This window comes from Cygnus olor, chromosome 2 (assembly GCF_009769625.2).
Source record: "Cygnus olor isolate bCygOlo1 chromosome 2, bCygOlo1.pri.v2, whole genome shotgun sequence".
In the NCBI taxonomy this organism is placed as follows: Eukaryota; Metazoa; Chordata; class Aves; order Anseriformes; family Anatidae; genus Cygnus; species Cygnus olor.
The window spans coordinates 34839591-34974957 of record NC_049170.1 but is presented as its reverse complement, the minus strand read 5'-3'; the positions used below and the strand labels follow the sequence as shown (position 1 = coordinate 34974957).

The following is a 135367-nucleotide window of genomic DNA, read 5'->3' as shown; positions in this document are numbered from 1 at the left end:
TAACACTACTTTTGTTGCACTTCCCAAATTGGATGGGGTGGAAAACTCAAAATAGCATGAAAGCTGTAGGTGTGCTGCAGAATTGATATTTCTGAGTTATGTCAGGTAGAACAGCATGCTTAACGATCAAGTTTTGAAGGGCTGTTAGTCACAGTACACGACAAGAATTAAGATTAACCACTGAGACATTTTGTTAGTATTACTGTATGTTTTGTGACTTTTTAAAACTGAATGCACAAGTAGTGCTTCCTGCAAATAGGAAGGCAGACCTAGTATTAACCAACATCAGTTTCCTCACAAAACCTTGTTCAGAGAGATGCTCAAGCTGTAGTTAATTACTGTCAGATTTTTCAGAAGTAGCGTTTATTGTGGCACCTTTATGGCTACGCAGAACTCAACAGCTTTTACCATGCCAAAATCCTCATGGAGCAGCCCTAGGTGCAGAAGGTAACCTTACCCAGCTCTGCAGCCTTCTGAAATGATTAAGATGCTTTGCATAAAGAGTGTTGTGAAGCTTTCTGTTCCACCAGCACCTTTATGAAATGACAAAAGACTTTTTTTTTTTTCAAGCTGTTCTTCCCTAGTTAGGCTGGAAAAGAAACAAACTAGAGAGGATTTTGCAGTAAGGTGGCATTTAAGTCTGCACAAGCAACAATTTACAAGAATAAAGTTATGTAATTGGAAAAACCAGGAGAAAGCAGTGATCCTTTGATCAAAGGTAATTAATTGTACACAGTTTAACTTGTTTGGTTCTATCTGTCTGCATTTTGGAGGCCTTTCTATAGGAGGCAGTGCAAGCTCATACATACCACTGGAGGGGGAGAAAACAACTTTTTCATTCTAGACGGGTGATGCATCCTTATTTGCATTTTGGAGGAAACCTTCCTCACTTCTAAAATTTCATCTTGCTCTCTATGCATACAGCACTGGTTAGCAAGAGTTCACAAGCTTTGTTGTAGTAAATAGCTAGCATCTGTTCCACCTAATACAGTTGGACAAGCACGCTGCACAGTATTTCTACAAGTGGCTCAGCAAAGTAAAAATATCAAAAGGAAGAATGTTAGATTGTCACTTATTGAGGTTAATATGAATGTAAGTATGATTTTGTTTTTTGGGTGAGAGATCCAAATGGGTTGTGGAATCAAACTTGAGTTCTTTGATTTCAAGTTTTACAGAATGGGAGGAGTGAGGCTTGCCTTTGTTTTATGAAGCAGCAGGTGTAGTGTTTTGCTTTTTGATAATGCTACCAGTCTAAATGTGACATTTCAGTAGTTTCTTAATAGTTCCAAATTAAGGAGTCAAAGCACCATTGCCAAACATTGCTTAACCCCATAAACATCGTTCTTGGCTGCAGGTTACATATTTGATGGGGCATGCCTTTGAAACTGATCTGGCAATGTTTTCACGTGTAGTTATGCAGATGCGTTAAGATTGTCAATAATGGCTAGACTGAAGGTAAAATTTTAAAATACACTTTTTTATAGTGTGTGTTACAATATCAGTGGTCTAAAACAAATACATCGATACGTTGGGCTTCTCTTACAGGGGAGAACAGAAATTGAACTTGTAATAGTAAAGGAACTATTAGATATTCTAGTCTCTCGTATATATCAAAGGCCAATAAAATGCACGCTTCTGGATTACGACTAGCCATTTGCCTTTATCTAAAACACATGTAAAAAACACATCCAAAAATCTTCCAGGACCAAAGCCAACAAAATTCTGTGTTGCTACATGTAGGATGAGTTGAACGGTTTAAAACTGATGTCCTGAAAACCAGGTTATTCTGAGAGGGGAGCAGCCCTGAGCTAGCAAGAAGAAATGCTAACCCTGGGAAAGGGTGTGAAATCCTGTCCCTTTCCAATGCTGTAACGGCTGAGTCAGGACTCCAGATGGTTACATCCATCTGCTCATGATTCAGAGCTTGCATATAAGTACTTGCATGTCTTTTTCCACAATTACTCTTTTAATCTGAAATAGAAAAAGTATGACAGTCACCTTTTGAATAATTAATTTCTGGTTAGAGGTCTCACAGGAGGTGAGAGACTTGGATTACATTTGTTTTGGTGACAGGATGCCAATTTACATCCCTAGATTTCTAGCAGACTGCTTTAACCACCAAGCTGAACATGTGATAGGACAAAGATATTCTCTACTTCTTCTGGAGCTGTCATTATGCAAAAGCAGAGCCAGAAAGAAAATGAGCAAGGAGGAGCTAACTATAGAAGAGCATTCAAAACACATACCTTGGAGCAGGGAAGAAGCGGTGTTCTTTCCGGGTTGTTTATGCATTTAATTTTAAACAGCCTTGTATAAAAATAACCTGGCAGTGGAGATCAGAAGTCAATCAGAAGTCAAACCACTCTAATGGTTTTACATCTCACTAACAGGGTTCACTGGAGCTTTCTGCTGCAGGACAGTGTTTGCTTAGGCAATGTGAACCCCTGCCTTGTTCCCAATCACACATTTTCCAAATGCATCTTCCCTTTCCTTATCATCCAGGTCTCTGAAACACATTTTTGTATGTTAGACTGTGCTGTCCCCGTCTCACCACACTGCCAGTCTGTTGGTCATAAGCATGCAAAAGCTGTTGAAAGGAAGCATCAAAGAGCGTTCTCGTCTTTACGGTACCCTGCAGAAATTTACTGCTCATGCCCCCAGTCAGTCATGATTATCTGATGACAAATTCTTTTAAGATGTCTGATGGTTCTTAATCTGTGGTAATGTCTTTTATTGGCCTTTTTTAATTCTAAGCTAATGCAGCTAACTCAAGCTGGTAGTTTTACATGACTTTTGGCTGCACTTTTTTTTTTCTTACTGTGAGCTGCAGCCTGGGAGCTGAGCAGTGGTTTTGCTCAGCTTTCCCTGATATGTAGTACTTTCAGACAAGTAGGAAAAATGCCCCACATACAATGAATTAAAAAATAAAATATAAAAAAAAAATACCATTGGTGTCACCTATGTGTCACTGGTATCCTTACGAGCCTGGTGCCCTTACTCAGATTCCATTGCAGAAAGGTGCCTACATTGACGGGAACCAGCCTTTCACAGAAACATACACACAAACACAGGATGGTTGAGGTTGGCAGGGACCTCTGAAGATCATCAACTGGAGAACAAGTCTTACGAGGAGCGGCTGAGGGAGCTGGGATTGTTCAGCCTGGAGAAGAGGAGGCTCAGGGGTGACCTTATCGCACTCTACAGGTACCTTAAAGGAGGCTGTAGCGAGGTGGGGGTTGGTCTATTCTCCCATGTGCCTGGTGACAGGACGAGGGGGAACGGGCTAAAGTTGCGCCAGGGGAGGTTTAGGTTGGATATCAGGAAGAACTTCTTTACTGAAAGGGTTGCTAGGCATTGGAAAGGGCTGCCCAGGGAAGTGGTTGAGTCACCATCCCTGGAGGTCTTTAAAAGATGTTTAGATGTAGAGCTTAGTGATATGGTTTAGTGGAGGACTTGTTAGTGTTAGGTCAGAGGTTGGACTCGGTGATCTTGAAAGTCTCTTCCAACCTAGATGATTCTGTGATTCTGTGATCTAGTCCAACCCCCCTGCTGAGCAGGATCACCTAGAGCACATTGTGCAGAATGATATCCAAGCGGGTTTTGAATATCTTCAGAGAAGGAGACTCCACAGCCTCTCTGGGCAACCTGTGCCAGTGCTCTGTCACCCTCACAGTAAGGAAGTGCCCCCTCATACTCAGATGGAACCTCCTGTGCTTCAGTTTGTGCCCGTTGCCTCTTGTCCTGTCGCTGGGCACAACTGAAAAGAGACGGGCTGCATCCTCTTGACACCCTCCCCTCAGACATTTATGTACATTAATGAGCTCTCCCCTCAGTCTTCTCTTTTCCATGCTAAACAGGCCCAGCTCTCTCAGCCTGTCCTGGTAGAATAGAAATCAGGCTTTTCCATATCATACCGTGTTTCTTATGGGACTTTGACATTTTATTTCCAATTATTTTGTCAGCTTACCTACTATTGATATTAAAACTGAAGTTCTTCCCAATTCTATTCTTAAGGGAGGGTACCACATTTTCAACTCTACAGATTTTTGCTGTAGTAACTAATTTTATTTCTGATTCTCATGTACAAATTTTCATTGGTTAGCTTACCCATTCGGTCTTTCTCTTCCTTATTTTACTCACTACTGTTATATTTTATACTCGTATTGGCTGAACTGCAGGTACTTTACTGTTCAAATGGACACTTTCAATTGCACATCTCTTAACTCTGTAGTGGATTGGGTTTTTTTAAGTTTACAGATAATCACTTTACTCAAAAACACTTATTTCATTGCCTTTTTCATTATTTAAAATCTTTTCTGGTGAATGAGGGGAAAAAAAAAGGTTCACTTTTTAACAGTCCTTCACACCATGGTATTTTATCTTATTACTTTGTATACACCTCTCTTTTTGACCCAGCTATTCTTAAGTATTGAACAAGGGTTGTGTCCTTCACAGGAATACCTGGGAAATAATCTTTTCTTGAGAGTCTCAGAAACATGCTTCCAACAGGCAATCACGAAGTGCTGACACTTCTAACTAGATCAGTTTGTTGTTTACACCAAATGAACAGAAGAGGGAGCCAATGTACTAAATAAAAAGCAGAAGAAAATCATAAGTGCACTTGACGGTAATTTTGAACAAACCTTAGACAGCTGGAAAGACAACGCTCATTTATACAAAAGGCAGTTTTACTGGAAGTGCTCAGCAAAAAGAGCTGGAGGTGACTAGTACAGCCGAGTGCATTGGTATGCCTACAATAATTGTAGGGTCTTCTGAATTCTTAAACTGATTCATGTTTCATATTTCATCAGGCAAGCTCAAGTCTGAAGTAGCCTATATTAAATTTCAACTTATTCAAATGGTAAAATATTCAGTTAGAAAGGATAATGTTTCTTTCTGACTATTAAGAAAATCTTAATCTAAAGTGGGGTCTCTAATGGATACTCTGGCTTTGTTCCTATTGTGGAGCTCACATTGATATCATCAGTTGAAGCACTATGTCTGAAATGCATAGACAGGCTGTAATACAGTTCCTCCACTATCAGTTAGGTAGGAACATGTCGACTTTTGTTAGTAAAAATGTTTTTTTTTATTCTGTTTTTCATACTGTTCTACGAATGGTATTTGATGATAGACTCAGATTGCTCAGAAAACCATGATATATTTTATAACACAAGTATAAAAGTAAATACTAGTGTTGTTACAATTTAAGGTCCTAGGAAAACTAACACATGCAACCTTGAGTCAAAATTTTAATTAGCTAGGGTGCTTAGCTTTGTTAAGTAAACTATTGGTATCACTTTTCTAGCACATGCCCAAATATGATGCCTTTGCTACTTCAAGACCATGTTTTTCTTCATATCAAGCTGTATCTGATTGCAACTAAAGATTTTGAATACGAGACGCAATCAGGAATCCCTTCTATTCTTTTGCATAAAAGATGGCATCAGCTTTTGCAATACTCAAAGACTTAAACCTACAAGGCTTTGAGCACCCGTGAGTGCTCAAATCTCAAATTAGCTCTATGTGTATGTTGCAAGTTAAGCTTGTTTTTCAGTGCCTAACTCCATCAGAAGCTGTGCGATCAGACATTACAAATTTAGTTCATACAAGTGTGTGCTGTCATTCTGAGTTCTCAGAAAGATGACATCTCTCTCCACACCAGCATGCCGATGACACATCAGAAACAACTCCCCAAAGAATGAAGCAATCCAAAGGGAGGGCTTTGCAGTCGGAAGATACTTCCACATCAGGAAATCTACCAAAAACATTGAGAAGTCTTCAAGGAATGAACAGGGTCACAGGATAGAAAACAAGATGACACAAGTGAGGCAAAGAAAGGGGAAACAAAGTGAAACTGAAATGAAGTTAGCACAGGCTGAAATGCTACATATTCTCATTACATGCTCAGCAGTTACAAGGATTAGCGCTGTGCCTGTGCTTTAGCCTGCTTAGTAAGGGTATTGCCAGTGTTGCACTCTGAAAGGAGAAGCAGTGGAAACCTAGAAGCAATAAAAAACAGACAACCTTCAACTGAAGGTTTGGCAACTCTGTGTGTGTGTTCAGTGAATATTCCTCTGTTCAGTTGCATTTAATTTTGCTTCAGCTCTGTGAAATCACCCATTTGAGGCTACCTGGCTCAGGCAGTCTGTGTTTTGCTGCCACATATTTTGGTGTTATAAATTCCACATTAGCAAATCAGCCAGCTGAGACATGGTGTGATATTTATTCAGTGCATGTATCAAATGATGTTTTGCAGGGCTGTAAGCTCTGATCTGTCTTCTGCAACACCAGAGCCTAATGTCCCCACTTAGGCAACATGCTTGAGTTACTCTACAGTCGATGGCATAGCTTTAAGCTTTAGATCCTACCTGAAAAGTACAAGGCAGTGATCTACACCAGCTGCTGTGAACATAATATAGACAAAAGAGCAAAAAAGAAGGGCTCAAGCAAAGTAGGGAGTAGTCACACAGTAGACTTAGCATGAAAAACAACCTCTGTTTCGTAGCCAGAAAATATAAAAAGTGTTGATGGGGAGAGGAGCATAGCCTAAATTACATTTACATTGAAGTTTATCTTTTTTTTATTATTGTTTAAGGAAGCTAATTCTCAGAACTGCTCTGTGCCAATACAGAAATCACTTTAAAGTCCTGCCATCAACAAATGAAGATAAAAAGCCACTGAACCCAGTGAATCTGCACTGACTACAGTGCTGTCTGTCTGGCTCTTTTGCTGACTTGAGGCAGTTATTTTTCTGCTTCTAGACAATGCACTCTAATGCTTTGATTGATCATGTTAGACAAATTTTTGTTTTTCTCTCACGGATTCCAACAACTTCTTTATTTCAAGTTTTAGATAAAATTATTCCTTTGGTAAACTGGTTAGTTTTGTTTTTCTCATATAAAAATTCATAGCAACCATAAATATCTCTTTGTTTGTGTCTGTCATTCAGACTTGGAAAATAAAAATGCGGGAAAGATCCATAATTCACAGGTGAATAACTAGGAATGGGTGCATTGTGTGTTCCATCCACTCCAGCTCTCTTGAGACCAAGCAGCAGACGGACATGCATTTGTGAGGTTGCTTGCTTTTCAGAGTCAGATAAAACAAACAAAAACCAGATTTATTCCAAGTTTACATCTGTAGACACAATACCTGTTACACATTGGTTTCTCCCTTGTCCAGTTTCCCTCGGAACAGAGAAGAGAGAGAAGCATTTTGAGTTTCCAAAGCATTTTGATTCTGTCAATTTAGGGAGATAGAAGAGATGAGCTGTGTGATGAACCACTTGCTAGGAGAGAATTAAAATGCTCTTCTTAGAAAATGATTTCTTAGTGTAAATCAGCGCTGATTTTGGTATTTCTTGAAGGGGAAAATGGTCATAGCCACCTTAGCTTCTGCTGGAGGCTCAACATCAGGTTCTGGAAATGTCCAGCCCAAACTGGAAACTCTCCCAGGCATAACCCCCACATCACAGTGCACTAACTGGTAACAACTTCTGTCTCTCTTCCATCCCTTTTTTAAACTTCAGTAGGAGTAGGCATAGATATGATGCGTTTAGATCAGATAAAGGGGACTGAGAAAGGCTTCACAGAGCCCTAGCCTGGTAGAAATGTGTCACAGCCACGGGGAAAACACACCAGCTGCCAGGCACCATGTTGCCGTTGGTGTACAACTCCAGCGGTGCTTTCTCTGGGCTGTGGTGTGAAACCCATGGAGGGGACCATCCCAGCTCACTGCAGCCCTTGGGAGAAGCCTTCTCCGTGACTTGTCCCTCTCCCAGTTTCCAGATCGGCATCACACAACACTGTGCTAGGAAATGCATGTTGTCAGTACTGGTGCAGGGAAGGGGAGGGCAGAGGCCTTCAAGGAAGACCATGGAGAAACCTAATACCTCCATGGGTTCCCTTGTAGGAACAAGATCGGGGATGTGGAGTTATTTATTAGGTCCCCATCTACTGCTACAACATGCATGTCATCAAGCAGCTCACTGTAAGCAGTGGTCTCCAAGCTTTCTGTCTTGTTACAATTTTCAAACGTCCTTTCTTTCTAATCTTAGAGTTACAGATTTTGGTTGTTACTTTAAAGAACAGCACAGGATGCTTTCTGGAACAGTGACTTCTTGCCTAGTCTTTGATTTCTGCAGGTCTCTCTTGGGCAAGGGCTTTGGTTTTGTTTTGTTTTGTTTTGTTTTGTTTTTCATTTCTCTGCTGAAAGGTGACTCTGAAGGACTTTAGCTATTGGGTAATTATTGGGTAAGAAATTCTTACTACTTTATCTATAAATTTTGTTTGTTGGTGCATATCAAATACTCACTTTCTCTTCATTTATGGACCTAAAGTAATTCTAGAGCTTGCAAGTTCACTGAAAATAGTAGTAAGTAGGTTTTATGACAGCATTCAACATCAAAAGATTTCAAAGACAGTTTTCTTAACTTTCAGTAAAACAGATGCATAAGTCTAAATGAAACCTTTATGCTAGCATGATAAGAATCTATAACTTGGTAGTTTCATATTATAAATACAAGTCTCCAGAAAATTAAATATATTGCTGTAGTGACTGCTGGAATATTCAGCTAGCAGATGTTTGTTTTAAGCTACTTTTAAGAGAGTTCTTACACGAATACAACAGCTTGTTCATTTTTCTTTTATTTCTATATAACTGAAGCCCTTCTCTTTCTCTCACAAACATCAAGGAGGGACCAGGAGAGAGGGGTTTGTGAACTCTGACCGCCATGTAGCTCTTTTCCATGGCTGTGCTTGTACTATGTATGGGTGGGACTTGGTCTGTTTCCTGTGACTTGCTCTTCATACAGTTTCTTCACAGCCACAGAGAAGGAAACATTCTTCCCTTTTGTAAAGCCACCTTTTGAAGGAAGACATGATGTTTTGTTGTGTAATGCCATTTTTTCCAGTAAATATGTATTCATTTAGTGGAATGAGTCTGATTACAGTCTTGTGCCAGTCTCTGAAACTTTTCAAGTTGTTTCATTGGACTAATAGAAGATGAGATTTCATTACTCTCAGGATGGTATTCAATTTCAAGGGTAAAATTAAATACTTCTAACTTTCTAACTGGGGGCAAATATTATGCGTTTGTTTAATATTTGCAAGCAGATAGAATTTTTATGTCTTGCCAGGCTTTGTAGCAGTTACATAGTGCTACAAGAAATTTGTAAGTATTGAATATATTTTGGTTAGTTCAAAAATGCTCAATTTTTTCCTTATACTTTAGTGGATATATGAGACCATGAACCTGCCAATATATTTAATCACAGAAGATGCAAATGCCAGTAAGTCTGCACATTGTGTACAAAGTATGTGACCATAACTGTTTCTTGCCAGTCTTAGGAAATCCACAGTCTGAAAAAAATTCAAGTACCAACTAGACATTAGTGTGGCTACACAGCTCAAATATGGCTGCCTAAAGTTATGGTGCTACACCCAAAGTTCATTGACGAGGATTTTCACTCCATTGGCCTTGATCTTAGTTCCCTGTTGCCATAACCAAAATGAGAACTCTCTTCTGGGCATTGTATTGTCTAGGAAACTTGGGCGTAAACTGTTGCATTAGAGCATCTCAATATGGGCTTGCAAAGCTGGTATATGTATGTCAGGCCTGAAGGTTTAGGGCTTAGTTTTCAGCTTTGGTAGTTCCTTGCTGGTATGCCCTTTTCAAGATTATTATAGAATCGTAGAACACCTTGGGTTGGAATGGACCTTAAAGACCATCTATTCAGATCAAAAAAATCATTTGCTTTATTGTTTCAAAGTTTGCCTCAGAAACACTCAGACACCAATATTTGTATTCCTTTTTTGAATTCTATTTTATGGAAGACACAGCAGAAACAGTCCAATACTTACAAAGAAGTGAATGTTTTGCTGCTGTTGTCTTGAGTCTGTGATAGCAAGAAAAGCTAAATTAATAACTGAAGAAACAACTTTGGTTAAAGATGTACTATACCCAGAATCCCAGATTTATGTCCTAGAGGGATCAGCTCTTCATCCTTCATTTATCCAGCATTAAACAGTCTACTCAGAAAGAGCTTGTCTACAGTAAATGTGGAATCCACCAGTCTGATGGACTTCTCCCTCTGACTCCTGAAAAAGCAGTGGGTTCTTTACTGTCACTGGACGAAATCTCATCTTGGTACTGCTCTGCTGTTTGCTCATTGATTGTTTTCTCAAATACAGCTATATTCTATTGCTACTTCACAGTGTATGTACAGATAGCTAGAGATTAAAAGTCTGCACAATGTAAGTTACTACAATAATAATTTCAGACTCAGTGCACTGAATGTTTTGGGGTTTTGGTTTTTGTGTTTTTTGTTTGTTTGTTTGTTTTTCAGGTAATGACCCCTGGTAGTTCAGAACTGATAAATAGGATGCTGGATAAAGATATGTAGCTCTGGACAGTGTTTTCAGCAATCCTGTTTCTGTGGCTCCATTTATACTACTCATATGCGTTTTCTTGATATGTGTATGAAGCTCAAGAGGAAAATAATCAGCTTTTGTGGGATTTAGACCTTGCAGTGCTTCTCTATTTCTAAGCACTCAAGTAATAAAGGCTTTGGTAATCATCTCCAGCATACTGTATTACTATCTTTCCAAAGCCATCATTGCTGTTAAGCTTAATGGCTACTCTACAACTTAGCAGAAGCTATGAAAATCAAAAAGGATGACACAACTATAGACTGAAATCCAGAAAGCTGCGGTTCTTGCTCCAAGAAAATTATTGAACACATTAGCAGAACATGACTTCATTAACAGCATTAAAAGTTAGCATTTACTGGAAGGCAAGCTCTACTTTGGCACATATTTCAATGAATGACAACAATTTTTTGAATATTGCATCATGCATCAACAGCTAGTTTAGGGCAGTGGGTCTAAAAGCATTTGAGATTACATCAGTGTTCTTCAAAACATTATGAAGAATAGTTATTGCGCTCATTATTTTTTTAATTTTAAAAAGGCATTTTCCAGAATGTTTAGTATTTACTAATGTTCATATATAATTAAAACCACAGGCAAGAGCATAAGTCTCTGAGCTAATTATGTTGCCCAGTATCTTTCTGAAGAGATTGCCTTTTATCCTTTTCTCTTTCCCTCATAGTAGAAAAAGAAACAGATACTAAATTTTGGTCTTTTGTGGCTTTTATAGTTTTACTTAGAGTTGACTCAGCCTGAGAACTGCAGGATTGGATTGCTTCCTTCTGGTTCTCCTCCATCCTCACCTCTATAGCACTGGCTGGATTTGGTGAAGATCTCTTATTACCAGCTAGCCAGCCCAGAGTCCTCTCCTAGGTAGTTGTCATTGCTACTGCCATGCTGAGATTTTTGTGACATTATCCTTTCTGGGGACAGCAGGACAGGTCTCATGGATTTCTGCAAGCCACCGGCCTGAATAGGGATATACCACTCTCAAAGTCTGTTACTGTTTCCCGAGCCAGCAAAGCAATAGTGATAATATTTCTTAGCTGTTTTGACTTTTTTCTTTCTCTTCAGTCTCGTGATTGTTACATGAATAGGTGCTAAAATTTTGATTTAAGACAGCATCATTCAGTGTTTCAGAAAATCAGGATCAGTTTCAATTAAGCTTTTCCAATTAACTTTTACTTACAGGGAAAAAATATCTAAATGGATAAGAATGTTATTGGGTCTCTTGGGATTTCTTGTTTACAGTTGTAAGGCTTGATTCTCTTCTCTCTTACAGTGATACAAATCGGACATAAATGTAAGGCACGCAAATGTAAATGTACACTGCAGTAAAAGCAGAGAAGTGAGAGGAAAGTACTTGGGCCTAATATGGGTGAAATAGAGAGTATTTAGATGCATGTAGGGTACATGATCTTTGAAGCAGATGGGGCAAAGACAGGAGGTCCATGAAGGTGAAGTTTCAGGAATCTGAGCTCACATTCTGGAGAAAAGTGTTAGAGGTGTCTGGTTTGGTGTCCCTCGTCTCCCCACAAGTACACATTTGGTCTCCCCACAAGTACACATTTTTGGATGCAGTTTTTCAGACAGAAAGACTGTACAGGTGAGGCTCTTGACAGACAGAAAGGAAAGACAACTACCTAACACAAACCTTCCCTGCACCTCCAGGGACTGGGAAAGGAGAGGAAAGGCAGACTGGCTGCCCCCGTGTCCTGGCTCTTGGTGGCTGCTGAGACCAAGCACGCCTCACCAGAGCACAGAGAAACGGTGGGGTTCTGGAAACCAGGAGAGCCTCTCGGCAGCTGCCATGCCTGAGGCGCTGCAGGTCCACCAGGAGCTGCCTTTGCCATGCCCAGGCCTGGGAGCAGCTGGCATCAAGCAGACTTCTCTCCCAGGTGGTTAGGGAAGTCGTGCAGGCCCCATTTGCTGTCACCACAACCTCACAGAGGCTCTCTGTAATGGAGCTGAGCACCGTCACTGCCCTACTAAAAGGGATGAAAAATGAAGTTTAAAGAAATGTGAGAAGAAAGCAGGAAAATAAATAACATCAAGAGTCAAGCTAAGAGCAAGCCTGCCCTTCAGCTCATTACAGTGAGGAGGAAAGAGTGGGGACAAGAAATCAGCAAGTCCTGGAGGGGAGGAGGAGGGTACTGCATCAGTTAGCAGTGGGAACTGAAATGTACAACATTTGCACCTCAGATATTCACCTTGTTGCTCACATCTAGTTTTCTGCCAACATTTTCAACAATAATGGCCATTAAACACCACCACGTGTATGCACAAAAGCTTGTATTCTGGAAATGGCATTCTATTCTTCAGTAATTACAGACCACTCCATAGCACTAATGAAATACCCAAGCAATGCAAGGAAGTGTTCCCTCTGCTGCCCACCAGCACAGAATAAATATATCATATATACATATACATAGCTACCGAACATGGGTTTTGGCATCTGTAACCAAGCTGCAAGTCACCAAAAAAAAAAAAAAAGAGAGAAAAGAAAAGAAAAATTCCTCAAGCCACTAAAAATTCAACTACATAATTCCCATTTGGCACGCTGTGGGGAGGAAAGTCAGTACAAATTGTGGGGGCACCAGGAATGCTACGGGTGAGCACCCTATCCAGTGCCTTGATGGAGAAGTGCTCAGACACTGGGATAAAAGGGTGACAACTTCAGTGTGGAAAGGGATAAGGGAACTATGGAAAGGTGGAAAGGGTGAGGGGAAGATTAAGTGACTTCTTGTGGAAAGGAGGTCCCTAAGAGTCCCATTTCTCAGGAAGAAGAGGACAAAGGGACTGGAGCTAGTCAGGGGAAAGGAAGACAGTGACATGAACACATGGAAATTGGAGATGCAAACCTGATCACGTTTTTTGGGAGGCAGCACTGAAGGGAGACAAAGCAGAAGGTTTTAGGAAGGAGGGAGCAAAGGGAAATACATTTTAAAAGGACTTTTCCATGAAAAGTGTGAGGAATGAAAAAGACTATAGAAAAATCACCCAGACATAAAAGGATGATGCTGAAGAAACAGAAAGGAAGAATCACAGCAGGACTAGGATGTTATTGGCTCTGCTTTATTGACTGTTTGGCACATCCAGCATGTGGCCCCATGAGTGAATGATTAATGGCTTGCTTCCTTCCCTAGGCCCTGCTCTTCTGGATACAGTCTGTATCAGTCTCATTTTTTTTCATTCTGAAAAGCATACTGATCTTGTACTCATGTACCTGAAAGTCCATAAAAATTCAAACAAGTAACTTTACAGCAATATTACAGTGGCAAAGCACTGTGCCTCCACAGGCAGCAGCTGCAGGAACAGGGTCTCACTTTACTCTGATCAGCATTACCCAAGCATTTTCATATGTCTATAGTCTTATTCTCTGCATTATCAGAGAGGTAACAAATGACAGAAGCTTCATATTATGAATTATGTAGTTACTTCAGCAGTTATTGGAAGATATGTAACAGGAGGACATATACACATAATGCAATGATTTTAAATTATTCATTTGAAACCCCACTTACCAAAATACCCAAGAAAATTACATTTTGTCTGATATGGTTTTGAGCTTTGTGTCTTCTTTGTTCATAAGGAGGTAAATCCCTTAATTTGTTTAATTTGTTCTCATGCAATAGAAAGAGAACACCCAAGATACCTTTTTCCATGGAGGAATTTCAGAGCAAAGAGTTGCTATCTCTGATAGCACCAAATAACTCATTGAGCTAAGCCTATTTGCAGACTCATAAAATAACAGCAATCCTTGGAAACATCTTTCATTGCTGAAATTGGTAGTCTTATTTTGTCTTCTTCTTATTAAAGTTGGTTTGGAAATAAGGAGTGGGGAAAATTACCACCCATGTAACTACCCACCTGTGTTTGTACTCCTTTTAATAATGTTGACCTATAATTCAGAAAGAACCAAAATGCTGTTTTTATGTAAATACATAGAAAGTTACTATTCCCTGATAATAAGCAAATGTCTAGGAGTGTTTGAGACACAGGTTTCATTTCAACTGGAAATGATGTTTTAAAGAAGCTCTCATGCCTCACAGGCAGGCACATAACTGTTTTTTTTGTTTGTTTGTTTGTTTGTTTGTTTGAGGATAGCATTTTCATTTCTGCTCAGCTTTCTCTATTTCTCATACCTGAGCTTAGAAGATGTTTAAAAGAGTTTGGTCTGTCAAGTAAAAATTCCTTTAGGAAGAAATGGGAGCTCCTACTGTTCTCCTCTGCTCAAGGCTTGCCCTGGCTTTTCACTCCGAGGGTCAAGTACATGTGTGCTGCTTGGTGTAAAGATTTCCAAGCCAGTTCTTACCGAGTTAGCATTGCTATCAAAGTGATAACAGCTGCATTAGCAGAATGCTGTGTGACAGCCAAGTTCTGCTGCTGAGAAGCCAGCTTGGATGCCTGCAGTCATTTAGCACTAGGTCAGGCATCACGGCCAGGTACCGGGTTCTGGCATGGAGATGTGAGCAATGTTCCTGAGAGAAAGAGCACTGACCACTTCTCCAGCCTGCCTGTTCCCAGATGATTCATCAGGCCAGTCTGCCTATTAGCAACTCATGCGTGCTGGCTCCAGCAGCTCCAAAGGGCGCGATCATTCATGGGTGACACGGCGAGGTCAAGAGACCTTTGCATCTTTGGCTCCTGACCAAACTCCTCCATGAGAGGCAAGGCAGGCGGGTGGCAGTGGCTGACCTGGAACATCGATCTGGGCATTGATTCATTTCTTCCTCCAGCCTGAGCAGAGCAGGATCCTTTTTCTCCTTTCAAAGGTAACTGGTTGTGCAGGGGCCTGAAGCGGAGCAGCGTGTGTCAAGCAGCCGTGGAAACACCCGGGGAGGCTCTGCAGGCATTGCAGACGATGCTTCATGCAGCACCACGAGCTGTGCTATTGATTTTGCTCCACTCTTGTCACCAAGCTGAGTTGAGGCTCAGTTCTCTTAAAAGCTGCATTAAGGATCCACTGCACCTCCATGTGTTGTTCTGAAAGCTCACAAGATTAGCTAGGCCTAATGCAGTAGGCCGGGGTATGATCTTTCTCTGTGATTGCTGGACATCTATTTTGTTATGCCAGGCTCTGCCTGTCCTGAGAGAGAAAGGGTATTGTGCCAAATCCCATACTAAGTGAGTGCAGTTCTATAAATCAATGTTAATGCTAAGCTTATTAGAACTAGGGGCAAATAAGAGGAGCCTAATAGAGCAATACTGTGTATTTAACTATGTATGAGGAACAATTCAAACAGCACAAGGGCTGTTGGATGTACTGTCCGTAAATTCAGTAATGAAGCTGTTTACTGGGGAACACTCGCTTTTCTCTAGCCAAATGACAAGAAATCATTTTTGGCATTGTATGACTGTGATGCTGCAAGTTTTGAAGAGCAGAAATAAACTTGAAAATCTAATTTAACATTGAACGATAGCTTGCTGATCACAGACTATATAATTTATCTTTAGGTAAATCACTTTCCTCTAGACAACAGCAATTAATGCTTAGGCACAGAGGTATAATGGAGAGTTTGAAAAGATAGTGTCTTCATCCCTGTGTCTCATAAACCCATTGTCCTTAATGTACATAGTTCTCTTTCACCCTCAACAATGTCCTCTGCAGAATGCACTGCAAATGTTCTGGATGTTTGCTTCTTAAAGGGTGATCAAAATATAATGAGATGAAAATGGCTGTGATTTATTCTTGAAGTTGTTTGTTGCAAGATCCTGACCCAGATTCAGCCCTCCTTAGGGCAGTTTTGCACTGCACTCTGGGCAGGATGCCCTTGGAAAGAGCATAGCTGGTGTTGTGTTTGTGGAATGTACTCTGAGGTTTCTTAAGTAACAAAAGTCAAACTCTGTTTTCTCTATAAAATTTTGTATAAAATTCAGAAAAACCTAAGGGTGGGGAAAAAAAAAGTATTTAGCCTGTAAAGAATATGCTGCCTAAAGCCTGTGTTAAGATCATGTATGACAAACAGTGCAAAACAAGAAATCAAATTGACTCCTGCTAATAAATCTCTAATTGGGCCTTATTGTTGAAGAAAATAAATGAGGGAATTAGCCAGTCTAGTTAGAACCCTTTGGGTTTGCTGTTTGGTACTGATGCTGGAAGTGCCAAGTTGGCACTCAGAATCCAACCTTGAAAACATGACCCTACTTTTACCTTTTCCTGAAACGTTCTGTAACAAAACAGGGCTCTCATCTCCTTTTTCCCAAGTGATGGGCTTTTGTCATCCTACATTTTCTAAGAAAAAGAAAGGAAACATCATAATTTCCGCTGGATTTAGCTTATACCTGAAACTTACTGTTTGTTTTCCAGACTGTCCTTTCTGCATTGCCCTTCCTTGCATCCCATTTTCATTTCTCTTACTCATCCTTCCTCTCCCTCTCCTTGAGCAGGTAAGACTGCACACCTCCGTGACACCTGGATTAGAAAGCTGTGCCCTAACAAGGCTGAGTGCTAATGCCAGCTCACCTGATTTTGCAGGCTGTGGATTTAACCTAGCTGCAAGGGTGCAAGGAGTGCTGCAGCAGCACGAGCCTCATCTGTACCTCCTGCACTTTCTCTCTGCTACATGCACTTTGTTTTGTTTTTACAGAAACACAGCTATTTTCTCAAAAATGATGGTGAAAGACCATGTTGTCTGCTCTTCTATTCTGCAGACTCGTCTCTGTTTTAGCCACTGGGATGATCAGATAAGTGCTCCAGTAAGGGTTACTGTCTCACGGCTGCCAGGCCTGACAGATTCATCTTGATTCAGAGAAAATTAGGTTTGTCTCCACTCCCTCTGTGTATCTTACACTCGTGCATGCACTCACACACACACGCAGAAGTTTCCTACCTGTTCTTTCTCATGTCTCTGGGCCTGATTGTCACGTCAGCAGGCCACAGCATGGAGGAATTTCCCTTTCCTGTATGCTTAATTTGTGCACTGACATCCCGCAATGTGAAGGACAGCCAAGATCCAAAGCAGCCCCCACAACCTGCTGTTTGTGGCTGACAAGCTGCCCCGTGTTTTGAGAACGTCATTCTTTTTCACCTGGCCTTTTTCACCTCTGAAATGAGCCCAGCACTAACCACAGGAATATTGCTCACTCAGAGGCCGCTATGCAGGCCTGTAAGAGTACCGTCAGGAATCTTCTGCCTGTGTCTGTTCAAGGAGGCCAGCGCAGCTGATCTGCAAGGCCTGGGGCCTAATTCTTCAACATGAGTGAAGCTAGATGGAAACTTCTTCCAAACACTTCGGGTCACGCAGAAGTCAGAATGGAGAAAACATTTGCTGTAACTGGTAGCAGAAGTAGACAGTAGGCAACCCCAAACTGCAGTTAAATGCATGTTATGAGATTAGCTATGCATATCAAAAGATTCAAAGACTGATGCAACCTGTATGGTTTCTGTCAGAGCCCCAGTTTTGGCTTTCCTCTTTAGAAAATAAATGTTTCTGTATCTTCATCGGTGGAAGATTTTAAAAGAAGAGCGAAGCAGGTGTCAGGAATAATCCCCATACCATCCCTGCTGCCAGTGTCCTTGGAAGCCAAGACGGGATTGACATTTTCCTCTTTTAATTATGTTCGTTTTCATTTTCTGGCTGTTCATAAGGAAGCCATTAGCCTGGAACATACTCTGGGGCCGTGGAAAATTAACCCCAGCCGTGTCCAGGCTCCAGCAGATGGGTGCTGCTCTGCACAAGCTGATGCATTTGTTACTGACATCCCGTCCTGAAGCCGAGGGCAGAAGGCTGAAAGCTGGATGTGCCTTGGAGAACAGTCTGTCCTGCCTTCCTCGGGGTTTATCTTCTTAGGCCTTGCAGAGATGGATTTACGGGGGGAAATCAGGAGGAGTGTAATGCCCCTCATCCGTAAGTACCATAGTGTGTTTTGTATCTTGAGGCAGGGAAGTGACCATAGCATCACTTTCTCTCCCAAAGCACCATCGTAAGTGGTTTATAACTAACCCTGAGCTATGGACAGGTAGATAGGATACCTTTGGAAAATCCTGACTACCTCCTACTCCCTGTCTTCAACCCCAAAGCACGTAACATAGTTTCTTGAACCAAGGTAAATCTGCGCTGGCTGGAAACTTTTACCCCAACTAAAGCACAGGTTGATCCCTATGTTGGCAGCGGTGGTTTGCCCTGAGAACATTAGTTTGTGTGCTGTTGATCTAGGGCGGCTACCTCCAGGCTTTCGCCTTGAAATTTTTATCTCAGGGCATGTTTGGTTAGTGCTTTTGCCCTGGTTTTACCTGTTCTCTGAATTATATTATGCAGTCTCCAGTGCTCCCAGTGCAGCATGTGGCTGTAATTTGCCCAAGACTCCTTCCGTCCTGTCACTCCAAATGCTCTTTATTTAAATTAAGGCTGCATTTCATGGGGAAAATCAGCAGTGTTATGGCGAGTCAAGCAGAAGTATGAGGTCAGTCGGCATATCTTAACAAGAGAGAAACCTGTGTGTTGAAGATTTTATCATGCTAAATGCCTTTGGTTCAATTTAGGGCACTCTTTCACCAAGGACTAAGTCCCTCAGGATTAAGGACCACTTTAGTCACATTAGGACCACTTTAATCCTAAATGAGGACATCCATTTGGGGCTTTAATACACATTGGCTTCCCGTGGTCAGGTGAATTGGCTTAACTTGCTGAGTGTCCCCTTGCAGACAAACCCTAAATCTCCTTTGTTTTGCATTTTTGCAGTGTCCTACAGCAAAGGACTGCTGCGTCACACCTGCTATGCCACGTGTCTAAAATCCTCTTTCCTTCCCTAAGTCACTGACTCATCCCTCTCATCAACTCTTGACTCTCTTTGCAAAGTTTTGTAGGCTGCAAGCTATATAAAGAAACAAATTGTGCTCGACTGTATAAGCAAGCAGCCTGAAGGTTTTTTGTTTTGATTTGTTTTTATTTCTTTTTTTTTCTATGCAATGTCAGAAAACAATTTGCCCCATCTTCAAACTTTCTGAAACACTTGACTCACATTCCTGAGTTATCAAGACTTCTTTATGCCTCGGAATTACTGCATATGCCGATACGTTACTCCTTCATTCACTGCCTTTTTTATTCAGAGTTGATCACTTTTTCAGAAACACTATAGATGATGTTACAATTAGCTTATTTCACACAGAACTAGCACATTCATCTACTCTCTCACTGTAATTAGAGAGAAAAGTAGCACATCTGAAAATAAATAGCCCAAGCATGAGGTGTTTTTGTGGAACAATACAGAGCAAGTGGGTGGACAGGAATGTGGAAATAAAGCCAGGAATCTGAGTGGTAAAAATTGGCTTATCTCCATTAGCTTGCTAGAGCTACAATCGTGTGAACTCTCAGATTTGGTGATAAGCTATGAAATGATTAAAAATGCATAGTATAAGGAGAAATTTATCCTTCTAAGCTGTTCTTTCAGAAGACTTCTGCTGGCAACAGCACAGCTTAGAGACAAATGGTCTAAACTTAGGTTTCTGTAGTTGCCATTCTGGCTGTAACCCACAGGGCCTTACATCAGGGGAACCACACAAAACGGAGGGTCTCTGTGACAGATGGAGCGACTGGAGGTGCACAGGAGGTAAACGAAGAGAATTCTCCCTGTTGGAGTGATCTGAGCGACCTGGAGATATGATGACTCAGACTGACAGCTTATGACTTGTAATTTATGCCATGGAGTAGTGGAGAGAGAACAATATTGAAAAATTCCTTGGATTTTCTTCTCCTCTTGCTAGCACAGCTGGTTCTTTTCCTGACTTAGATTCTGGAGTGCTTTTTTCAAAAATGCCAACACTTCTTTAGAAAATTTGGGATGCAGGTTCCAAATTCAAGGTGCTACTGGAAGTTTTATTCCCATCCTGACAGTCATCACTAACTTGATATCGCAATTCTCCCACGCCACAGCTTCTGTTTATAGTTTCTCACAGGCAGCTTTCTAGTTTGTGTAAATTGGTTGGCCTTCCTTGGCATCTTCCAGATCATGGACAGTACTCAATAAACAACCACGCACCTAAAATCTGTTTTAGCCATCATTATGTTGGCACTAATAGGAGAAAAGCAGATCCTTGTGATCCAGCTTCCTACTGTAGTATCCATGCCTAGAAATGTCTCCTGAAGCGAGAGCTTATCTGCTTGTTTAGTGCTGTTTAAGGGAGTCTGGTCATTAAAATGTATCAATCTTTACTTGAGAATTTTGTTTGTCTTTTCTATTTCCCTGTAAGTCAAAAGATTTCAAGACAGCTACCATATCCTTAGAAAAACCTCGTCACTGCTTTCCTATATTTATTAGTCAGAAGTCTGCTAAGGCCTTTTTTCCTTATGACTCTCCAGACATGCTCTTCCACTCTTGCATTTATTTACTGCTTTTGGCTGACAGCAGCTTTTCAACCTGCTTAATATAGCATGTAAATATCATGAATTTGCAGAATATGGAGAATCAAAGGAGAGAATTACGTCTTACTATGGCCTTCTTCATTTCTCAGGCTAATTAAAATGGTGCATGCTTCCGTTATTGAATTGGAAACAAGATTATTTTTTTTTTTTTAATTTAGGTTAAGTTAAAAGGCTAAGAGTACTCCCACATACTTACATAGGAAATATTATAAGCATGAATCATCTTCATTGCGTTTTCTTCCTTCTTGATGCTAACGGTTAGGCTGGCGATCTCTCCCAGCAAGGATGTTGTTTTGTGTGCTCTTCCATTCCCTGACGCGTCTGATGGCTGGGACTGTGACCAGTACTTGGTTTTCAGAGTTGACAGCTCAGTTTCACACTTATATTGCTCCTGTCCAGCAATCTGGAGGACAAAGAATTCATGCAGAGCACTATTGAACTGTTAGTGTAACGACTATCATTAGGACATTGTTGGGAAGCAAGACATTTCTATCTTTTTCATATTTGATTTATCTAAAACAGCTCATTTTTCATTTATTATTTAATGAAGTACATCAGCAAGATTATTTGGTGTAGCTAGCTCAGGTTCCCTACAATGAGTGATCCAACAGTCAGCAGTATTGTCACTGACCACACAGGAAGACCACAAGAGCACTAGTAAGGACCAGAAGTTGCTCAAAATTGTTAACGGTGATAAAGTTGAGATGCCTGTCACCTTTCAGAGAATATCTGCATCTTGGGGGAGGCTGAGATGGGAAAAGTCAGAATTAAGAGCCTGAGAACTTGCATGGTGCTTCCCCCCTCAGACAGGATGGGCTTTCTGTGCTCATTGCCCAGGGAGAGCCATCAGGGACTGTCATCACCACTTATCTGCAGACAGAAGGACATGAGTAATGCTTTGGATGTCACTCTGCACCCCTCCTGCTGAGGTGCTGCTGCAGCAGAGACACCAACACCCTCTGGAACCCAGGGTGGCAGTGGCAATGCTATCCCACTGCCTCACAGACAGACCCCTGGCCATAAGAGACACTGTGGCCTTGGCTAAAAAGAAATACAGAGCTCAGCCTGAGGACTTTTTATCCTAGATATTCGGTGATTCTTCTGTTATTTGGAGCACCTTCCATCTCCAATCCTTTCACGGGTTCTCCCTTCTATAGGTGCTCACTGTCTAGTGTATAAGGATGCTAAGTCTGCATGCTTCTTAGTGATCTATTCCTCTTAGAGAGAGAAAGAAAATGTAGGGGGTTCCTGTTTTTTTGTTTGTTTGGTTGGTTGGTTTTGTTTTTGTTGGGGTGGATGGTTTACTTTGGCTTGGCTTTTTTTACTTTCATATCTTAAAGGAAAAAAAATATTTGTCCTTTGGCCAATTCCAGACAAAAGGGATGGCTGCCAGAGATATCAGAGTTATGAAGGTCTGACAGGTGACTGAATGGGGGCAGGAAGAGGGGAGTTGCAGGGGAACTCATCTGAGATTTGTCTCTCTTATCCATAACTGGATAATCACTGGCTATGCCTGCAGCTCTCCATACCCTGTGCTTGCTCTTGCTCAGCAGGAAGCCTGAAGGCTGTACGCAGGGAACATAAGGAGCGCTTTGGGTGTTGGATGAACAGGTCAAGGGACTGTAAGAGGAGCCTGAGGGGGAGGAGGATTTAGGGCAGGCTGGGGGCAGTGTTACAAGAAACGCAGCTGAGAGTTGGATTACATGTACAGATTAGTGCTCAGGACAATGAAAACACATTTGTGAGGCATCAGGCTTAATTTGCTTTACTGCTAATGGAATAAGTTGTTTCTCCCGTTAGCCCCAATTGTTGTTGCTTTGTTTTTGTAGTGGCTCCCTCATCAGCAGTGACATGAGAGGCAGACACAAACTTCCAGGGCCACTTGAAATTCTCCCATGGCAAAAAATGCCGTTTCCTAGCAGGGGAACAGCTCCCTGACAACTGCAGGAAGCAAATGGAAGAGTCAAAGCGTGTGTGTGTGAGTGTGCATGTGTGTGTACATGTGTGCATGCCAGCAGCAGACCTCTCAGGGCAGTGATCTGTGCAAATTAGAAGCAGAGGTCCCTAACGAGCCAGCCCAATTTAGCAGAAAATTTATCAGAAGTGTGGTGTTTAGCACCTTCTCTTACTCTTGGCTTTTGATGTGTTTAGTGTGGGTGTTCTGCAAACGTGAATAGGCTTTATCAAGCTGTGACCTTGAAAGAGCTGCTTTTATGCAAGAAACCAGGCTATGCTTGTGTAAAAGTCACTAGCAGTCCACCACGAAGTTATTTGCCATTTGCTTAGTGAATGGAGTGGTGTTTTTTTTTTGTTTGTTTGTTTGTTTTTTCACTTGGCAGAGTGCCTAGTTCAGTTAGTACCAACCAGAGACTAAGTCTAGATCTGTTACCTACTTCCAGGAATAGCGTTTGCAATGCTGTTCCCTTTGTCAAGGTAACTGTGTCACCCTTTGGCAGTTCAGCTTTATGTGCTTATAAGACTTGAGCTTTACTGAAGTTGTAAAGTAAATGGCAACAGCAACAACATTTCTGTGAGCCTCGAGGAAAGTGGTGGGCTGCTACAAAGTGAGAAGACTTGGGATAATAAACCCCAGGCTTCCAGAATCCATGTTACTCATCAGGTATGTGATCTGATGTATAGTACAATGGAACTCTGCAAGGACCTGAATAAGGGATTACTGTGCTTTGTCACGGAACAGATGGCAGCTGGAAACCCTGGTTTCAGAGAACAAACCCGATGCTTTGCACACTAGTCATTTCACCAAGCTGAAAGATGCTGCAACAATATTCTTTGCAGACAGGCAGTGGACAGTCTGCAGACAACGATCCAAAGCCAAAAAGGAGCACAAGTTTACTCTGCAGAAATAGGAAGACCATACTTTATTGTTATCCTAATCTAGGACTGTAAAGAACTAGCTGTAAAAAGTGAAATAGAAATTACCTATCTAACCAGTAACACTCTCCTTTCCTTCTAAGAATTACACTAGGGCCAGAGTCCTTGCTGCTTTGTCTTGTTCCACTCGCCAGGAAGTTTTAGGAACTCTCTGAGAAGATAATTGGTTGCAGCTTTTATGATTTTACCACTGGAATGTTGTCAGGAGAAAATGTATGCCTGGAGATGCTGCAAGGTACTGTGCTGCCAAAGAAAGTGGCTCTTTGTAAGTGAGGAATTAGAGATCTGTCTCATCTCAGCTTTGTTTGCAGGACTTTGTTGAAAATGCTGACAAAAGGATACATCTACACAGACAGCTTAACATGCTCATGAACTACACATTTGATTATCAGAAAGAGTTGTCAGGTATTTATTGTGGAGACGGAGGAGAAAGGAGAAGCAGATTGCTAATACAAGACTAGTGCTTATTACCCAGCTAAGCTTAATGATGTAAGATGTAAGCTATGATTGCAAATCTCCAGTGCTTGATTTACACCATGAAAGAACTTGGGCTCAGTCATTCAAAAGTATGTCACTGTTAGAAGTGGGCAATTTGTTTGAGAAAGACGTATTGCTAAAACTCAGCAGCATGCTAATCAATTTTATTGCATTGTAAATCGATTGTATTCCTGATGAATTGTTTCTGATCGCACACATTTTAACAGGTTGCAGATAGCTTAGTATTGATGAGTTTCCATATTAATTTTTTTTACTAGGTCTGGAAAACATCTTTCAGGGGCCCAAATATTTAGAATACCAGCAGTTTTGGGAAACTGACCAGAGTTTACATTTTATATTGCATTACTGTGCTTCATGTGCCCACTTTCAAGGTTAAAACTGTCGAAGTTCCTCTCCAAGAAAAAGCTGTGATGCATGGCATGTCGGACTCATGCATTGGAGTGCTTTGTGTCAGCTGAGAAATCTTTGGGGAAAACATTACTTCTGACAATATCCTTTTTAATCTTTTGTATCACAACAGCAAAGACACATAAAATGTCACAAAAACAGACACCGTCTCTAGTCTAGGAAATATCAGGCTACTATCTAGCTGGTAGGTAACCAGCTGGTGGATAACCAGACACTGTGGCCACAGGTAACTGCGAGCAGCAGCACAATAACAACGTTAGTACAAAGCATGGGTAGAACTTGGCATCAGCTCATACAAACAGATTTAATAGCAGGCGACTCTGCAGTACAAGGCTCTGCAAACTAGCGTGACCTTAACCCAGTAAGACCTAGAATTCATCCCCGTGAGATCACAGATAGATTGCTTCCAGATTCAGGCTGGATCACATGGAGGCCATGTAGCTGTCTCTGCACAGAGAGCATGGCTACCGTGTCCCACATTTAATTCTGCCCCAGATAACCAGGAGGATATTGCCATTGCTTTGGTTTTATAAGGGTTAACAGCTTGCCTGTGTTTCATGCAAGCTAAAAAAGACAAGAATGTCTTGATCCGATGGCTAGGATGGCAGCATTTTGCCAGAAGTCTGCTCTGTAGTTGTAATGCTTCATCCCAGTTTTTATTAGAGACTCTTTCGCCTTTTTCTTCTTTTGTATATCTAGGAGCTAATTTCCATTTGCAAAGTTATTTCAGCTGGATCAGATAGCTAGGCTTTACTTCTTTTAAAATGGCTGAAAATTATTTACATCTATTCATTGTGAAAAGAGCCCCCAGAGTGCTGGGCATTCACAGCAGAAAACTATTTTTAGTCCATTTTCTTAAGGAAACAATGCCGACTCAGCCAAGTTGTTTGTTCCCCCATCTATCAATTTAGTCCTAATAACTATGAACCTGCAGACCGATTTCAGCCAGATTTGGCAAATTTGCTCTGTTCCTGCGAATCATGTAAAAATGTGTGGTTAGATAGAAAGAACCTATTATTTCCTTCATGATGCAGGGAAAGCAGGAAGAATTCAGCCATTGTTTGCTCTTTTGGGCAAGAGCAGGCTGGCCCGTTAGGCTGTGCTACTAATTGACCAGGTGCAGAGCTCAAATACAGCTACAGCACATCTGGCCCCTGCCTGGCCTGGCAATTAGTGCACCAGAGTGAGGTGAGACTACTGTAGGAGAGCCGAGGGATGTGTGGATTGATGAGGGGGAAGCTAGGGTTATTGAGCGAGGCTTTGTAGGAAATATGTAGAGAAACAAATCTGCAGGAGATCTGGCTTCATTAGTTCTGCTGCCCACAAAATACCGTCTTCTCTTTCCCTCTGGAGCATCTTACTCTGAACTTTTTTGCCATTTATATTCAGAAATCTCACCTGAATGACTCAGATCTTTTCAGCTGGCAGTTTGAAGATGTCATTGCCATTCAGCCTACATTTGCTGGATAAAAATGACAGCCACCTTTCTGGGCACCTCCTCCCTCAGCTACTTTGGGAGCTCAGAATCCCAAGCAGCACGCTCCATCCTCCCCACACACACATTGTCTGTGTCACTTTTTGTCCTTTTTTTCTTTGGGGTAATAAATACTGAATATACATCTCACGCTGGAACTGGGGAACTTTTATGATGACAGTCATGATTTGTGAAAGTGCCAGCTGGCTATGTCTGGATCATTTCTCTTGTAAGATATAAAGAATTGAAAGCATGCATTAGCATGTACCTGCTAAACAATCTGCTTTTCAAATTAAAGTTCTTCTAATCTCAAATACACACAGAAGTGACAGGATGGCCACCTGAGGAGAGGAGAGGGGAAGAAAGGGAAAATTAGAAGAAAACTAGTAAAAGGAATGTTTGGGACTGCACTTATGGTACGTATGAGTCAGGTGAAGGACCAAAAAAGAAAAGGGGCAGATGAAATAAGGGACTGGAGATGCAAAAAACTGCACAGGAAAGCAATGTGGGTTGTCTTTCCAAAACACCTTAAAGTTTCACACCTTCTCTGTAGCATCCTTTTGTTACCAGACAAAGGAAAGCCGAGAGGAATGCTGCATGGTATCAAATCGTTTTGTTTAGTACCTTTCATTCCCTTGTTACAAATCTTACCATCTTACTCACTTTTTGACATCTGCTGAGCACCTGGCAGATGTCTTGGATGAGCTGTCAGCAAATGCGCTTGCATGTTGGGTGCCACAAATTGATTTGACAGCTAAACCAGACAACTTAAACAAAAATTGGTTACAATCAAGACTGAAGTCTATCTTCTGCTTGCCAAATTAAAACCCTGAAAAGCGTAGGTTCATTTGACACAAATATTCCCTTCAGCCTCAGTGGAAGATTTTGCTTAGGAGAAAGGTAGAGGAAAATGTAATCTAACCCTCCAACATTACTGTTCCTGCTTCCGCAGTGAGAAAACACCAAGGAGGCGGGCGCCCCAGCGACCTGTCTAAAACGTTTTCTGGGACAGCTGAATCAAACTTTCCTTGGCATACGACTAATTAAACACAAAGATCAGGTAGCGGCATCTTCTTGGGAATATTTTAATCATTGCCAGAATCAGGGATTCATTCTCATTCTTTTTGCTCTAAGTAAACGGAACTCCTTACCCCACCCCCTTGGGCACAGCTTGTGCAGGAGAAGCCCTGACATCGCCCCATGAGATATGCAGCGAGGAGGAAGGTGAGCCGGTTCCCTGCACCTTTCCCAAGTGTTCCAGTTACAGCTTCACTTTTCTGAATCTGGCCTTGTACTGGGTCTGGCTGGGATGTTAATTTTCCCTGCAGCAGCCCATACAGTGCTGTCCTCTGCACTTGTAGCTAGAACAGCCGTGGTATCACACCAGTGTTGTGTCTGCTGCTGAGCAGTGCTGGCACAGCATCAGGACTCTCTCTAACCCTCCTAGGGGTGGGCAAAAAAGTGAGAAAGAAACATCACCAGGGCAGCTGACCTAAACCAACCAAAGGGATATTCCATACCATATGATGTCACACAGCAATAAAAGGTGGAAAAAGGAAGAAGAGGGGAGGGGTGGGCTCTCGTTGCGAAGACGTCTGTCCTCCCAAACACCAGCTACGTGTGTTGAGGCCCTGCTTCAAGGATGTGGTCAAGCATCGCTCATTTGTGGGAAGTAGAGAGTAATTTCTTTCCTCTGCACTTCCACATAGCCTTTACTTGTTTTGTTTTGTTTTGTTTTGTTTTGTTTTCCCTTTCCCCCTCCCTTTTCCCCTTTCCCTTTTTTCCCTTTAGTTTAATTGTTTAATTAATATTAATCTTTCCTTAATAATTATTTTTTCCCTTTAATTAAATTATCCTTATCTCAGCCCGTGAGTTGCTCTTTCCTTTACTTCTTCCCCTCCTCTTCTAAGGAGGGGGAGTGAGAGAGAGGTTGTGGTGTTCAGCTGCCTAGCACGGTAAAACCACCACAGGCCTTCAAATATATATATATATATATTTTTTTTTTTTTCCAGATGAAATCGTTTGGCACAGTCAGTTTGTATTTGCAAACAGTCTTGAGACGACAGCAGTCACACTGGCAGTTCTACAGGTGGTTTTTGGATAGCCTTTTTACCTGTTCTTCTTAGGGCTTTCCCTGGAGGTTACCGTTCATTCAGAGCTCGCTGCATACATGTGCCACAGCCAACGTTCCTTCTATCAAGCCATATCTTCATCTTTCTCTGTCGGTATTTCCTTTACAACTATATTGCTTCCAAACATTTACAGTAACGTTATTAGATCCATCTGGTATTCATCATATTCCTCCCAAACTGTTCCAAACCCAAATAATGTGTATCACAAGCAAATTTTACTACCAGACCATTCATCCTCCCAGACTCTGAATAATACACTGAACACTGGCTCCAGCTCGGGTCCTTGGGGCATCTTGCTATTAACCTTTTTCCATTTTAAGAGGTAGTAATTTATGCTAGCTCTTTGTAGTCTCTCCCTCAGCTAGTTTTTAATTCATGACAGAACTTTACCTTTCACCTCTGATTCTCAGGTTCCTTTGCAGCCTCTTTGAAAAAGACTTTTTTGACAGTGTTTTTAGGCTCTAAATTAATCGCGTCCCCTCACTCTTCCTCAGCCATTATTATAATACTTCTATAATGTTTGTCTTAGAAAACGAATGCTTTTCCCACCTCTAGCAAGTGACTTTATTTTGGCTTACCAAAGCCAGTGCACAGGGGGCCTGTGTGCTTGCTTTCCTCCCCCTATCATTGTGAATGTTTGCTTCCAGCCTATAATAGTCCCCCAACTGCCTAAGAAATGCACCTTTAATTCTTTACTTCAACGATGAACTCCATAACCTGTACGATTCCTAAAATCAACATGAGATCCCCTTTAAAGAGTGAATACGTTTTCCATTTTCTCCTTGCAAAGCAAATGTTTACCGTAACACATTACCTTGGCTCTTTGAGGCCAGATAAACAGCCCGTTTAATTCACTGTGCACTTTTCATTTTTAGGATGGGTTTTCCTGAATTCAGCTACTTCTTATTTTAGTTCTCACTAGATGTTCTTGTGTCACCTGCTCCCAGTTATGCAACGTGATTTAATTTCATCTTTTCAAGCACATCTCCGGGAGGCTTTTGCCTGCATAACTTCTAAAAAACCAAGATAAAACCCCGAGTTCCCATTCCGTTACACTAACCAGTGTGATAATGGATGTACATAAACCATTCCATATCTCTGCAAAATATTTTTCTTCTTTGGTTATGAATGGGGAAGTTTCCAGTTTTCAAGATTTTAAAATACACTTGGTCACTCTTTGTTCCTGCAAACATCTACAGAACAATGGCCTCATTTTTTTGCTATAGGATTTGCTTAACTTTTCAATATTTTTTAATTCCGTGGGAAAATACCTGCTTATTAAAATAAAAATCTTAGCTGGTAAATCCATGCCTATTTGTATACAAAAGGCAGATTTTAAAAGTGGATGGTTTTCAAACCTTGCAGAAATATTCCTTTTCCAGATCTCTTCTGGAGGCAGGAGGGTGGAAAGATGGCTGCATATCTCCTTTAGAGCTGAGGGCATTGTTAATTGAATTTGTGCAAAGTGGCCTCTTGTGTGATCAGCAGCGGACTGAGGTGACAGTGATGAACTGGCTATACCTGGGCAGCTGGTGAGTAAGCTTCCTTTCATGCCTTTTCCTAGTGACCTCTGTATTTGTGTTTGCCCACGACAGACTGTGTGGGAGGTTTGTTTTTCCTCTATTTTACTTTGTCAGTCAGTCGTGTCAGACTGTGTCAGTAACACCATAAATACTTTTGTTCTCCTTTGCAGCAATTGCCTCTGAGATCAATTGAAGGCTTTCATTGCTTTATTGTTTTCAAAACTTTCTTAACCACAGAAACCCATTCCTCAGCAGCAAATGCTTAGAAAAAACAGCGCACATGAAAGGATGCATTGAGCAATGTAGCCTGTGTAGCCTGTCTTGCCTCAATTATCAACGCGGCATTAATGGGAGCAGGTTGTTGTCCTCCCAGCAGCTTCCTGGATTCTCACCAATGTCTTGAGATTCAAGGGAAAATTCCAGCCACTTAACATTTTGATCCATTAGGCGAAGCATTTGACTCTGTTGAACTTGAAGAATGATTTTTCCATTGACTTCAACAAGTCTAGATCTGGTCTGGTGCAGCTGCCTGGATCTGTAAAGCTCAAATAAAGGTGAAGACTTTGTTTCCTGGACATCCCTTCTGCCTGGAACTGTTGCTATGCTCTGGCACAAAACAAAAGAAAGCAAAATAAAACCAAAACCAACAAACAAAAAACAACAAACCACCTGTGTGGACTTACAGACTTGTTTCCTGTTGAGTCTGGCTTACAACGTCCTCGAAGATGTATTTTCTGCCAAACAAGGCCAGCTGCCAGTGAGGAAAATGGGAAATTAGTCATACTAGAAGACTTCTGAATTGTTTTAAAATTCAGACCCTGACACTAATGGCTGTAGTACAGAAAAAGGAGATGCTACTGCTGTGTACATTAGCAGATCCGAACCCACCCAGCTTAGCGTTTCCCCACCTAGACCTCACAACCTGTCAGAACAGCAGTTTGGAAATCTCCTGATACAAAACGTACAGTCAATTCACACCAGCAAACAGGCACCCTTCCTACTCTCCTCTAGTGAAATTCTTACCTATGTTTGTATATCTGAGAGATATCACCTTGGATTGGCACATTAACCATTTACTGAGGCGCAGGTCAGGGCACGCAAAGTATCGATAGGCACGAACTGGCTGTGTCCATGCCTACGCTGAGAACTGGGGGACTGATCACTGGAGCAGGAAGGCTCTGGAACAGCTCTGTGGCTGGAGGCCAGGAGTCTGACTTTCAAAAGTCTGTGAGGAGAGTTGCTCCTCTGCTGTTTCATTCTGACATCAGTCAGGAATAACTGTTTGCTAACAAGCTTAATGTCTGTAGCTGGACTTGCACACAGTTTTCAGGATTGCTCTTGTTACTGCCACAATCGAACCTTGCCAAATATCACATGCACTCAAATGAAGCATTTGCAACTTCAAGGAGTTTACACAATGGAAAACTTCACCCATGCTGGCAGGAAATGTACCCGGTGGGTACAACTTACAACATTCGAACAATATTATTTATTTTCCCTTCCAAGTGAAATGCAAAGGCTTCTGTCCCATAGCCTTTCAGAAAATGCCTTCCAAATATAAATTCAGTGCCTTATCTTACCTTTTGCTTTCATGGTCCTGAAAGAATGAAAGTATTTGATGTCAACAATTTTTGTGTCTTAATGTTTAGACATTTTTTTCCTGTTACTTGTATTCAAAGGAAAAGAATAACAAACCTAACCCTAGCAAGAGAAACATGGATCCTATTCCCACTCTGGGAAAGGAGAACAGGTTCCATGCAGGGACCTAGCATCTGGATCTGAAGTGCTCTACGCTGTATGCAATAGTTATGGAGAAAGAGCTACACAAGAGGTGTGCCAGGGCCTCACCCAGAGCCGAGTGAAGTAAGTAGAAACTGGCTGCAATGGACAATGTATTACATCTTCCATCTGCAATAACGTAAGACTTTAAAAAGGGAAATGGCCCATGGGTGTGGAATATTTCTGATAATCCCTTGTGCCCCACAGGTTTCTTTCTCTCCAATTCCAGAGAGAACCCCTCGCTAGCAACCTAAATAAATAAGCTTGCATTGGTAGGGAAGGATAATGTAGCCCACAGTGCACTGAATTACACTTTCTTAATAGCTGTATTATCCTCTTTGCCAACTGAACTGCATCTGGATGCCAAATTCTGCGGAGACCTGTATCATGTCTCTGTAAATATACTTACTGAATACGGTAAACTTTAATATACTCTGGTATTTTCTGTCTTAAATAATGTGGAAAAAAATATGACTACTTTTTTCCATCTGACTGCATTTTAGATAAATACTAAAATCCAAGAATACTTGGAAGAATGAGTAATAGTCACCAATGAGGGGGAGGAGGGTAAATGTTATAAAACAGCGTCTGGTGTGTATGAAACCAGTACAAGACTGACAAATCCAGAATTTTAAATTGCAAGTTTGTTTAGCTTTTATTCTTAAAGGAAAATGCTCCTGTTTTAAAACTGCAGAATCATTTTGGCTTGAAAACCTTGGAGTTCCTCTCATTTCCAAGTCAGTATTAAAGTTCCTGCTTGAAGCATGTTCTCGTGTGTAAAGTAGAAGCTTTGAAGATATCTTAACTTGCTGTTTCTCCAGTGGTTTGGATGTTAGACTTGCTTATTCACCACATCGTAACCAGTTGACATTCACAAGCTGGTCTTCAACTGCAGTAAGCCTGGGAGCTAGTCCCAATACAGTTGGGTCCTCCCATTTTCCCTGAAGCTAAATAGAACAGACAAATACAAGTCAAATCAACAACAAGAAAATTATTTTTAGTATTAGTGATGAATGTTACTATTTGGAATTCAGCTATTTCCAAATTCATGGGTCCTATTGTGGCAGCTTCTGCATAACCTCTCCAACCCCTCCCACACATACGCACAAAGACAGGGTTGTCCAGAGCCTGCATTCTACTTTCTTCACTATGGTACAGCCCACAGGGATAATTCCTTGCTGAGTGTCAGGCTGGTGGACATTCATTCCTTTTCAGTTTTTCTCCTTTCTATTTTGAGTAACTTCTGGCCACACATCTGCTTTGCCAACATAGAAAGACTGTAATCTTCCTGCTCTCTCTGCCCTTATCTGAATAAATTAACATGAGCCAGTTAAGCCCCTTGTAAGGAGAAGAGTTAGTGCAACAGCAGGTCTGCTTTCCCCCACTGCTGTAGAACTCTGACCACCAGAAAAATGAAAGTCAGAATCAAGACTCCAAAAAGTATTTGCAACAACTCATGAATTTTGCAACACAGGTGATATGCTTGCACAAAGGCATTGCAGCGTCAGGCACTTGAGAGGTAAACTTTGCCCCTCAGAGGTATTTGAAAGGGCCCCAAAGGGAGTTTAACGAGACTGAGTCTAGCTGGGAAGCAAGAAGAGCCAGGAAAGAAGGCCCAGACACTACAGTCATGAGAAAAGAGGGCTGGGCAGATTAGGGAGATGATAGGTAAGTGTTTAGAAATGCCAGCAAGACACACAAAACCTAATGCCAGTAGCTTGCATAATACTAGCCTGTATATGCAACAGGATGCTGGTGGTATTTGCCAAAGAATTGTCAGTGGGCTAGAAGGCTCCTGAGTGGTCACTGAGAAGAAAATAAAAGGTACTGGCACAAGGACAGAAATGACATGATGGGGAGGGCTGGTATTAAAAAAAGCTACCAAGGATAGATTTCTTTTGGTGGACAAGGAATGACGTTGCTGAATTTCAAGACAGGTAACTCCTGCCCAGGACTGAAGATGTATGTGCTAAGTCATGAGAAGAGAAAGATGAGTTAACCCAATAACTATGCACACAATACTACTGCTGCTCACACCACCTCAGCCACAAGGACTCTGATAAACCTATTCTTCTGCTGAAAATGGAGAAGCTCTTCAAAAGATTTGTCTTAGTTATTTATCTCAAAGCACAGGACATAACTTGTATCTCACAACAAGCCTTTCTCTGTCTGCTCCATATCCGTGCTATAGGAGCTCGTTCACCAGCATGAGACTAAGATTACTTGAACATGAAAAATCATTGCATGGTATTGAATTCAACAGAATCCTTTTCATTGCGCTCACTGGAAATATTATTGTGTACTGTCTTTACAAAACCACAGGAAAGAACAAGCTAAAAGGATGCACCTAATGGTGGAGTTTTAATTCAGACCATGCAATTTAATTATGCATTATATTAGATCAAAGGGAAACTGAATTAAAAAGAAAATACCTGTTGGATCATGGAGAATGGAGTTCCTCTTCTTAATAGCTCTGGAAAGATTACAGTGTCATGAGGCTCCATCAGGCAGAACTGAAAAACCAAAGAGCAAGGATAAATCGAAGGTTAAGTGCACAGGGCTGGGGAACACCCTAACCACCTTCTTTTTACTAATACAAACCGTATGGCTTTGTGTTGATGGATCTATTAAGAAAAGAAAAACACCAATCTATATTCAGACAGAGGCTTTCTGCCTATACATTTCCCCTGATGTATGCAACCACCTTTTATTTTGCCATCTCAGTTAAGGCTGACACTATTTCTCTGTGCTTTAATTTTCTAATAGGAAGAATGGTCTTATTCCCAAAAGGCTTCCTATTAATTCATTTTTAAACTTATTTTTAGCCCAGGAAAAACACCACTCCAATACTGTTTCATTTTTTTTTTTTTTTCTGTTCAACAGGAGGGCAGAACAAAAGGAAAGGAAAGAAATCCACAGAAAGATCAAACTCCTTCCTGATGTAGCTGCAGTTAATATATCCCAAACATATGTTTGGTCCATGTTTTTTGCTGTGATGAACATAGGAACAGTGAATGTCCTTAATGTCTCAGGAACCCCAAGTATCTCACTGTCTATATGGCAGGAGTCAAGATGGAGATTTTAAACTGGAAGAGGATTTGAATTTTGCTTTTTTCATTTCCTTCTCTTTGCAAGGTCTGGAGGCTATTCATCATCAAAGAGCCACCCAGTTCCTTTCTAAATCAAGAAGTGGTCTGAGTTTGGTTTCAGTGGGAGCTCGAACAGACCACACATGCATAGTGCTACCTAACAGTACGTTAGTACATCATGTGATTGCCGGAAAGGTGCCTCATCAACATATTCCAGCTGCCTACATTTTCTTAAAAGATTTGCTGCAGGCTACTTAGTGCCATTAGTTCAATAATCATGTTCTTTAAAAGTACAGTGCTAGTTTTTTTTTTTTCCTAAAACTTGTATTTATAAAAGCAATTTTTATAAAACTTGAAATGTAACAAAATGGTATATGCTATTTTTAGATTCTAGTTGTTTGCAAACTGATAAGCACCCTCCAGCAAAACCTGAATTCCCACACTGCAGAAACTCAAAGCTACATTAAACAACATAACCAAAAGTAAAACTGCTTTTGTTGCCTTTCATTGACTTTGCTCATTGACACTCACTAAAAATTGCTCCTCATATAAAAATGGGCATAAGTAATGCTGAAAAAGCAGTATTCCAAAGGTCCCGTCAATATTATTTTCAAGTACATTTTATGATCTATAATGAACTAAGGCAAAAATAGGATCATTATGTATAAAAGCAGCATTTAAAGGTATTAAATGGTATGGGATGCTTTAGTGCCTATGGCTTGGGAATCTTCTGCCACACCCTGTTCTTATAAATGTGGTACTCGGTGGCATCTCATAGCCTTTTAGCAAACACGGTTTCATTCACAGTGCAAGGTACCACCCTGAAGATGGGCTATGCTACTGCAAGCTCCCATCCATGAACGCTCTCCCTGCCTTTTGGGATGTCACTTGGAATGGCTTTCCCAAGCACTCCTGGCCTGTTCTGAGGCAGTGTAAACGAAGAGAAGGTTTTCCAGAAGGTTGCCCATGGCAGTGGTGGCATCACTGTCCCTGGGGGTGTTCAAGGAAATTTTGGACGTGACGCTTAGGGATATGGTTTAGTGGGTGACGTTGGTAGTAGGGTGATCATTGGACCAGATGATCTTTAAAGGTCTTTTCCAACCTTAATGGTTCTATGATCTATGTTTCTCTTTCCTGTGACCACTGAAGTAATGAGAAGCACCGAGTGCAGGCTGGGATTGAGAAGCGTTTGGTCAGTTTGGGGCCCGTGATGCTGAGCTGGGAAAGCAGGGGGTCCTTCCGTCCCCTTCCTCTCCTGATCAAGGATTAAACCACACTTCGCACACAAAAACCACACAAGTTCTGTGCCAGGCCACATCCTCCCTACATCCTCACAAGCAGCAATCATTTCGGAAAGACTTCGCGCACGCACCACGGGGATCATGGAAACAGCCCAGAGCGCTTCTAACGGCTCGGATCTCATTAGTCACTCAGGCTGTTTCTTTTTAAACAAAACTCTGAGGAACAGGCGAATTTTAGGTTGTGGGGTTTTAGGACGTGAGGTTTTGGGACGTGAGATTTTAGGACGTGAGATTTTGGGATGTGAGATTTGGGGATGTGGGATTTGGGGATGTGGGATTTGGGGATCTGAGATTTTAGGATGTGATTTTGGGATTTGATTTCGGGATGTCACATTTTGGGATGTCACATTTTGGGATACCAGCGAGGACTGTACGCGCCTGAGGGACGAAGCCCTCCCGAGCCTCCCGTCACGGCCGGCCCCCGCCTCCCGCCCCACCTGCCGGCGAGGCCCCGCCCGTGACGTCACGGAAACACCCCCCCTTCCCCCGCGATCGGCGGGGAAGCGAACGCGAGCTTCCCTTTGGCCAGCGCGGCTGCCAATCGAGCCCGGTGGTCCCGCCCCCCTCTCCCCCACTCCCTCCCCCCCCGCGGTGCCGGTCGTGTCCGGTCGGCCGGAGCCGAGCGGAGGCGAAGGTAGCCGAGCGGCCGCCCCGCGCTCCTGCCCTCCCCGGTTCAGGTATTGTCGCTGTGCTACATTAAAATAAAACTGAATAAATCCCGCACCGCGCCGGGGGGTTGCTTCCAGGCGTTTTTAGCTCTGGGACGGGGCTCGTACTGGCGGGTATGGGGGATGCCCCCGTTGTTCTGGTGGCTTCTCCCTGCCCGCGGCGCAGGGCAATGGGTTAAGTCCCTCCAGTATGGCTTCCGATGGGGTGCGACTAATTACGAGCAATCTGGGGACAAATTACAAGCAATTTGAACACTGAGCTGCTCCATTGCTCCCAGCCGCTCGGTACTGCTCGCTGAGGCTTGGTTCTACCAGGGGGATGTGCGGGGTGGCCGGAGAAAAGGGCATTTGGTAAATTTACTTCTTCCTTGTAGCGTAATTTGCCTGCTTTGCACTTTTTTCTAGGCCTCCAATGACTGTCACGGCGCTTTTTTCCTTCTCTGCTCTCCGGAGAAGGGACGCGGGCTGTTGCTCCATCCCTTGACTTTAACCGCCGAGTTGGGAACGCTTCGCTCCGCTTCATTTTGTCAGCCCGTAAGTCCTGTTTGGGTATACACAGTGTCATTTATCTTAATTTCCAGCCTTTTCATTGAAAATACGTCTGTTTTTAAATCTTAAGTAAAGCTCTCTAGTCTGCGCTCCGATGGATTAGGCTGAATGTTATCGCCGCGCTTCCACTGCGTTGGCTTCGCAGTTCCTCATCTTGGTGCCGTTCCCCGCCACGCACACGGCGCTAGGCCCGCTCCCGTCCCCTTCTATCGTTCTGTACGGCGTCTGGGTTTGAATGCAGGAAGGGTGGGAGGGGAACTTTAGGGATTGGAGATGCTATCTGTGTACGAGCGTGCATGTGTGTGTTCTGGGGGTGGTGCTGAGCAGTTGTGGTTGGGCTGAAATTACCAGCACGTTCACTAAGGACAGGAAATGATGCTGAGGCTCTGATAGAGTGTGCTTATTGCAACGCTGCATGTGTGGCTAGCTCATTTACTTTTGCAAATGTAAGTATGCTGTATTATATACAAAACCTTTTTCTGGATGCTGTGTGTATGTCATCTTACAGAATTGGGTCTAGTTAAAATAGCTTGTATTATAAACAGATGCACGTATGTCTAATAGGCATGTTATCTAGTATTTCTTTCATTAGTCACATTCTGTAGGTTTTATTTCATGCTGTGTAGAAATTAGAGTGAATTGTGACATTGTGGCAGTCTTGGATCATATGGTTTCTAATTGTAAGAATGAGTTTTCAGTTGCTACAAACAGTGCTCTAAGCAATTCACATATGAACTACATTTTCAACAGGAAGGCTTTTCTCATTTTGTAGCTGATATACTTCAGGCTTAATTTTGACTTGCTGCTGAGGTCTTTGAGATTCTCAATTTTGGTGTCTGTCTTCTGCCTTTGTGGTTATGCTCAAGCAGTATACTTTGGGGACATGCATAGTTTTTAGTCGCATGCAGCTGTCACTTGTGGTACCGGTATGTAAATCCGTGAAGAATATGCCTGGAAACAAATGTTCTATTGCTTTAGTTTCTCATTTATCTGAAGGATGAGGAGGTTTTGTGTATGTAACATTATGTCCTCTTGTGGGTGCTTGTCTTTATTCTGTTAACTTAGAAATTAACACTGAGGAAATGTATTTTAATTACCTTAGAATAATTTTTGCTGCCTGCCATCAAGGTTAAGAGACGTGGGTGTTGATGATAATACGACAATGTAAGTAAAATAGGAAACATAATAGTTGAGAAACATACTGCTGTGGGTATGCTCTTGGGAAGCAGGATATCCATAACTCATTTCTCCTTTCAGTCTGTTTTAGCTTGCTCCTCCTGCAAAGGTCCTGAGGCTGCTTGTGACTTCCATGCAGCACATATCATATGATCAGAAATACCAGATTCAATTATATATGAAATTATGACATGAATTAACACAGTATTTTATTGTTAGTTTAGGATTCTGTCAACATGAAACTCATGGCATATTGTTTCATGTTGCTTGAAACAAACAAACAAACAGAAAGTTGAGGACAGCCTCAGTGAAGGAAGAGAACTTGCACAAATTCTCTTTCTATTTAAGTGTCCAAACTGAGGTGATTGTTACATGATCCAAGTGCTAGGTTGTTGTTGTTGTTTTGTTCTGTTTTAGCACAAATTTAATGACAGTTCTGGTAAATGCATTGTTAATAAAAGCACTGCGTGCTTTAAGAAAACGCTAGCTGAGATTGAGAAAAGCATTTGATTAGCCCAGCGCAGCTCAGCCTTTACTGTCCTGCCTGTCTGGTGTGCAAGAACACCACTGACTCAATGCAAGCTCCTTAGGGTAGAAGTCACGTGTTAATATATAGCAGTAAGCACAACAGCACTTAATTCTATTTCAGTGCCTGGGCGTTCTATGGCGCTAACCACAAAAGTAGAAAGAACTAAAGTTGAGCCACTTTGGATGTGGAAGGTGCTGAGCAATGTGTGCAGTGCATGTTTGCTAACAATTCTCCATCTTTGGCTGAAGGCTGAACATGTGGTTCTTGAGTCTTTATTCTGAGGAAAATAAATAACTGTTATGCATGACTTGATAGGAATCCTTGTTATGTGTGGTGGAACAGTGAGAGTACAAGATACAATAAGAGTGAGTACTCCATATAGGAGTGGGAACTGACTTTCACTGATCTTTGAGCTCTGAGCTGAAACAGTGCATTCAGAATTGCTAGGAGTTTCTAGCACTTGGAGGGATCTCCAAACTTACAAATTGTACAGCTGGCTGTAAGAAAGCCTGATAACAGTGGCTGCATAATAGCATCGGGTGAGTCACAGAAGGAGGGCAGCATATATGATTCTCCACATGCCTCTGTGCTTTTCTTTTCAGCATTGTAACAGTTTAAACTGATTTTTGAAAAATTCTTCCTTTGTAGTCATTATATGGCAGGTTAGCCAAACTGCATTCCCTGTCTGACCAGGAGGCGTGTCTCTATTTGTGTTTCTAGGTTTCTCGCTTTCAAGTCGTGTTGTTAAGGTACAAGTACCTGGCCTGAAGGTTCCCTCTTTGGTCTTTCAGTAGTGGGGGGTTTATTGGTTGGATCGTATTAGGTTGGCAAATACAGCTGCTGCCATGTCAACAACTATTTTTTTCTGAATGTTTTCTTTGGCACTTATGTTAATATGGGTGTGCAAACAAATCTACCTTTCTTCTGCCTCCTAATGTAAGGCATCAGTTGGGAATTGAATTTTCTTTTTGATTAATCTCCCCATAATGCCAAGTTCTTAGTGATAGCTTCAGATTCTGCCTGTGTGTTGGTTAAACCAAAACATAACATTTTTACTGTTTTTTTTTTTAAGGTATACAGTGCCATAATTGTCATGCAGTATTTGTATTTAACTGCTGCTCTTAGAAAGAAGATGATAACAATCCAAAATATTAAAGTTGAGAAACTAATCCTTGTTTGCACCAGTGTTTATTTTCTCTCTTCTTTTTCTTTTACGTTAATGATATGCACTGTACTTCGATGTTGGGTTTCAGTAATGACTTTTTGTTGTTGTTAGAAAAATTTGAAACGTGGGGCTTTCTGGCTATGTGGTGTATCCACATGTGAATGTTTTTAGACTGGAAGTTTGAAACATTTCCCTGGCTGAAGGTAGTCTTACTCTTCCCTCATCTTAATTTCTGCCATTTCTGTTATTGCTACTTACGGTAATAATGCCATGACTCTACTTTTGCTGTCATCTTATCTGTTGTGGCCATCGCTTAAATCACTTTGAGGTCACCTTTCTCTGATGTTCTCTCTTTTATTCCCCTATTTCCCCATAATTCTGGAGGTTTTTCCTAGTCTCAGTGTGTATGCATTATTGTTCTGTTATTCGTCTGTTCCATTTTCCATATAGTTGCTGGTGAAACCGAATGAAGCTCCAGGTCTTAGCAGTTCTAGTAAAGAACAACTGTGTGGGCATACTCTATTGCCTTAAGCACTTTCTTCCTTCTGCTTGGACAGTAGCTGAAACCACAGAAGAGACAAATTCTGAACGGCCTGTCAGTCACCAACAGGACTGTGTGTGTGGGAGACTTTATCCTTCTCAGTGCACAAGCCCATCTGTGTCATTCTTAATTCTGCTTGTTACTGAAGGTTAAATCCTGCCCTTCAAGTTTTAAAACGAGCAGAGCAGAATCCTGGTCGCTGGCGCTACATTCTTCTATCTCTGCAACCAGTCGCTCATATTAAAAATTTCTGTTGAAATGTCTTCCTCTCCTCTAAGTTAATTTTTTTTGTCGGTCTAGAAAAATAGCCTTGAGAAGGGGCGGAGGGAGTTTCTTCATAGTTTTAACGCCCTAAGTGAAACATACAATTGTTGTCCTTATAGGGGAGCTTTTGCTGTCCTGTCTGTAAAGGCAAGAGATGGCGTTGAAACCAGTTTTGATAAGTTTTGTTGTCAAAAGGTTTTTGCCGCTGCCTCAGGCTGTGAGGCATAATAGCAGTGCCTCCCCTGAACATCATGCAGAGCACGTCGTGCTCGTATTGGCATCTGGAACTGCGCTGGTTGCAGCCACAGTGCTAGCAAAGGAGCTTGTTTAATAGTCTTATAAATTACTGTATTCTGACAGAGCGAACAGCTCCCTCGTTTGTTTCCAGATCCCTTGCTTGTGACAAACCCGAGTGCTGAGATCCCCTAGATGCAACCATGACAGCACAAACTGTGAATTTAAGTGCAACTTGTAGTGGCGGGGCAGGGTGGAAGTTTCATTATGAATGAGAATCAGTCGCTGACCTTTTCATATCTTTAATTTAAAAAATAAAAGTAAGAAAGGAAATGTCTGTTTTCGGTGGTACTGCTTGATCGCTTTAGCTAAGTAAGCGTAAATTATCAGTGTCAATGGGGATCCCCAAAACACTGGTGATTACCATCTGCATACTGAGGAGCTGATGATGTTAACTCCAAAGGATGTGGGCAACGGGGAGTCTTTGCTATTTCGTAGAGATGACTGTGGTAGGAGTGTGGTGCCTTTCTCAGGTTCCCTCCCTGATACTGTGCTGCTTGCCAGACACAGGCAGGCTGATACTTGCTGACAGATACCTTTCAACAGTTTAGTAACTCCTCACATTTTGTTTTTTTCCTTCTCTCTTCCCCTCATGGGATGTATCTGTGTCTACAGCTGAGTAGTACTTGACCCCTCTGATTTTGGGAATCGTGCAGCCATTTGGGTAGCAGATGTTCCAAGAACTTTCCGGTCTTAGCGTGTATCAGGCTATTTGGACCTGGTATTATTGCTAAAAGATTGCAAGTCTTTGCTTTCTATATAAGTGATAATGGAATGAAGAAACAAAAATTAACAACCAGGGGGCATTATTGAGACTATATCTAAAGATAAGATTTCTCCTTAACTTTTTGCTGGTGAGTAAGAGTGATTAATAAGTCTGTGCAGCCTACCCTGGTGCTGTGATGTCCTGGAAGCTTCTCAGAACGGCATCTTACTTGCTGTTACTGTCAAACAGGGTTTGTGGAATCCCTCAGAGCACTTATCTTTAGTTTCCTTAAAAGATAGCATTCTGGTAATGGTTTTGTCCTGTCCTACATCTTAACAAGTGACAAGAGACAATGGGCACAAAGCGAAGGAGCACAGGAGGTTCCATCTGAACATGTGGAAATATTTTTTTATCTTTATTTCCACTGTGTGGGTTACTGAACACAGGTCTCCCAGAGAGATTGCAGACACTTCATTCTTGGACGTATTTAAGAGCTGTCTGGACACGGTCCTGGGTGACCAGCTGTAGGTGGCCCTGCTTGAGCAGGTCAGTTGGACAACCAGAGGCCCCTTCCCACCTCAGCCATTCTGTGGTAACTAGTAGTGTATTTTGCAGTTTAGCTTAGCGCGACTCTGCTCTGCGGACTCTGCTAGATTTAGAATTTTATTTTTTTTTTTTTGAAAAGTCACTTGCAGTCCTAGCATTCTTTTCCAGTCTTGCATGGGTCAAGAGTGGATCGGATCACTGCACATCCTTGTGAGTGGGCTGCAGGTAATCTTTCATACAGCACGGTGCAACCATAGTTGGAATAGGTTATTTCTGGATGATTTCTGGTGTATCTGACAGAAGATGACTTCTAGAAATAGAAGAGAGCTAGAACTAATGGGGTTTGCTGATACAATGGCCAGATAACAAGGAATTTGCAGATGAAGAGGGGAGAATCTAGGTTAAATCTACTTTTGTCACTGAACTCTAGCAACAGCCATGTTGGGGAAAAAGAGTTGATACTTCCTGTGAATTTTTTTGACTATGGCCTAACAGTAGAAGGAAGAGAATTTTGGTATAAGGTCTACAAGACTTTGTCGTGTCCTGGCAAGAAAGTTACTGGCTTTTGGGAAGTGAATTTAGTAGCTGTACCCTTAGTAGCATCAACAAATAGTCTGAGGGCACTCAGCTGGGTTTAGATTCTTGAGCTGCGTGGGGGGGTTGTTTTGCGGTGCTATTCTTAAGCTTCCGGGGGAGGGATCTAAAGGGAAATGAAATGCAAAATTTTCATGTTGAGTGAAAAAGTTGGACAGAGTATTACGATTGCTTCTCATCTTCCTTAACTGAATACTACTGATACTTTATACTGATTGACTGTTGTGAGTTAACCCCTGTAACTCACCGCCAGCTAAGCACTGTCACATACCAGTAAGCCAAAAAGTGAGCTAAGCCAAAACCAGTGAAAAACCTATCTTTCATTTTTTCCTGTGGTGGCCATGATATCTCTGAATTCACTTTCAGATTTCTTAGAGTTCTTCAAATCTATGTACCTTGTCTGCAAGGTGATAAAACCAGAAGCACTTAGTATTACAATAACATAATGAACCTTATAAAACTGAAGCTCACTTACTAAATATCTCCCAGTGCTTAGAGAATTGCAAATTGCTGAGAAAGGGGAACTTAATGAAGTAAGAAACTGTTGTTATAAATAAAGTTCTTGCCTTTTCGCTGATGTCCAGTCTGTATAGTTGAAGCAAGCTTTTAACATCCTATTTCTTAGAATAAGAATAAACATACACTGCTGAAATGATGTGCTTTTTTTTTTCTTCACTTAATTCACTGAATAAATATGGAACTTCGTGTCAGATTCAGAGATATTAGAATTTTCCACAGAATAGCTGAATCACAGGCCTCTTTCCACACACAAACTTCTTATTTTTCCATGTATTATACTACACAATATCATATCCTTTGAAGTTCAGCAGGATCAACATTTCTACTTGCAAATTAACAGCAGAGCCGTCGCCAGGATATCACTCCGGCAGATGAGACTTTAAAAAAATATATATTGCTAGGCTTTCACAAAATGGACTATTTGACAAGAGTGACTAGTAATTTTTCCCCCCCTTTTATTGTAGGGGCACTTAAGTATTCAAGGTCACTTTCTTCTGGCATGTCATATTTGTGAAATTGCTGGTGTACCGAAGATCCCTTACGGGTGATAATCTTACATTTTAAAAGATCAAATTTCAAGTAATGTGACACCACTGAGTATTTTTGAATGCACACAAGGTCATTGTTTTTATCAGGTGAGCTTTAACAATCTGCTTGTAGTCCTAGTTGATGAGTGTGATAAGCTGAACAGGGAAGATACATCTCCCCATTTATTCCTAGCTGTTTCTTCGTCCTTCTTGCTTTAAAGCAAATGGCTTCCTTGATTCCACTGTAATTCAGTGGTGGAAGAGTGGCTGTATCTGGGTGTCGTTAAGTGACTGAATGCCCTCACTTTGGGAAATACTTGCGGAGCTTGTCTGTGGTGGTGGCCCCTTCCTACTAAAGAGGCATGGGGAGAACTTTGATTTCATGGCATGGCTCAGTACCTGGAAACATCCACATCTTCCTAACTGTGGATGCCATTTCAGCCTTGGTAATCCTGACACAATGACAGTTCATATTGAAGTACCAAATGTTCATTGACCAACGAGCTTGCGTTATTTGCTTTAATATGGCTAGAGTGCATGGTTAACATAGAAAAATCCCACGTTCAGTGTAGAATGAGAATTGTGTACTTTTGATGTTCTCAAACAAAACTGTCAAACAGTATTTTAATGTGCAGAGTCCTACTTAAGAATCATCTTTGCTTACGGTTAAGTGGATTTTATGTTCTGAAACTAAAATGTTGTTTCTTGAATAATAGGAAGGTGCAGTGCCTTTTTCAGTGTGTCCTGTCTCCCGGCACTCACATCTTGCAGAACTTGAATTCATAAGGGAATTTTGTTCTGAAGGACTGTTGAGCAATGAAATCAAGTGCATTGTCACTTGTACGATGGGTTACTTCAGGAGAGAGAAGGAGGTGTAGGCTGTGTATCAGTTGTTGCTTGCTGTTGTATCTATCAAATCGATCTTCTGTTTTAGCCTGGCCTAATACGATTACAGCTGAGAGGAAGGGAGGTGTGTGGTAAGAGAAATAGAGATGAAGGATGGGAAAACAGATTTTTATGTATGAATATACGTATCTTTAATTCTCGCTGCTTATTCTGGTTGACCAAACTGCCTTGTTTTTCTTTTTAACTTCCCTATGTTTCTTTCTGGGCCTTCAAAATAATCAGAAGTCATAATCTGGGTAGACGTGATTAATAATAATAAAAACAAAAAAAACAGCTGGTGGAAAAGAAACTCTAGCGTGTCTTATGTCAGTGCTGACTGAGTTAATGGTTTACTCCTTGTTGGATCTGCACAGATAAAGGTGTATATTAAATTTCTGATTATTTTAAAATAGTCTTAGGGGAAATGTGGAAAATGTATTTTAGAGCAGTCTGGGTTTACACGTTGCATTGTTAAGGTTTACAAGCTGAAGCATAGGAGAGACTTCCTTTTTTAAAAAAAAATAATAAAAAAAAAATAATAATTGCCTGCCAGATTTCTCTCTTGTCATAGTTCCGATAGCATGGACTAATTGTAAGGAAATATGATGAAGAATTGTCATGTTTGTATGGTGAGAAGTATGTTGGACTACTTGTTAAGAATGGGATGAAAGAATTTGGGCAGTTTCCCAAAAGTAAAACTTATATGTGCTGTTTTGCCTTGCACTGTTTGTAATGTGAGCCAAGTAGCTTGTACAGTAAGGAAGAAAGAACTATGTATTCATTTAATATAGATAGTGTAAATTTAAAGAATTCAATTAAATGAAAAGGTTTATGTACTACATAATGAAGTTAAAATTTTCATTGTAATAACTCTTATTGCTTTGTTTTGGGGAGTTGAAGAAAGCTGTTCTGATCCCTGCACTGAGATTCCAAAATGCTTGTTTTTGTGTATCAGGGTTCCAGAGCTCTGCAGTACTCATCTTCAGGAAGTCAAGAACATGCAAAATATTTTCATCTTCGAAAATTTCATCAAATTAAGAAGAAAATATCAACAAATCTCATTGTCGAAATTAATATAGTAAAAGCCACATATGCTCAGTAGCCTAAACATAGATTCTAAAAAGTGTTATTTCCTTGATGTGCCACTTTTTGAAATTAATATTCCATAAGAAACAAACAAACAAAAAAAACCACCACACACACCATGATAAAAAATAAAAGAAGATCATACAGAAAAAATACAGGTGATGAGTAAAGCTGAGGTAATTCATTTTTAGTAAGGGAAATTCTAAAAATATTACATCAAGGTCACTTGGCAGACCAGGTTAAATCACCAGTAGATTTTTAAGTAGTATATAATGGTATTCTTACTGAAAGCGGCTGTACTGGCACTTCATATGAGTGGAAGAGAGGCCCTGGATACTCATCTTTGGTATTTCTGTTGCAGTCAATACTTTTGTATAATCCCTTTTGTAATCTGACAAAGCATCCTCTTAAAAATAGTTGGAGCTTTGACCTAGTTGTCCCATTAACAGAGTATTTCAGAACTTCGTTGCTTTGACTAAAATGCTATTCCAGGATTCCGGATAAATGCATTCACACCCAGTCTGTGCATCTAGCTAAAATTAGTGTTTTCTCTCACCATTTATAAGGGCACCTGTATTCCCTCTGCACCTTTGTTTTGCTACGCTAAACTGGTTAACTTCTCTTTCAGCTCTCATAGGAACGCTCTCCATTTCCCCTGTCATCTTTCATTTCTACTTGAAGAGATGCAGAGAATCTAGTGATTGACTACATACGCTCCGATATTCACTTCAGGAGGATATTCTGTTGTCCATCTCCCTTGCAGAAGAGTACATTTATCTCTCATATGTCTTATGTGCTATTTTGGGCTTCCTGAGTGCTAGCACTGCCTTGCACAAAGATTTTTATTTTTTTTAATGCATCTCTGTATTATCTCTGTAGAAAATGCCTTACTTCATGTCAAAGAATAGCTCTTTATTTTCAAGCCTTCATCAAACTGGTGATTTAGTGAATCTGCAATCAGCTCAAACAGGCAGGTACCTTCCCTTCCTTGGTTGCTCCCAGCTGCTCCCAGCAGAATTTGTGCTCATCCTGCTCCTTGGATTGCTGGCCTTGCCTCTGGGACTTGAGAGCTGCGCTTTGTCTCACTGCTTCTGTTCGTGTGGTTCCTTCACCTTGTGTTTTGGTCACTTGGTGCATCAGAGATGCCTCTGTGCTTTTTGTCAGCAGGGAATTTCAGTAGACGCTTCAATTCCTTTGCCACTAGTAGCAGGACTAGTGAATAGAGCCCCAAGATAATTCTTAGTAACCTCTTCTGGTGATCTCTGTCCAGCCTGGTATTTTCTAATTACGTTCTCTGACCAGCTGCTTAGTTACTTTGCAATTCTGCTGTTAAATACAATCATTTCCAGCTTGATTAGTATGTTGTATGCAGTTGTCAGGTCTAGATGATATCTGCATATTTCACTCACTTTTAAATTTTTTAAAAAATTCATCATATACCATTGACTGTGATATTTCTGTATGATTCTTTGACTTGATCTGAAATCTTGCATGTTACTGATTGTAGCTGGCCTGATTTCTTTTCTCTGCTCCCTAACTCTGAAGATAAGTGTCCTGTTTGCTCTCCTATCATAACTTACCTTCTACTGTGTGTGTGTGTGTCGGGGGGGTTGTTGTTGTTTGGGGTTTTTTGTTTGTTTGTTTTTGCTGGTCTGCTTAAAAAGTATAGATTGTTTCTTTTTAAATGTGTAGATAAGGTAGGGGTGAGGTAGACAGGTAACCTGAGGATGCATGAAAGTTTTATTTGCAACTGTGTACAATTTCCTCTGCCTTTTCTTTCAGAGATCTGTAACAGCGTTGCCTGGTTTCCTCAATTCGTGCTCAAGAAAGCTTTTAGTTCTGATTCCATGTCGTAATTTCCAGGCCTGTTTTGTAGTAGGCATCCTGTCTTTGTTTCTCTACTAGGCAATAGTCACCACCAGGTTCCTTCTTTGCTTAGTTTTGATGTGTTGTTGAAGAACTTAATTTTAAATATTTTTTTAAAGTCCATTTTTTGGAATGTTTTAACTTTATTTCTGCACTTTAACATATGAGGTGCAATTTATTTAATCAATTCCTTCCCTGCCTTTTCGGGAGGGTTGGAGAAGCTATTTATCTACTTAGGCCTCTTTCATCTCACGAGTTGTCTTCTGTATGCTATCTTCTGTATGCTACGCCCCACAAGTAACTTCCAGATACATTTCTGCACCTTAAATGAAGCAGCAGCTCAGCATTTCTGATACGGAGAATCTGAATTCCTCAGCCCACCTGACTTCAGCTAAATCCTTTTGCTTATTATTCACTTGTTGGAGAAGTTAATCTCTTGTAATGCACACTTCTCTAATATTTTTTCATTCTAATAAAATCTGTACCGAGGCTGGATTTTGTGAATCTATTGCAGACTCACAGCACTCTGAACAGGGCAGTCCTTCTTTAAGTGCTTTTTTGGACCCAAACAGATTCTGTTCTTACTTTGCAGTGTTTTTTGTATATATATACTCATATATATGCATATATATACACTATATATGTGTATAGTGTGTGTGTGTCTATATATTTTAATCTATCACAGTTTTAATTTGTGTCAATATGCATCACCCCAACATCTACTTCTGACTTCTGAATAGCACGGGCTTTACGAAAAGCACATATGTGCTTTAGCCACCAAGCCTCTGTTGTCCCTGTTATATTTAGCCTTATACTTAATAACTACTTCAAGTTACTCAGTTTTGTAGAACAAGCTTTTTTCTTTTCATTTTTCTCCTTTTGTTTTACTTATTTTGAATGAATGCACTGATACTTCAAAACACTTCATCTGGTCGTGTAAGTTTAACTGGACAGACTAGTTATCTTTCTGACCCCTGCTCACATCCATGTTAGGACTTAGTCTTTTGTGAAACTATCAGAGAGAAGAATCCTTCATGGCCACATCCTCATTTTTCTCTGCTGGTGCAGTGAAGTTAGATGTCAAGACTGGGCACCCACGCAACAACTCTCACTTCTCACTCTCATCTGTAAATCCCTTCTTGGGTACGTCACCTGTCCTAGAGGGTCAGTGTCTTTGTCTCATGAACAGTCCATAAGCAGGAAATTCCTTTTTCCACAAGTAGCTCTGAATACTCTGGTGTTTCACCCAACTTTCTCTCTCTTCGTTATTTATTCTGTCTCTTTATTAAATCCCTTGAGATATAGCTGGATCAATTGTTTGAAGTCTCGCTACATAAATAATCCTCATTTTTCTTTATTTTTCCCTCACTGTTCTGTTCTCTAAGTGTAATTTAAGAAACCTTGAACACCCAGGAAAAATAAGTTTCAAATCAGCAGGGGAACACCTAAAGTGCAGGGAGGAGGGAGAAAGGCTTGCATGTGTGAATTACTTGATCTGGCGGTGGAAGCATTCACTTAAATGGGATAAGATACGTATCCATCTGTCTGTCTAAAATCACATTGAAGTGCATTATCTATCTATAGACAGATTATACATAGATATATCTATGGGAGAAAGCGCATATATATCAGTCACATTTAAGCGAGTGTGTGTATGTGTATTTCTTTCCTCTTAATGTCACATACATAGTAGCAGCTGTTGCCAGTGTTTTTCAGCAGCTATTGTTACAGCTGAATGAGGCAATCTTGCAGGTCACCAAATGCAGAGAAAAGAAAAGAATCTGGTAAATAAGTAAATTTTGGAATGTGTAGAGATGTAGTTGGCCACATGCTTTTCTGGTTGCCTCCTCCCCCAGGAAAAAGTCTTTGAGTAAATGTTCTTTGAGTAGATTACAGCTTCTGGAGGATGGAAGAAATTTATTCTCATGGATCCTGTTGTTTTAACATAATTGGTTTTTAATTAATTACTTTTTTCCATGGAAATTTTGTAAATATTTAGGCTTCAGCTGTCCTGACCTGAGGCTGAAGGTACTTTTTTTGTGCGTGTGTGTGGGGGGGTTTGTGTGCGTGTGAGGCTAAGAGGAAAAGAAGAAGGGGTTATACTTACATAAGTGTTCTAATTTTGGAGAGGAGAGTAAAATCTCTCCAGTATTACCAATAGCAAGAAAACAAATCACCTTTTTCTAGCATCTTTTCTCTCCTGCTAATCTTCAGATCCAGATTTACTGGACAGTCACATCAGGTTATCGCAGTTGCATGTTTCCTTTCCCAGACTAATCCTGCGTTTGCTTTGGCTGATGTCCACCATGCTTCCAATTCTTTCCCTTGTGCATTTTTGCCTCTCGACCTTTTTTAAAGGCAGCGTGCGGTGCATCTCTTCTTGCTGCACCTTATGCAATGGATTTAAATGCAGGGAGAGGGTGGGATACTACGAGGCTGGGGCACCAACTGTGCTGAGGACTTCTGGGTCACACCAGTTAGCACAGAGCATTTAGGGTGTGTTTGTCCACCATAGGTGCATGATGTTTGCTTGGTCTTTTGAAATATTCAGCTGTACTGAATAGGCTGTTGTGATTGGCAAGGTTTTAAAACAAAAATGCCTTCCGTAAGAGTGACAGAAGGTCTGTTACACAAAGCCTCTAGAGCATTTGTTCCTATTTTTGACATCATTTATCCACATTTTAGTCTGTTACTTCGGAAAGAAAAATCTCAGTGGCAACGAGTGGTGACACTGCAATTTAAACTACAATTTAGAGATGGAGAAATGAAGTCTGTCCTTGCCTGCCTTGACAGCAGGGAGTTGTTCTTCCCTTCTCCTGTTCTGTGGCAGCAGAGCATGGATGTTCTGGTGCAGAGCCTCCTCTTCAGGAGGAGGCTTGCTTTAAAACTTCTCTCAGTCAGCACCAAATAGGCATAATTCCTTTAGCCTGTTTTATCCAGCCTGGTCCTCCGCTCAGAAACGGTAGGCAGGAAAACTTGCGGGATGCTAGACTTGGACTTGTTCAGTGTAGTAGGTATTTCCTGGCAGCCCTCCAGCTGGTGCTCCTACAGCATGTGCACAGCTCGGTAACACAGGCAAAGCTGGGGTTTTAGCTAGCCCATCTTTTCAGCTCTAATGCTGCACTCAGTAATTCGTGTGGTCTGATGAATACTTTTTTTTTTCTATAAGTAACAATACTATTTTTGTCCCCACTCACCACAGACAAGGGATGAAGACGACCGGAAATCTTAAAAATATATATTTTCTTTTTTTTGAAGAAGCTGAGTTCAGCTCAGTAAAAAGAGCAGAGGTTGGATAAAACTAGAGAGAAAAGATAAAGAGGAGGGGGTACAAGCAGGTGATGGGAGGGGTGTGCAGTCAGTGGAAAGACTGTCACTGCAGCAGTGGCTCCCCGCTTCTTGAATTTGAAGAATAGCGGGGGAACTGCAATTGCATAATGACCTGTAAAATGGAGGTTAACAAAAATGCAGAATCTGTAGAACATATTTCTAGGTGTCAGCCAAATTTTCAGCCTGTAACCCTTTATCAGCTCAGAGAGGGAAAGTGAAGCCTTGCTATGTAAAACTTTCGCAGTTACGTTTTTCAAAATCCTTCTTCGGTGTAAGAAGGCAGAAGAGAACTTGTTTCACGCCTTTATTGGGGCGGTGCAGTCTCTGCAGCTATAGCAGATTTTGGACTCCCTCGTGTGTCACGCAATACACGGCAGCAATACAGGTAAGGGTCAGGCTGCGTGCGTGTGCAGGAGACTCACCCTCCTCTTCCTCCCCTGGGGTGCTCACGTCGGCGGTACACGAAGAAGCGAGGTGGTGCCAGGGCAGCTTGCTGGTGAAGGCAGTATTTTGGCTGGAAATATTGGGCAAGTGAGACTCAGCACAGTCTGCTAATACAGTGAAGAAATGGCAGAGTCCAAAAAGGAGCAGGTACGGTACCTAAATGGAAGCAGAGCAGTGGAAGAGCAAAGCAAACGGCAGCCTGTTGAAACCAGTCCTTCTCTACGGGTGTTTGAAACTCTTAAAACTTAATCATCGTTAAGGTTTGCTTCCTGTTTCTCAGTTGTGATACGCGACTGTGCGCCTATCTGCTTTTTCGAACTGGAAATTTCTTTTCTCTTGAAAGACAGAAAAGCTGCGGGGAGCTATTAGATTCTGAAAGTTATATTTAGCTCAGAGCAATTAAAGCTAGCACTGCGTGATGACATTTGTAACTAGCTTATCCATCATGCAAACTATAAGATTTTAATGTTTGGTTTCAGTCAGACTTGGCATTACTGACAGCTTTTGCTCACATACATCAAACTGAATTTTAGAAGGCAAGTCTATTGCCGAATAAATCTGGCAAGATGCTTGCTTTCTTACTGGTGCTTTGTTCCTAGCTCCAATTTCAGTGCAAACCAACATAATTCTGCACCGCTCACAAAAAAGGGGTAGTTGTGCTCTATGGGTCCTGTCTGCAGCTGCTTGGTTTGTTCTTTTTATTGCCTAAATTTTGGCACAAGCATTCCTGCAGCGAACTGGTTCAGCTAACAGTGCGGCTAAAAGTCTGGCTTCTTTCCTGCTTGAGTTATGAGCTGGACTAATTTCCCAATCTCATTCCACTCTCTGGTCGTGTTGCTACTGGTTTTACTAGGAGTTGCAGCAGAAACAAATGGCAAACTTGGAGAAGGGAGAGAATTGGCTGGTTACTCCTGAAGGGCCTGGTTCTGCCTGCTGCAGACTTGTACCCAGTCACATCTTGTCGCCAGATCAGCTCTTAGCTTGTTGCAGCTCTTCCAGACATACTTAGAAATATGGCGCTTCTTTAGGAATGGTACAGTGCAAAACAGCTTCGTGAATTGTGGAGTTGTGAAAAGGTCAAGTATTGCATTTTTTTTTTCCTTGGGTACCTGATAATTAATTTCCTCTGTTCTGCTTTAAATGAGCATCCCTCTATGATGCTCACATGAGCCGTAGTCACCCACTGAGAGTTAAGTTTGTTGTTCTATTCCATTGTACCACGCTGTAGTTTTCCTAATGTCTGTGGATGTGACAGCGAGAAGCTCTACATATTGCATCTGCACAAGTGGGGATTATTTTTTTCTTTCAGAAGTACAAAAAAAATTAAGAAAACTGTAGATCAATCAACAGGCTGTCAAGTGTTGCATTTAATCTGGTCTGGATTTCCCAGATGATTTTAGGAAGTGTGCTTACCTGCCTTGCAAAATATTCAGAAACTTTTTTTTTTTTGGTAAAAAATAAATTTCTACCTGTTGCCCATTTTATAGGTAAGTTGTGAAGAGGACTAACGTTCATGAGCTGTGTTGAGCTATACAGATATCCGTATGACCAAAGAGCTACTGTTTTTGTCTTTCAGATTTAGAATCTGATCTGTATTTCCTGAGAGCAGAGATGTTTATTTTGTGGTATACTCCACTTTTTCCCTAAATAAATAAATAAATAAAAGGGGAAAAAAAAGAGTCCAAATTGCTTGCTCTTTTAATTTCTCACGAGGGCTTTGTTCTGTGTTTTTGTTGTTGTTTTGTTGTGTTTTTTTGTTCTTTTAATAAAAGTGAGAGTAGCCCCACCACCAAAACCCTGGAACTGTGCCTATGTTGGTCGTGTCCCAGAGTTTGCCACTGCATCCCTCTGCCTGTTACTGAATTAGATCACTGTATGTAGCACAGTGAGGCTGGGGAGCAGTAGGGAACATGGGTACACGCTCCCTGCAAGCTCCTCTTTTTGGACTAGCGAGTTGCAGGAAAAATTTCATCCTGGGGTAGGAGGACTTATTATATATTCAAAAAATATAGAAAGACTGGAAGAACAAAGGCACCCATTGGCTTTAATGGGGCAACTGAGTGTCACTCTCCTGTAGGGCACTTGCCATTTCAGTGTGATACGTAATATATTCCTGATAAATAATGTAGCTTTCTCAAACAAACCAATATCAGATTACTTTTTTCCCTCTCTCTTTTACTTTCTCCATACAAACAACACAAAGAATTAAAGGCACTATTTTTGAAAGTTAGTTGTTTTTTGTTTTTTTTTTTTTTTTTAGAAGCTTATCATAAAGTTATTCTGTTGCCTTAACCATGAGAAGTTTTTAGTGCGTGATTAGTTGGTAGTTTTAAATGTAGAACAGCTTAATTTTTGAGATACTGGGAAAAGTGCCAGCCATAGATTTGGAAAAGTCTGACTAATAAAATCGTAAAGCTGGTTCATCACTCAAATATGTTATTATTTCAGCTGCCTCTGCCCACTACAGGCTCTTACAGGCTAAAAATGTCAATGGGCTGTTGCATTAGTAGCTATTTTAGGTCTTTAAATTTAAAAGGCAGAACAAATGAAAGAACTTCGATATTTTATATTAATCTAAAGTTAACACATCAAGTTGTTTTTTTTTTAATCTGCCTTTAACAATTTCCAACCTTAACATCTTGATTATTATAAAAATAAACAAGCTCATACGTTAAAAGATCAAATCCTAAAATTAGATCACAGATGTTTAGATCCCAAACCAGCTGGGGGCGGTGGCATTTTCAGGAATGTAACAAATAGAAGAAACAAGGAATTAAGTATAAACATGAAATTAGGAGTTATTAAATATAGACAATTGGTAAGAGAAGGCAAAAGTATTACTCAAAACTCAGCAGGTTGAAAACAGGGAAAAGGATTTTATTTTTTTTTATTCCCTGGAAAACATGCCAATATTTTAAGAATAATACTAAATAAAGGCTGTAATGCCAATAACTAAACAAATGCAAAATAATGTAGTTGCGTTACTGAAAAGAAACTGTATGGTTTATCCACAGCATGTAGAAATAATGACTAAGAAAAAAGTTATAACTGCTAAAGCTATATACATATATATATATATATATATATATATACACACACACATATATGTATATTTATATTTTTTCAAATCTACATAGTAGATAACAGTTTTTAATCAAGGGTACAAATAATTTGAGGAATTCTGTTCTTTCATGTTGATATTGAAGAAAGATCAGGAAGGCCTCAGAGTACTGGGAGAAGCTTAACGATGGGCCAGATTTTATAAACAAAAAATGATATGCGGTACCCAGATACTGGTTTGCCTTGTGGTGATTATAGAGTTCTGGGAAGATTATCATCGATATGGGAACTGGCTTGGTTCAACAGAAATTCAAATTTAATAATCATAGAATCGTACAGTCTACGAATATAGAAATAGGTGAAAATATCAATCCTTTTTAGCACAAATTGGTGGTGTTCAGATTGTCCAGAGATATTGTACAGGCTGCTAAAACTGCAAAGTTGGATTGTCTTTAGAAAAAAAAAGCGTTTGAATAAATGTTAAAACTGCATGTTGGTTGCTACAAAGCAACAGATGAATAATGATAACAGTTTGTCAAAGACAGTAGTACCCCCTGGCAACTCTTCCCATGGAGGACTCTTCCTTCTTTTTTATGCTGACAAGATGTGTGAGAGTGGGTTTCCCTACCCCCTAAGTAGAGTCACATCTGTTGTGCAGAATCCTGGATCCTTTGGGCAAGAAAGTTTTCTGTTACAAAATGTATTAGTCTGTTAGTATGTTAGTAGCCTAAAATTTAGTTGCTTTTTTATATAGGAGAATTTTGCTAACCTGAACTTCTAATATATATATATATATATATATATATATATATATATACACACATATACCCTTCAGGAGAGGAGGATGTAGTCATAGATGCTGTATTTTAGGGAAAGATTTTAGTTAACAACAGCAACAAAAATTTCAAGATATTTGTAGATCATATTTTGTATCTCTCTCATGCTTCCCAGGTACGGACGGGTAAGTTTTATTTTTCACCTGATTTTTTTTGTTTGTTTGTTTTCAGATCCAGCAGCAGACTCATGTGAGCTTGCCAGGTTTTGCCTGATGGAATTGCTCAGACTTCCAGTGCTCTAAAAGGGAGAGGAGATTTGGATTCTTCATGGTCAGCACTGAGAGACTGCCCATTCACTGTAAGTCACTCTTCCTTGTATTATGGATGTGTAGCCCTCTTTGAATAGGAAAGTAGAAGTTAAATTTCAGGGTATAGAGAATAGAGTCTATTTCAGCTTATAGGGGATATGATGAAAGAAGCTTCTTACTATGAAGAATCACCCCGTCCTTATACAAGGGAAGAGGACTGTAGCACTGCTGGTATAGAGGCAGCACTTCCATTTCCTTTTTGGATGATAAATTGTGTTTAACTATGTCTAGAAGAAGAATTGAAGGACGTAGGAAGGAAATGAGAGGTAAACCAGGGGCTGTGATAATGTAACCTTATATTCTGCTGTAATGAGGGCAATTGCTTGAAAATACCTCAAAGCTGCCTCTCTTTTTGAGAGAGGACTGGGGTTGAAAAAAAGGACCGTTTCCAACCTAAACCATTCTGTGATTTTGGGGGTTTTCTTTAATCTTAGGCTTTGAGGTTTCCACTGGAAACTTACCAGGTCAGGAAGAGACTCTCCTACTTGTTGTGCAGTTATTTTCTTTGTGGTTTGTACCTCTTTCTGAAATGCTCTCCATAGAAACGGCCAAAGCTGGGACTTTGGCAAGGGGAGATTATGTTACTAGTGTTACTTAAACAAAACAACAACAAAAAATCGTGTTCTTAGTTGATGTGAGTTTTTTTTTGCCTGTGTGCTCACTAATTGTGAGATTTAGGATTGGGAAAGAAATCTGTTCAAAGTCATATTGCTGGGCATGGCACTTGTGGCATTTCACCTTCTTCTGATAGCATGTAATCAGGAGGCACTGAGTACTTTCGATTAACAACTTGTCTTTTAGGGTAGTGACATTGCTTGGTGAATTCTTCTAGGGTCAATCTCTCCCCATTTCTGTTGTGAGCATGTGCAAGGTATTGTTAACTGTATGTTGCTCAGGAGGACTTGTGTTGCAGTGGAAAGTTGGAGATGAGTCATGGAAACTGAAGTATGTAGCAGGCACAGGGGCTGACTCTTTGCTAGATGTGGCTGCTGCTAATCCCATTAACAGCTGTGTGCATTTCCAGTTTCTACAAGCTAGAAGCCAACAAGGAGTGAGAGGAGTGGAAAATACTCCTACCTGGTTTATTTGTTTTGGTAGGTACTGCTACGTTGCTACTATGTGCTCTTTCTGGGAGGTGCCAGGTTGCTCTAGGATCTTTTTGCCTGTGCATATAGGAGAGTTTATCAAACACTATTATGAAATAGTTAGCTGATGATGTTGGTGTGCTTTTATTTAAGTAGCAAAGTAATGTTTTGTGGTTGTCTAACAACCTGTAAGCTTTGTGTACTTGGCAGAAATGAATATAGCCCTGCTCACAATGTGCAGCATGTGGCTGTTTAATTTTTGGAAGGGGTTCCTGAGGAACAGGTACGTTAATGGCTTTCTGTGGAGTTGTGCAGGAAACCTGTGACAAAGTCAGGGCAGGAAACCTTCATTTTGCTTATCTTAATCTTTAACTTCTAGTGCGAGAATGTTCTCTGAAAGGCAATTTTGATAGTTCCTGAAGGACGGGTGGTAGATTTACAGGGATACAAAACTATCAGAATTTGAAAGATTATAGAAAGGAAATTCTTTGTTGTGTCTGCTGTGGCAGAATGCTGCCATGAGAGCCATCACTTTTCTTAACAATAATATTTTAGTTTTCATATTGACGTAGTACCATCCTGTTTGGGTAGGTTCTTGGAATCCATTAATACTTCATAATCCCCTTTCTTAATATACATTGTCTCATGTTAATACCCAGTGTAATTTCACTGAAAAGCCCCATCTTTCAAAAAAAAAAAAAAAAAGAGTACTTGATGTTCAAAGTGAATTCACCTTAAAGTGAATTAAATTCATTTTACAAAGTTGAAATGAATCTATGGCTGTTACAGAAGCAGTTTCCATAAGTTATTGAGACTTTAGAAGGATTCGTTACTGCTCACTTAAACACACAAAAATATAGTGAAGGAAGCGATCCTCATTTTGCAATCTTTTTAAATTTTATTTGAGAAACTTCATGCAACTCCTGTGTATTCATTGCTATTTTTTTTAGGTTTCCTCGCTTTTGCCAAACTAAAATTCCAAGCTTAGTTCTTTAGTACAAATATCATGTACGTTGATTTTTGTTCTTCTCTCACTTGGAGCACTAACATAGTAAAATTAAATACTTTTCACAATATTTATTTTGTAAGCTCAATATTGACAGAAATGTTATTAACAGTGGCAGTTCAACAGTCTGCTGTTTACTGTCTTATATGAGAAACTCGTACAGGACTATGAATTCTGTGCTAAAATATGTCATTTGCTGCTTACTTTGAAAGAAAATGAGGTCAAATCTTAGCGTGCATGTGCTTCTAAATGCAAAAATAACCAATGTGCACAACCTTAACTCTTCTTTGTGCACAAGCTGGTGCCTGTAAATTCAAGTTATTTGTCTCAGATGAATGCCAAAGTCCTTACTTGTGGATTTAGTTATGAATGCTGTCATTAACTTGTTCAATTGATAGTAGCATAGATAGAAGTTTCTGGACAAAAAGAAAGGAACAAAGAAAAGGTGGAGAAGGGGAGAAAAGATGTATTTGTTACTCTACTGTCTCAGTAGTTGCTACTGAAACACATTAACTTTGTATTGTTTAAGACTAAATTAGACTATATATCTGAGCATCCTGTATGGCATCTATGCAAGGGAGAATGAAGGAGCAAGATGACCTTATTTCATAACAGCATAGCTTGTAGTTTTTGTTTTAATGATAGTCACTTTGATTTTAAACAGAGATAATACCCTATTAGACAGGGGAGCAGTTTGAAACAACTGGACTGCTGATTTAGTATGATTCCAGAATAATGTAAGCTTTAGAATTCGTTCAGTAGAAATTAAATGTTTGAAATTATGAACAGGTGGATCAAATGTACAGTCCAATTTCATTAATACAGCATTGTAAAGTAGTAATAGCTTAAATGCTTCTTTTAGGGCAGGTTGCCGTTTGTAAATGCCAACCGTGTGTCAGACTGATATTGGGCCTGAAGCAGTAGGCAGTTGTGAACTCCATGATCGTGTGGTATCATGGATGCAGCATGTTCCTCTTGCAGTAGGGATGCAGCATGCCTCAGCCATGAAATTCAGATATTTCTAATAGTTCCTACAGCCTATCTTGTGAGAGACTGTGAACAGAAGTGCTTGAAATAGGTGATTAGCATTGCCAAAGGTAACGTATGAGAATTCATGAATCTTGTCTCCTGTTACTCAAAGTAGTGATTCCGTATGTTTTTATGCAGAGAAAAGTAGCAACTGCTGTGTCTTGTCATTCCAAAGGAAATCAGGTTGGTTCCCTTGTGTTTTAAGATCAAGAACAAATTATGTTTTTATTGGCACTTCTGGGACGGTTTCACAAAGTGAGGTTCAACTTTTTTTTTTCCCCCAGGAAGTGATATGGACAGTCCATACTCTCACCAATTTTCTCTGAAAATGTTTTCATCACACCATCACTGAGCAGAGACATTCCGTTTTTATCTGGAGGTCATCAGCAAAGTCAGTCCTTTTGATGTAAATCAGTTCTGTGCTTGCAGAAGCCATGAAAACTTCCCTCTCTGATAGATATCTGTGTCTGCCTCAGAGATATGTTAGAACATATGCTTCCATCAGGATTATATCTTTTTTTTTTTTTAGAGAGACGCTAACTTTTTCCTGTCTTTCTTTTTGTAAACTCGTGACAAGTTGCTTATTCATCTACTGGTTGAAGAATAAAAATAATGCATCAGGAGGCAAAAGATTTGTCACAGTTCAGGAAAGAACTTGAAGAAATTTATTCTTTGACTTACGAAGAGCAATCATTATATATGACCAAGGTCCCTTGCATTTCAGTTGTGCAACAGCAAAGGTTTTGTACACAAACTGATTGCATGGGAGGGAGAGTTGCTGTTCTTGGTGGACTCCTTCAGTAATATTGTAACGGGACATGGGACTGAATCTTTGATCCTGGCATGTGTTGCAGTGGGTGAGGTACAGTTTTGGCTTCTAGTGACTCCCTTGCTCGTTGCCCCACTGCTAGTTTAAATGCTCCCATCTGCTTTTGGGAAAAGGTCATACCCTCACTTTAATTCAGAAGGCATGTTCTTGTAGCAGTAGGTATTTGAGGAAGAAATGAAAATCACATTGTTCCTTTAGGTTTGAAGAAGCTTCCCACACTAAACAGAAAAAATAGGTTATTAAAGTCGGTACTTTTCAAGGACAAATAGATTACTTTAAAGATTCTGTAAAATGTTAACAGTATATATGTATTTATTTATTTAAAGCTCACAGTGAAAAGTTGACAACCAGCATACTTCTGCAGTAATGTGCTTTAATCTTGTTTTGTTTATCACATTGGTCCAAGCATGTAATCTGTTGTAGACTTGTTTTGTCATAGTCTTATGAACGCATATATGAGGGATGAAAAAAGCTGAAACCTCACCAAGAATAATTATTAGCAGTTATTAATACCCAGAAATGTATTTATGGAAATATGTTTGCAATATTTTTTAATGAGTTCATCAAACATATTGACTCAATGTGCCACACACTTATAAAGGAAAGTGTCTGCTATGTCTGCTTGCTTTTTGGTTGTAAAACCGTAGCAAGAACTTTGAGAAGGAAAATATATTCTCCTGTCGGCTGAAGTTATGTTGAAAGAACATTCCAATTCTGGCAGAAAATCAGACAAGATCTTATCTGGTAGGGAGTAAAACATGCTGGCTGGTAACTTTGCAGGCACAATAGAGTGCATCGGAGTAATACCATATAAAATGACTTTGAAAACCTCTTAAAGCTTTTTAGTGTGGCTGCCTGTTTTACTGTAACTTTCACAGGCATTTCTTTTTGTCCAGGTAACTTTTGTGCCTCCTTATTTCCCAGGAGAGACCTGGGTACTTCTGCCTAGAGTGAGCTCCCAACCTGGCTATGCTTGAAGCAGTTCCCAAGCAAACAGCTGCATGGGGTGCACAAGTACAGAGAGGGAGGTGAATTAAAGGAGGGCTAACTTGTTTGGGGGTTAGAGTGGGGAAAATCTCTTTTGGTGGGGAGTGACCTGATGGGAAGGGTCCTCTCTCTGTCTCTCTTGCCTAAGGTAAGGAGACTGGATGGCAAGTGCTTGGTGCTGGCAGAGGTGTATGCACTGACATACACTCTGTGTGTGTGTACACACAGGCATATTATAATACATATAATGATTCTAAGAGATTATTTGCATGTTATTTTTCACTTTCCTTTGAAGTCTGTCTTATGTTTCAGATCCAGGAGAGGATTTAAAGCTGAAAGATTCTCTTTCCATTCCCTGCCCAAGGTCTATTAGTGTCACTTGTAAGAGCTCGCCCACAAGCCTTGTTTTTCCAGTGTACGTAGACCATGAAGTCTGCAACAGCACTGCTGCTGTATTTTCGGAGGGTGGTGAACTCTTGAAGAAAAGTTCTTGATCTAAGTGTAGATTTTGTACGATACCTTACCTTAAAAAAGTACTTTTTTTTCCTAGGTTTCGTTCAAGCATATGTTTATCCCCATGATTTATTTTTTTCTCTCAGTATTAACTAATATCTGAACATTTTGACAACTGTCTACAAGTGTGATTGAGTGTTGTACAAGTAGCGGTTTATTTCAAATAGCAGACTTGTTTCAGAAAAAAAACAAAGAAATTTAAATTATTATTCTACTTTAAAAGCGTAATACTGAACGATTAATGAAAATGTTGATACTAGAAAATTGCCTTTCTGTAGTACAGTAAGTCTAGAAGTGTTTTGAACAGCTAGCAAGCTGTCAAGTGCTACAAAATGAAATAATTTTAGTTCTTGTGGGCTCTTATGTCATGTTTGCTAAAAAGTGGTGCTGTCAACTACAGTAATAGTCAAGAGGCAGCAGTACTTACTCTGTTTACAGTGAAAAAGCTTAGTATGCTTGATTGAGGGACATAAAAGAATTTATCCTCATAAAGATAAGAAGGACTTCAAAAGTGCACTGTCCTCTTGCATGCGGTTTTAACTCCAGGTTTTATCTGGCAGCAACTCTTTGCCTCTAAAGGTTGAAATTGTTTGATAATGCAGTTTTTAACATGTAATGATGTGCCGTTCCCTACCTGCTGATTTTCTTGTTGTTGTGATTGGACAAAATGATCTAAACAACAAACATGTTCAACAAGGTAAAAGGTACCCCAAGGCAAATTAGCTTGTAGCTTTGCCTATAATATATTTTGGTGTCTTGCCATGTTCAGTGGATTTGCTTTGTTACGCGAGTAGTATAAATCTGTACGTTTTCTATGCATGTAATGATTTGCATAGCTAGTAAACTTATGACTAAATTTAGCATGTTCTAACAAAGTGGGGATGTAACAGGGCAGACTGTAACAGTATTGTTGCTCTCTACCCATAAAGAGGGCGTGTGTATGTATGTCTAATTAGAGTTCTTAACTTGTTTCTTACTCTTGGAATGATGACTAAGGTAATATTCTGTGTATGTCCTGTGGTAAGTTGCACTGGTATGGAAATTGGGTGAACACTGAAAAAGTAATTTTAAAAATTAAATTTAAAATGTGCAATATGCCTAGAACTACTTTACTGAACCAGAAATGTACAGTGATATTGTACCATTTTGTTTCCGGTTGTCCTTTGGAAGTATAAAAGTTGTGGATCTGATCCCCTTGCACAGTTTGGTGATATTTCATTAATTTATTACGTGAAGAATTAGCAGTTTCTTCAGTTCCCATTTGCCTTCCCCCCTTTTCAGTGAGCAATATCCAGCACTTAAGGCTAGGCAGCATATGCTACCTGAAGTAGATGCTGTCATATAAAAATTCACGTTAACTTTCCGGAGCACTTTTGATTCCGTGTGGGTTGTTAACAGCTCTTCCTAATCTCATGGTTAGAGTCCCTTTGAAACATTTCTATTAAGCATATGCTGCTTTAATTTGCTTTCTCAACTTAGTATACTGCCACCAGCCAGTGTAATCATAACTTCAGAAATAAAACTTCAAGGTTAAAAAACATTTTGACAAGATTATTTTTGTTAATCTTCCAGGCTGTCTATAGTAACCAGAATTCTGGTATTTCTAATATTTTGTCATCATCTAGGGGTGACAGCATCCACCTGTCTTCTGAGAAACGGAGGATGCACACTCTCCTGCCTCCTTCCGTTCTGCTCTTTTAATGGGAGAGACAACAGGCTGTAAAATAAGCAAAAGCTCTGGCTGCCACAGATTAAATAACAATGAGACAGTAATTTGCTTCAAATAATGCGTTTTCAAAGGAGAAGATTTTTAAAGACTGCCGAAGACTTTTAAATCGACACTGGTTAAACTCAGGATTTATCGTCTGGTAGTGTTGTAGTTTAGAAAAGGTATTAATGAATAGACTGGCTTACTTGTCATTCTGTTTAAGTAAACATAAATAAATGAAAATGTAGATAAAAGTGAGGGATTTTTCTACAGCAGACTGCTATGCCTGAAGAATTTTGTTGTACATATTATATCTTTGCCGTATAGCCATAGAAGTATGCACATCTGTGTCTGAAATAGTCATGAATCTTTGGTTTGGCTTTCTTTTAAATAAGTCCTTGCCAAAATGTGTATTTATTTTTATTTCACCCATTGTGATTGGGAGATATATTGAAGACAAGGCAAGGGAGGCTAGTGGTGGTGCCGGATGGCTGTGGTTGTCTGTCTGTAATAATACCTGGGGATTTTACTGCTGTAGTTGTTTTGTTGTTTTTTTCTTATCTTTCTGCAGCGTGGCCTCAAGTAGGCTGTTGGATAATTTTCCTTATATTTGGATGTATCAAATTTGGAGACGAGTTTTTCTTTTAACTTACAAATTCAAATCCTACTGGGGGAGTGATGAAGAGGGAAATAACTCACTCACCGGTTTTTAAAGTCAGTTACCCCATGACCAGAAATTCCATATGTTTTGCAACTCTCCTAAATGTGAAATTATTCTTCTTAAAGGCCATGAGTCATGCTTCACCATAGGCAAATGCTTTTTCCGCTTGGCCAAACTGCAGTTTGTACTTTATCTTTACAAATTTCATACACTTTTTTTTTTTCCAGTGCCATAGAGCCCTCAATTTAAATCGAAAACACTAATAAAAGCTGGTGATAGCTAAGTAACAGCTGTTGAGGGCATGCTTCAGCATCTCCCCTGCAACCAACACTTGTATTCTTGTGAGATGTCTGTCTACCCGATATTTGCAAAGTCCTCGATGAAAGCAGTGCTGGTGACCAGAGTGCAGGAACTGCTGCACAGGGTGGGCTCTGGGGTTTTCCTATGCTCGTCTCTGGCATTGGCTAGTAGTGGATGCTATAGAAGAAAGTGCATCAGTCCTTATCCTGAAGAGTTATAAAACATCTGCCTTTTGGTCAGACCCTTTCCATAATCTTCATCTGAGAAAGTATGACTTATGATCTGGTGTAAAAAAAACAAAACAAAAAAAATAAAACAAAAAAAGTGTTTTATTTGTTTTTCCAGGTTTATAAAAACTGCACTTACTGGTCTTACAAGTGCATAACTTGGTTGGTGGCACACATGAAGATGAATAAATGTATTCTATAGGGATTTACTTTGCTGCGTACATGTGGCATAAATAAATTGGTTTTCAAGGGTGGTGTTTATCAGTCCTTCTGGCAACAATTCCCATGTACTAATGTAGTAGCTTGAAAAATAATGCTTGCTTATTTTAAATAAAAAAGTGAAAATGCAAAAAAGAAAATCCCCCAACACCAAGAAAAGAAAGCAATTAATGAATGATAATAACTTCAGTAACAAAGCTGGGCATGGAACTGAAAGCGTCCCCCCAAAAAAAAACCAACCCCCAAAAAAAACAACACCCAACACAATGATGTAGCTATATACAGTTATATTACACTTGATAAAGATTAGATGTCTGTTTCGAGGCTTTTGTTATGAGAAACTGAGAAACATCTCTTTTCTTTTTTTTTTTAAACTTTAGGCCATTCTCTTCCTGCCCACAGAAACACCTGCAAACTCTCACTGCTTTTGACTATGTTCTTTTAAGTTTTGATTTCTCTCTGGAGTTGTATTTCAGACAGAAGAATTTTGAACAGTATGACAGAAGCATTTGTCAAAATAAAATCCACATAGCATTCCTAAATCCTGAGTGTCTCTCAAATTGTCAGTGCACCAAAGCAACCTCACTGAAATGAGACTTACTGTAGGAGAAATGGCGGTGCTGGTAGGAAGGCAGCACTACCATCGATGGTAGTCCTCTCTGTGTGGTGGTGAGCAATGTGGAGGGCATCCCAGCTGAAACATGTAGAGGACGGTGGATGGAGGCTTGAGGGAGATACAAGGAAAGAAAGGAAGGAGTGATGAGAATGTCTTACCAATTTGTATTTCTGCACTTAAAATCATATATTGTATTTATATAATATATATTTCAAAGCAGAATTAGAGGTTTTCAAGTTATGAACAGATTTTAGACTTCTGTAAAACATAACCAGGCTAACACCTTGTTTTTAAGTGTATTTCACTTAAAAGTGTCAGTCATGTCCTGCCTTTTTTCTATTTTTTTAAAAAAGCAAACTTAAAGTCAAAATCCCCATTAAGACTGAAAGGCAATTCAATGTAAATGTCTACCAGTTTCTTCTCATAGTCTAGTGGTAGACTATCAGACTTTTCACTGAAGTCCTAATGCAGGAGAATGTAAATATGTAATTTATACATAGTATGACTATGAGCAAAAGTTCCTTAGTGTGCATCTGTTTAGACAGTTTTGATTATTTCAGGCTTTATCTTCCTAGCACCTTTACACTTGGCTAATTCACGATTAGAAGGAAAAAAATGTGAGGAATGCTTGTGGAGATTTTGAAGTGAGATCTCTGTGAGCTGCTGGCCACAAGCCAGAGGCCTGTTTAGCAGTGGGTCCCTGGATAAGGAATGTGAACATTGTCTGTCTTCAGGATACCAGGCTGAGTGGGAGTGAAGCTTCTCTTCCACTTGAGCTGTTTAACTCTTTATTTGTGAGGAGATCTTTTTATTATTATTATCGTTTTACAGTTCCATAACTAGGCATCAATTCTTATTTAACTTACAGCCCAGAAGTGGGCCTCAACAAGCTAGAGATGAGTATGTTTAAAATACAAAGGCGTCATAGAAAAAATAAATCTGCTCCTGAAGAAAACTTAATTAAAAACGTATCAATGGCACTTTAACTAGATGATTGTGTTACTGTACACGTATGTTTAGAAAGCATGTATATAAATACGGATATACTTTGCATAGGTTTTGGTAATAAAGCAGCTTTATGACCAAAAAGAAATGTGGGTTTTGGCATGGAAGATAGTGTTTCTGGAAAAGTCCTTACAAGTAGAATAAAGCTGTGAAAGGTGCACTCAACAGAGAGGAAGGATGTGGCCCACCGACGTCTCTCAGGCACAGGAGCGCAGTGACAGATCTGAGCACCACGGCCAGCTGTGCAAGCATGAGCGATATGCATGTTGAGGGAAATAACCAGCTCTGGTCAGGCTCTGCGGTGACTACAAGTGGCCTGGCTTCAGCCTCAACATCCAGATATGCTCTGTTATGTGGCCAGTGTAATCTAATAGACAGTGACCTTTAATTGTCCTTCAGCCTTGCAGCATCAGGCTGCAACTGTCACAACGTGAGTATTAGCCAGTAACGTTCCTGTCATGAAGCTGGAGTCTGAGAACGGCAGGCCTACGTTCCTCTTTTTAGTTGGAGTAGCTTTAATTGGGATCTGACAGTGTCCATAGCAAGATTTTTGCTAATTTAGCAGGTGCAAAACAGAGCAACATATCATCAAGTGCAGGGTGAGGAAGATTTACCTTCCTTTACAAAGAATATTTTATTGCTGTCACTAAAGAAGTTGTGATGTTTCTGCACTTGCTTGTATTTCAGAGTTCTCTAAATGATTGTAAAAACTATCATTGCTGACTTTTTTTAATTTTTGTTTTTCCCCATTAACAGTGGTGAACACTCTTCCTGTATGCTGAACCTGATCCTGTATGCTACAGGAAGGTCAAATGGAAGGCTGTTTAGTGGTGTTGGATAAACTGGCAACCTAATTTGAGCTGTTCGCTTTCAGGTGGTTTATTTAAATTGCCACCTGCGAACTATCTTGTTTCTGTACATGTGGATGTGAAGACTGAGCGGGTGTTGCTCAAGTAATAGATCTCTGCTTGCTCAGCTGAAGAAAAATCAAGCCTGCAGCATCCCTGGAATTGGTTCTGAATATTTAATTAAAAAAAAAAAGTCAATGGTTGATTACGTACATAATGTTAATTGTCATTTTGCTCTGTTCAGACATAACTGATGCGTGACTTAATTTAGATACATTAGCTGAGAATCATTACATTCACATGGAAAGAAATGCATTTGTCACATGTATTTAGTTTCCCATGCTTAATGCATAACATCCAACTTGACAACTCCTGCACTTGTTGGTGAGTTTAAGCTTCTTAAATGTGCCGTGTAAGGTAGTTAAGCTGCTGTTTTTAACTTTTAACCAACTCACACTTTTCCTGTGTCCTGGCCTAGCTCTAGAAAAGTATTCCATGTGCGGGGAGGGAGTTGGGCAAGGAGGAAGATGGAGAGAGATGGAGCTGTGAATGTATGAGCTAGTAACAGGAGATGTGAACTCTGCTTCAAGCAGTTTGTGGAATCTCCAGGCAAAATTATTTCCAGATCTCTCTGCACAAGGGAGCAAACCCAATTCATTCCAACGTTTACTGGAAGCTCTAATTATTCCAAAGCACTGTATAGGGAAATTGTATGAACAACCTGCAAGAGCAGATGACAGGCTTTTTAAAATGAGTTGCTGGACACCGCAGGCAGGAAAGGCAAATTTACATCCAGTATTTGAGAATGATACTAAATTTTTGTGTAGGCTGGTGATAGTATTCCCAGCCATACAAAGTCCTATCATCTGTGGTGAAAGCAAAAGGCAAAGTGTGAACGTTTAATGTTGATTTGGGTCAGTCTAAATGAACTGTACTTCACAGTGGAGGCTTTGGGAAGCATGAAGATGGAGTCAGCTTTTTCTGGAGGCTGTTCAGAGCCTGGCGTAAGTCTACCATTTGTCCCACTTTCAAAATCTTTCTTCCAGAACCTGATGGTGCTGAACAGACGGAAACATAAGGAAGAGAGATCAGAATCTTTTTCACCTGAGTAATTCAGTAACTTTTTGTGTACTTTATGGAAATGTAAATTATTTGAATTTTGGTCTGTGAGCTTCCTAAGTAAACTGTCATGCTATTCTGACAGTATTTTAATTCAAGTTACCAAAATGAAGAGAGAAATACAACACCAGATGCTCAAGAAATATTGTGTTGTGCTGTACTCTGTGTTGACTTTTTTCACCTTTTGAAAGTATGATATCCATTCAGCTTCACAAGTGATCTATTCTTAAAATCTTCTCTCTAGGGGGTGCAAATGATACTGGAGCATTACAGGAGATCCTGCTTGCTTTGTCACTGTTTTATTTTATAGTTTGGTTACTAACTTGAAGCAGTGATCACCTTCACTGTTCATCTGCCTAATTCCTATTTTAAAATTACAACAGAGAACAGTCTTTGTCATCTCGTTCTGGTAACAAAGAAGGAATAGTTTCAACAACTCTTTTGTGATTCTCCAGATTAGTGCAAGTTTTCTACTCTGAAAGATCATTCCAATGAGGGACATCAGAGGACTGGTCCTTCAGTCAGAGTAGGATATGTCCTTTTGATTCTCTGTCCATATACACGCAGGGTTTCAGAGCTTTGTTAGGCAATCAGATACGTGTGGTGCTCTTCTCAACATCTTTATTTTGCTAACCACAAAATGCTGCTCATAAACTTCAACTGTAAAGAATTTCCAAAAATGCTTCCTTCTTCTACTCCTGGAAAGCCTTCAAGCCTTTCCAAAAGGATGTTTTTGGAGCAGTCTCCGTATTGCACACAAAGTGACAACATGTTTAAAATACCTTGCTCTTTTCTCCAGACACTGATGAGCAGTCAGGCGACTTAGCATGTCTGAGAATGGCAGTCTGGAATAAGAACAGTAGGACTGCTGGCTCCCGCTGCCACCTTGTTTGTTTGTAGCTAGAACAGGTAGTTGACTTATTTCCTTGATTTGCAATACAGAACAGAAGACAGGAAAACTGCAAATGCTGATTGTGTAACTTCTCCAAGAGTAATCCTTTCAACTGTTGTCAGTCATTCCAAGATTCATCTTTATGTTCCATGTAAATTGTTGTCATTTTGAAGTAACAAAAGTAAAGGATTTGAACATTTCTTGACAGTTTCTGATGTAAAAAACAAACAAACAAAAAAACTGTGAGTACAGTTTTGGGGAGCAAATTTATGGTATTCTTCCAAAAATGCACATATGCATTTAATATGGAAGTGTTAAATTCTCTTGACTTTAGGTTACCATTCATGCTATTTTTTTTCACATTCCTCCTCCAGCTCTTCATTTTTGACAAACATTTATTTTTTCACCTTTTCACAATGAAATACATGGAATAAAATAATGAAATTCAATTCTAAGTGTTGACTGTCTTTATGGCACAGATTTTTTTGTTTTTTTGTTTTCTAGAAGAAAGTATGAGTTATGAAGATGCTTTAAGCCCTGCAAAGTCCAAGTATTGTGGTCAAGATTTGATGAAAACTTTGCATATCATTTCAATCACAAGAGCTTTAGAAAATACAACTTTATTTCAGAAGTACAATTTTCTGGCATAGGTTTTGTGAAAGTGTTTTCCTCCTTTATGCATTCTCTATTTTTTCATATAAAGAAGACTTATTTGGATGAGTTGCTTAGGCTTTTTATCCTGAAAGTGTTATTTGCTGACAAAATTGTAGAAAACGTAGTTAATAAAAGATGAGTGTTAAGGATAAAATATGTAGGTCAGCCTGGATGAAGTGGGCATGACTACCATCTGTTAAGAAATCAGCTTTCAATATTATGTTTCCTGATGCTTCATTTTATTTAAAAAAAAATACTTCAAAAATAATTTTATTATTTAAAATAAAAAAAGACTTTTAGCTTCTTCTATTAAGAAGAAATTGCTTCTTTATTCACATTTTCAGAAATTCATTAAGTGCATTATATGAAAAAATGTGGAAAATGTCTTAAGTATGCCAGGATGCACCTTATGCTGCACTACTCATAATTAACCGCAGGTTTAATTTGTTTTTGTGTTGTAAGCAGTGGTGGTTTTAGAAAAACCAGTACCAACTGCCAGCATTTTAGAAACAAACACAAAAAGGATGAGAGGCCGGGAGAAGAGAGCGGAGAGAGAGGAGGTGAAGAACAACAGTGGTGGCACTCTTCCACTACAAGTTTAAGGGGAATCTGCATCAGTTGTAAACACGTCTGTTTATTGCTGCTTTTATAGCCTATAATTAAAACCTAGGCTGTTCAGCTGTAGTTCAAGTACAACCAACCTCAAAAATGCTATGAAGCAACCAAGATGCTAGACTGCACACACATTATGAAACTCTGCACGTTGTCTGCTGTCTCTGTATCCTGTTTAGTGACTGGAACTGAAGTGAAAAATGAGTGTACTCATTAGAAGTAATAAATATGGATTGTTAAGCTGTAGCACCCTTTCACTAAGCTTAAATCAAATTCTTTGTAAGTTATTCATTTCTTTTGTGTTGCGGAGGCATCATAATTAAAAACTCCAATCTTTTAAACCTCTAAAAATGCTTGAGAATAGGATTGAAGCTTTTTTTTTAAATCTTGTGGAATTTCATTCATTTTTTAATTAAATTCAAATAGATAGGCAGTAGGTTGCACTAACTTGAATCTAAATGTAAGATTAGGGACATAGTATCTCTCGCAGCTCTATCTGGACCAGTTGAAAGTAACACTGCTTCCGCTTTTTCATTGCTGACCTTAAGTTGGAGAGTGCCATGCCTGCATTTTGGTGAACAGAGTAAAGTACATGAATTATTCGCTGTGCCAACTGACTCTACAGTGAAGTGGATTAAGGAAGTCTCCTATGATTTTATGTATTTATGAATTTTTCGATGAGGGGGAATACTTATCTCCAGTGAAAGGGCAGTAACAAATTGTTTGGGAGCAAGAGCATCTTAAGCTGCTTTGGCTGTTTTCAAAGTGTGTATGAATTTGATGACTTTGAGCTCCAGCTCCACACTGGAGGCACCAAGCTGCTGCTGAAAGCCACGGAAGTCCTCAGCAGTTTTATATTAACTATTAACATTATTGCCGGAGGGATGCCATATTTTATATTGGGATGCCATACTGCAGTTGAATGGTATAAACAAGCTCAGTACATTAAAACTCTATACATCTTCCTTCTTCTGGGTTGTCTGTAATAACATTAAATTATTCACCAAGTCGTAATTGAAGCTTTCCTTTTTGGCCAATCTCCTAATTTGCTTTTATGTTTTGTTCTGTTGTAGCTCTGCAGTGGTACAACAAGAACTGATGTGAAAGCACTTACTCTGAAATAGGCCTTCTGTTCTTCCCTAGCATGGCTGCTTCATCTGCAGCTTTGGGTTCACCTTTATTATTTTTTTTTTACCCAGGGTCAGAAGTTCTTCTGCCAGCTCTGTCTGAATAGAGCCTTTAAGGTAACCCTAGCTGGATTCCAGTCCTTCAGCAATTGAGAACTTGAGGAGGTAGCGGTGGTTGTGGGAACTTAGATCATTTAAGTTGGGGAGATCCCCTTAAATTATTACTTTCTTGGTGAGGACATACACTGATAACATAGTCTAAGGTTCTTATCTCTAGCCTGAGTCATCTCTTGCTGACCCAGCTATTGCAATTGATTCTTTCCCCAGGTTTTCTTCATTTTGGCAAAACACCACATCTAATCATTCAGATTTATAATCAATGTTCTTACATCTTGTGTCTCTGCTTCTAAGTATCTCTCAGTTCATGTTTATCTTATGCCAGAAGGATAATGTTGCAGAAAACCTGATCTGTGGAGTCTCTTTCCTAGTTCACGTTGTCCAGGTGTTTGTTACAGTCATACATATCAATGGATTTAAGACCAACTGTGATATGTATGTCTTCCAAGAGGATGATCCACTCCATCAGCAGCTGCTTCTCATTGTTCATGTTACCTGTATACAGGTACATGATGTCTTTCCCACCACAAGGACAGTTGCAGGCATTGTTCCATCTGTCCTCGAGGAGCTCCAGCGCAAGCCTTAACATGTTTCTTTTAAATAAGAATTAAACATTTCTATGTACCGTTTTTTATCGTATGTATTTGCATTTTTTTCTTACCTGTTGGTATCAATAACAAAACCACCTAGCACTCATAGCACTAATTATCCTCAGCACACCTTATAAGTGGTGTTTCTTGCAACACTTCTCTAAAGTGTCTAGGTTTGTTTACATATTGCCAGTTCAGAAGCACAATATAGGGAAGTTAGTGGCCCTCAGCCTAAAAAGATGTAAGAGAAAGTTAATGCTGATGCACTTAAAACTACTTGTTCTTTGGTCAAAATACTGCACATCTCTTTTCAAGTTTCAAATTATCTTAATGAAAAAAACAATCTGTGAAGACCTAATCTATACATAAGCTTTAAAGGAAGCTGTGGCTCTGTCTGCATCAATTTGTAAATGCTAGTGTTATAAAGTACACTGAAAGAGGTGTATTGGAATGGATTTAGAGACCAGAAGCCTACAAAGATACAATTGGTCAAGAAATATGATATTTCTATAATCCATGGTCACTGCACTTTGTAAAGCATGTAAACAAATTTCTATGCGTCTGGGGAAAAACTGAATTTTGTTACCATGCTCATTAAAGTTAATGAGATTTAAATTTTGAGCTAATAGTCCTGCTTTATAAAGGATAACACTAAACTTTCTCAAGAGGAAGTGTTGTTTCCCCTGCAGCTTTATTTAGAAATTGCGATATATGCTACACATACATGACAGTTCATCTCTATCGTGGAAAAAAATAGGTATCTGCAAGGGGAAAAAAAAAAAGTTTTTTTTTTAGAAAGTATATGATGAAGTGTGAAAACTAAAACATCACATCAAAGAGAACAGAGCAGGCGTGTTGGATCCTGCCACTCTTTCAGGAACACATCTAACTTTCCGCATAAGATTAAAGGATCTCTGGGTTGTGTTTGCTGTTCATACATACCCCGTGACATTTTTCTTCAGGCTTTGGTAAGAATTGTACCTGGGCTGCAGAAACTCTTTCCTCCAATAGTTCATTTTACTGTTCTGCGTGAAACAGGTGATTGGTTTGGGGTTTGTTTCTCTGTAGTTAAACCAAGTGAGCTGGTCTAATAAAATGTGTTGCTTGACGTCAGCCTTGGTAGATTTATGCATGTCACAACATTATGCAGCTTATCAGGTGACAAAGAGCCAGTCTGGTACAAAGTTATATGGATGCCTTCAGTGATTTTAAAGGAAGGTGATGTCTTTTTCTTGATGTACAGACAGTGCTGTCTTAAGATCTTGAATTGCTACATGCTGGCAGACTGACAGCTATTTCCACCAGAAGGCATTGACTTCCAGAACATTGTGCCTATCAAAACTGAATCTAGGAAAACAAATAGTGTGCATTTCAGTAATGTTTTAGCACTAACGAGTATTAAAAAAAAACGAAAAAGGATTAGGCCTTGGCATATCTTCGTTTCGGTGAACAAAGCAAAGCTTTAAATAGCAATAGATAACAGAAAAATGAAAGGCAACCATGCGTGGGCCAAAGCTCTGATGATGGTGTTTCCACTCATACCAACCCTGGGACATTGTCATTAGCAGATGATTCTCTCAAGGTTTTCAGTACAGACTGTGAAATGATACTGTGTGCCTGTTCTTTTCCTGACTGAAAATGAAAAACTTTCTTCTCTCTTCTATTGCTTGATCATCCTTTGTCTTTTGGCTTGTAAAGTGTTCTCTGGATGAATAGCATGTCCACTGCAAACAGTCCCACTGCTTCTTTATTGCTTGAGTTTGACGGCCCTCACTGCACCCATGAGCACTGCTGTACGCAGTGTTTGTACTCCCAGCATTGGATTTGATCACAGCTCAGTAGCTCCTACTTTCTGGACAGGGAGACTGTGGACCCCCCTGTTCCAGCATCACAAAGCAGGTCCTGTGGTCCCTGGGTTTGGGGCTTCTCCGTCACATGTGTGAGTTGTACTCAGAGATGGCAGGGGGGCATCTGGGACCCTACTCCTTCTGGTAGCTTGTGCTAAGGAGCACGGAGCTGCTAGCCTGTCCCTCGGCAAGGCTCTTTCCAAAAGGGGCTGGGGGAGAAGAGGAATGGATTATTTAGGACCTGACTGTGAGCTAGGTCAGTCCTATTTCGCTGTGTTCTCATTCTCACCCGTGATTAAAAGTTGGATTGAAAAGGTGGTATGACAGCTAAACAATTAACATAACTGCCATTGCTAATGGATTTATTTTTGTATCACTAGTCACAAAGATTATTAACCTATCATCTGTCTATGATATGTATGCAGCAAATTTCATACAAGTGTAATCTATCTCATCTCCTGGGGGAGGGGGGCAACAGTGTCAAGATTATGCATTTAAAATTAATCACGTCACATTAAAGTCAATTTTTACGGTAGATGTGAGGAAAAGGTGGTATTTTTATATATACTTACATTTTAGGATGCATATTGACCTACTTCTAAATTTATATAAGATCTTTCTAGTACAAGGGACTGAATTATTTGTCCCAAGGGTTAGTGAAACAGTAGATACTTGCTTTGCTCCAGGAACATCTGACTTGACAATGAACCGTGTTCTTCTTTTGTGTCTTATTTGGGATGTATTGTAGTGGATTGTCTCTGGGTGGTTAGTTGTGTGGTTTTTGTTGTTTTGTTTTGGTTTTTGTATGCTTACAATATGCAGGATTTTCTTTCATTAAGTGATGAATATTATACATGAAAAGTAATCTGGTGTTAAATGCAGTATGTTTGTGGTTTGCCTAGTTTTTTCCCTTTCCCCCACCCTCTGTCTCTCTTGATTACACAAGTAGGACAGTTTTGTTTGAACTAAATTTTTCTCTCTTGGGTCATTGCAATAGCATGATTTAATTACTACAGCAGCCTCCTTAAGAAAGTGGACTAGATGGAAGTAACTGTTTCTTTGCATCGCAGAGTGCTTCAGAGAGTAAGTAGTACGTGTCCATGGCCAATGGAAGCATCTGCTCAGCAGAGGCTGTGATTTGGATGGTGTCTAGAGACAGCACCTAACTGAAGGCAGGTCTGAAAAACTTCCTGTTACTGTTAGTTTCCTTAAGTTGTTTGAATTTTTGCCTTCAAAGGCAAAAAAAAAACAACAACTTTTAATAACTTGTTTTTAACTGTTTTATATTTGTTTCTGCAATATTTTTTTATTTTATTTTCCGTAAAGGGAATAGGCAGCAGTGTTAATGTATTTATGTGCCGTCTCTTTCAATAGTATGAATCTTAACAGTAATTCAAGAACAGCAAATACCCTCTTCAAAAAGACGTCTGCAGTAGTTGTGCATGGCATATCTGTAGTTTAGAAATAATTTTCTTCTTTTTCTTTTTCTTTTTCTTTTTCTTTTTCTTTTTCTTTTTCTTTTTCTTTTTCTTTTTCTTTTTCTTTTTCTTTTTCTTTTTCTTTTTCTTTTTCTTTTCTTCTTTTTCTTTTCTTCTTTTTCTTTTTCTCTTTTTCTTTTTCTTTTTCTTTTTCTTTTTCTTTTTCTTTTTCTTTTTCTTTTTCTTTTTCTTTTTCTTTCTTTTTCTTTTTCTTTTTCTTTTTCTCTTTTTTTTTTCTTTTTCTTTTTCTTTTTCTTTTTCTTTTTCTTCTTTTTCCTTTTCCTTTTCTTTCTTTTTCTTTTTATTTCTTTTTCTTTTTCTTCTTTTTCTTCTTTTTCTTTTTCTTTTTCTTTTTCTTTTTTTCTTTTTCTTTTTTTCTTTTTCTTTCTTTCTTTCTTTCTCTTTCTTTTTCTCTTCTTTTCTCTTCTTTTCTTTCTTTTCTTTCTTTTCTTTCTTTTCTTTCTTTCTTTTCTTTCTCTTGAGCCGGATGAGACTGTTGGATATATTAAAGCTGACAATTTGAAGTATAACAGAGAAAGCCGTAAATGCATTACTTGGAAAAAACTATTGCTCTGTTTATGCAGGTGGACATGAGTGAATGTAACTTAATAATTTTATAATAGCTGTAGTGCAGCAGTCTCAGGGTGGATTCTTTTTTAATTCAGTGAAAGTCACTCAATGTCACTTGCAACTCTGACTTGGATTGCTCAGTCTTGCACTGGCTGTGTCCACACAACTTTCATCAAGCTTTCCGTTGTTCTCATTCTTCTAGTCACAAAATCTCAATTGACTACAGTTAGGGGATGAGACGTACACTTTAAGTTTCGCTGCTCAAATTCTCTCTACAGTGTTCTTTCACTGCTGAATCAGCTCTGAAACAGCTAAGTCTTTTTCTTCCAAAGCCGTAACAAAAACAATCACATAATGTTGATTTAATGCTGCATTTTTTCCAGATTTTTCTAAATTTCTGCTTTTGTTTTGTGAGACATGGGATTTTGCAGTATGCTTATTGCTTTGAGAATTGCTAGAGATGAATTGTGATACTGAGGAGCTGTTTTGAACCAGTACAGTTGTAAAGGTTTGAGGACAATGAGGACAAGTTAGGATAGTACTCTTTTTTTTAGCAAGTCTTCCTGTTGTACATATTGTCATATATCTATTATTTGTTTTGATTGATTTAGAATGATAAGGCTCCTGGTAACAGATGATAAGTAAAGATAAGTACTGCTTATGGGTTTAGGACACAGTAGTTATAAATAATATTTGATGCTCATGTTTTCTTACTTCTATAAAACGGTGAGGTGATTTGCAGAAGTACTCTTGGCCTACTTTTGCTGTTGTTGACTTAATGGAGAAGAATTAGGCCCATACTTAGCAGTTGTGACAATTCGTCTCCTAAATTTATTCGTATTTGCCTCAGCCTCACACCTTTAATTTGTCTTTTCGGAGGAGACAGAAGTAGTTGGTAGCACATGCTTCAGAGGAAAGATGGGAGCAGACATAGTTCTGAGGCTGTCCTGTAGCATGGGGAAAAGCAGAAAGTCTTGAACCCGGAGTAATTGGATCATGTTTACCTCAAACCATGAGAGCCTGCTGCAATTTTAGCTTAGTTAGCATAATTCTGATTTTTGTGCCTGCTTTAAAGTCTTAATTGCTCATGTACCATTGTAACCTTAAGTGCTGCAGGTAATGTAAAATATGAGTCACCCTAGAGAGGCTCAGTCACTGCTGTTGGCAGCCCGAATATGAGAGTCTACTTGGGATGCAGGATCAGTGTTCTTACACCCTTATGGAAGCATAAGTTGGTAGTTGTTGAAGGGCAACCATGTTTTCCTTTTTTCTTCCTGAGCTTGAAGAGAATTTTAAAAAAGGAGCACAAAGCAGTTGCTGGAGGATGCAGCAGTTTTGACAGATGGGTTGGAGCCATATTCAGTATTCACTTACAGTTTCACGTTCAAATCTGGAATTCTCAAGGTAATAACTTGAATTACTGGGAAACATTACTGAAATATTAATAAAAGACTTTGGACAGAGGGCGCACATCATTCCTGCCTTCTTCAGAGCTGGTAACAAAAGCCTTTTCTTAAGTCCATGTAGCAAATTAATTTGAAGGAATATAAGAAAATTGGAAAGCCCTATTTTGGAAGTAAACCTCAGAATACTTCAGGTGGTCTCTGTCAGATGTATCCTTCCAGCCTCCTGCCTCTCTTAAGCACCTGGGGGTAGGTGGTGGAGTCATCTTCAACTCATTTGAGTTCTGGAAAAGTGCCCATCTCTCTTTTTGCTTCCTAAATAACAATTGCCATAGGAGATCTGGAGTTCTTAGCTGTGTGCCCAAAGTTAAGTGGTGTAAGTGTCTCTAGACCATATCGACGTTAGCAAGGATAGCAGTGCAGTGAAAGTGGACCTCTGTAGTGAGTTGGGTAATGGCGAGGACCCCACATCCACACCAGGATGGGACCAGTCAGGACGGGCTCTAGTCTGGTGCCACGGGCTCAGTGCTGTGAGCGCTGGCTGCGCTCCTGGAGCATGCCGTCTGCTTTCACTTCATCTAGAGGGGATTTGGTGTCTGTGCTCCACAACTGTCCTGCAGAGCTACCCAAACTGTGGTCAGAAGGGCTGATCAGGAGATTTGCAGAGGAAGTGTACTTCTAATCTGTGCTAAAATGCAAATGTAGGCACACCTTAATTTCCTTTAGGCTCCACACTGAAAAAATACGATATTAGAAATATCCTTCTGATTACATGGCTTCTTTTTGTATTAAAAACAGTTAGGCCTCCATTTTGTTTTTCCATTTTCTGAAGCTTCCAGGGTGTCACAACCATTGTGCTGTGTTCAGATGGGCAAAGGGCATCACGTAATTTCCATCTGGCATGTCCTGAGGGATATGCTCACAAGATACTGATGACAGTAACTTTAAGTGTATTTTGCTGCAAATTAAGCCTGTTTCTTGTCATGAACTCTGCCAATCGTTGCCAAAATGCCAGGTAGTGAACAATGAAAGCCAGGTGGTAAATTGGTTGTTCTAGACACTGAGCAGTGAAGAGGACCGCATGGCTATCTGAGTGAACAGTGAACATCAGTAAAACACTTGGTGCATGGCACTTTGAAGACAGTATCTGAACTGAGTTTACACGAAGAGTATTTATGTCCCTATCGTGTTTGACATCTACTGGTTAATATAAAGCGATATTACCATTAAACTGTTTTACTAAATGCACCTTGAAACTGATTAATAAAGTTGTGCTTTATGCTTACTCAATAGTTCAAACCTGTTAAAAGTGCTAGTCCTTGGTCAAATGCCATACAGAAATTTGTCTTCTGGATAGGAAGAGTCTATAACTTCTCCAAACCACACTAGTCCTACTATTAGCAGTAATTTCAGTGCAAAACTTGTGTGCAAGGCCCAGTCCACATCACTGTGCTGTTGCGTTTTTCATAGGTTCTTGCATTGTACTCTCTGGCTTTGTATTTAGCGGATGGTTACTGGAAACGATTGCCAAACTGACTCACCAGTGAAACAGCCTCAGCAGAGCTTGCTTTTTAACCTGACTTCTGGAGACTGGGACTGTTTCATTAGTGTTACTTAGTATAGATTTGCTCTGGGGGTAACTGAGTATTTCTAAATAGATAAGATCAAGCCGTGTTGCAGAAGAGGCGCTGTACGCTGGAACCGGTCTTTGTTCAGAAGTTGGATGCTTCAGACCACAGCAGTTAAAAGCAAGGTTTTCTGCAGCACCAGGTTGTTGTTATCTTAAATTCATCACCTGTTTGTCACGGTGGTTTTGTTTGCTTGTTGTTTTGTGTTTTAAGGGAAACTAGAATTTCTAAAACAAAACATTTTACTAGGGATCTTAAAATGCTGCTTCTCTCAGCATAGGCTTTTGTGCCTCTTCAGGAGAAAAAAAATGAATGGAAAACTTCAATAACCACTGAGCCTGGTTCAGGACTCTTCTGACAGTGCGAGCTATTAAGCGGGTTGTGAAGTAATGCCTCCTCCCTATTTCGGCAATTAATTTTCTCTTCTCTGTGGAAATGTCTTTACCTTCCTAGGTTTGTGCACCATTCCTCATGTTCAAATTCGTTGCCCAAGACAATAAAATCTGAAGCGACAGACAATTCACAGAGCTGCTCCGTCACCCCAAGTTTTGGAAAGCATCACCCTTTTGTTACGTCCTCTGTTCAATTTAAAAACAAAAATGCAGTTACCATGACAACTCTTGCCCACACTGGAAATCCGTTATTGGGAGTTTCTGGCATGGGTTTTATTTGCATATGCTGCAAACTGCACTGTTATTAAACAGACTGTTGACTATTCTTCCAGTCATTGACTTGGACAACTGGTGTGACAGTAGTCACAGCTTTCTGGTTCCAGGTAAGATGCTCCTGCACAGCTTTATGTACCTGAATTTGCATGCTCTCTACTTGTGTGTATTGCTCATGTTATATATTATATATTGTCTTACAATCTGAAGCCATGCTTACTTGTTTAAATCATCAAAGAACTTGAAAAAAAGTGTTTTTTCAGTTGCTATCCTTTTTGTGAGATATTTCGTTAGATGCTTTCTCCTCAGTTTGAGAGTATTTTGTTCTTTTTTTGTATAAATATTTAGTATACTCTGTGTATCTGTTAGTCATCTTTTTATTATTATTATTATTTTATTATGAACTTAAGTCTTTAAAATGATTCCTGGTGCTGTACTTTGTCTTCTGCATAAGTCACAACAATTAAAATATGTATTTAGGACCCTAAATTCTTGATGGTCCTGTTTGAACCTTGAAAATTTATCTTAAAGTGCCTGTTGAATTTATTTCTAGTAATGTACAGTAATGCGATCAGCTTGTATTACCAAAGACTATTATGATTTCATGATTCGTGGTACTGGATGGCGGTAAGTGATTGTGTCTGATAAACTTGGCTTTTTGTTTTTTCTTTTCCCTTTTAGGAATTTCCATGAGATGCAGATCATGCCACTGGAATGCATTTGAGTAAACGATGAGTTCTGCATTTCTCAGGAGTCTTCCAGTACATTTGCTTAATTACCTTTTAATGGTGTTATAAGTGAGCTGATGTGAAACGAATGGTCTTGGATCATGAGTGAAGAAAAAAGCTTTGGTGTATCCCAGAAAATGCTGTCTCCTTCAAGAAGTACTAGCAGCTGCTCCTCCAAGCAGGGAAGTCGACAGGTAATACAAATGTTTTGTAACCAAACTGAAAGCATTTGAAAGATTGGCTATTACTTTTGCTTATGAATATCAGTGAATCTCTTAAATTCTGTTTTCCTGTTGATTGTTTTATTTTATCACTTCTTTGGCTTCCTCACCCTCTTCTTTTTTTGTCTGTAGTAGGATCTTTTTTTTCAGTCAAATGCAGTAAATACATGTTACACAAATATTTATTTGTAAAATAATATATATAACCTGCCTGAATTGCAGGCACTTGTAAAATTGAATTTCTATCACATTGCATATACAGTGTCTTTATAGTGAAATATTGCTGCTGTGGAGTCTTGATCTCAGTGGTTTGATCTTGAAATCCCAAATCCTCTTTGGAAGATACCACTTCTGTGGTAGAATACTGGGCAACTGCTCCGCTTATTTCAAGTTTCCAGGGAAAGATGTGAGTCCGTGTGTGAAAGAGAATGCATTTTTCTGAAACTTGACATAGGGCCTCTGTGCCCGTTGTTGCTGGAGACATGTAGTTAAGAAAATATATATTTGTGTAACATGATGCATCTGGATGCCTAATGCTATTTGAAACATCAAACCACACTTTGCCTTCTGCAGAAGTGATCATTTATGCTGTTCTTTCAACCTTACAGTTTTAAAAGACCTGTCTGGGAGTGTATGTACTTGATGAGTAAGACTGCTTAAGACAGCTTTTGTTAGTGGGCAAGAAACATTGACTTGTAGCCGTGCTGAAAATTAAGTTTAAACACACTGAAACCATGCTTGTAAAATGATGAGCAATATGCTCAACATAAACTTTTATTTGTACAGATGCTAGCTTAGTGGAGCTCTTGGAGCTGCTTCAGGTTGAAAATTTAATTGGAATTGAGCATCCAAATCCCCCGAAAGCTTTGGAGTCCTCAGCTGTGTGTTGAAAGAGCACCTGCTTTTCTGGGACTTCTGTCCCTGCCCATACAATTGGCAAGGCAGGCAGATCTCTGAGCAATTTCTGCATTTTAAAATGATGTGCTTGTAAGAAATGCTGGGTGTTTCTAGTACACTAAGCATGGAAATCCTTGCTTTCAGGACACTTTTTGTTTTCCTTCAACATTATTTTTTATATCCTCAGTATGAGATTACCTTTAATAAGCATAATGTAAAACATTTGGTATTGTCTGTTCCAGCAGCTCATGTCAATCAAGTGTTTCATATAGTATTTCAATAATAAGATTTACATGAGCATGACTAAATCCACTGGTGCTTTACATAGCCAGTAAAATCAACCATACTTATGCAGGAGGAATTTATGCAAAAAACTCACTGCCATTTTAACATGGTCAAATCAGTTGGCTAGCTGAGGCTTTTGATATTACTGTCAGTGGATACCATTTCTTAACCATTTTATTCTCACCTGCTTTCTTTTGGAGGAAGGAAATACATCAGTAAGGTTTAATATCATCTTGTCTGTCCCTACTTTTTTAGTCTTTGATCACCTATACAAAAATGCAAGGTATACCTTGCAAAGGTGAGAGATGCAGCTTGCTATTTTATTTGTATTCCTGGTGCATCCATGTTCACTCAGTATAGTCAGGCAGACAGTAAGTTGCCTCATACACCTATCAGGTCAAGCTGAACAGAGATATAAAGTAGGTTGTTTCTCAATCTATGTTGAGGGCAGTACGGTCTATAATCATAACAATTCATCATAATACGAGGCATGGTGATAAATATCTCCACTTTGATTAATGTTTCACTATTAAACTTTTCATGGTCAGTCATTGCAGTACCAAGTAAGTGACAGAATACATTTGCCTCTAGAGAATGTAAAAGAGTCAAGTGACTTGTCCATGTTTTCAGGAAGTGTTAATGAGAGAGGCGAGCCCCCAGAAGTTGGGGCAGTTTGCATGGCTTATCATATGCTGAGACTTAATCGCTAAGCAGACTAAAATTTCTACTTGCTTTCTTTTTGTATATAGTCTGCAAATTTAGAAAAACATTTTTTCAGAAATTAGTTGTTCATTTTAAGATGTTTATGTCATTTTATTTTTTATAAGAGAGACTTCTGATATTTGTAGGGAACTCAGTACTTTCTCTACTCCCTTCTTTACCAAGTGCAATATCTTCATAAGTTGTCCTATAACTTTGTTTGCATTTGCCAAAGTGATCAAGAGGTCTACAAAGTAGCTAAATTTACAATGTTACTCCTGTTTAACGGTATTGTGAAAGTTTAAATCATTTTGCCATGTGCTCTGCAAAATGTGAATTGTTGATTTTGGTATTATTTTGTTTATCTTCCAGCTCTATGGGAGGCTCCTTACTCCTTGTTCCAACATTTGTGCCCCTTTCAGCCACCTTCAGAACTAGGCTTGTTGCTTGCAACAGATCTGCCTGGATGCATTTTTCTGTGCTGCTGATCTGACATGGCAACTCTTTTAATCTGATTAAGTAAAAAAAAAAAAAAACTCTGGACAGCGCAGGAGGAAGGGATTGAGACAGTTTTAGTTTGTTTTTCCCTTAAATAGTGAGATCTGAGTTCTGAGTCTCTGTTTTCCTAGTCACAGACTCTGTTGCAAGTACACACTGGCACCAAGTAATAAGCAACTTGAGACTGGGATGTGGAACCACAGTAGTGTAAGGCTACCGCTGGGGTTCCTGTGACTGCTAAAATTTAGTTATTACTCCTCACGGAGCAACATGTGCCAGTGGTGTGGAGGATAAATGGAGTCCCGTGGTGCAGAAGGTAGACCACTATGCCAGAAGAGTTGACTGAAGCAGGGCTGCAGGACCTTGAGGGGCCTGCTGCTTCCTTTGCTAAACTTGGTGCCCTTTTTCTGCCAGATGCAATATGTTTGCAGTGTGAACTGCAGACACTAACAGTTAATGCTGTTCCACTATGTTCACCTCACCCTGAAGCCCCGTGGCAGGTTGGAGACTACTGCCACATGCCACCTCTCTGCTCTTCTCTGTCAGCCATGGAAAGGGTTGTCTTCCACAAAGCCACAACTCAAACCATGTGTTGTGAGGAAGGAAAACTGGTCTCGGTCTTTAAATTTAAACTGACCTATGTGCAAAAGTAGATATATTATGATAGTCATTTCTAAGTCTAATATGCTAACTAACTTTTTAAATAGATACAGTAGGGAAAAAAGCCTTATGACAGGAGAGCTGCTTAAAAATACCTCATGTTCTAAAAAAGAAAATTAAATCATTTCTGCCAATTTTATGAACTGTAACAAATGCTTTAGATGCAGCTGATGCCAACCCTTATCCTCCACAAAGCAGGTTTCTATTTTTGGCACTTAAAATATTCGGTACAACTGACTGCATTTTACACTGAAAGAAAGTCTGGCACTGTCATCTGTTTCGTTCAGGGAGCTGCAAGTGCAAGCATCAGTCTGAGAGCCCTTCAAACTTGTTACTTCATTCTTTATCCCAAAATAATTCACCTTGAGGAGCTCCATGATACATAATACTGCAGAAAATGGGAAGGCTCTTATTTTATTACATAAAGAAAATAAATACAATTATCTCATGACAGACTTCTCTCTGAAAACCGAAGTGTATGGTTTTTTATTCTCAGCAACACAGCAGGTATGTTCTTCAACTACAGTGTGAATTTCCCATGCTGATCTGAAATGAGCATCTTTGGACCTGAGAAAAAGTAACAATGGTACTTTCCTCCCCTCAGCCTTCAGTGAAATTTCAGCCTCAGGCAGCAAATGCAAGGTTGATCATTTTGTGCAGATATTGGCCCATAATGATGCAAAACTTTTGGTAGGGTTGTAATCTTTTTTTCTTTTTTTTTGTGTGTGGGGGAGGAATATGAAAAGAGGTGGGGTGCTTTTTTTTTCTCATTTTTTTTTTTTTCAGTTTAACACTATGGTTTAGGGTATCTTTTTCAGTTCGCTGTTGTGGGATAGGAATCAACAAAATGGACCATAATGTAAATGCTTCCAGTAGCTTTCATGAGGTTCTGTATTTCTAATTTGCTCCTCTGCTATTTCAGACAGATAAGAACAAATGATAACCAACCAGCCTGCTTCATTTGCCTTTATTTTAGAGAGTAAGCAGTTTTCCTTTGCTTCAGCAGCTGCTCCCAGCAATAGCCAACTGATGCTTTTTTCTCATTAAATGAGGTGTCAGATCTCTCACAAAACAAACTAGCAATCGAGATCCTGCAGGGCTTGGGTTAAGAGCAAACAGATCCAAAAACAGTCACAGCAGCAGCATTTTGAAAACCTTGTGAGTTCAGGGGTTTGGCTGGAAGAGGTTGGGCTCTTTGGCTACCCGTGTGGAACAGAGCCAAATGCTTGTTGTTATTGCCATGTTGAGCCTTGCGGTTAGCCAGTAGTTCCCCATGCAGTTAATTATCTGAACTATTCCTTGCATTTCCTTGTCTAACCTAGTGGATTAAATCGTCCTGTGCTTTAAAAGCACTGGATCCATTTCCAGTTCACGTAAAGCTACCTTTGTGTAAGCTTGCAGTTGACATGTGAGGTTCCTGGTTTAACAGAAATGTGAGTAGGAGACTTGCCTTCCCCTGAGATTTGGCAGTCCTCTGGGCCTACTCAAAGGGAAGTAGTTCTACTTCAGCTCTTCTTCCCATTTTCACACTTCTTAATTTTGAAGACGCTTTCTTGGCTGCCTCACTGATCAGAAGAACAGGGAGAGATGTGGATCTTTTGCAGGAACAGGGGAAACATCTTATGCCTGGACTGCAGAACAGTCCCAGACTAAATTTGATTGTGATACAGGCCAGGATATGCTCTGTATTTAAACTTTTTACCCAAACTGTTGACACGGTGTATATTCCAGGTGGGTGTACTGCAACTGAACTATTTCCCAGTGCTTCCTTTCTCTTTCACCTCATATGCCCAATGTAGCATGGATCTGTCTATTCTCAGGAGTCCCTATAAAAAGTGAATCAAGATTTTTGTGCCTGATTGTGCTCAAATGTGGGCTTGTCTCCTGCAAGTAGACTGCTTTATTAACAATATACAGTGTTTAAGCTTAAACAAAGTCTGTGAGAACTGGATCCAAAGTTCAAGCAACTGGATTCATTAGGCAAGACAACAGAATATTAAGAAGGATCTGCTGTTTGCTAGTCTTGACTGCTATCAGATTAGTTTTCAATGGAAAAATGATGTGTTTGGATACTGCAGTTTAATATATTTTGGGTAAGGCAATGAAAATAACGTGCTTGGTAATCATGCAATATTGCTTTTAAGCTCTTCTGGCTAATTTCAAGAAGGAAGAAACAAAAACATAAACATGCCATTCTTCTTAATCTCGTAGATGTGCCTATTAGTTCTTAATTAGAATCATCTTTCATTAGTACCGTTAGGTTTCACACTTTTTTTTTTAATGTTTACCTCAAGTCCCCAGTTTGAAATCAGCTCATGTCAAGATTAGTTTTATATTGGCTCATTTAGTAGAACATATTTCCCAAGGAGAGGAAATTTTATCCACATGTGGACAGTGAACAGCAGTAAGTTCAGCTGTTACATGCTTAATGTAAATTGTAGCATTATACCATATTTGATTATATTTAAAGAGGGTGCTCTGTCATCATAAGTCCTAGTGCTTGTAATTATATATGGGTTAATTACATAAACTTTAACAAGCGAAGAAATTCCAAACTCACTGCAGAAAGCATTTGGTGGCCTAATATTCCCATTTATGGCAAAAGAGATGGTGGAATATAAATTCTTTTATGCTTTCAAGGTTGGAACACTCTGTGAAAAAAAGAAGAAAAGTCCTTAATTGTGGAGGCTTATAGCTGCCTTTGTACTTGAATAGCTGTCAAACCACAGCTAGCAAGCCGTAGCTGACTGTGACTGTAAGGGCACAAGCTGACTCTCTGCTTCATTCTCTGACTGCTTCACGCCACAAAAGACTTGTGCTGCTGGTGTCTAGCAGCAGAGCGTGCACTGCTGTGGCTCATGTTGCGCTGATGTGCTGGAGACAGCCTGGAGACCTTCTGCTCTTCATTCAAAACATTAGCTGCTGGTGTCTATGAGTAACTTACCTGTTCCCTGACCTGATATCACAGCAATTTTCCCCTAAGCAGAAGAGGATTCATGATTATTTAGAGTCCTAAGTGAGTCCCACATTGAGAAAAATGAAAAATAAAGAATATGGAGTGAAACTTCTGGTTTTCAATAGGAAAAATATGGTTTCATGAGTGTACTAGTTAGAAATAATGGTATTTAAGTAGCTGTCAAAATATTGCAAATTGGAGGGAGTAAAAGAGCTGTGCATTACAAAACTGGCAAGCATAAAACCCAAGCCCGTAGGGGCACAAAATGCATGCTGTGATAACAATTTCATTTAGAATGAATGCAATTTTGACTTGCCTTCAGGCAGTAGAACATCATGGATGATCTGTAGGGTGTGGAATGATGGGAGCTGCTCAGCCCCATTTCTGGTGCTGACAGCCTGCTGTGTAGTGCTGGCAGAGGGAACTCGAGTCAAAGAATCTGACCAGTTATGCAGTTTGCTCCATAAAGTGCAGTGCAAGGAAAATAACAACAAAATAGGGGAGTGCTGCCACTAATGTGTTGGAATAAGAGATCATGTTGTTTAAACTATTTAATGGATGACTTTTTGAGGATGGTTTGCCATTATGTCTTACTATTCTGGTAATGGGCATATAACCTGATGTAATTTTTTAAATTTTTTTTTTAATTTCTTGGGGTGAATTTTAAGGATTCTGAAGATGGATAAATAAGCACAACTAGCACTTTTGCCAATTTTTGTTTAACTTTCATTTTGAAGTTTTTGAGTCAGCCTTTTTTTTTTGTGGAAGGAAAAGGGGAAATACTTCCCTTTGTAGCTTAAATGAAAAACCACAAGTACTCACCTGCCTGGTATAGTTCTGTTTTCTCCTAAGTGTTTCATAGTAGTCCTTTACATTATTAAATTCTACAGGTTAAAGTATTTGTCTTTGTTAAGTATATGTCAGTGGCACAAGCCATGACATTTTCTGTCAGTTGTTTATAATTAGAGATCTGTGGAATCCAATGGTAGCTGGCAATAAATAATTCATGAAGTCTGACATCAGAAATCTTGAAATTTTTGTTACATGGTCATTAGTAGTCTTCCCATTAAAAAAAAAAAAGTAAAAAATCTCATCAGATAAATTCTTTTTTCTGTTACATTGCTGCAGGATATTTCATTTAAGACTTACTGACAGCAGGAGAGAGAGATACTCTTTTAATTAGAGATGTATCTGATGAAGGTGGGGCAGTATTTTTCTTGTAGTCTCCCTTTACATCTTGTTCTTCATAGTATTTGAATTACTTAGCTGGCTTGTTCTTTTTCTTTTAATTTTTATTTTTACTATTTTTTTATTTTTTATTTTTAGGGTGAGTGCAGTTCATTACAAAATACAAAGCCTTTAGTAGCTGAGTATGGGCAAAAGAGTGTTATAGAAAATGCCTTCATTTTCAGACTTTTATTTCTGTTTCATAACCTACAAAGCATATCCTTTTAGCATAGTCAGTTTCTGCCCATGACTGCAGAAAGGTTTTTATGGTAAACTGTGACTAGGCTGTGGCTACATACTGTGTGTGTAGGTACCCACAGAAGAAAATATGCATATAAAATTCTGGTAAGCATCTACCTTCAATGACAGTTCATGTCATTAAAATAGCATTTTTATTTAGTTTATATTGTTCCTATCAAAATTTTAAAAAAGTCTTGTCTCTTCGTAGATACATAGCAAAGTATAAAGAAGGATCTAAGCTTAGATTTCAGCATCCTTTTGTTTTTGTTTACTCCTCTCCAATCCGTCTTAGCAATTCTATCAGTTGGAAGGAATAAGATCTAGATTTGGATTTTCTGTTTAAGCAGGACAGCTGGGAAATTGTAGAAGGACTCCGGGGAGCAATGAATTGTACCCAGGAACCACAGAAGCAGGAAGGCTGCTTGCTGAAAAAGAGGAAATGGCCTTTGAAGGGCTGGCACAAGGTAATAAAGGAATGTCTGTTTGAAAGCCTGATGCCGTTTGAATGTGACTTACTGGGTGTGTTGTTACAGCAAAAATAAAAATAAAAAAAAATAAGAGCAGGGAACGTGTTCTCCAAAAAAGTATGTGTGAGTGAGGGTTTTTTTGGTTTTGTATGTTTTTGTTTGGTTGGTTTTTTTTGGTTGGTTGTCTGTTTGTGTGGTTTTTAATTCTCTGCATTTCTGGTTACAGAGATACTTCTTTTTGGACAGAGGGATTTTGAAATATTCTAAATGCCAAGCTGATGTAAGTGATTAAAAACCCTTTAAGACCATTGTAAGGTAACAACAGCATTTTATCTGAAATATTAGTAATTCCATATTGCTGGTAAAGAGAAGTAGATTTTCAGCAGCTCTAGACAGCAGGTGGAAGGCAAGAGAATGATGGTTTTAGCAGGTCTGTCCTTCTGCTTTATTCTGGGGTTGTTGCATTCTTTTTACTTTTTTTTGCAGATAGAGAGAGGGAAGCTTCATGGCTGCATTGATGTTGGACTTTCTGTCATGTCTGTAAAGAAATCAACAAAATGTATAGATTTGGATACAGAAGAGCAGATATACCATCTGAAGGTAGGTCTTTAAGATTCTTTAAAGCTTACTCCCAAAACTGTAGGAGTATAACAACATTAAATCTGTACGGTGGAGACCATGTTTATTTTTAGTAGTAGTAGGTCTGTTAGTTGCACTAATAATTTTTAGTCTCAGCAAACTAGTTTTACACTTTATAACTTCAGAGATTTTACTGTACTGTTCCAGAGTCGGTAACCCTGTTACAAAATTATTCTCTAAGTAGAAACTTGGAAGGTGCCTCATGTTTAGCAGCACTCTCTTCTCCACCACTTTTTTCAGCAAAGGGTATGCACTTACTGTACAAGTTTTGTCTTATCTGTAGGAAGTATTCTCTGTAGTCAAATGTATAGTATAGACCTGTCTATTCTGTCTTGTGGAATAAATTGTTTTAAAATTCATCACCAAAATCAAATTTCCATTCGCAGTTAGTTAAACCTTGACTAAACCTTACAACTGGCAACTAAGAAATGACAATTTTTTTTGTTTATATTTCTTTTTTCCTATCTAGAACTTGCTAAGTATTGTGTTCTGTATTGAAGTCATAGCTATGTTAACTGAAGTTTCTTTTTTTCTTGACTTTGTCCAGTGACAATTTTTCTGTCATGCTTAAGCTCATGCAGTGTGTCTTCTACTATGAGCATCATTGGAGAAACTTTCTTGATATTTTGCTAATAAAAGTCAGCCAGGCTAGCTGTCTAATGAGCACAAGATATCTTAGTTTCTTTGTTGGAAGTTTTGAATGTGAGTGTTACAAAATCTGAAATTTTGTGTAGGTGAAATCTCAGGAGCTGTTTGATGAATGGGTAGCAAAACTTCGTCATCACAGAATGTATCGTCAGAATGAAATCTCCATGTTTCCTCATGACGTCAATAATCTTTTCTTCCCTGTATCTGCTACTGTGGACTCAGTCCCCGGTGTGTGTGATTCTACTCCAAGTAGAAAGGTAATAATTACGATTTATAAATAATGAGCTTTCATCGGGGAATAAATTAGCCTGACTTGTGTTTAAATAAGGAGCATAGGAAATTTGTAGGGGTCTAAGTTGTCTAAAATGTTTTGCTCTATAAAGAGCAAAATAATATTATTTATATATTTGCTGCCAAGCAGTTTTCTCTATGATGATGGTAAATTGTATAATATTGTCTTATTATTTTAGTGCATTAAATAATATTCAGTTTTAAAAGTCATGAAAATATAGTTATAATCCCATAATATTTAAGACATATATCAGTATTTGTGTGATATGTTCATGGTGAATGTCAGTCTGGGTCACAAAAGAGCACTCAGCTGTATTTTTTTTCCCCTTTTCTCATTTTTCTTTTATCCTTTAGCTAAGAAAACCTCTTCCTTTTTACATTAACATGTCCGACTGTGCTCAGCTGAGATATTTCTGCATATGTATATAGGGATTACTGAACAGCCATCACCTGTAACTACCACTTATATTTTTCACTGAGGTACTCTCACAGAACAGTGATTGTATTCTGCACCTGAACACAATCCGTCTCCAACGGTTTGCACATTGACTGGCTGACGTTCACCCAAAGAAGCTCTTCTGCTGTTGTCTAGAACCAGTGATCTCTTTTGAGAACATCTTTTTTTTTTAATCAACACTGTGCTACTTTCTGTAACTGAAACTGCTTTCTGTTTCTGTCAACTCCACAAGTATCTCTGTGCAGCAATCACCTCTTTGTTATCCTCCTACTTAAGGTTTTCTTTTCCCTAGCTGTATTGCTGTGTGGTCTGAGTGGGTTTGTTTCACACTACCTGCAGTACAAGAATTTTCCTCCTACTGGCACCTCCCTGGTTTGATAGGATTCCTTCTGAGCTGTCAGCAGCACGTTTATCAGTGCTTACTGTGGAAACAGCACAGTATTTCTGCTTAAAAGGGTTTTAGGCATTTCTGAGGATTCTCCATCTGTAGGTTTCTTGGAGGATGTTTAGGAGTGCTTTTTTTTTTTTACCCACTAACCTTTCTCCCACGCCTTTTTCGCCTTCAGAGACACCAAGTGCAATACATCCCCTATTATTGACAGTAAAAAACAGAGGTGCCTGTAGTATCAGTTTGAGCAAAGTCACTCTATAAGTTTGCCTGTTAGCTGCATGGAGCTCAGTGTCTACAAGACACTGGGTTGGGGGGAGGTTCACCACTTTGGTAGGACTATACAGTAACTGTGTAAGTTTTTTTTTGTTTGTTTTGTTTTGTTTTGTTTTTAGCAAGCACAGACATGTGTCTGAACAAGGGGATTTGTATGAGCCAGCAGCTGAAAGGACAGTGATGTGCCCTGAGGTAACAGCACTGTTCTGCAAAGAGCTGTCTGCATAGGTTTTGTGGAGCCACCACCTCTGCGGCTCTGACAGCCTGCTCTGCTGAGGCTGTGTCTGCTAGGAAATGGGAAACCTTCTGGGACAGTCTAGTTCTTTTCTCCTGCAAGACAGCTGGAATAGAGGGGGGAGAATAATATTGAAGGCAGACATCAAACATAACAATGCCTTTGCTCACCAAAAAAAAAAGTATATATCCATGTGACCAGAATATCTAAAATCTGTACTCATTGTCAGTAGCTATAAACATTTCTTCTTTGGCATGAAAGACTTTAATTCACTTTTAATTTATTAATCCAGATTTGTACCGCAAATAAGCCCTACTTATTTTCATGTGAAAAATAGAAGGGGATAGTTCTTAAGCTGAAGTTAATCACCTTAGATCTGCTGAAGCTAAATGGAGGTTTGCCAATTTACACCAGCCCTAGCTAGGTTAATGTTGATATCAATCCAGAAGTTATTTTGAGAAAAATATATTAAGTGAACATTATATTGCATTTTATTTGCTTTTAGAAACACTAGATCAATTTTCACTTTTTTATTGTTGTTGTTGGAAGGTGGATGTATGTATCTATGTATAATTAAGTGGAACACTTAGAATCTAATGCTTAACCAGGCTGATCATGACCAAAAGTATGCTAACTGGAGCTCTACAAACTCTTTTACCTGTTTCTTGGCAACGTCTTCTTGCTTCTTACCTCCTGCTCATGCGCCTCATGGATACAAATTCTGGAAAAGGTTTGGTTATATGGTTAGATTTTTAAGAGATAAATGTGGGATTGGCTCCCAAAATGTCAATAAAGTGTTCATCTTTAAATTAAGTTTACTTATGCTTATAAAGGTGCTGGAATTATTATTTGTGTGTATCTATATAGATGAATAAGGCTCATACAGCTTTATTTATGTAGGAATAAAACAGCTGAACGGCATAGGTTAATTTAAAAATAATTGTGTTTATTGATGTTTACTGCTATAACACACTGACTATATAAATTGACATAGTACTGAATGACATCATTGGGACAGTGCATTCTGTTTCATTCTACAACTCAAGTTAGAGCATGTATTGTAAACTTTATAAGACAAACTAAGAAAACAGCAACTGAATGAGATATAAATGATGTTTCCTCTGAATAAATTTAAAACTAGTACTACATGAGTTTTGATATAAGGTGAGCAGGAGGTAACAAATCCTGTAAGGCCTGTGATTTAGAGAAGAGCCAAACAACTTATCATCTTTTCTCATAATCAGTGAGTAGGCCATGTAATGGCACTTAAGATGAAACATTTTAAAAACTGACTTTAAACGAGATGTTGATAAAGCATGTAATTGCTTTGTGCAATTTCCTGATGTAGATATTAGTAAAGGTGAAAGGTTTAGTAAAGTTTAAAAAATAATTAGGCATTTGAATGGCTACTATTTGTAGTTATATTAGAAAAGAAAACAGAATAAACCACTATGAACTAGTAATAGTATTGGCTAGAAATTTCTTTCCATTGGAAGCTATTTAATTGTACTGCGCAATTCACTCTTACACAGGATTTCCAGCATCTCTTGAAGCATCTGACAGTAGCCACTACTGAAAATGAGATAAGTTTGAGAAAGTGTACTGAGACATTGCAAAAGGGTAGTCTATATCCAGTTAAGATATTTGGTCACACATGTATTAAGGTCTATCAAGCTAAATCTACTCTTGAGTCATAAGACCTTGAGTAAAATTTTTAAAAAGCATCTAGTAGATTATGCTTTCTTCATTAGAAAATAGCTCTAACAAACGTGCATATTACATTTTAGTTACCTTTGGGGGTTTCTTTAGGGAGCATGCAGAAGGAACAGAATGTCCTGTTTTGGTTTTGTGCCACATAAGGAGCTTTGAATGTATTAAATTGATTTAATTGATGCAGAGCTTTGTCCTTTCTCAAAATTTATTTTTCAGCAAAATATTATTGTTCCTTTGTTAAAATATTGTTTGTTAATAATTCGCTTATTCTTCTTTGGAACAGGCAGGCAGCTTGACCAAACAGAATTCACTGTCAGCTGGAGGTAACTTGTCATTTTCCTTTTCGAGTAATGAGTCCAGGATTCCATCGTGGCTACAGTCTTCTGAAGACATGGAAAAATGCTCAAGAGGTAATGATATTTGAAGGAAGCTGAAAATGGCCTATTTCCTATGGCTGTTTTTTAAAATGACAGTACAATAGCATAAATAATAATTAGAGTTTTCTCAGAAACAAGAGGGAGGAACAAAGTAGTTGTTGGTTAACTGCCTACTTGTTTTCAAAAGGACTAGTGATTCCTGAATGTGGAGATTATCAATTTTGGGGACCTCTTAAAGGAACCTACATATTTCAGTATATTTTCTTTTATATATGAACATCACCTTCAATAGTAAAACTTGAACTTTCTTAATCTGGGTATTCAAAAAAGGGAAGCATCCAAAATCTAGTCATTTTAAAAGGACTAAATCTTTTTACTTAAAAGTTACCTTCTGCTTCCATGTTTTCCTAAAAGCATGAAAATCTTTCTCATGTTGATAGTGTCTGTATGATATATATCTGGTAAGTTTCTACCCAACATTGAGCTTCAACGCTAACATAGAGGAGCCACATCTCTAACTCTGAATGGACTATTCTGTCTTTAAGCCCATGGATTTGTTACCCCGTCTCCATGAGGAGATCTGACTAGTTCCAAACTGCAGTAATTATTGTGTTACTCTGGATTTTCTACAATCAGCTAGGATAAAATACCATGATCATTGCACAGGCTGTATAGATACATTTCAATATTTTGAGTATGAACTTGAAGAGAGAAGGATACAAGCATTTTTATGCAGTTGTCTAATAGTCTTTTTTTTTTTTTTGGTCAATGTATAACTTAAGCTAGCTACCATCAAAATAAGACTAGCCTACAAACAAAAATCTTTCATTGCGTCTGTTACTTGAGAGCAACTGAAAATACTCTGTTGTTCAAAACAGATCTCTCCACCTGTCACACACATTTACTGGAAATGAACCAGCTGTTACAGAGCATGGATGTTCTTCACAGGACCTATTCAGCGCCTGCTATAAATGCTATGCAGGTTTGTTGTTTAAAAAAAATGAAAGTTTTCCCTTGCAATTCAAAAAACAACCCCAAATCCTAAAGGATCAAGGTGTTTATTCTTATCTTTGCTAGTTTTATGGTGATCTGCATTAATTTTGTCCGGTGTGTTGTTAAAAGGTTGGACCTTTTGAAAGCCCAAAGAAGGAAAAGAGAACACATAGGAGGTGGAGATCCAGAGTTGTTGGTAAAGAGGCTAAAGGAACATTACAGGTAACTTCAATACTTTCAGTAGCCTATCTTTCTCTAGATCTTAGTTATTGATCATTTCTCAGTGTAACCAGTTTAGGAAATATGAGTCCTTTTGAAGTAGTATCCTGTGCTGGATCATTTTAAGCAGTAATACATTAGACAAAACAAAAATATGTCTTCATATATATCTGCAACAAGATCTGTACTAATTTCTTTGGGAGACTGACCATGTCTTTTACCTATCTTTTCCATCTGCCTGCAATTTAGGGGGGGATTCTAGTAGTGTTTTATTTTTTTAGCAGTACAGATTTTTTGTATTCTCCAGGTATTTTTGTGCATATTTGCCTCCAGAGGCGATATTGTTAGATACTAGGAAGTGAGTAAAAATAGTATATCACATCCTACAGCTCTCAACGGGCCTGTTTCATGGATTATGCCAAATCTCCAATTATGACATCTTGGGCAAAATTGTATCAGTGGTTTTATCCATTGCAAGCCTTTTGGTAACCAACGGTAGTACTTCAATTTTTGGTGTCTCCAACATGCAACTCTGATAGGGACAATTAAAAAAAAACAACATTATTTGCAAAACAAACAAAAAACAACATCACAAATGGCTGTCCTCCTTACAGGTGCCTTCAGTATTTTCTGCCCCTATGAGACTGCATGCTTCCAATCCTAATTTATCTACAATAGATTTTGTAGAAGAGAAAAACTACTCTGATGGCTCTGAAACATCATCAGAATTTACTAAAATGCAGGAGGACTTATTTCACATTGCACATAAAGGTAAATGAAATTCTGTCATTCATTCATAGTTTTATGTCATCGCAATTTAAATATCGATGTGACTTTTGAGAATGCATCCTATTTAATATTTAGAAAAATGCACAAAACGCCCTCCCTTCCTTTTATTTCCTCATGGAATTGCAAATGTTGATGTCTTGAGTCATTTGAAAAAAGTGGCTTAATCATCCAGTATATATATATTTTATGGAGGACCTTACCTTACTTAATGTACTAAAAACCTAGATTCTATTTGTTGCCAAAAGGTGAAAATCCTACAGTCCATTGCTGTAAATGCTACAGCAGATTATAGTCTTTTCTGTTTACATACATATGTGTGTATATGAGCACATGTATGTTTATAAATTCAGGCGGTTCACTGTATTTCAGAGTCAACATTTGTTGGTGATGCAAGGGTTGCTATGGTAGTAACCTATTTTTAGTGAATACATAAGAGTAAAATCATGTAAAGCAGCCAGAGGGGCAGCTTGACTGTTTCTTCTCTAAGAATCATTCTTCTTTAGCAGTACTTTGCCCTGTCACCCTCACACCGGAAACATTTTTACTATTTAAGTAATCTTGGTAAGGAAGGCACTCAAGCATGTGTATCTGAAAGACTTGGAAGCATTGGTTTTGCCCCCTTTTGCACAGGATAAGGATTTGATATCAGTATGCATTCTTTCATTGTTTTTGCCCTCTGGTGCTGATGCGTCTTGATTCCATTATGTAAAGAATGTATCTATCTTAGTAGTAAGCTTTATAAAGTCAATTATAATCAAAACTGATCCATGTTTTTGAAAACAAAAAAGGGGGTGAGGGCACAGTTGGAAAAGTTGCTATCTGGTGGAGTTCTAGAAATCTCCTGCTCAAGATGATCGTAACTCAAATGTCCATGTCGCAAGTTTTGACTGGATTGAACCATGCATTGAGGGGACAATTGACTATGCACTATTTAATGCAGTTACCGTTTTATTAAGAAAGCAAAGATATTTTTTCCCAAATTTGCTTTATACACTTCTGGAAAAGGATAGTAAAGAAAACTTTTGCTTTAGCTTTTGATACAACTGAAATGTAACATTAGTACTTAATTCTGTAACATTTCTTCAGAATTTTAGTATACAACTTACTAAATGAAATACAAGGTCACTGAGGATTCTGTGTATGTCATGTGTGAAAGGCTAATGTAAAATAGATCATAATGGATACATCTTCCTCTTCACCCTCTGTGACATTGTTAGATTTCTTCATGTAGGTTAAAGTATGAAAATTATCTTTGGTAACCGTTTGCAGCGTTGAAATACACCTCAGGAGTATTTTCTTATAAGATTAAGTTAGGTTACCTGAGATATTCAGATATATACATGTGAGAGAGACATACGAGGTAATGACTATTCAGGCTAAGTCTGAATGGATGATTAAAAGAGAGAGATACCGGAGATTTCTTGTTCTTTACCCTTTCTATGCATCCACACTCAGATTTAGTATCTCCGTTTCCCTGGTAAATTCCCTGACAAATTTTTTGCATTGCTGGTTCTTGTGACTTCAGTACAAGGTTCGATTAGTCCCCCAGAAATCCATTAGTTCTGCAGTTATATGAATGTTCAAAGCCTACATAAGCAAATGTCACTTCGTATTCCTCATAGTTAAAGAAAATATCAAATCTCTTTAAAAAAAAAAAAAAAAAGTGCATTCCCCTTGAAAAATCTAGTGATTTTCAGCTTTCATGATCTATTGTCTTCAAATGTTCAGGGCTAGTAATATAGGCTCAGAAAGGAGTAGAAGGAGCACCATCACATTCAGGACCTGAGCCTTTTAGTCACGAAATCATCTAACAAGCTGAAATTTCACTGTACCCAAACAATATAATAGAACTCAACGCCACAGTTAACTTGTGGTGAAACTGCTAACCCTATAGCTGCGGCACTGTATGTGCTATAGCTGCTTTCTTGACTTATTTTTTTTTCCCTTCCCTCTCCTCCCCCACTGGAATTCTTAAAGGAATGTGAAGTAGAGTCATGGCCATCTGAAGATTCAAGCTAATTGGGGAACAAAGCAAGTGAAGAGCAGATGTGGTTAGTTAGCTTTGTTGCCATCTGTCACAAATAATCAAAGTAATTTTGACTGTGGCTAATATAGTCAGCATAGTAGCATTCACCATAAACATTTCTCCTACTAAAAACCTACTCTGTAACCTTGATTAATATTACTTGTTTTTAGTGACCTATCCAGGATCTCAAACTAAATTCTTGTTTCTGTCACCGTAAACGATGTTTCATTTAAGTTTTACATAACTGATATGTATACTACAGGCTGTTTTTAACTTTCACTTTTTACAAAATGGTTCTAGTTTACTTCACCTTGAAGTCAGCTTTCAGCACCATATCTACAGAGAGAGAAAAGCTGAAGCAGATGCTGGAGCACGATGCATCCTCATCTCCATCTGCACAAATAGTTGGCTTGAAGAATGCCTTAACATCTGTAAGTGATGTGCTGAAGTTCAGCAAGCTTCATTGTTATCAGATACCACTTTTAAATTTTATAGTAATTAATTTCTGTTTTGTTAGTGTCTGTTCTGTGCTAGAATTTGCAGTATTGAAGCATAAGTTATTATACAGGTGTTGTATAAAGACTCTCTTTCCTAAATGGTAAAGGTGAAAACACTGAGGTCTGATAGATTTATTTATAGTATATAGTATACCTGTATATAGTATAATCTGTATTATTTGATGTTAAATATAAGAGGGCTGTTCTGTGACAATAAGTCTACTTTGTCTGGAAATATACACTGTGTTCAATCACTCAGTTCTAGCAGGTTGTGGTTTTCTTCTCCTAAGCAGCATTCAGGTATTTGTTATGACTGGCACAAAATAAAGCAAGGAGGAGCTGAAAGCAGTCAGCTCTCCTTTCTATTGCACCAGAGTGTCATCACACTGTACCAAGACACTGAAAAACAAACTCAAGTACAACTTGCTTATATGGGCTTCCAACTTTACCTGTTAGTCATCTACAAGCAGCAGTGGAGCAGTTAGAGCAGAGTTCTAAATGACAAAAGATTATGCTCTTTAAAAAGGTGGGGAGTTTAGGTTGGTGTACTTTGTCTAATTGTTTGAGACCTTGCAGGCTGTTCATATTTGAATGCATTAACCAAATAGCAATCTGGTTTCAGAGCAATGAAGACCATCATTACCACGCTCTTAAAAAATTCAGTCTATGTTGCAAATTCCTAATCAGAGGCACTCCTGACTCTCTGGCTATATGTGATATAGATGATCTTAGGAAATTGTTCAGTATAAAAATTGTTCGACTCCCTTTGTTTTACAAAAAGTTTACAAGATTTACAAGTTTATAAAAACTTCCTTTGTTTTACAAAAGCTGCATATGGTTATAGATTTTTAGCTTGTAACATGTTTCTTTGCCTAGACCTGTAGAGGCAGTTATGTCTTTGTAGATTTTGGCGAAAACTGAAACCTGTTGCATAATAACTATATTTACTCATTTGTTTTTGGCTTTCAGATATTCCACTTCTGACATCTGGATAGGTGTCTCACATTTTTCCAGTGCTTTTTGCCTACTATTTTACATCAAAAAATCAGTTTTAAGACTTCTGAACTAAGTGAACACTCAGCTTGATTTTTTTTTCTGAGCAATGAAATTCTATTCGTCTCCATCCTCTAGATGTCTTTTAAAAGTCATGCTCTTAGCTCTTATCTGTTACTTAATAAGCCTTCTGTAGCTTGTCCAGATGTCATTTGTGAATGCTGGCAGTTTCAGCAGAGGTTAACATCTACATGAGAACTATTCTTAGCCCGTAGATCTGTAAAGCCATGATGCCAACAGAAATTTTCTCACCATGCACAGGAGAGATCCTGTAAGAGAAAAGAATGAGCTTCCTTTGAAGAGCTATGGAAGCACAGTTACGATAAACGTGACGCATTTGCAAGACTGTTCTTTTCAAGAGAGTCCTGTACTGGTTACTTTGACTTGGTGGTTGTTATTAATTTGTTTTTTATTCTGTACATGTACAAAAAAAACCAAACTCATTGCTTGAAAGCTATCAAACTTAAGTCTGTTTTGCCCTTATTAGCCTGACAGGCTGAAGAAAAGTGAACAGATAAAGTGCATAAAAAGACTTTTACAGAATTAGCATCTCTGCTTCTATCCTTGACCTACACACAGTCTAAGAAAAGTAGATAGTGAATACAGAAACGTAATATATAAAAAATAAATAGAAGGAAGAAAGCACAATAGAAGAAGGCTACAAGAGAAGGAAAAAAAGCACTTCACAGCATGCTATACAGGAAGGCTGTGTAAATTATTTTTTGCACTCATTGGAAGATGTGGGTATAACACGTAATATAGTCCACCTGAACACTTGACACAGGAGCCTGTGTGCCAAATCCAGACTACACATATGTAAAGCCAGAGAATGCTCTTTCTCCCCTCCACCATCACTTCAGGCCTACTGTCTTTCCTGCCCTCAAGATCATATCCATCAGAAAATCAGAAACATTATTGGGACAAAATATTGTGTAAACAGGAGGGTTCTCCACATTCGGATTGCGAAAGTGGGCAGTAGGTCTTCAGTATTGTTCCAACCATCAAGAGGGTTTGTTTCTTCTTCTTTTTTTTTTTTTTTTCCCTACCCAGTTCAATAGGCACAATTAAACAAAAAGGGAAAATGTGTTTTTTAAGGGCTGTAGGACCATCTTCAATTCTATACTGGATTTATTTAAAATGATGATCTTGGCTAGACTCGTGTTGCAGTACAGGAACTATGACTCAGAAGGCTTTTTTTTTTTTCCTTTTATGGTTAAAATTAGTAATGCAATTTTTTTTCAGAGACACATTTTCGTTTCAGCAGGGCTGCATTTTCTTCCTTCAATTCTACTGTGACTAACATATGGCCATCAGATGCACTCAGCACAAGTAACTAATACCAGAGTTTGCAGTAGAGTTTTTTTCTTCTTACCATTTCCATTATAAGGATGTCAGGACACAAATTTTACCTGTTCTTTGATACAGTGGTAGAAAGAGTTGTGAAGTTCTGCATTCTGTAGAGAACTACTTGGAAGATGTAGATAACCCTTGCCAAAGTCTACTTTGGCCAGAGGAAATATTTCAAAATAGTCTAAATATACTTTATTTGGAATACGGTTTTAAACAGCCTGCTATAGTAGATATTTGGCATCTAGTGAAAAAATCCTGGGACAAGAACATCACAGTGAAATCTTTTTTTCCATTCCCTTTTGTTACGTTGCCAGAAAGCTGAAACCAAACACTTAAAGACACTTCTTCTGCTTCTGGGCAAGTCTGACAGTCTGAGGAGTTGCACAGGTCTTTGAGACTTTGCAGGATAAACATGCACTAGATTGTTCCTCAGATTCCTACCCAAAGTTGCCTCTTTCTTTCAGCTCTGCATCAAACCATCCACAGTCTGTCCTGTGGTCCTGTCGTGGAGTACATTTCAGATGTATCTTAGCAAGAAGATTCTGCTTCACATTGCTCCATTTCCATCCAGCCAGGAGGAATGCAAAGACAGCTAGGTGGAAGAGACCTCTTCTGTATCAGTTTTTAAAGCAGAAGGTGTTAAGATCAACAGTCAGAGCAGTCTACACAGCTCCAGTTGGTGCAGCAGAAAAATAACTACGCTTTCTGGTTCTCTTCAGGAGGCCAAGAAACAAAAACTTGTATTCCTATCAGTAAGGATAAAACCACATTTCCTTACCCATGTTAGTAACCCAAGCTTTATATGTGAAGTCCCTGTGGATGATCAGAGGGCTGGGACATCTCTCCTATGAAGAGAGACTGAGAGAGAGTTGGGGCTGTTTAGCCTAGAAAAGAAGGCTCTGGGGAGACCTCTTTGCGACCTTCCAGTACCTGGGGGGGGGACTACAAGAAAGATAAGCTGACTCTTTACCAGAGTGTGTGGTGATAGTACAAGGGGTTTTAAACTAAAAGAGGGTAGATCCAGATCAGGTATAAAGAAGAAATTCTCTACTGCAAGGGTGGTTGGATCCTGGAACAGGCTGCCCAGAGAGGTTGAGGATGCCCCATCCCTGGAAGTCTTCAAGGCCAGTCTGGATGGGGCTTTGGGCAACCTGGTCTGGTGGGAGGTGTCCCTGCACATGGCAGGGGGTTGGAATTAGATGATCTTTAAGGCCCCTTCCAACCCAAACCATTCTGTGATTCCCTGGCTGACAGTCACTGAGAGGAGACAGGAAGCTGCCCCCAAGCATGCCTTTCAGGGGATAAGTAAGCATCCAGGAATTGTAGACATAATTAAAGAAGCAAGGAAGCATCTGAAAAAAATACACTGTAACCAACAAAAGAATCCCCGGTTTAAGGGAAGAAATAAGCTTGCAGACAGGACAATTTGAACACCCTAGCAGAGTGGAGTTCAGTAAAACTCTTGGCTCAGACTAATCCTCAAACATTGGGCTTTTGTGTCTTTTGTGGTTCCAACTGAGTATGAGGGAAAACCCACCTCATCTCAGAAAAGAGTTGCCCAGAAGACCCTGGTGTGTCCAGCCGACAGCTGTGGCTGGAGGAGTGCTGGCCGGCTATTTAGAGTGTGTGTTGTTTGAATTATCCCATCTGAGAGACAGTAACTGCTTCTGTGTGACCTCCTGCTCCATGTCCATGCAAAGGAGAAGTTATGTTACCATACATGACTACCTGTTGGTCTTGCAGTGTTACATATACTTGTGATACTCTGAAGGATGGCGTCCTTTTAATTCGCTAGAGTGAATTGGTTTCTGAAATGGAATGAAGAATGGGCTGTTTCACTGCCAGTATCTGTAGAGATTCATTTTTTAACAGAGTAAATTTTTAAAAATGCTTACACATAATTATAAAGCAGTAGAATATAAAATAGTATTGCTGTACAATATTAAAATACAAATGTAGTACAACTGTGTAAATACAAATACAGAGTTTTAGTTATTAATATCTTTCTCACAAAAAAAAATAAGAAAGGAAACAGAGCTAAGTTGTTGTAGGTGTTGCAAAGTATTTTTCTTTTTATTTATTTATTTATTTATTTGTAGCCATCTCCAAACCACACAGAAAAGCTCTGCCTTAGAGCATAATCATCATGTCCAGTGAAACTTGCCCTCTGCCATTTCTGGAATTGTCTCCTGGAAAACAATGTTTGTTGTGTGCGAGGGTTGTGTTTCACTCCCAGGCTGCGTTCTCAGTTCATGCCTAGTACAGCAGCACCATTGCAATTGGGGTGCAGCAGTAAAAGGAGAAGATAACTTTGTCTTCCAAATCAGTCCGAAATAGTCGTATGTGTCTGTTGGTCGAAGGCAAAGGGAGCTGTGAGAATATCAGGTTGATGGGAAAATCAAATGGTTTTGGGTGTAACAAAAGTAAGAATATTGAGAGAGACTAGTTTGGAGATAGGACAGAAGGAAAGGAGCTGAAAAGAAAAGAGATGCATAAAATTAATTTTTAAATTCTTATATCACCTTGCAGAACCTGGTAACTTGAAAATATCATCCTTGGCTTTTGTTCTCCACTTATGTGTCTGAAGAAAAATAATTTTAATTTTAAACATACAGAACAAGGTTTGAAGCATTTAGAATAGCTGATTTGCTGGACCAGTAAAGAATCATGTTGGTGGTGTTTAATACTGCACTTTAAATATTCTTCTCCCCTTTCTTTTTACCCAATAAATCCACTGTTCAAATTAGTTGAGAGAACTTTATATCCCCAATATTTTTGTTAAATATTCCAGGCAATAGCACAAAACACTGATCTAAAAGACCGGTTACGCAGAATACATGCCGAATCTATGATCCTTGATTCAGCATCTAATGCAAAATCAAGTCCAGATTTGGTGAAGGTGGGTATGGATTTCGTCTTTCAGTGATGTCTGTTCCTCCAGCTCCTACATCTAGACCGTGTTACATCTTGTCCTGTTCTTCATGTGTTCCCCGCAGTGTATTGTGTTAGTAAAATGAGTCCACTTCTGTGGTTATGAATCATTTCTGATGATGCATTGTGTAATATTTAATTTTAAAGACTTTCCTTGTGAGCGGTTTTCCTGAGCACACTTCCATTGCTTTTTCCTGCTGGCTTCTGGTGTTCTCCCTCACCTCCTGCCCACTTCCCATTCAGCATGAACAAAGCTGTCTTGTTGTTACCTTGCAGCCAGCGTTTGTCTCCCCCTTATTCCCTTGTTAACTTTCATGTCCTGTATTTCTTTGTTGCCTAAATATTTTTAGCCCAGAACACTGGCTACCAGTGGGGCTGATTTAACGTTTAGAACCATTACAAGACTTTTTCATGAAAGGATCAAATAAATTAGATGTACACAGCTCTTAACGAGCTCTTTCAACCATTTAGTTTTGTGTGTGAAGCCATGGAGTCTTCTACATATCCAGTTAGCCAGTTTGAGATGTACTGGTGTTCAGACAGCTCTTTGGCTTGCTGCAGAATGCATACAAATATGGTGTATTTGTAGGTCACAGGATCTAGATGTTAATGGTGCTAGTAAGGGGAGCAAGAGCTGTGTTATTTCTGGTGGATTTTCCTAAATGTTAACTCATACGGAAGCTTCTGCTGCTCTTGCATTATAAATCCTGCATTAGAACTTGAATGGATGTAATGTTGGGGGTTTTATATAACTTACTATTTCCTTCCATTTTTAAAGACAGTTTAGTCATTCAGTCTCTTCACTTCTATTTTAGTTCTCTTTTAGTAGAACTGGTTTTGGCCATATTTAGCCTCCTTTTTTTTCTTTTTTTCTTTAAGGTAGTTGATCATTCTACTCACCTTTTCCTTTTAATCCCATAAGATTTTGAACAGCACTTAAACTGCCATCCAGAGAAGCATTCATGTATCAATACAATGTTTTTTTAATTTCAGGAGTTATTTTCCTATTTAGTAGAGGACCTTGCAAAGACAATGGATTATTTCTGAAACATGCTGTATGCATTGCATATATATGTGACAAAAATAGCATTCAAAAGGTCCTTTAGGGGGTTTGTGGACAAATTCCCTCTGGCATGGTTGGGAATGGAACTTAAGGGCAAAATCACTTATACTGGAAAAGTTTCATCTTAGATTTCTCTGAGGGCTATGATATAGCAGTGCTGCTGTAGGTCACTGCACAAAACTTGGCTGTAAATGATACATCAGGTACTATGACAGACCCGTGAAAACTGAAGCAGTATTAACTAGTTTCTCAGGCCTTAGCATAAGATAAAAGTTTAGTTTGTCAGCCAGTTTATGGTGTAGCTTATCATGCCACAATTGTAACATGAAAGTAGACAAAATGAAACTCTCATGTGATTAAATATAAAAAGCAACTGTTCTTTTATGAGCCTTTTCTGCTCATTTTGCATCTCAGATTCAAAATAGTGTTGGAAACAATCCCAGTAGCAACGCTTATGTATATAAGATTTTTTTTTGACTTGGAGGCCAGTGTAACTGGTTTCCCACAGGAGAGATAATTTCGAGGTTGCATCTTTCTTGCAGCTTTATCCTGGTTATATGCTAAAAAAGCAAAAAGTCTTTGGTATCATAACAGTTTGGTTTGTTACCATGTCACCATTAGCAGTACACACTGAGAAGCATTTCATACTGTAGTAAAATCCACCAGCACAAGGGACCGAAATGGTTTGTCGGTTTGAGTACAGGCTTATCAGATTATTCGTTAAGTGAGTTCTGAAAGTAAAACACTACATTTCCTGCAAAATGATGATAGTTAGGGCAGTCATGGTTACAAGTTAATAAAGCATCTTGTGCAGAATGAAGCTTGAGAGCAGCTGATACCCTCATTTGGGCCAGCTAGCCCTTTTCCTTAGTATTGGTGGAGTTTTGAGGGAAAACAGTAACAATCCTCTCCAACTTTTTCCTGCGTCCACTTAATGAACCAAGGTAGTCCCACCTTTGCTAGACTACTTTCTGCAGCTCTGCCTATGCCAACTATCTATAGAGCACTTGGGACTTCCATAGGCAGAGATAATGAAATCACTATGATGGTCACATGGGCCTGCAGCAGCAAAAACAATGTCATTTACGTGGCTTTGATAATACGCTGATTTTGGTTAACAGAGAGTTCTTGTGTGCGGATATGAAGGAAAGCTTTCCAAAGCACGGCATGGAAAGTAGTCTGGTGACGAAAGACAGCTAGGAAAGCATTGTTATTATATAGAAAGCAACTTTGCCCCTCTGAATTTTGTATGCAACTCCTAGGCCAGATTGCATTAAGCATGGCATGGGAGGAAAAGACTGATTTGATGGCTAAGATCAGAAAAGAATGTGAATCCAGTATAAAGAGGCTGGGAGTTTTCTTATTGTGGGGCTTTTTTAATGATATGCTTGCATGTATCTAGTGAAATCACTCAAATACCAATGCGTTTTTACATTTATTTTTTTAGGGGGGAAAATTACATGCATCACTGTAACTGATTTACTGAATAATGCATTGCGCTTTTTTTGCCTTCTTTTTTTCTTCTCTTTAGTCTGTTTTCCTTTGGTTTTAATTCCGTCTTTAAAACATGCTGCCTTCCACTAGAGAGGAGCATGTGCAATCTGCTCCCACTGTTTTACAGCCTGTTAAGTTACGTGACTGAATTTGCATGCATGAATGGTATTTGTGGTATTTTTCTTCTCAAAACTTTGTATTTCTTTTAAACAGGAAAATTCGAGAGAAGAAAGCAGAGGTCTGGTTCACCAGATCTCCAATGAAAGCAGGCTGTCTATTGCTGACTCTCTCACAGAATTTTTCGATGCACAGGAAGTCCTACTGTCTGCTAGCTCTTCAGAAAATGAGGTCTGAGCATTAGGATTGACATTATTCTTATGTAGTTCATTATCTGCTACTTGACACGTTGTCTTTCAGAGTGCTAATTGCATGTCAGATGACTGCCAGAAAATGTTTGTTTTTTTAAAATAATAATACACAGCATGTATTTATTTGTTGTTATCTTTTTGCAGTAAAGTGTAAAAAGTTATTATGGAGAAATCTTATTTGTGCATTGAGAAAAATAGCTGGTATGCAGATATTGCATATATTATACCATCTGTCTTGAGTCATCCTGCAGGTGCTTAAGAAATTGTATCATAGAAATATATATTTATACTTGTCCTTGTTGTACCTGTCGGTACCTTGGGGCTGATGTCATGCACACTGAAACTTAAGAGCTCACTTTATCACCTCTCTGGGACTCCATAAAAGCCTTGGCTTTTGATGTGGGGAAAGCTCTTTTAGCTCTGGGGCCAAGAAGATGAGGCATGCTTTCACTAAAAGAAAAGCTGAATTGTCATTGATGGTCATCTCTCCCAAAATTATCTTTTAATTCTTAGGCCTGCTTTTCTATAATACTGAAATACAGCTTAAACAGTTCAAATAAAATAATTATTGCAGCAACAATTTTAATGTGCACATGGGGTTATTTTAATGAGTGCTTTAACGAGTAAAATATCTTGCTTATTTCCCCACCTTGCACTTAGGTATCAGATGATGACTCATATGTAAGTGATATCAGTGATAATGTCTCAGAAGATAACCTAAGCAATGACATGGAGAATGAAAGACAAACTTTAGGTAAGTTCAGTTTTATTTATCATGTTCTGAAAAAAGTGTTTCTTGTTGTTTGGGGTATTTTTTTCTCATCTTGCTAGAAATCATTCAATACTACAGGTTTTGCGATGCAAACAACCTGTGGTTTTTCTCTTACCACCTCAGACAGATTTTGAACAGCACATTCTGGATAATCTGATTAACAGGGCCAGGGCACCATTGTTTAAGCACGATGGATGGTGTTCAATATCAGCAGATAAACACCTGTTTTCTTGGCTTCATTAGTGACTCCAACTCTTTTTTAGTTCCTTTCACGTCCATGGGATTTTTCAAACTAGCAAGATCCAGTTGCTTTCTTTTTTTCCAGAAAGTATTTTTTTCAATTTAACAACCACATTCAGAGTTCTGTTGTTCTTAGCAGAATTTGTTTAAAGGAACATGACAATTATTACACACTGGCAGTGTGTGACTGTATGGATTTCTTCTTTGTATGTTTTAATTATGATAGGCTTGTTACTACATACACTTACTTAATTGTCTTGCTAATTAGAATGAGAATCAAGAAAGAGGAAGAGGAATTGGTAATAACAAACTAATTGGCTCTGTGCCTTCAAAGCATGTCGTCTAACCACAATGTTCTTTCCACTCTATCAATATGTTTTATCTTCAATAATGCTGAATAGTGGTTTCTTACTTGCAGCATGGGCTTTTTTTTCTTTTCTTTTTTTTTCATGAGGGGTGGGCAAACTATACTGTAGAGAAAATGTGGCATCTAATCTGTCTGCCTAACCTAACCACTGAGCATGCACCAGCAGCCTTAAAGGAGATTAATGAGAGCAGTATGGTTGGAATACCAGACTAGAAAGCTCCTTTTAGGTGCCCAGATGAATAAACAGTGTTAAGTTTCAACTCCCCTGCTGCATGTTTGAACTATTCACATCTTTTTTTCCTACACTTATAATTTTTTCTTTTTTTCTGCTGTGTTTTGTCACTATTTGCCCCAATAAATGGACTGACCCAGAGTATGTAGTTCAGTCAGTTGGTATTCAGGTTTTAATCAGAAGCTGTCAAGGGACAGTTTAGCCAAAATCCTATTTCAGAGAGCTCTTTTGAACAAGAATATGTTTTAGTGCTTACTCCTTCCTCTTCAGATATCCAGTCATTCCTGAGATATGTGAGGAAACATCTTTCTTTTTGGCCTTTTCTGATACTAAGTAAATACTTCCAATAGGGAAGTAAGTATAGGAACCAACCTCTTCTTAAAAAGGCACGCTTAGCAGCATTAAGTTTCAGGCAGATTTTCTGATTCATAGTGCCCACATCCTTTCTATGCAAAAAGAAAGAGATATTCACTAGTATGCAAATAGTTCTCCTGTCCTTGTTACAACTCAGTCACATGAGGTGTTAGGACTTTTAGTTTTGTGAGTAGCAGGAAAGACAGAAACTTCTTTGAGGCTGTTAATTATGAAAGCCTCTGTCTGAGGCACTGGGCTAATATATACGTCAGTGGTGGGGACGTTAGTTCTTGGGGTAATCTGTACTTTGTCACTGTTGGAAGCACTGCTGGGTTTGTGCTTATGCCACTGCAAAAATGGAGGAAATAATGTTTGAAATCATGCATTTAAGGGCAGTGATTCTTTGGGCAGGTATGTATGCTACAGGAAAGCTCTGCTGTCCTATGCTGTTTCAGTTCCTCCAAGGAAAAGCTGTCTGAGGAAAGCCAGATGAGGGTGGGGGTTAACAGTCTGGGGCTATACCCAAAGGTCTCCAAACGGCAATGGATTGTAGGGCAGGAGCTTCCTAGGAGCTTCTAAGGATGTATAGAGCATGCTCATGTAGTGGCAACTGTGCTCCTTTCTGAACTGAGATTTATGTACAGATAAGCAATGTAATCTTCAGGCTACTGCCTGTTGCAGAAGCTTGTAGCTCTAGTTTGATTGTGACACAAATCATTTCATTGCACACTTGCAACCATTTATTCTGTTCTGACCGCTTTGACAAGGCATCACAGACCTCAGGTATTCTTGTGATTACGAGTCCTTTTTTTTGAATCTTTATCAAACCTAGAGCTCCACGGTTGCTTCAGTTTTACCACCTACAAAAGAGGTCATTTCTCCGCCAACATATGGGTGCATCTACAAGCTAACATGGCTTAAATTTTTTTAAGTGCTCATTACAGTGACAAGTGCTCTAGAAAAGCCTGCATGTAAATCTGTGGTATAGTAAATTTCCTTGGTAGAAGTATTCAAAAAAGTAGGAAAAGATAGACAGGTGATATTTTTATGCTTGGATCTGTTAAGTGACACCTTGTCTTCTGAGAAGTGTCAACTTAATTGAAGCTCTGTCAAGGAAGGAGGTTTTATGTCACTTAAACAAATAGGAATCCATCTCTGTTACAAACAGGTTAGTTCTAATATTTACTCTTTCAAATTCAATGGAAAGCCTGAGCCTTTTTCATATCCTTTAAGAGTAAGGAGGTAATCTTTTATGCTGCTTTCCTACCTGGAGTTTAACTCGGTTAACTTACAGAAATTAAAATTGTGTTCTTTCTTTATCCTTTTGTAGCAGGCTACCTTCAAACCATAAGTGAAATACTTGAATGAAGTGTGAGGGTGGATGGAAGCTTTGACAGAAAAAAAGTTGGTTGAATTTTAATGTATGTTTGCAAAGGAGATGAAATGGTAAGTAAGCAATGTATTGATTAACTTGTTCTGCAACTTCCTTTTCAGACTGTATTTCTGAAAGTGGAATTGGATGCCATTCTAAACGGAGAACATGTTTACCAGCTCCATGCCCTAATACTAGTAATATCAGCCTATGGAATATCCTGAGAAATAACATAGGAAAGGATCTCTCCAAAGTGGCCATGCCTGTTGAATTAAATGAGCCACTTAACACCCTTCAGCGTCTCTGCGAGGAGCTGGAATACAGTGAACTACTAGATAAAGCAGCGCATACACCTAACCCATTTGAACGGATGGTAAACACATTATTCCTAATACTTCATAACATTCAGTATAGCCAGAATAGGGTACAATGTAAAAACAATCTGCCAAAGAAATGAAGATATTCTGGTCCATTTTTCTTTTTCTCCAAGCTGAGGGAAGCAAACTCCTTAAGCGTGTCTGGGCATGCTTACATACCCTCTACTTTTGATTCTTCTGCCTAATTTCTGTTGTTTTGTCAGGAAGCGTATCTCCTTAAATGCCTTGGTGTCCTGCAAGGTTAAGTAACATACTAGTTTAACTCTGTCTTGCAGCTTTTCCTCTTCCTTTCTTATTCTTTTAATCTTCCAAGATTTAAAACTTGGAGAAAAGAGGGAGGAATTGAGCTAATATGTTTCTTTCATGAGTATGAAAGTTACAATATATCTTTTCTTAAGGTCTATAAATAAAAGATTTAAAAGCTTTCTAAATTCTCTTAAATGGAAGTTATGGATTATACCTTAAACTAAGTCAAGCCTTTTCAAGTCAATATGTTATGTTAAAATGAGGCTGTTAATGAATGTAAATAGTTATGTTATAAATACTGTTTGAAAAGAATCTTGCTTCATTCTGACAGTCTGCAAGGATTACAATTTAGTGTCTGTTCTCTTCTCAGGATAGAGGGTGTGGCTGTTAATTTGTTTTTTAGGTGCATAATCTTTTTGTTGTTCTCCTGAGAACATACATTAAAAGGAAATGAGCAGTAGTTCTTCACAACAGAGTGAAAAGTAATCTTTTCTCTCTTTCCTACAACTAAGCATCTGGAAATTGACTCAGAATTAAGTATTCTTTGCCTTTGAGAAATTCCTGAGGCAAAATTAATGTTAGCTGTTGCACAGTAATTGCCATAGTTCAGTTTAGAATGGCTCTTTTATCAATTCAGTTTCTGAAATTGTGAAAGGAGAGCATCTACTCTTTCACAAGATGAGGAAAAGAGAATGAAAAGGGAGAAAAATGGTACATAGGAGACATGAATTGAACAAAACTAATTCTAATTCCTCAGGCTTTGGAGGAATTATGCTGTGTTGACTGTAATAATTTGGAAGGATCTCCTGAGTCTTAATTGTAATAAAGAGCAGTTTTATTATTAGGTAATAGCATACAATAGATAAAATTGTGTTGGACATAATAAATTTTGTGAAAATGCTTTTAGTGCTTCCTGTGCCATGTTTAGGAAAAGGGTAGTGGGTAGATCCATAGAATCACAGACCGTAACTGTAAAAGCCAGTTAAAAAAATCTAACAGTGATTTTTAAAGTTACTGCTTTGAACTGTGCGTGTTCCAAAAGGCTGAGTTGTTTCAAACAGTTTTCAGAGACACTGTTTGCAGTTGATTAAATTTGCAGAGTTTGATCCTAGTAACTCCATCCGTCAGTGAACCCCTGAATGACTCTCTGAAAACTGAATATTTCTGTAATGTATGATCCAGTGTTTAATTTGCAGGAGGAGGCATACAAGTTCATACTCTGCAAATGATGGAAAAATAAAGAATTACATGTCAGGATAAGGCTTTTTTTTCCTTCTATTAAATCTGAATCTATAGCAAAAAATGTGCATGACTGTGGTAAATTAATCAAAATTCCATGTGTGTTATTCCCAGGTGTATATAGCTGCATTTGCAGTATCTGCGTATGCCTCCAGTTACTACCGAGCTGGAAGTAAGCCATTTAATCCTGTTCTTGGAGAAACCTATGAATGTATTCGTGAAGATAAGGGTTTCCAGTTCTTTGCAGAACAGGTACTGTATGCTGCAACCCTTACACTTGCTGTTTGATAGGCTGCTTAATTCTGAATGCGTGGCTGGTATCCTTTGGAGTTAATAGCAAAATGTAAAATTACTTTACCTAACCAAATCTCAAGGGGTGCTACAGAATTATAAATGATGGAAATTGCTTTGTTTTTTGAGGAAACTCAGCTAACTCTGGGATGGATCATGACAACCAACAGCTGGCAGTCAGAAGCAAAGGCTGGCAGTTTGTCTACTCCAGCAGCTACATAACTTGGTTAAGGGGAGTACAGTTCCCCATGCTGAAATCTGATCACTGCTGCAACAAGCCTTCATGTACTTGTCATGTTCTTTTGTGTGATCATTAAAAATACTGTATTTTCAGCTGTTTAATGTCTTTTTTTAGTGACAAATATTTAACTCATATTTGTTGATCAACCACTAGTATTTTTATGGTACCTTGAATATTTCTCCTTGCTGTCCAAATATTTTGTGGGCTAAGCCTGGTACCACAGTTTAGTAGCTGAAGGATGTATACAACACATCAAGGTCTGAGTGTTGCTGAAAATAGTCCTCCAATAGAAGAGTAATTATTAAGTGTGGGTAAAAAATATTAAATTTAAACCAGTTGAGTTACCAAAATTGCTAAGCTTGAGGCATGTTAAAAAGAGATAAAACTTAAATATTCTGGTGCCTATCAGGGCTTAAGAATGATTGAAAGCTGTCTTGTTTTGTCTAGACATAACAACAACAAAAAAATACAAAAGTGTGGTGGTCAAAGCTGTACAACCTAGAAATTTGATCAGAAAAAGTCTTAAAAGAAGCTTGTGGTTTTGACACATTTTGTACATCATGTTCTACAGCTGACAAAAAGGAATGCTATGTGATCTTTCCTTGGTCTCAGGAAGTATCATGGGCAAGAGTAAAAATAAGGAAAAAAAGCAAAGCAGTCAAAGCAAGAATTGAATTAAAGTTCAAGCAGCATGTCTGTTACTTTATTGTATTTAGTTCTAAGGTAATGTATAGCACACTGAAGTTACCAACGTAACATCAAATTGGAGTAGCAAAGTGGTCAATAAAAGTTTGATACTGAGTTTAATGTGAGTTTGAATTGAGAAGCTTTTCTCCTTGATATTGGACAAATCAGTACAAAGGCAGCTTTTACTAAAGGAGAATTTTAAAACAGGAGGCTTCTTGAGTTGTTAGCAACTATTGTTCTAATACGTGCAATAAGTGACAAGAGTTTATAGATTGGTAAAGTTTTACAACACTAGTATGGCGTGGAGGAATATTAGGAAGGGAGGGTGGTGTAGGAGGAAAGAAATTTCATGCAGCTTGCAAGCATTAAATACTTCTTTTTCCATCAGGAGCTGTAGCTTATTGCTTGTTTGTGCAAGCCTTTTGATGCCTACTGTAGATAACTTGTTAGTGCGGACAGTGTGCAATCCAGGGAGTAGATATGCAAAATGTATAAAATGACAAAGATTCTGTTGTATGACTAGAGTGTGTTCAGAATAGCTCTACTTAGCTCCATGACCTTACTCTGGAATTATAACAGTTTAAGTGAGAGCTAAGTTTAACCCAGGAATTATAGTGACATCTGGGGTTAATCTGGGTGCAGTATGTGAGAGAGAGAGTGTTGCCCCCAGTGGATTAGGCCATAGCTGAGAGTAATTAGTACTGCTTTATTTTTTTAACTAAGTAGAGGTTGTTCAGTGAAGAAATGGATGCCTTAGAAAGAAAAGAAAGAAAGAAAGAAAGAAAGAAAGAAAGAAAGAAAGAAAGAAAGAAAGAAAAAGAGAAAGAGAGAGAGAAAGAGAGAGAGAGAGAGAGAGAGAAGCTCAGTAACAAATTTGCAAAATGAACAACAAAGAAGAAAGTAAAACTGCATTTGAAACATGTATGTGGTTAAGAAATGAAATTCATAGTAGGAAATAGCAACTTGACTTGAAAATAAAGGTGTTTTTGTCAAAGAACAGTATTACACATCAGAGTATTGGACCTGGTCAGTTTTAAGTCATGGTCACCCAGAATGGAGAATGTACAGCTGAAGAGGAGTGGTTGCTTTTGCTTTGTGCAATCACCTTATTATTTACTATTTTCTTTTAATAGTATACATTGTGTATTTATTTATTTACTTACAGTCCTCACTTTGCTATTTTGGTCATTGCTCCAGTTTGTGTATGTGCTTTTACCCAAAGCTGATAAAATGCAGTGCGTGTGGTTAGAGTTTCACACAAGAAAAACCCGAGGTCTCACTAGTGCAGTAGTATGTAGGTATTGGTAGTTGGAATTTCGTGGTTTTATTTCTCCACCCGTTTGGCCCCCTTCAGTGATGCTGATTGTTGTCTCCTCCCTCATACTGAGGGATCTGTAGGTATTTACTGTACAGAATAATTTAGCCTCTTGTTTTTTATTTGTTTGGTTGGTATTTTTTACTTTTTCCTGTGTGCTTAAAGTGCAGCTTCTGTTAATATATGAATGGGGCCTTTGGATTAACTGTAATTATCATGTTAGAGACAATGTGCAAAATATATAGCTAGATTTTCATTTGATGAACAGATTTACAGGCCTTTTAAAGTGTGCTTCCCATTTCTTTCAAGTCTTCTTAGGTCTCAGTACCTTACTAATCTCACTGGCTCCCCCTTTAGGAAAGAACTGCAAACGAAAAGCAAATGTTCAAATTGTGAATGTCATATATGAATGAAAACTGAAGGGGAAAAAGGGAAAAAACAACCAAAAAACGACTATTCAAGTGTTAATATGTCCATCTTTTTTTCCCCTTTCATGTCTTGCTATTAGGTCAGTCACCATCCACCTATTTCTGCATGCCATGCTGAATCTGTGAATTTTGCTTTTTGGCAAGGTAACTTTTTCGTCTATCATTTACTTTTACAGGCTTCATAATAGTTTCATTGTGTGTCTAACATGAAATATCCTGAAATGGGGAAAAGGTTTATTTCCCTACTTATGCCATATCAGAATGGCTTTAAGAAATCCTAGCCTTACTGCCATGCTTCTTACTTGTATTTTCTGCCATTACAAAAATCTACAAGTATTTTACAACATTATTGATCATTCTTTTCATTTACAAATATCTGCATTTATTCAAAATCTGCTGAAATGTTTTTCTCTCTTTTTTTTATGTGTGGGAGGTTTATTTACTAGAGAAGAGTTGTACCTCAAGCTATTTATAAAAACAAGCTAGAGTAGAGCTTGAAAAACTACAAGTTAAATCCTGAGCCCTGACAGATCTTGTAATCCTGTTCTGAAAACAATTTCCAGGAATGCTCATAACAGCAAGGACAAACATATTCTCCATGTCTTTCTCTGTTAGTATTATTACAGCATGTAAGATTTCATGCTGTTTGACTACTAACATTCAGTCTTTCAAAAAATATTGTGTTGGAGCTTTGTTTGCTCCGTAAGTCTGGTGAAGATGTCAGCCAGTTACAATACCTGTACTGTTAGGTATTTTTGGAGTGTACAAAGAACATAACTGTGCCTTTCAACTCGGTTCAAATCCTTTGCCCAGAGTTTTGTCAATTCACTACGTGGCCATATTATGACATTTAATTCTGTTACGATCGACTCTGCTGACTTGACTATAGTTATTATGGATAGAGCTGTATTGAACAGAAATTGGGACTCTGTCATTAGTCTGGGCTTCATTATTCAACATAATTCTGTGCTTTATAAACACATACAGGACAGGAATCCTTCTCTTCTTAGCTGAAAAGCAGAGATGACCAAAATTTATTCATTTCCTGAATACTCTGTATACAAGACTAGGTAACAGCCTGTCTTAATAAAAAATGAAGAGACTGATTTATTTAATGGATCTTGGAAAACTGCTGTTGCTTAACTATCGTAACGTGCATTTAGAGAACAAAGTTTTTCTGCAAAGATGACAGATGAGAATCTGGTCAATTAGAGAGAGTCTGAGGTTTGGTCCTGATGACTCCGGAAGATTCAACCAGACTACAGCAGGGTTTGGGCTCCTTTGGTTTGTTTGGTTTATTTTGTTTTCAAGCATGGCTAGCTGAGCTTAAGGAAAATCTAGACAATGATGTTTTCCAATGCAAAGGCAGTTTGTAAATGCTGTGGCCTCTTGTTAAGGGCTGTATTAACTTATGTGGAAAGATTAAGTTAATCATAAAGGTAGCTTGTCAATGAGGTAAGTTCTTTCTGTGCAAATCTCTTTTCACTTACCATATTATCCCTACTGCTGGAAAGGAGACAGCCCTCAGCTACATTGCCAGAGCAGTGCTGTCATCCCACCAGACACTGCCATTTGTTCCTGTTTCAACATCAAGAAATCTCTGGATCATTTCTGTCGAGCCATAAGACTGGGTTCTGACAGGGACAGTTATTTCAGAAACTGCTTTTTCTTACTTAAGAAACTAAAGCGACTTTTGCAGAACCTATTTGAAAAGACAAGAACAATGGAAATGCAGAATAGAAAGTTCTGGCTATTACAGTATCTGTGCCTCAATTAGTCTGAGCATAGCTTTGAAATAACACTTGGCTTTTTTTTAGCTCTCCTAAAATGTTTGCATGATGAAGTTACACACTGGATCCTACGATGTTTGCAATTTAATGATCTCTGTGTGACTTTCTGAGACCGCAGAACACAGTCTGATAATACATTTTAACTGTTGAACTCTGCAGGGTCTGCCATTGCTCTTTTTCTTTCATCCCAGTGCAGAAGACAGAAACCTAGTGCAGAATTCAGTTCAACTATGAAGTCAAAGTAGTTTTGGACCTCTTACTGTGAAGTGTAGGAATCATGACAGAATTCCTGTCACTAAAGATACTGACCCAACATAAACCTTCAAAAGAAAAACAAACAAAAACAAAGATCCTTTTCTCAAGTGCTAAGAAAAGGATTGTTTTTTCCACTAGGAATTCTGCCTCATGTCCCATGCCAGCTTTTGCAGCTGTAGGCAGCTTGATGTGGCTCAGTCTTGTAACACATGCACATATACTTGGTAAACAGGTAATCTCCTAACTCCAGTTTGAGTATCTATCTCACAAGAGTTTCCCTCCAGCAATTGCATGGGAAGCAGTAGTTAGGAAGTTAGTAGTTAGTGTACTAACATCTTTTTGAGACTAGAGGTGAATGATTCCCTCATTTTCAAATTGTTCAGTGAATGGAATTGGGAATCCTGGTGTCTATCCTTGTCAGCAAGGATACTACCCACTCAGCTCTGAAGTTGTCAAAGTTACTGCCTGATTATCTAGCCTAATTTAACTCCGTACCCTTTCTGCCATGCTTCCCTGCCCACGTTTATTTCACTTCCATGTGAAATAAATTGTTAATTTAACAACTGCCTCAAGAAAGTTTTATAAATTCGCATTGAGATTTCTCATCTTCTTTTTTGGAGGAAATGACTTGAGACTTGGACAGTTCTTTCTCTGATTCAGACCAGATTTTAAAAGGCCAGTTAAACTTCCAGGGGAAGTTGGACTAAATCCCTCTCCACTTTTGTGCCCTTTGTAGCATTCTCTTACTTCTTCACTGTAGTTGTTGTTAGTTGTTATATTCTTGTATTGGAAATTCTGGTTTGGGTTTTTGAAATGTCTGCATTCATTCACTAGGAACTGAATTACAGATGAATGTACACTGTCGATAGCTTATTCAAATTCCCCTCTTTTGAAAAGTTTTTATGAGATGACTTTTAGAACTCTGGTGCTTTTCTATTTAAATTACCACTAATGTTGTGAAAAAAGTTGCAACTGTTAGTAGGTCCATAGCATTACTTTGAACAGTTCATTATGTTGCATTTCATTAATTTGCATTTCTTAAAAATAAAGTAGAACCCAGATATAAATTGATTCATCCATGCCTATGACTAAACCTGTCTTTTTTTTTTTTCTCCTCCTGTTTCAGATGTAAGATGGAAAAACAAATTCTGGGGAAAGTCCATGGAAATTGTTCCAGTTGGTACAACACATGTAACTCTTCCAGCGTAAGTGCTTCAGTCTCATATTGCTGTTTGCACACAGATACACACATGCTTACATGCACTGGAGCTACATTTATCCAGATGAGGACAAGCTATACTGTGCATAGGAGATCTTTGGAAGAACTGGTGACTGATTTAGTTTAAAAAGGGAAAAAAAAAGGCCAGAAGCTCTAAACATTTCAAAGGTTATAAAACCAAAAGATGAAATAAAAATAGTCACTTTTGTGTGTTTTGAAAAAGGCAAAGTTGGTATTTTCATACTTTGGTTGAATTTCAAGCTTAGTTGCATGGAAAAGTTGCATGCTAAAGGAAGTTATGAATTCCTTTGCTTGAACATGAATGTAAGGGTTGGGGTTTGTTGCTATATTTGTGCCTGTGTTTGTACAGACCCTAACACCATGGAGTCTAGGTCTATAGCTGTCCTTACTGCTTAAGTAGTTATTATAAGTGATAAATAGCACCAGTAGCATATCTAATATTTATTATCCAAGGCAGTAAGCAGTCACAACAACTATGGTTAAGTGTTGAGTATAGTTTGATTTTTTAAAAAAGAAATATAAGCAGTGTTCCTATGCTGGCTTGTCAAAGTGCCCATTATAGATCAACAATTAAAATTCTGGCCTATATCCAGCATGGTTGCAGAACTGTTTGCAGAACTATCTGTTTTCCAAAGAGAGTCTACAAATTTAATTATTCTTCCTTATTTAAAAAAAAAAAAAAAGGAAAAAGAAAAATAGCCCAATATAGTATCCAAAAGGTAGAGTGTATAAAAGATGTTGTGCTGTGGAGTGAGAGGTCTTTAGGACGTGAGTGAAGGTTCAGTAGCGAGGTAACTACCAGATTAGTACCCATGGTGGGCTGATGAACTGGAAAATTTTCTGATTCACATGTGGTCTCCACGTGCTGGTTTATATCCCTGTGAGAAAAATATCATATGTCGATTTGCATACAAAAAAGATGCTCAGGCTAAAGGCAGAACTGAGAGAAAACTGAATTCAAGACCAAAGCTTACAGCAGAAGTGATAAGGGTTTTCTGGGAGATGGGATTGTTGTCATGGCCTTTGTTTATGAGAAGAAGGTGTAGGAACAAGAAGACTGAGGCATTATTAAAAAATAAAAAAAAAAAAATCCATTTCGTGTTTTTTTTTTCTAATTGAGTTCTCTGCATTTTTTTCAGAAGTTTGTAAGCTAGTTTAAACATGGTATGAGACTTCTCCTGTATGTATTTTCTTACAGATTTAAAGACCATTTTGCATGGAACAAGGTGACGTCTTGCATCCATAACATCTTAAGTGGACAAAGATGGATTGAACACTACGGAGAGATCATCATCAAAAATCTTAACGATGACACTTGTTACTGCAAACTGACTTTTGTAAAGGTGACTCAGGAACTGCAGCAATTTTGGCAGTGCCCTTTCTAGCATCCACAGGGGGTGGATGCTGTCTGCTGAAACCCAGTACAACTGCTTACACGCTGTTTTCCTATAGTTCTGTAATTACCTGTGATTCTTTGAGAAATGTGAACTCTAAATGAACTGCAGCTCAATAGGTAGAGCAAGGAAAATAAAAAAAAACCAAACATCATTCTCAGGTGATTCTAGCTGAGATGCAGAAAAAAAGTATGAGGGTGGAAAAGGAAGAAATATCATCAAAAACCTAGTCTGTGTTTGATGAGGGAGGTAGGCACAAGGTGTCTAGTGATGGTGGCGTACTGCATGCCTCCTGCTAAGCCATTGTCCTGCGCTGTGGTTGCAATCATCCAGCAGCTGTAGAACCAGAGCTTACACAGGGTATTTCAAACAATGCCCTTTTGTAGCCTTGTACAGATAGGTGGAGGAGCTTAAGTGAGATCTTGTGCTGTTTTTCAGAACTTCTGCTTCAGTACAAGGCCTCAGTATATAACTTCCAAAAGAAATGCTCTCATAACTGAAATTAAAATTAGGTTTTAGCAGTAGATGACTTCTTCCTAGAAAAAGAAAATCAATTTAAAACCTAAAATAATGCCAAACTTTCTAACCTTAGAAATTTTGCACAGCATGGTAGGAGTCGTACCTTAACCTGAGTTTTCTGATTCTGATTGCTGGAGCAAGGCTGTGCTTTTCATAGCTCCTATCTGCATGGCCTGTCTCTAAGTACTTCAGCATACCAATGCAGCATGACGTGCTCAGCACCAAAAGGGAAGTGAGTATCATCATTTTCCTTTTCCTACTTCTGAATACTGTGTGCTTTCTAAGAAGCATTAGAGTGAAGCATTTAGGTACATAATTGAAAGCACTGTAATGTATTTGCAGAGCTGCAATAGATGTTTGGAGTTCACATTTTAGATTGAGAGATTCCAAGTTTTATACCGTTGATATTATAAATTGGCAAAAGTGGAGATCGCTTTGAGTAACAGTTTCTTCTTTTCCTGTTCTGCAAATCTGGGGAGGATGTCAGTAACTATATCAGAAATCAGTGTTATCTGTCATTGGTCAAAATTCAGTCAGCTGTGCTTTAAAAAGGCAGACAGCATAGATACAAGTCTCAATAGTAGTATTTTAATTAGCTAATTCATAGTACTAACAGCAGTTCTTTGTGCATGATATCATAATGCACACCTAAATGAATAATTTTCATTTCAGACAAAAATACTCTACAGCATGGCAATATCACTTGCACTTGATCTCTCACCCACCTCTTTCTTCCTGTTCCTTTTGATTCTAGGCAAAGTATTGGAATCCAAATGCACACGAGATTGAAGGCAGTGTCATGGATAAAACTGGGAAAGTTGTGCATCGGCTCTTTGGGAAGTGGCATGAAAGTTTATACTGTGGGACGACTTCATCTTCAAACTGTATTTGGAGAGCAAGTTAGTGACCAGAATGGTTAACATACAGAACTTCAAGTCTGCTTGAGAATATCTGTTTATTTTCACTTGTTAGGCCCCAACTTCTTTTTGTTTCTATATGGAATATTAGAATTTTGTCAAGCATTTAAAATTTAGACCAGAAGAATAATAAATTATTTAACTTACATGATATTGAGATCTTAATCCTATGGCTTCCTGCCTTTTCCTCATTCTCCCTCATTTTCATATCTGGGAGGTATAAAGGAGGTATTCAGGACTCTATAAGGAAGAAAAACAAAAACCAAACAAAAAATAACAACAACAACAAAAGTACATTTTTGTGTACAGAATTGTGATTCATGTATTAAACATTGGAGGATAGCCCACATAGCTCAGCTCTGTAATGAGAGCCATATCTGAAGTTCTCCCAAACCTCATGGGTTTTTGTCTACCATTGTTCGAAAATGCGCTGTGATTGTAGCATGTGTTTCATCACAGTTGTGCTCTGATTCAACTTAGGAGATGCCTCTTACTCCCCAAAAATTGAGACCAAGTTCAGAGATACAAAAAAAAAAAAAAAAAAAAAAAAAAAAAAAAACAGGGAGGTGAGTTTGGTATTGTCCTTCTGCAGATAGTAACATTTAACTGGAATTCTCAATGTACTTTTTTATGTATTTTTTTTCTGTAGATCCAATGCCTAAAGACTATGAGCAGTGGTATGGATTTACTCAGTTTGCATTGGAGTTAAATGAACTGGACCTGCAAACTAGGTCATTACTTCCATCCACTGATACACGTTTTAGGCCAGACCAAAGGTAAGAAGTTTTCCTCATAAGTATCTTCCTCAAATAGTTTTAATCTTCCTTAAACTCACTTACCCCTAAGCTCAGGCTACCTTGTGTAGGTACCTGCAGTGTGCTTCCATTTTTACATTACTTTTGCATCTGAAACAGACATTTTAATCACTTATCAAGAGACGGTCTGGTCATTATGAACCAGTGTTTTCTGGAAATGGTTTTGGACGCTTCAGTTTCTAGATAGCTGCTTTTTCAACAATGTTTTTAAAACTTTTGTTGTCAAGCATACTGTGTTTGAATAGCCAAAAACTGAGACACTTGAATTTGCTTTTTGCAGTGGAATTTCTACCATTGCTATCTTCCAATGAAAAGGTTCTAATATAAAGATTACTTTGAGCTTTGTGAGAATTACTTTTCCTTTGGTGCTTATTGCTAAGGTAACTGTCTGCAGATGTAGATTTTTACCTTTCAAACACTCTGAACCACCTGCTGTAAAGATTAGATTCTGGAGCTCTAGAGGACTTGACAAAGATGGGGACAGAAGCACCAATTGTGTCTTTTATCACTGCTGCTCCTACAGGTTTCTAGAAGAAGGGAATATTGAAGGAGCTGAAATGCAAAAACAGAGAATTGAGCAACTACAGAGAGAACGACGGAAGGTGCTGGAAGAAAACAATTTAGAGCATCAGCCTAGATTTTTCAGGTACTATATAATAATTAACATATTCTGTCATGTATTGAAATGTTTATTATAGATCTTGTTCTAAACTACCATAAAGCAGGCTCCAGTTTTCCCAGGTTTCTTCTAAATTCTTTCTTTGTTGTTGGTGGTGGGTTTTTTGTTTGTTTGTTTGTTTTTCTTGACAGTGAATGGTATTTGGTCTAACTGAATTTGCCTGAGGAGTGAATGTAGCATCTTTGATTCTTTCAAGCAAGGTGACATAGGTCATTTTAGCTTAATTATCTCTGCTGAACTCCTGCAGAATTCAGTGGGATTGCCTTGTGCAGCAGTGTGCAGAGGTGAAGCCTTTCATATTGAGGGATGTTTTTGAGAAAGTTTCCCCCATTTAATGGCAAGATAATTGTGATTTAGAAAGCATTTTGTTTCTTCCTGTTATAAATCAATTGACAGGGGACTTCAGCTATTGAAAGACAAAAATGAATGCTAGTGAGGACGTGGCCTTTTGCCCTCCAGCTTCTCTGTTGAGGATGCAATGAAAGAGTTAGACCCAAGGTGAATGTTGTATGGGCTTGTGTATCATAGTTAACAGATCAGGGATCCTAATTATTTTCTGGATAGATACTGTACTTAGGAGGAGTAAGAATTGGAGAAACACAGAAAGGTTTAAAATAGATGCAAGAAGGAAATGGCTTAGGCCAGTGTCTGTCTGAGGAACTGCTGAGCTGACTACAGAAAAGCAAACTTTACTTCCAGCAGGCTAAATAGACAGGAGAAAAGCAGAGTCTAATACTATGTTGTATCTTCACAATGAGGATTGTAAATAAGGATGAGGATTTGAATCCGTATAATGAGGATTTGAAAAATTGAGATTTGTGCTGTAGGTTTAAATGACAGAATAAAAAAAATTAATTACTATATAGCAAAAGTGTTACCGAATGTTAGGTTAGGTATGAAACACGCATTTTGCTTTTCAATGTAGATTTCTCCCTCCAACAGATCACAAGCTCTGATTTACGTTGAATGCTGTACTGAGCTTCATTGCACCTGGTTTGTGGGCTGGATTGGGTATCTGTGCGTAGTGCTACGTTGCACCACACAACAAATATATAGAAAATACAAGCTTTACATTAAAAAAAAAATCAAACGACTGTTTAATCTTTGATAGGAAATCCAAAGATGACTCCTGGGTGAGCAATGGAACCTACATGGACCTTAGAAAAGAACCTGGTTTTTCCAAACTGGACAATCCTGTCCTCTGGTGAAAGAGGAGCCAAGTGAAGATGTTCTGTGCTGTTTTCTTGGATCTGATTTAAAAGAAGTATATATAAATATATGTGTATATATATATATATATCTCTACACACACACATATAATATATGTGTGGGGGGTTTGTATGTGTGCAAGTGTGCATATCTCCAGAATTGTGCTTACTTTAGGATATGATAATTCATTTGTTTTCTCTACTCTATTCCAATGATTGTTTGAAAGTATAAATACCCTAACTTCTTTTTATAAATTATTTAATAAATAGCACTGAATGTTAACAACTAGAGGGAAAAGGGGAGCTTTTACACTACTTTTCCAAGGTGTGATGGTAATGTCAGTTCTGAGTTAACTTATGCCTTATTGAGTTGTATTGGAGACAGTAGCAACAGCTTCTCGTAGCTGTGCTGAGAAATGAGCGTAAGCCTTAGTAACTCAAACTGTAAGTAGGCTTCCACGGTTCAATGAGTAGTTCAGCTGTCTCTGGGCTGGTCTAAATTCCTAAAAACGCATTATCAGTTGGTGCTGAAATCTGAGCACGATCCTTTGCTGCCTGTGAATAAGACTCAAATATGCTTTGGTTTCTATTAGCTTTCTTACTAGCGTTATGGAAGCAGTAGTTCTGAGCTTACATCAGTGGACTGATGGCTGTATAAGTGTACCTGGCTAAAAGCAGTGCTAGAAATTCAGGAATCACCAACATTTTCCACTGGGAATCTTCAGATTTATAGCCCCCAACAGGGCAAGAGGAGGAGATCTTTTGTATATAATGGTTGAGCACTGACTAGATGAAGCAGCTCTCTCTTTTTCCAGTAAGTAATATGTATACAGAGCACAAAATCCTGTGCTTCCATAGCTTCATTTGTTTTTATTAACCTAAAAATTGCAACAGTAAGTCTTTTTAAAAAGTAAGCGAACTGATTGTTTTAATCTAGAATTTTTTTCTTAGTATTTTGATATTTTCTACCTCTTCAAAAATAAACAACATATTTAAGATCTTATATTTAAAAAACGACCATCTGCCTTATGGAGAAATGTATGGAATTGTTGATCTTCCTCTGTTTGTTTGTTATGTTCAGATAAATATTAAGTGTCTTGCACTAAATCAATTGCTTCTCTTTCCTGTAATTTTATACAGTTGGGTAGATTTGCAAAAGTATGAAACCATAGGTCAAAATATACCAAGAAACAAATGTAGCAGAATTAGCACTTTTGAATGAAGATTATAGTGATGGGCAATTTTATTTATTTTTTTCCATGAAATCACAGTGCTCATGAACAGAAAAATTGCATTCCTGCCTATCTGCAACTCAAGCCAGACTCATTCTTCAAGCCTGTTCTGTGTGTCTGTGACTTTCTGGCAAGAAAACACTTTTCAAGTTTAAATCTATATCCACCACAACCCTCATTTTTTTCTTACATGCCACCTCAAAGATTGAAAATACACCCTATATATGATAAATGTTGTTGGCATGTTTGCCTGGCTTATGACTGGAACAAATGGACAATACATGGTTGCTCTTAGAAGGACTAGTACCTTAGAAAAACTTACTTTCTTCCTTTTTTTTTTTTTACAGTTTTTTACATCTTACAGCATTGTTCTAAAGAAAACCCATTAAAACGGATCCATGTAATATATGTAATGAAGGAAGTACTACAAAAACTTCCATTTTAAACCAAATCCATGGTATCAGTTTAGATGTATATTTAAATTTTGTTTCCTGTTACCTTGAAGCTTCATTGTCTTACAATCAAATGTTTTATCACCATTATTTACTTTGCCCAAGAACTCTGGCTCACTATCGTTTCTGCAATTTCTTACCAAAAAAGTTAGCATAACTCTCTATTTAATGTGTCTTTTAAAGATTCAGCTAGCACTCCAGCAGCTTACAACAAGGCAAGGTTCAAGTCAGTATGAAAACAAAATCCGTGCTTTGATTCTCAAGGAAATCCTAACCTCTGGGAACTGTTTGGCTTTTCAAGGAAAATGAGAACCTCTTCATGGCTTGAGCCCTTCCTGTTTTACACTTGTATTATCAAAACTTGGCACAGAAATGAGTGGATATTTGTAATTATCCTTGTTGTTGGCAATTACCCTTTGTATGAAAAATTACACGCATTTTACAACAAAGGAGGTAGGAGAAGGAAAAAAAAAAAGCTTTTAAGAAAGGGAGTAAAATTTATGGAGGATACATTAAATTTGCTCATTGTCATATTTGGCAGCTATTGTGATTATTGTCTGATCTGATTGCTGCTTTTGCTTTTTCTACATATGGAGTGGATTTCCCCCTACTATGTCATATGAGCTAATAGTTGACAGCTTTCAAAATTAAAGGATTAGAGGCAAAAAGAGAGTTAAAGAACCATAATGCATTAAAATCTGTGGGTGTTAGACAAAAACTAATTTCATTTTGGGTGTTTGAGTCGTGATTTTTGAGAAATCAGACTGGTGCTGTTGTCTTGTATCTTCCAATCCAAAATGTCTAAAAGACATTTACCTAATGACAGGGAGAATTGGGCTGGGAAGTGCCTTATAGAAAATTGTTTCTTTTGACAAAATTCCCTTAGCAGGAAGGCAAAACTCAGAATTTTACTATCTTCCTCAGTAAAATAATGCCCACGAAGGTGCATTTTTTAGATAAACAAAGGGAAATTGTTGCAGAAGAACTCCTTTTGTAAATCCGTGATACACATCTGAAAACCTGGTGTAACCAGTCACAAATGATCTTCTGACCCCACATTTCCAACTGCAGTATAGTTGTCCCTGCTTACCTTTGTGTGAAGGAGTTGGGTTTAGTTGTTAAGCTTCTGACAACTGTATATTAAGAAGTGGAAGAAAAATGCCTCTGTTATTTGTGTATTTCTGCAAAAAAATACATTTTTACATCATTCACAAACCTTAATACATTCTATAGTTATTCTTGGTAAAATAATGACATTTTGGTAATTTTTTTCCAAAAACTTCAGCTGTGTTAGAGTGCCTAACTTACATTAGCTTTCTGCAATATACTAAGACATATGTTGTTTTTAGTGACTGACATTTAGAGTCTTTCTACCCTGAGTAGTAGAAAGAAAATAACAAGCAACTTACTGCATCCTTTCATGCGCAGCAGTGACTCCCAAACTGTTCGGCTCAGTGGATTAGTCCTAGAATTTCCTGTTGACCGTTGCCTGCTGTTTTAGCACTCTTACTTGATGACTTTGTAAATATTACTTAATATGATTTGGAGAGGCAGTTTAAGCACCACTCATTGAGCTCTCCCTTTCCTTGTGTACCCCTTCACAAAGTGAAAAGCTTACTATAAATTTACATCAAGGGGATGGAGCAGCTCATGCCTTTGGGTGTTAAACCACTGACTCAGTTTTCAAATTAGACAGCAAAGAGAGAAAAAAAAAAGTCCAAGGAAATAGTAATCATAGAAATAGAAACCCACAGCTGTATTCTCAAATTTTCAGATTTGACACTGAGGTTCTGATTTTGGTGCAGAGATTTGGTGTTATGAAACAACAGGGTAACTTGTTTAGGATGCTACTCTTGGAAGGATAAAGTGCTGTTTAGACTGAGTGGAACTAGAGTGCACCACTACTCATTGCATCCCTTTTCTCATATTTGCTCTCTGATTTATGCTTTATGTGTTAGTTTGCCAGCATCAGTCTACCTTTTTTGGGTACTTTTTGAAATACAGATCCAGTCAAGTACTTAGGTTCTTCATACAGAGCCTAGAAAATCAGCTGGTCCTTCTTTGAAGGACCTGAAGCTGGATTGCTGGCTTCTGTTAAAACCTGGCCCCTGGAGGAGGTGGTGGTTGCAGACTCAGTCACCTTATTTTTTGGCACTTTACTGATTAAACTGTCCCTGAAGAGTTTCAGGCTGTTGAAGCCAGATCACTGGACAGAGAGGAACACAAATTCACAGGGCTGGACATCGGCTAGGGACAGCTTTGGGGTTGGGCAAAGGTTCAAAGCTGGTCTTAAATAAATGAAGACCCTGTCCCCCTGTTTCCCTCAGCTGTTTACAGTGCTGTTAGGTTTTCTGTGTGGCCCCCTCATATCTTAAAGCCCTTATTCAGTGTCCCATTTTCTCTTTATTAAAAAAAATAATCCCAAAGAATAGTAAAACATCCCACCCTAACAGGATTTCAAATGACAAAATATGCCTAAAAGCTGTAGTTATAAACTTCTTCCATAAACATCATGGTCTATTTCTGTACCTTTTCCTTGACTTTTTCACAGTTGTACTCTGGAGCCAGACCACAGCCTGGTAAGGGTGCTACAGAAATATCCAGCTATATCTGCTCAGCATATTCATCATTAACATTCTCGCATCTACTTTGTGTAAATCTGTTCTATTGTGTCTCTAGATGATCAGCTTTGCAGAGCAGGACATTTTCAGTGTATCTTATTTTGTTCAATACAACTTTTTTTGTACATTACTCATACAACGGGGAGGGGGGTGGAGGCAAGCTGAAGAGTACAAAACCTGGCCTGCCATGCAGATATAATAGCGAAGGATGAAACCCCAACTTGTCCACATAACTGAATGCATCTTGCAAGAGCTGGAGTTGGGTGGTCCTATTCAAAGGAGTGAAGCTAAAATGGAAGGTTCTTTTGGTACTGTTTTCATTCATGGATTTTGCCTACTATAAATAAATTTCCCAGTGTTTACTAACTCATCCTTTCTATTTTCTAGCTACTGGTGGGTGCAACTTACTCCAGCAGCTGTGAGTTGTTAAGAAATTGCAAATGTTATCTGGCTTATCTATTGAAGTTTAGTAACTGTAACTTATCACCAAATACATTATTGAACTGCTCAGTTCTTAGGTACTGTTCTTGCTGCAGCTTTTGAAAGCAATAAGAAAAATTTTCCACATAAATAGTCGCTGTATGTTAAAAAAAAAATAAATAGGTGGTTCATTTTTTTTATAGAAATTGTTGATTTGGTTTTACTGTTGTACAAAACAAAACTGTATTAAAGCTTATGGGAATGTTCTGGAGATTGATCCACAAGAGATGATGAGCTCCTTGAGCTCCCTATCTTCGAGGTGTCTGTGAGAATATTTGGTACACCTGAGAATCAGGCAGTCTTGTATTTATGTTGAGTGTTTTACTAGTTTTGGTATTGGAAAACATGCCACATGTATGAGGTATTACATATGCAAAGCTGCTAAATGTTGAAATTGTTGTTTGTTTTGTTAGGGCATTAGTGATTTCAGGATGAAGAAGGGTATCGTGTTAGAATTATCACTGACTTTCAGATTTTTGAGAAAAACTGCTGTAGTCAGGATCATTCCTGTTTTCTGCATTCCTTACTGCAAAAATTTGTAATACTGTTGGAGCACCTTGACGTGCAATTTGATTTACTTCTTTGTCTCTGTAACCAATTCAGTTGGATGTTAATAAATCAGACTTGCAAAAGGTCATAGAGCACCCTCACTTTTTCCCAGGGGTTGTAAGCATCTTTCTTCGAAGGTTGTTATTGATAGCTGAAACAAGTTTAGCTGCTGTAGTGATCTGTGGATTTTATACCTGCTAAAATGGCAACTATGAAAGCTTCCATCTGCTAGAAGTCTTATTTATCACTCCCACAATCTGTCTTAGAGTTAACTTTTGCAATTTTCCAGTTGGTCACTGGTTACCTGCACACACTGTATGGCACTGTCATTTGGCTACTATGCCAGACACTGGAGCAGGGAAAGGGGTAAGCTGATGGAATTCATTTACGTTTCTAAGTTGGTTCTTAAAAGCAATTTTTAGTAGACAGATGTGCAGCACAAATGTTATGCTTTAGCATGAAAGTGGAAACCACAAACCGCATGTTCTCCATAAAACAACTTTTAAAAGCAAGGAAACATAGTATTTGCTGGATAAAATAAATAGCTGGAAGAGAACTATCACTGTGGTGTTTTCTCCCTCACAGAATGGTGGTTTAGTACAACTCTGTCAATCAACTGTGCCTCCCAGTCCCACCATATAAGATACAGGACAGATGGATTAGGGTCACGAAAAATGTGGGAGTACAATGAGTGTAATTCCTGACCAACCTGTAATGCCAGACTGCAGCTCTGCAGCACTTCCCATACTCAACGTGTAAAAAAGGTTTGGCGGGAGGAAGCGTGGAGGTTCCAGGAAGAGCTGAGAAATTTGGATAAAAGAATCTGTTACCCCACAAAACATCTTCAGCTGTTGTATGTGGCAGGATAAGGAGAAAGGCCACAAGAAATGCAGCTTTTATAGTGGGCAAGAATCTCCTGTTCTGTGAAATCCAGCTGTTTTGATTGTATATTGAGCTTTTAACTTTAAAACTTATCATGATGTCATTGGGAATCACTTCATTGCTGATTGATTTCAGAGATTTAATCTGCTCTAAGTAACTCTGCTTAGAGTAAATAGTCACTAGTGGAGTCCCCCAGGGCTCAGTACTGGGGCCAGTCCTCTTCAATATCTTTATCGATGATCTGGACGAGGGGATTGAGTGCACCCTCAGTAAGTTTGCAGACGACACCAAGTTAGGTGCGTGTGTCGATCTGCTCGAGGGTAGGAAGGCTGTGCAGGAGGATCTGGATAGGCTGGACTGATGGGCTGAGGTCAACTGTATGAAGTTCAACAAGGCCAAGTGCCGGGTCCTGCACCTGGGGCGTAAAAACCCCAAGCAGAGCTACAGGCTGGGAGATGAGTGGTTGGAAAGCTGCCTGGCCGAGAAAGACCTGGGAGCACTGGTTGATAGGCAGCTGAATATGAGCCAGCAGTGTGCTCAGGTGGCCAAGAAGGCCAACAGCATCCTGGCTTGTATCAGAAACAGCGTGGCCGGCAGGGCTAGGGAAGTGATTGTCCCCCTGTACTCGGCTCTGGTGAGGCCGCACCTCGAGTACTGTGTTCAGTTTTGGGCCCCTCGCTACAAGAAGGACATGGAGGTGCTCGAGCGAGTCCAGAGAAGGGCAACGAAGCTGGTGAGGGGTCTGGAGAACAAGTCTTACGAGGGGCAGCTGAGGGAGCTGGGGTTGTTCAGCCTGGAGAAGAGGAGGCTCAGGGGCGACCTTATCGCTCTCTACAGGTACCTTAAAGGAGGCTGTAGCGAGGTGGGGGTTGGTCTATTCTCCCACGTGCCTGGTGACAGGACGAGGGGGAACGGGCTAAAGTTGCGCCAGGGGAGGTTTAGGCTGGATATCAGGAAGAACTTCTTTACTGAAAGGGTTGTTAGGCATTGGAAAGGGCTGCCCAGGGAAGTGGTTGAGTCACCATCCCTGGAGGTCTTTAAAAGACATTTAGATGTAGCCCTTAGTGATATGGTCTAGTGGAGGACTTGTTAGTGTTAGGTCAGAGGTTGGACTCGGTGATCTTGGAGGTCTCTTCCAACCTAGACGATTCTGTGATTCTGTGATTCTGTAAATCTGCTCTAAAGCAGCTAACATTTAGTTCACTGGGAAAAAATAAAGCAGTTTACAGTAGTAGTGAATATTTTTTTCATAACTATAAAAGGGAGAGGAAGATGGCAAGGGATCCTTGTTATTGTTGCCCTGATCATGAACACTGAGGGCAATAGGAACTTCTCTCACAGAGAAATGGATATGGGGTGAATTTATCATGATTGCCCCTGGAGCTACTATCATGCCAAGTTCCCACCTTGCGGTCAGTGCTAAAATAAAATATGTTCTCTACTCTATAGAAGTGTAAGGTGAATGTGGCTCATGTAGACCTTGCATTCAATTTGTGTTTAATCTCAGTTGTCTGTTCATTTACGGTAATCTCTGTTTTAAAGTCAATGCTTACTGCAAAATGATTCAAACCACCATAGCATGAGGAAAAACATTGACAGCTGAGCAAAGCTTGCTCTGCTTAGTAACTGTCACATCTTGGCTTCTTCCTTTTTTCAATGCCTCTGTTACATTTCTTTCATCTTGCAAGCATTGCTCTCCATGCTCAGATTGTTGATTTTTAACTTAGATACCCCTTCTAGCACAGCAGATGCATAAAAAGTTGTAGGGTTAGTCTATTTTTTTAAGGGGTTAAAAGCTGTCCAGATACAAATTTCTGCTGTCTACTTACAAATCTGTATATTTGCTTGCTTTGTACCATGGGATATATTTCAAATTGCTATGTGTAAACCCTCATTTGAGGTAAATCAACATTGCTCTACTGAGCTGAGTATAACTGAGGCTTAAGTTAACTTAGAATTTGACTCTGTGGATTCATTGATGTAAGTTTTTATAGGCTCTTGGAACAATAATAAATTCCTGGAAGACAAGATGTTGTGTATGAATGCATCAGCTGAGGTTCCTGTCTCTAATTGCATAGACTTCGGGAATTACTTGGCTTTCTCTGTTAGGGCACTATTTCTCTTTTAGGATTTTGTTTGAGCTATGTTTCAATTGCTATTTTAACAAGACCAGATGTTAGAATTTGAAAATAATTTTTTTTTGCATAGTTAACATTGTTTTCCTTTATAAAGAATTTATTTAATAAAAACTTGATTTCCTAAATTACAAATTTCCCCTTTTTTACACATGTAAAAGAAAAGATGCCTTGATAAAGGCTGCAGTAAAACTACTTTGAATTATTGCAGTACAAGCCTTTAGAAATCTTTTCCTTCTGAGGTTTTATGAGGGTATGTCTGCAATGCCTTGATTGCTGCCTAGAGCAAGGAAGATTATGTAGGTTTATCAATAGATGAGAACCTGTCTAAAAGCTGAGAGAGATTTACTGTTTTGTTTACTCTAATGTTTGCTATCATCTCAGCCATTGTCAAACTGAAGATGGAGCGAAGTCAAGAGATCATCCTACTTGTATTCACTGTTTGCTACTTGCACTTCAGTCCGTGAAACAAATCTTGTGAAAACAACTAGAGCCATATAATAGCTAAACAGGTTAGGGGGATGGGAAAATCAACTTTCCTAGGAAGTTCAAAAGTAGTGCACCAAATTCTAAAGTCCTTTTGTAGGAGAAATATCTACTGAGAACTTTGCCTGAAAAAGAGCACTGACAGTAGGTCAGTTAGGGCAAGCTTGACTTTTTCGGAGTTCTCTAGGTACCAAAAGGTGGTGAGCCTAGCCCATCCTTAACCTGTTCCCTTTCCTTGTTTTGGGGAGAGTAATACTTCAGCCAAAGTTGGTGGAGGGTAGAGAACTCGATGATATTATATTCTTAACTTTGGGGAAATCAGAAACTGGAAAAGATATCCGGATGTGCTGCATCGCAAAAAAGGCTACAGTAGGAGCTCCACTGTATTTTATCTAGCCACAGAGCTTCCTAAACTGATGCTCGTGTGAATGTTTTCCTCTCTAACACTGTCCAACATAGATACCAACAGGAATTATTTTGTTTGAAATGATGGTGGGAAGGAATGAGAGGGAAGAGTACATATTGTTGAAATAAGTTTCTCGGTATTGAAGTTTGCAGTCATATGGTCTTAGGGAAAAGAGTAAGAGCAGCTCACATGTTGCCAGCACTGTTTACTCATTGTTTCCTTTTGTACTCACACTTGCTTGCAGGATACAGCTGGTCTTCCTTCTCTCTTTCAAGTTGCATTGCTCACACTGTGGTATATTGGCACTGGTGAGGCTGGAGAGTAACTCTGGAAGAACCAAGTAAAACTTAGGTGACTACAAACAATTCTGTAGCAAGAAGTGCATTCCTGTCTCCCAGTTGCAAAGAGGAAGGCTCTGGGAATAAGAAAGTCATCCACCCAAGGTTACTTGCACCACCCTTTACAGATGCTATCACCCAAAGCAACGTGTCATTCAGACAAACAGGGGCAGCACAAGGAGCAAGGACACCGGTCTCAATTCCATGGCAGAGCACAGAAAATACATTTTCAGTTGTGAGAGAACAGATCTGCACATTGTCCTGTAGGTGATTTTTTTTTCCAGCATAATGACTACCTGGTCTATACATGTAATTGTGATATAACAAATAGCATCGATATCCACACAATTAGCAGCCCACACATTTTTGAGCTGCTTGCCAGCCCTCATTCCTTGTTTTGAAAAGAACTGTTTTCTTCTTGCCCTGCTTCATTTTAGAGCAGGAAAATGAGTATGTTCTTCCCCGACCATATGAATTATCATCCCTGTACAAAACGGGGTATGTTTTTTTTCCTTTCGTCCTCCCTTGCCATGTGCATTTCTACAGCAGATGATGCAGACGGTCCCTGGCAGCTCCTGCTGCAGATGCCCTGGGAAGCCCCAGGAGCCCCAGCTCACCCTGCAGTGGCAGCAGCACAGCCTCACAGCTCCTCAGGACATTCTGGTTTCTTTGCCATTTGCAGTCGTCTCCTCAGTGCATCTGCTTCTTATGTGAGCCATGGCCTGCTTCAGAGCTCTCAAAACCAATTTCTCTGTTTCCGTCTCAGTAGGTACTGAAAAAAATGCATTTACTTTATTCTTCTGGAAAGACTCCTTTCAATTTGCACTGGAACAGGAATTCCAGTCATAGTTCAGTTCTGAAAGAGAGACTGAGCTGACAACAAAGGAACCTCAAAAACCAAACAAAAGGGAGACACAAAAATTTGCTTTAAATCACAATAAAGCTATTGCTAGAAATGTTGCAGGAGATAAAAACACCCATCTGGTGTTATTCAATGAAATATTAATGTTAGCTTCTGAACACTTTGCAAGGTTTGACTACGGCTGTGCTCCAGTTCTGTATCAATGGAACACAAACACCAGCCGGCCTGCTGCCTTGTGAGGAACTGCAGTCCTCTGCGGGTTCTTTGGAAAATGCTGTGCAAATAATTTGCTCCCACAGTTGGATAAGTGTGAAGGTGCTTGTGCACACATTGTTTCAGAGCATGTAAGAGCACTTGTGTCAACCGGGAGAAAAGCTGGGCGTTGATCAAGGATATTTCTTCGTTACAGTCAACTTTGCTCTCTACAGGCAACTTCAGTCATAGGCTCTTCCCCATGGATCCCTTAACTCCTCTTGGTTTGCCAATTTTGTCCTACACTGTCTATGTTTTCTTTAGACATGCATTCCTTAGTTCCTCCACCCCCTGTAGCCTTAAGGTTGCCTATAAGTAACAAAATCAGTATGGACTGCACTAATTTTAGGATCATATTTTTATTGACCTGAAAATGTACCAGTAGAACAATGAGTTGAGGTATAATTTATTAAATCAATGCCTATTATGCAATCACTTACAGTCAGCTGTACCTAGCTGCCATTCCTACTAAGTGCTGTGCAACCGTCCTTTAAATAGTGCAATGTGCTGTACAGTTGTATTTCAAAGAACCCTGCCAAAATGCTTACACTCTGTAAGGTCTATGTGCAGTGATAAAAAGATGAAGGGCTTCATTTTTTGGAGGCTCAATGACAGGTATCCTCTATTTGCAACATTTTTTAGAAGAAATTCTAATATTTTTTACTTTAGTACAATTGGCCATTTGACTTTATAGGTCCTTTTCCAACTGCTCAGAAAACAAAGATGTAAAAAAAGGAAGAAAATTAAGAAACATAGAGATAATTTTAAGATTAATTAAATTAAGGAACATTAAAATAATTTCAGATTTCATTTCTCACGTCTTTCTTAGACTTTTCTAGTTTAATGTAGAATAATATGCTCTTAAAAGAACTGTATTATATAGGAACTATATAAATTAGGAATATATAGGAATAAATAGGAATTATAAAGAACTGTTTATATAGGACTTACATAAAAATTTGGGGCTTTTACACAACAGTTTAATAGCCATTCCTTTTGGTTAGTTTATGATGAAGTTCTGCTGCTGAATAGCTTGAACAATACAACAGCCAGATGGTCTTCAATAAAACATTAATGAGGCCAGATGGTTCATAATAAACTATTATGGAAAAAGAATTTTGAGACACGCAAAAAATGTTATCTATCCCTGTATCTTCATTTACAATTATCATAAAAGAAACAAAGTTCTGTGGCTGCCATCTAATCTACATTTTAAAGTTAGGAGCACTTAGTTTGTGCAGCTTCATGCAAACTGCCTTCCATGTTATTGTTGGAGGCATCACTAGATGATTCCTTAAGTAACCACAACCTGTTAGACATGATCCTAGCCTAACTTTTCTAACAATTTCCTAAAATTATGGGAAAATCATCAAATGATCACAAGGTTTTCACAGGATGATCTTTACAGAGTTACAGCCACCCTAAAATACATAGCAGAGATATCATAGCAGAGATAAGGAGCTTTTTCAGAGACACAGGCGAGTCCTATGC

The 135367-nt window shown here is 39.0% G+C and overlaps 1 protein-coding gene and 2 long non-coding RNA genes across 15 annotated transcripts; 1 reads left to right on the top strand and 2 right to left on the bottom strand.

The window, feature by feature from the left end:
* Nucleotides 1-29910: 29910 nt before the first annotated feature.
* LOC121065652 lies at nucleotides 29911-31655 on the bottom strand. The gene is made up of 2 exons (XR_005817226.1): nucleotides 30405-31655; nucleotides 29911-30327 (listed from the first exon to the last, which is right to left on the bottom strand). It is a non-coding gene; the product is annotated as an uncharacterized LOC121065652 (long non-coding RNA).
* Nucleotides 31656-32055: 400 nt separating this feature from the next.
* Nucleotides 32056-36329, bottom strand: LOC121065191. The gene is made up of 3 exons (XR_005816931.1): nucleotides 36250-36329; nucleotides 33933-34013; nucleotides 32056-32447 (listed from the first exon to the last, which is right to left on the bottom strand). It is a non-coding gene; the product is annotated as an uncharacterized LOC121065191 (long non-coding RNA).
* Nucleotides 36330-36437: 108 nt separating this feature from the next.
* On the top strand, nucleotides 36438-126608 carry OSBPL3 (oxysterol binding protein like 3). Of its 13 annotated transcripts, none has more exons than XM_040547804.1 (26): nucleotides 36438-36567; nucleotides 36964-37092; nucleotides 55647-55773; nucleotides 79307-79628; nucleotides 80200-80440; nucleotides 88277-88393; nucleotides 88623-88676; nucleotides 88883-88996; nucleotides 89770-89940; nucleotides 93327-93453; nucleotides 94299-94402; nucleotides 94543-94635; nucleotides 95247-95403; nucleotides 97748-97878; nucleotides 103139-103246; nucleotides 106049-106183; nucleotides 106864-106957; nucleotides 109663-109913; nucleotides 111517-111654; nucleotides 114445-114508; nucleotides 117536-117614; nucleotides 118848-118992; nucleotides 120317-120461; nucleotides 121129-121255; nucleotides 121818-121940; nucleotides 123085-126608. In XM_040547804.1, the coding sequence occupies exons 5-26, from the start codon at nucleotides 80348-80350 to the stop codon at nucleotides 123179-123181; spliced, it is 2667 nt and encodes an 888-aa protein (XP_040403738.1). In that variant the 5' UTR covers nucleotides 36438-36567; nucleotides 36964-37092; nucleotides 55647-55773; nucleotides 79307-79628; nucleotides 80200-80347; the 3' UTR covers nucleotides 123182-126608. The 13 variants fall into 13 exon arrangements, with proteins under 13 accessions (XP_040403738.1, XP_040403732.1, XP_040403734.1 ...); XM_040547798.1 differs by having other exon boundaries at nucleotides 88274-88393; XM_040547800.1 differs by having other exon boundaries at nucleotides 36964-37107; nucleotides 88274-88393.
* The last annotated feature ends 8759 nt before the right edge of the window (nucleotides 126609-135367 follow it).

What these genes read in the sequence shown, in the direction of transcription:
- OSBPL3 (XM_040547802.1), top strand. Translation starts at nt 80,348, where the DNA reads ATGAGTGAAGAAAAAAGCTTTGGTGTATCCCAGAAAATGCTGTCTCCT. An exon ending in ATTCTAAATGCCAAGCTGAT is followed by an intron (nt 88,677 to 88,882) that starts GTAAGTGATTAA and finishes TTTTTTTTGCAG; the next exon opens with ATAGAGAGAGGGAAGCTTCA. An exon ending in CATCAGCCTAGATTTTTCAG is followed by an intron (nt 121,941 to 123,084) that starts GTACTATATAAT and finishes AATCTTTGATAG; the next exon opens with GAAATCCAAAGATGACTCCT.